General features: G+C 46.9%; 1 protein-coding gene and 4 long non-coding RNA genes across 9 annotated transcripts; 4 read left to right on the top strand and 1 right to left on the bottom strand.

Annotated features, from left to right (window-relative positions):
- Window positions 1-49,689: 49,689 nt before the first annotated feature.
- LOC128777321 (uncharacterized) lies at window positions 49,690-66,747 on the top strand. Its single transcript, XR_008422580.1, has 3 exons — window positions 49,690-49,906; window positions 57,846-57,979; window positions 65,837-66,747. It is a non-coding gene; the product is annotated as an uncharacterized LOC128777321 (long non-coding RNA).
- Window positions 66,748-67,331: 584 nt separating this feature from the next.
- AMOTL2 (angiomotin like 2) lies at window positions 67,332-85,275 on the bottom strand. 4 transcript variants are annotated; one of them, XM_053903794.1, is made up of 10 exons: window positions 85,254-85,275; window positions 81,363-82,148; window positions 78,335-78,641; window positions 77,184-77,328; window positions 76,694-76,786; window positions 72,484-72,779; window positions 71,403-71,710; window positions 70,401-70,618; window positions 69,655-69,828; window positions 67,332-68,649 (listed from the first exon to the last, which is right to left on the bottom strand). In XM_053903794.1, the coding sequence occupies exons 2-10, from the start codon at window positions 82,094-82,096 to the stop codon at window positions 68,591-68,593; spliced, it is 2,334 nt and encodes a 777-aa protein (XP_053759769.1). In that variant the 5' UTR covers window positions 82,097-82,148; window positions 85,254-85,275; the 3' UTR covers window positions 67,332-68,590. The 4 variants fall into 4 exon arrangements, with proteins under 4 accessions (XP_053759769.1, XP_053759770.1, XP_019292540.2 ...); XM_053903795.1 differs by having other exon boundaries at window positions 69,655-69,825; XM_019436995.2 differs by lacking the exon at window positions 85,254-85,275 and adding an exon at window positions 84,100-84,442 and having other exon boundaries at window positions 69,655-69,825.
- LOC109259404 (uncharacterized) lies at window positions 84,780-101,628 on the top strand. Of its 2 annotated transcripts, XR_002076663.2 has the most exons (4): window positions 84,780-85,691; window positions 87,421-87,505; window positions 98,850-100,547; window positions 100,895-101,628. It is a non-coding gene; the product is annotated as an uncharacterized LOC109259404 (long non-coding RNA). The 2 variants fall into 2 exon arrangements; XR_002076658.2 differs by having other exon boundaries at window positions 98,850-101,628.
- Window positions 101,629-111,516: 9,888 nt separating this feature from the next.
- Window positions 111,517-115,933, top strand: LOC109259426 (uncharacterized). Its single transcript, XR_008422582.1, has 2 exons — window positions 111,517-111,700; window positions 114,962-115,933. It is a non-coding gene; the product is annotated as an uncharacterized LOC109259426 (long non-coding RNA).
- Window positions 115,934-123,226: 7,293 nt separating this feature from the next.
- LOC109259435 (uncharacterized) lies at window positions 123,227-137,912 on the top strand. Its single transcript, XR_002076668.2, has 3 exons — window positions 123,227-123,583; window positions 124,557-124,729; window positions 134,051-137,912. It is a non-coding gene; the product is annotated as an uncharacterized LOC109259435 (long non-coding RNA).
- Window positions 137,913-143,292: the final 5,380 nt, after the last annotated feature.

The raw sequence follows: 143,292 nt of genomic DNA, 5'->3' as shown, positions 1-143,292 counted from the left end.
AAATGCAAATTAAAACCAGGAAAAAGTATGATTTTTGTCCATCACAGTGATAAAATTTACAACAATGATTATTCCTAATCCTGGTGACAGTGCAAGGAACTGATATTACTGTGGATAGTGTTTGTCTACCATATAAATCTTGGAAGTAATTTGTCAACTTGAATTAAGAGCCATAAAAAGGATTTTAATACTTAGACCCAGTTATCCCACATCTGGGAATTTATCCTAGGGAAAGAATCTAAAAGAAGAAAGAAGCTCTTCTTGGTGATGTCAGCTGAGTGTTACTGACATCTGAGGGGGTTCTGCATGACCTGGCCCTGAGTCTATAATGCTACAGGTGGGTGGCATGAGGGGATAACCCTCTCCACAAGTATGTGATTGTGTCAGTTGTTGTCAGCTTTGGCATTTTGGTTGAAGAATGAGTAAGCATTCCCTAGGGAGACTAAAGATGAGGACTGTAGGGGATCAGAGGATTTGAGTCTCCACCACCATAAGACTGGCTGCCTCATTGGTTTTGAAGCTTTATGGGAGAAGTAGAAGGAGAAGAATTAACAAAGTACTGAGACTCCACGTCCAAGCAATGCAGCTTTGGGGCCTAAATGGTTGAAGGCTATACAGAGCAAGGAGAGGAATATCCTATGCTCTCTGCTCTGCCACAGACCAGCAGACTGTCAAGGAACAGAGTTCTTAGCAGTGTTCCACATGGCTCCTGGCAGCAAAGGTGGTATGTCCCCAGATGCATGTCAGGCATAGTGCCCTACATACAGCAAGTACTCAGTGTATATTCATGAATGAGTAGAAGAATTTGAGTCACCCATCTGAAGACTCTGGGAAGGAGCTGGGGCTGATCTGATTGGGTGAGGATGAGAGCTGAGGTGGTGCATGAGTAGATGGAGGCCCAGATCTGACAATATGGTGGTATCAGTGCCAACGGGGCCACAACTATGAGCATAGTGAAACTGAGAAGTTCCACTTATATTTATAATATTAAAACATTGGGAACAATCTAAATGTCTAATCCTAAATTATGGAACGTACAATTAATGAAAAGTTATGCAAACATAAAAGTTGAAAAGATGGCTCACCAGTACTCTCCATTTTCTTCTTCCTGGACACATGGAAAATGACATTTCCCAGGCCTCCCCACACTCTGCCTTGCCTTAAGATATGGCGTCACGATTAGGAAGCGATAAATGTTCTTCTGGGCTCAAGCCTTTAAGAGCCCATGCATGATTCTCCATCACAATCAAAGAGAAGACTGTGTGTTCAGATGGAGGTGCCTTCATATGTAAGTTACCACATGGCGGATAGCTGCATGAGTCACTAAGGTCCATAGGGGACATTGGGCAAATAAGGAATAAACCCTTACTGTATTAAGGTTATGAGATTTGGGGGTTGTCTGATACTGAAGCATAACCTGTCCTATACCTAAGAGGCAACATAGAAAATATTTCAAAACACAATATTTAGAGAATGCAAACTGACTTATAAGTATAGACAAAGCAAGATGTTTCAGTTACCATTCTGAGATTGTGAGTATTTCTTTGCATTTTTTCTTTACTCCCAAACTTTTTTTTTAATTGTTGCTGTACTGCCTTTATAACTCAAAATACAATAGTGTGAGGGAAGGAGGAAAAGAGGGAGAAAGGAAAAGGAATTGGGAAGCCCCTGCTCTCATTTCTTATGCTCTTGTTTCTGAGCCCCAGGGTCCTGCTGGCTTCCTCTGAACCATCCAGCAGCCCTAAACAGACAGCTTTTATACAATGACAGCTATGTGGGAGCACCGTGAAAGCTCACATACATTATGCTCACACAAAAGTCTATAAAGTGGCCACTACAGTGATCATTTTACAGGTGTGGAAATTATGTAAGGCATTCAGTAAGTAAATTCAGCAAGGTTTTCGCTTGCTCAAGGTTACGTAACAAGTTAGTGGCAGATCCAGAATTCAAACCCAGGGCAGCCTTCCTTGTAACCAGCCTGTTCAGCTCAACAACTTTTTGGAAGTTTCCTGTATCTTTCTGCTTTGAAAGTCCACTACACTTTTTTCCCTACCTCCCACGTGATAACATGCTATTTCCTGAGCAGAGCTAACTTTTACCTAATGTTTGTATCTTAGCCTGTTTATTAACAACAAAGAGGCAGCAGTAATGGTTTCCCATGTATGTGGTATGGTTGCAGAGACCCGTGTGGGACCGGTTGTGTTCTTCCTCTTCCCAAGGCCCACTCAAAGGAAGTGTGATGTGATGACGCACCAGGTAGAGGCAAACAGAGCTGCTGAAGTGTCAGTAATGCCTCTAATGAGCTCTGTGACCTTAGGCAATTCTCTTGACATTTCTGGGCCTCTGGTTTCTCCTTTATAAAAATGTCATAATCTCTGCCTACCTCTTGTGAAGTCCACATAGAAGGAAAAGCTCTTTAAAAAGTGTCAGTGCCAGAGAAATGAAAGATAATGTCATTATTTTCCATAGCAATTATGGGATCAGGACATGGAGAGGGAAGCACAGTTGGTGCCTGCATTAACTAGAAAACCGTCGTATTTCCTCACTGCTCTCCGGTCTGGTTCAGGTGCTTAGAGCTGGCTCAGATTTGATCTCTTCCTCTTGTATAGCCAGGGCTCTCCCTGAGCTCCGAGAGGTGAAGTGGATGGGGAGAGGAATATCTGTGTCTGAACAGACCCCTAACCCACTTATGCTTCTCTTCCCCTTCCCCAAGACTGTGCCTAGGAAGAAACATCTACTTCTTACCAAATAGCTGTATGCTCTCACATATTTCTTAGCCCCCCTGCAATTATGTGGAGCCATGTGACCAATTTCAGACAAAGGATTGTGGGTGGAAGCCCCCCACTTCTAAGCTGATACACTTAACCAGCATGTGTTCCTTCATCTCTTTCTTCTCCTGCTCTGAAGAGGGTGACCAGATGGCCCAGCTATAATTCAGAAGAGATTCCATTGGTCTGGTTCTCTGAGACTCAGTGTATAGTCACTGCCAATTCATTGTGGACATGTGTTATGAGCAAGAGCATATAGACTAGAGAATGGGTGCTTCTCTGCAGAGAATCTGAGTATGGGAAAGGACACAAGAAAGAGGTTTCATGGCATTTGCTCTTGGCCATGAGAGCCTCTGAATCACTCCTCTTCACACTTGGCACACTAAGAAAATAAAGTGAGTTTTTAGAAATATTACTCATTCATTAAAAATATTAAAAACATAAGTGGCACAGAGACATAGGGAGAGAGGGAAGGAGCAGGGACAGAGAGAAAGAGAGGAAGCAAGGGTGAGCTGAGCCAATCAGATTATCCCAGTCTTTTGATGGTGCCCCTGAAAAGTCCTGATGAGATGTGGGAAGGCAGCCAAAGGGGGCCTTGAGCAAGATAAGTGAGTGGGGAAAGATTAGAGCAAGCCTGCAGAGAAAGAAAAACAAAACCCCTTTGTTTCTGGGCTTTTTTGGCTGTGCTTCCTGCCCTTGGTTTCATCATTGGTTCAACAAATATTTATTGATGTGCCAAGCAGGGTTCTGGGGTTGGATATTCAGCTTGAACAAAACACAATGCCTGCCCTCATGGGCCATATGTTTTAGTGGGGAGCTGGAGAACAAAGCAACAAATATGTATATATGTGGAATGTTAAAGATGACACGTGTGATGGAGAAAAGGTTGGGAAAGGTGACAGAGGATAGGATGGCTCTGTTATTTATTTATGTATGTATGTATGTATTTATTTATTATGTTTTTTATTTATTTTTGAGAGAGAGAGTGGGGGGAGGGTTGGTATAGAGGATCCAAAGCAGGCTCTGGGCTGACAACAGCCAGCCAATGTGGGGCTCGAACTCATGAGCTGTGAGATCATGACCTAAGCCCAAATCGGCCGCTTAACTGACTGAGCCACCCAGGCGCCCCTCCAGTTTTTATTTTTTAAATGTTTATTTTAGTTTTGAGAGGGGGGAGGGGCATAGAGAGGGTTTCATAGGATCTGAAGTGGGCTCTGTGCTGACAACAGAAAGCCCAATGCGGGGCTCAAACTTACAAGCCCTGAGATCATGACCTGAGCTGAAGTCAGACACTTAACAGACTGAGCCACCCAGCACCCCAGGATGGCTCCAGTTTTTAAAGGGAAGTCAGAGAAGGCTTCACTGGGAAAGTAATCCCATCTGAACAAAAACCTAAAGTGAAGGAGCTAGCAATGAGGCTATAGGAGAGAAGTGCAAGACATAGCAAGAAACCAGTGTGGCTGGATTGAGGAGATTCAAGGCGAGGAGATTCAAGAAGTACTGGGGAAGGCAGATCAAGGTAAGTACTTTGCTTAGAGATAAGAAGCTATTGGTGGATTTTGAGCAGATGGATGTTATGAGATAATTTACATTTTATTTTATTCATTTTAATTGCAGTATAGTTAATATACAGTGTAGTATTTGTTTCAGTTATACAATATAATGATTCAACACTTACATACAACACCCTGTGCTTATCACAAGTGCCCTCCTTAATACCCATCACCTATTTAACTCATCCTCCCACCCCTCTCTCCTCTGGTACCCATCAGTTTGTTCTCTATAGTTAAGAGTCTGTTTTTTTGGTTTGTCTCTCTCTCTCTCTCTCTTTTCCCTTTGCTCATTTGTTTTGTTTCTTGAATTCCACATATGAGTGAAATCATATAGTATTTCTCTTTCTCTGGCTTATTTCACTTAGCATTATACTCTCTCTAGATCCATCCTTGTTGTTGCAAATGGCAAGATGTCATTCTTTTTTTATGGCTGAATAACATTCCATTATATTATATGTGGAATATATGTATTCTATTACACACACACACACACACACACAAAACCACCTCTTCTTTATCCATTCATTTATTGATGGACACTCGAGCTGCTTTCATATCTTGGCTATTGTAAATATGCTTCTATAAATATAGAGTGCATGTGTCCCTTTGAATTAGTGTGTTTGTATTTTTTAAGTAAATACCCAGTAATGCAACTACTGAGTCACAGGGTTGTTCTATTTTTAACTTTTTGGGGAACCTCCATACTGTTTTCCAGTGTGGCTGTACCACTTTGCATTCCCACCAACAGTACACAAGGGTTCCTTTTCCTCCACATCCTCACCAACACCTGTTGTTTCTTGTGTTTTTTAGTTTAGCCGTTCTCACAGGTGTGATGTGATATCTCCTTGATATCTCATTGTAGTTTTGATTTGCATTTCCCTGATGATGAGTGATGTTGAGCATCTTTTCATGTGTCTGTTGGCCATCTGAGTGTTTTCTTTGGAGAAACGTTTGTTCATGTCTTCTGCCCATTTTAAAATTGGATTATTTGTTTTTGGGTGTTGAGTTGATTCAGTTCTTAAATATTTTGGGTACTAACCCTTTATTGCATATGTCATTTGCAAATATCTTCTCCCATTCAGTAGATTGCCTTTTAGTTTTGTTAATGGCTTACCTTGTTGTATAGAAGCTTTTTATTTTGATATAGTCCCAATAGTTTATTTTTACTTTTGAAAAAAATGTTTACTTATTTTGAGAGAGAGAGAGAGCACATGAGCAGGGTAGAGGCACAGAGAAAGGGAGAGAGAAAATCCAAGCAGGCTCCACACTCTCAGCATAGAGCCTGATGCGGGGCTCTATCTCACGAACCTTGAGATCATGACCTAAGCCAAAATCAAGAGTTGGACACTTAACAGACTGAAGCACCTGGGTGTCCCTGTTTATTTTTACTTTTATTTCTCTTGCCTGAGAAGACCTACCTAGAAAAATTTTGCTGTGGCCAATGTCAGAGAAATTACTGTCTGTGCTCTCTTCTAGGATTGAGCTAATTTACATTTTTAAAGGATGACTGTGGTTGGTATGTGGATAGAATTGCCAGATTTTGCAAATAAAACTTAATCATATCCAGTTAAGTTTGCATTTCAGATAAATGAATAATTTTTAGTAGAAATATATCCTATATAGTATCTGTGACATCTTTATACTAAAAAATGATTTGTTGTTTGTCTGAAATGCAAATTTAACAGAATGTCCTGTATTTTATCTGGCACTCCTATACATGGAGCAAGATTAGGGCAAGAGGTGAAAGCTGGATCAGCTAGGGTATTGCAATAAATAGGCGACAGGTGACAGTGGTTCAGACCATGGGGGGTGGTAAGAAGTTGTTGGTTGGATTCTAGTATATAGGGTCCCTTGTGTATTCTCTCTCTCTCTCTCTCTCTCTCTCTCTCTCTCTCTCCCTCCCTCCCTCCCTCCCTCCCTCTCAGGCCTTTTCTGTGGACTAGTTTGATTCATTTTGCAACCAAAACTTGGGAGGAAAAGGGGTGGTGATCACTGGGAGGATGTGGGCGGAAGTCTTTTGGCATAGGGGAAGGATGTGGCTTTTACCACAAGTTTCATACAGTTTTAGAGAATCCATGAGAATGGAATTAGTCACTCAAAGGTAGAAAGGAGCCAAAGGTCAGTGACAGTCCTGAAAAGAGCTCCTTCCCTCCCAGCTCAGGGACATGGTGGTCAGCCCCTGGGGAGGTGGGAAAACACATTGACATGACACTTCTTTTTTGGTTTCTTCACCTTAGCTTGGCTCCAACAGACACCTCTTGGCTGGAAGAAAAGTAGGAGATTGCTTATGGGGCAATGGTGACAGTAAGTGGATCTTTATATTCAGTATTTTTGTTCCGTACTCAGATCTCTTGTTATGAGCCAATATGCTGAGGACAGTCTTAGAGAGCAGGGCCAACTTCTGGATTGTTGCAGTTGGGGGCAGGGAGAGCCTTTGCAATGTGTGCTAAGTGCTAGATGTGTTACTCACAACAAGCCAATCCAGACATTATCACTTTCTTTTCATGGTGTGGAACTGGTGCAAAAAACTTTAGCCACCTCTCCACGGGTGCTTTGCAGGACTCCCTGATTTTCCATCATCATCACTGGTCGAGTTCAACAAAAATCACTTCAGTGCTAATGAACTGAGAGCCTGAGAGGAGAAGATAGAGCAGCTGTACAGTGTCTATTCCGTGAAAAGTTGAAGACCAAGTGTTTGGTCAACGGAGACTCACATAAATATAATCCCTACCAGCTGGCTTCCCTCCCTGCCTGCCTCCTGCTTCATTCCTTCAGTTGTTCAACAAAAGTACATTGAGCATTTTGTACATGCCAAGTTCTAGGCAAGGTCCAAGGATACGTTGGTGAACACAAACCCATCTGTGATGTTGAGGTTTGAAGGAAGAGGGTAGTGAATCAGGCCAGGGATGAGGGATGGGGAAGATGCTTCATGAGGAAAGCTAGTGCAAATGCTCTGTGGCAGGAGGAGTGTGGATAATACCAGGGGGAGAAAGAAGGCTGGAGGGGAGACATGCAGATGAAGGATAAATACTGTGTGAGAGTGTCTGGCAGGTCATGATTAAGGACTTCAGTTTTTATCCCAGAGCCAGGAGATGCCATGGAAGTGCTTTAAGCAGGACTCATGACATGATCAGGTTTGCATTTTGAAAAGATAAAGCCCAAATGTCTGTCACTAGAGAACTGGTTAGATCAGTCAGAATACATCCATAGGGGGAATACCAGGGATCTGTTCAAAAGAACGAATATAATAGTATGATCCCTAAAATTCTTGTTTAAAAATATGAGGTACAAGGGCACCTGGGTGGCTCAGTTGGGTAAGTGTCCAACTTCAGCTCAGATCATGATCTTGTGGTTCCTGAGTTCGAGCTCTGTATCAGGCCTATGCTGATGGCTCGGAGCCTGGAGCCTGCTTCAGATTCTGTGTCTCCTTCCCTCCCCGCCCCTCCCCTGCTCATGCTCTGTCTCTCTCTCTCTCTCTCTCTCTCTCTCAAAAATAAATAAATATTAAAAAATTAAATAAATAAATATATATGGTACAGAACACTGTGCATTGTATACTGTTATAATTGATTCAGTTGTAAACAGTTGATTCTTGTTATCCATGGTAGTTCTGTTCTATAAAGTCACTACAAACATTGAATTAGCAGATACTAAACTATTGCTCCCAGGGGAAATTCAGGGTTAGGTGCCTGCCAGCCTCAGTCACAATATTTTCATCAAGTGATCAATCTAAGTATAACCTTATTTTATATGTGTTTCCTTTCAAAGACATTTTATCTAATATATATTGCTGATTTATAAAGACTGAACTCATGGCCAACAGCACTATGACTCACGCCTGAATGGAGCTCATCCGGCACATGTATTTTCTCCATGAGACACATCAGAGCCTTCTTGCTCTTAGGAGGACTAGACAGCATGTTAGCAACATGACTGGAGGCCATTTTAAACAGTGAAATCATCAACAAAAAGCACAAAAATGTGAAAAACGTGGCCTTGAAGAGACTGCACAAAGGACAGTTATTTATAGTATGGGAGCCAAAACCAGAGGCAGAACACCACCCTGTTTGACCTCAGCTGGGAATATGCATATTGGGCAACTCAAATTTTTCACATCTCTGCACACATGTCTAGATGACTGTGGATGTGCTTGAGTGTTGTTGTTGGGGTTAAAGTTTAGCAAGTAGATGAATTTGCAAATACAGAGACTGCAGATATGAACATCAGCTTTTTAGGGACAGTAATCTCAAACTTAGGCATATATTGCAAAAATAAAAATAATACAAGAATATTCATCAACACTTGACCCAGATTCACTTATTGGTAACATTGTACCCCATTTGCTTTATCACGTGTGCCCTCTGTTGCCCTCTCATGTACAAACAAACATACACACACACACACACACACACACACACACACACACTTTTTTTTCCTAAATCATATGAGAGTAAATTATATACATAATGGCTCTTTCTTTCTAAGTATGGCAGTAGGTATTTTCTAATTAGGGATTCTCTTACATAGCCACTTTACACTTACTCCAACTTTGATCAATTTAACACAAATACAGTGCTTTTATCTAATCTACCATCCTTCTTTATTCTGGAACACATTGACAGCCTTTCTTTGTGATATTGATGCTACATAACCACCACTTTTCAAAAAAAAAAAACAGTATTTTGGGTGTATCTGATGCTTCCTTATAGTCTGGTTATGTATTCTTCCCCAGAATGCTGCATAGATGGTAACGTATAATGTATTTGCTCTAAAGCACATATGAGTATCTGTTAGGGGGAAGCTAAAGAAACTGGTGACAAGGTTTGTCTTTGGAGAAGACAGCTGGGAATCGAGGAGTGAATGGGGAAGGGGAGTGACTTTTCATTGTATACACTTACATACCTTTTGAATTGTGTACTGGGTGTACATGTAATATCTTTTCAAAAACCAGATTATAAAAATCCTAGGTCAGTGGGTCTAGTATTATAACCCCCATTTTCCATATGAAGAAACAGGCCCAAAAAGGGTACGTGAGAAGCAGGAAGCCTCCACTCCTGGCCTGTGGGCCCTACATCAGGTGCCATGCCTGCTCTCAAACTGCTCCTCTGAAACTAGGCACGTGCAGCTTGCAGTAAGTGCCCAGAGGAGAACAGAGTGAGAGCAGGTGTCAGGGAAGGCTTCCTGCAAGAGGAGACACCTGAGCTGAGTGCAGAGCGGTGAGAAGTTAGCCTGGTAACCAAGGGTCCCAGGACTAGGGGATGGAAAGAGGGAAGGGGAAGCAGGAAGGAAGTGTATTTCAGAGGGAAAGTACCTTGGATCCAGGGTAGCAGGCTTGCAAGTGTGCACACCCCATCAGATCTGCAAAGAAAATTGGGATCTTCCCTAGTAGGCCCGCCCTATTGTGTAGTGGGGAAGCCTGGGCTTCCCTTTTAACAATAGACTGAACAGTCTCTTTTCACTCTGAGCATTCAGTCTACTTGGAGTTGAACTCCCTCATGTGGTGGTTTCCATAGTCTTGGAAAACTCACTCATTCACTCTTTTTTTTTTTTTTAATGTTTATTTATTTTGAGAGAGAGAGTATGGGGAAGGAGCAGAGAGAAAGGCAGAAAGAGAGACAGAATCCGGAAGTCAGCTCCATGCTGTCAGCACAGAACCCAACACAGGGCTCGATTCCCCAAACACCAGATCATGACCTAAGCTGATATCAAGAGTCGGATGCCTAACTGACCCACGCAGGTGCCCCCGAAAACTCACTCTTTCTGAACTCTGTCCCTTTTCCTTCTTCTCTTCAAGATGTCACCTGGGTATCTGGGTAAATAAGGACCCTTACCATATCCACTGAAGTGGGGGGGCCCTCAGTACACTCAGATCCTGTGGACCTCTGCTGCTTTCTGTCAGGAGAGGGGCTTCAGCTTCTGGCAGTTGACTTGAGAGATGAGACTGGTCCCATATGGCATCCTAGGGTAGTGTGCTGCCAGGGCCAGCTACATAATTGTCAAGATTCAGGGTAAAATAAAAATGCAAGATCCCCTTGTTCAAAAAGCAGGAAAAAAGTACTACCAAAGGTACTAAAATAGTAAAGTTTTTCTTTTTCTTCTGAGGCCTGGGTCTTTATTTGCCATGGTGTTTTTTTATTTGCTATGTAATGTTATCTAAAGCAAAATTAAAGTTTTATACCATTACTATGAACTTTACCATTCATCTTTATATTGTGCAATGCCAGTGTTAAATTAAAATTTTTAAAGCATGTAACTCATATGCAAAATCACAGGAATTATATAACTTATATTTTATAAATTGCACATGCATTTGTATTTTACTCATACCAAACAGTGGAAACATCACATGAAACCAGCACTTTAATTTTACCTCTTGATGTGCTCACACCGTACCAACATTCTCTATCTTCACCTTACTTATTAGTAGCTATCTTCACCTTACTGATTAGTAGCGAGGGGCTGAATGTCAGAAGGAACTGTGGGTTGCCCTACCTTTTATCTGTTGTCGTAAAAGATTGACTAATCTAGGGAAGTAACACAAGTAAGATAGGATACAATGGTCCTTGGTCATTTGTGTTTCTTAGAATGCCACTCCCTTCTTTCTGCATTTGAAACAGGTTCTGGCTCGAATGGAAAGCATGTCCTCTAGAGCTGTCAGCTCCTGCTTACTCAGACATGGACATAACATGCTTACCTTGTAGTTGCTTGGAGTCGTGCTAAAATCCCGCACATTGTAGGTCCACTGGAAATCTGTGCTCCTGGTATATTGCAAACACTGTATGCATAGGAAATGGGTGGCAAGGAACAGGAGACACACATATTACACATCTTCCATTGTCCTACTGGACTTCACTTATAAAACACAAAGATAAAATTAAAAATTCAAAACAGGAATAGGAAAAAATTAAATTAATGCTTGGAGGCCCTTCTGATTGTGTGAATCTGAGCACATGATAAGCATTCTGTGGAAGCTGCATAGCAGGCATGACCTATGTTGTATTAGAACAGGGTCTGCAAGGACTGATGACACATGTACATGTTACACATACCTCCTCCGTTAATGTACACGCTCCATTGTTCCATTGGATTTCATTTACAAAATATGAGTTCAAAGATAACATTATTAAGAATTTCAAGGTGGGGTGCCTGGGTGGCTCAGTCGGTTAAGCGTCCCACTTCGGCTCAGGTCACAATCTCACTGTTCTTGAGTTCGAGCCCCGCGTCGGGCTCTGTGCTTACTGCTCAGAACCTGGAGCCTGTTTCAGATTCTGTGTCTCCCTCTCTCTCTGACCCTCCCCCATTCATGCTCTGTCTCTCCCTGTCTCAAAAATAAATAAAACGTTAAAAAAAATTTTTTTTAATTAAAAAAAAAATGAATTTCAAGATAGTGACAGTCCACCATTAAAATAAGCATGGGCTTTTCTGAGTGAGGGGCTTTATGAAATTGCACAGATTATATGTCCATGAAGCTGAGGGTGGGAAGGGCTGCCCACTTACATTTCCTGCCTGCTGGATGTGGTGGATAGAATGGTTCTGCTTCAGCAGCCACCTCGGACCACGTGGATGAGGGCCACATCTAGGAATAGCAGAGAGGAAAGATAGGACAGACCTGGGTCTCTCATGCTTTATCAGCCCTGGATAGCCAACCTGTAGGCTTTTACATGAGAGAGTAAATCTGCATGAGTGTGTGTGTGTGTGTGTGTGTGTGTGTGTGTGTGTTCCAAGCCATGATTAAATTGTGCGTTTTTAAGCTACTATAAAGCCAAACCCAATCCTATCTGATATAGCACCTTTGTGCTATATAACCCATATATATATATATATATATATATATATATGGGTTATATATGGGTTATATATGTTATATATATGTTATATGCTATATATATGTTATATATATATGTTATATATAAGGGTTATATAGCACAAAGGTGCTATATATATATATATATATATATATATATATATATATATGTATGTATATATATAAGCATATAACCCTTCCCCTGGGACAAAGGAACTTCTGGATCCCTTGCAAGCCATTTGGAAGCCATGGGGAGTCAGAGATGGGACCTCTGGCTCAAATATCCTGCTATCCAGCTATCCAGCTAACTCCAACTGTGGCTGCTGAGCCATTTTCTGTGCCATATCTGAAGTGCACTCCTGGGGGGTTTGTCTTAGACAATGGGTTGGCAAACTATATGATTGGGCTATTTGCCTATCTTATAAATAGAAGTTTTACTGGAACACAGCCACACTTATTCAGGTAGATATTGTCTATGGCTGCTCTTGGCTATAACAGCAGAGTTGAATAGTTTCAAGATAGTAGTTACTATTTGGCCTTGGAATGTTTCATTCTCTAAGAATACCACTGGTTCTCTCACAGCCCATCTAATCCTGAGGGTTTCACCACCTTCCTTCTGTTTTTCCTCTTAACAATCCTTCAGGCCAGAGACTCAGGCTTTCCCACAGGGCATGCTGGTCAATATTCAACCATGGGCTCTCTGGGAAGACCAAAAAAGAGCCCTCATGTCTAGAGTTTGACCATATCTGTGGTATAAGTATTCCCACTATGGCTAATTTCAAGCTAACAACACAATGGCAATGAGGGGTTGGAAAAAGAGGAAGACAATCAGCTCTAGGGAGCAGTTAGCTCCAATATATCACTGGAGCCACTTCCTTTACTTCTGGCCTGGGCTCTTACCCCAGTTTTGCATTTAATGGAGCCCTAAACTCTAATCAGCCAGGTCTGGCTTTTGCTATCCTAATTGCAGCTAAAGGAATTTAGAGAATTCAGTTCCCTGGCTTTAAGCAGGGTTTTCCCCTTTACTTTGTCAAGGTTTATAATATATACATTCTGTTCTATTCATGTCATTGCATGTTTTGTCTACAGATTGAGTCTAAGATATTAAACCCCACATAAATCACATTATTATAACATATAATTACAATGTTATAATTGTGTAAATATTATTTGCTACAGAATCAAGCAGTATGACTGGAGCTTTTAGGAACAAAACAGCTTTAGATTACTAAACATCTGTAGGTCAAAAGAGAATGTTCTAGGCATCAAAGTTCAAACTGGTATGGGTTCATTTTATCTCTATGTTTATATTTCTTCTTATACTCAGCTTCCACTTTTTAAAACAAATGTCACTTATTCTTTTTTGAATTACTTTGTTTTAGTGGGACTTCTTGGTTAATTTCTTCACACGCTGTGCACGAATGATAAATTTTCTGACTCCCTGGATTTCAGAATATGTCTTTATTGTGTCTTCATTTTGGGGAGTAATTTGGCTGGCTATAGAATTCCGGATTCAAAGTAATTTTCCTGCAAAATATGATGTCAGGCTGAATCTCATTTCTTCATGTGTCAGCTGCTTTTTTTAAAAAAAAAAAACATGTTTATTTATTATTGAGAGACAGAAAGAGACAGAGCATGAGCACGGGAGGGGCAGAGAGAAGAGGGAGACACAGAATCTGAAGCAGGCTCCCCGCTCTGGGCTGTCAGCACAGAGCCTGACGTGGGGCTCAAACTCACAAACCGCGAGATCATGACCTGAGCTGAAGTCAGATGCTTAACTGACTTAGCCACCCAGGCACTCCAAAGCTTCTTTTTCTTTCTGGAAGAGTATATCATTTTCTTTTTATGCTTGAAGTTCTGAAATTTTGTCCCAGTGTCCTTAAATGGGATATTTCTTTAGTATCCCCATTGGCACTCTGTGGGTCCCTTAAAACAACACAAAACCAAAATAAAACATGTATTTTGTTCAATGCCAAAATGTATTATGAGGAAAATAAAGGTGGCAATAATACCAGCACATGGATAATTCCAGTTAACATTTTTTAAAGCATAAAACAATACAATATCATACAAAGAGTGAAACAGTTCTGTATGGTGTAAAAATAAAAGGTACAACTCTCATTGGTCCTCAATGACAATCCCTCTCCCCCATTCTTGAGTCACTGGCTATCCTTCCATCCAGGAAAAATGTTTTTACTGGCAGATAATACTCGTTTCTTAAAAAGTACATTTCATGCACACTTAACACAGTCGGCTTTCCCTCATTGCACTCATGGCTTTACCATCATGGATCCAACCAGCTACTTGTTGATGGACATTTAGATCATCTCAGGTTTTGCATTGCCATAAACAATACTGCAGTAAATACCTTTGAATGATTACTGATATCTTGACATGCTTTAATGAGTATTTGCAAGGAATAAATTCCTAGTAGTGACATTGCTGGAATAGTGGGTAAGGACATTTTAAGGTCTGATCCTATTTTGCCAATTTGCCCCACAAAATGTTTGCACCATGCACATTCTCACTAACATAATCAGAGTGTCTCATTCTCCATTTACTTGCTAGTACTAGGTACTATGAAGCTTTCTAAGTATTGACAATTAGGATAGGTGAAAACATTAATGTTTTCCTATGTATTTCTTTAGCTGAACGTCTGGGTTAGTATTGTTTCCTGTGTTTATTGGCCATCTGAATTTTTCTTTTCTTTTTTTTTTTTTAATTTTTGTTAAAGTTGATTTATTTTTGAGAGAGAGACAGAGCATGTGGTGGAGAGGATAGAGAAAAAGGGAGACACAGAATCCAGGCTCCAGGCTCTGAGCTGTCAGCATAGAGCCTGATACGGGTCTCGAACTCAGGAACCATGACATCATGACCTGAGCTGAAGTCTGAATTTCTTTTTCCTAACTGCCATTCATGTTCATGGCCTCTGTGGATCCTTGCTCGGATGATCTGAGGGTTTCTTTGTGTCAGGAAAATGTCCTTTGGTGACTTCCTCTATTGTCTCCTCCCTCTATCTTCTCTTTCTCCTGCATCCAGACATCTAGATTTGTCCTTGTGTCATTTCATTTTTATCTCACATGTTCCATCTGTTGATCTTTTTACTCTGTGTTCAAAGAAATGTTTTCAACGTTATCTCTCCACATTCAGCTTGTGTTTACGAATTTTCCATTATTATTTTTCAAAAATCAGAGTAGTGTATGATGGTTATTTTATAAATAAAATATGGCTTTATGGTTTATAGATAGCACCGTCCTGCAATTTCTTACTCCTGATACCCTTTTCTAAACTTTTTAACTATTTTTTTCTGCTATGTACTTCTGTATTTCTCAACTCTAGACATTATCTTTTGACTTCCTGTTACAGAAGGTAAATGATTGGCCCTAATACCACCCCCATACCCCCACCACCATTCTCTCCATCCTGCTGTGATTGCTGTGACCAAACTTTATGTTACATTATTAGTTACTTTTGGGGAGATAAATATAGGAGTATAATTTAGCCAAAGAGTTCATGATGTTTATGTTTCCTTTGTCTCTTTTTTTCCTGTAGTTAATAATTACCTTAACAAATATTTGGCTTAGTTTTCGATGTATCTTTAACTAAAGCCTTCTAAACCCTCCAAAAGGAATTGTGAAAGACTTGAATTTGGAAGAGCCATTTTCCACAGATTGGCTCCTTCCTTTGTTTCTCTCCTCCTTGAGGTTTGAAGACAAAGCCAAGAAAGACAGGACCAGTGTGTCAGGGAGAGAAGAGAGGCAGGAAAGGCCGGGGGCCTGGGAAGGGAAAAACAGGTCCACGGCAATCCCGGACTTAGAGCCTTAGGATTCTGTTGTCTGGCCTCAGAATGTCTCTACAGGAACATTTTCAATGGTGCATGGTTCCCAGCCTGTCTCCCACACCAGCCCATCCCAGGCTGTCCTGGACCTTTGTGAGAGAGGTATAATTCTGTAGCAGTGTTACTTTTCCAACTAGCAAGAAAGTAGAAACATTGAAGCACCAACAATTTTGCATTTATCTTGAATGGTGATGCTGGGGGCAAAGAGAGCATGTAATGGTTGATGCTTGGTGAAGGCTGAAGTGGGCAGGCCCTCAATGCCTCTAGCAGAGCCAACGGGGTGAGATGGGTAGGAGAGAAAAAAGAGCCCAAGTCAAGAGAAGGGGAAGCTTCAGCCTGGGCAGGAGACTTCCTTAACCTCAGGACCCATCCTCCTCTACCCCTAATATTGTTAACCCTGTCCAGCACATAGTATGTGTTTAAGAATTACTTTAAGCAGTGAGTACTGTAAGCTCAGTGGGCCTCTCAAGGCTGTTAAGATGTCTATCCATAAATCAGAGGTAAGTTAGGGGCTGGGGGTGGAGCATAGGAACAAATGGTCCACACCTTTTGATCTTTCAGTTCATCTGGACAAATGTGTAAATTCTTCCAGACTCTGGAAGGACTGAGAGTCCCATAGGGGTGCTACCAGGGGTTGGCAGATCCTGTGTACCTCTCTGCGCCACCAGTTTCTCTCTCCTCCATTTGCAAACCTAGGTGAGGCCCACGTCCCCTTTTGAAAGTAGTAAGGAGAAAGCTGGAGAACACTCAGAGGTTACTAGTTTTTCATAGAACTGGATGGGACATACAACTAAATGCAACATAGAACAGATGGATGGAATCCCAGTGATGGAGCAGGGTTTGAGAGAGTGCAGCTCATACATTTTTTCTGACTTATTCTGGACTATGCAGACCCAAGCACATTCCAAGGAGCTGAATGGTGACACACCTCTGGCAGGGCCACCTGAGTAGAGGGATACTTTACTCTGCCAGGGCCTGGCTTTGCACACTTGCAAGTATTCTTTCCTGGTGACAGGGAGGAATGCCATGATTAGTCTCCAGGCTACCAGAGTAGACTCACCCCCACCATCCCTACTGGGTAAGAACCAGCACTGGTCTCTATTTGAAAGCGTCTCGTGATGGGTGTTTGTTCAATTTTGTTAACTCTGCCCAGCACATAGTAGGTGATCAATAGGTAATTGTTGTTTGAGTTAATAAACTCTTACCCTCTCTCAGAGTTTGGTTCTGCAGTATAATACAAGAATAAGTGACACTGGCTTCCCCTTTGTCACCACTGCTCCCTTCTGGGATGTGCCCTGAGTATCTCCCACAGCTCTCTGCCTTTCTACTGTGATTGTGCTTGTGCACTTACATATACATCTGCGGACACACACACACAAGGCTCACGCTTCCCACGCCTATTTTGGACATGTTCACTGCTCATCCATATCTATTAGTGCAGAAACACATGAGTTCCTGCTTAGAATCTCACATTCTCCCTCCAGGGGTGTGTCTACAGATATTTTCCAGTGCTTTTCGATGTCTAGAGGCATCAGCATCAATCATCATGACTGCTGTCACAGCACAAGTTCTTACTAAGTGCTGGGCACCATGTACTAGTTTTCATTCATCATCTCATTTACCGCTAGCAATAGCTCTAAGAAGTAAGTCTGGTTATCCTATTTTAACATTGAGAACACTAAGACTCAGGCAAGTTAATTTGCCTAGGATCATGCAGATGAGCCCAGCTAGAAACCCTTGTCTGTGCAAATAACCATGCCATGGTACTTAACCATCAAGGTGAGGGTTTGGCAAGTCTTAAAGCAGGAGGGATGTTGAGGTTCTGAGGCATGGCATGTCCTAGCCACCAGGGGCTGCTGTTTCCCCATAGACCTCAAAAATGCAGTCCAAGCTTGGACCAAAGAGCCTAAGGGAGTCCCCCCAACTCGATGTGCCCACCCCCATTTACCATGGTCCTCAGCATAATCTTTATCCTGCCCAAACCACAGCCCAACAAAAGGGGGCATGAGGAGGTTGTCAATTACAGATGCCAAAATAGAAGTCTAAATTGGAACATGTGATTGTTCTGCCCCATCCAAATTTCTTCCAGTTGTAGGGGTCTGCCTGCCTGATTTTCAGGGGCACAGCTAACTGCTAGGTCCCCTTCCTGAAAGAGGAAGCCTGGCTTCCAGGGATGTGCATCCCTGGGGTGGGAGGATCCAGTTAGGTCAGTGCTCTCCAACTTGAGGTATGGAAGATGATGGAGGTGCAGGAGGAAAATACTAGAACTTTTATTTACATATTTATATTTTTAATCTGAAAATAAGAATATAGTTTCACTAATATTTGATGTCCAGATTGGTGCTGGCTCCGTCATTGAATTGTATGTCCAGTAACCCTGTATTAGTAAAGTATGTATGGTGTCCTGAGGAAAGAGTGGGGGCACCGTCCAGGACCCAGTATGGTTTGTGAGTTCCTGGAGGAGTGCGCTTACAGAGTATACTATATAATTTAACTAAAGTAATCCTTTTGGCACAGACAAGTAGCTTTTACAGATTCCTACATAGAAACCAAGGTTCGAAGGTAAAACTAACAGCACCTGCACAAGTGAATGAGAGACAGATCGATGACTGAGCTGTCACTTCCTCTCCTTGTCTGAGCTCCTAGCTGCATGATGACATAAAAACAATGACAGTCTGAACAGATCTGACAAGATGTAAGTCTCCCAATTTCAAACCTGTCAAACTATTTGAAATTATATCTATTATCATTTATGGTGAGGCTTGCTATGATATCAAAAATAGCTGCCTTATATTAATGGTAGCTAGTGATAGGAGTGCAAATATATGATATGTCGGAGTGAAAGCAAAAACAGGTTTGGAGGCTGAGGTGCAGATCAAAAGAGCTTGGTGGTAGCCAGTATGTGTGGCCACCAACAGTTCAGCGTCCCGGTACTGACAGTTCTTAGAGTTTGCTGTGGGCTCAGGTTCTTGGCATCGGGCTTGGTGAAGATTATTGCCAACACTGCACAGGTGCCAGGCACTGGAACTATGACCCTTTGAAATTTGGTTCAGGTTCCAATGGAGGCATTTTAAATCAGGTGTTTTTTGTTTGCTTTTGGTGTGCTTCATGTGTGTCCAATTCCTGCAATAGGAGGGAGAAGAGGTGGAGAGGGAGGTGCTAGCCCTCTGTTGCATGGCTTTCTTCCATGTTCACTGGCATATGTCATGTCTACTTTGCAGGACTCCCACGGGTCCACCCTGGTTTGCTGTACATGTCTGCATCCTGCACAAGGGAGGGGTGTCCCTTTCAGCCCCACTCCCTACTTTCTTCCTTTCAGGAGCAGAAAATTTAAAAAAAAAATCTCATGGGATTTGCTCAAACCTTGACAGAGAGTTTGTTCTAAGTGGACTTACTGAGAACAGATGTTAGGTCATCTGTATCTGTTCTTATCTCCAAACCAATGGCATCAGGATTCTTGAATTTTTAATGTGTATTTATTTTTGAGAGAGAGAGAGAGAGCAAGGTGGGAAGGGGCAGAGAGAGAAGGAAACACAGAATTGGAAGCAGGGTCCAGGCTCTGAGCTGTCAGCACAGAGCCTGATGTGGGGCTCAAACTCATGAATCACAAAATCATGACCTGAGCCAAGTTGGACGCTCAACCGACTGAGTCACCCAAGTGCCCCTGCTTAAGACAGTCTTAAACATGCAGATTCCTGGGCCCTATTTGAGCTCTCCTAACTCAGAATCTATGAGTAAGCTGAGGAAAATACATTTTAAACAAACCCTTGCCCTCCCTGATCCCACCAACCGGTGATTCTGAAACACTCACATTTAAGAAATACTACTCTATAAAATGATACTTTGGGAAACTATAGTATTTCGAAGAGTTTATCATTTCAACTCATTTTTCTTAAGATGGGATAGGTAGGGCCTGGTAGCTTTCAAGAATTTTAAGCACAAAAATGGAGTGAGACTCAGAGGGGCATCAGCCGTTCACCTAAGTGTACCCGAGCATCGACAGCAGACAGGAGCTTGCCCTCTATGCCCAGTTCTGCCACACATGCTGGACACATGGGTTTGGGGGAGCGAGACAACAGTCCACACATCGGTGAAGAGGAGCCTGGCTTGCAGCAACTCCATGGCAAGGGAGTACATTTCTGAAGCAAATTCATCCCTGAGACCAGCTCATTGCTTGGGCCCAGTGGAAATTACAGTCCCACTCATCTTTACCAGGTGACCTCGAAACTCAAGGCTTAAAGGCTAGCCAATCTAACCACATGACCAGCACAATCCAGGGGGGACTTTTTTTTAGCAAAAAATCAGCACAATGGCATGTAGGTCTCAGAATACTAAAGAGCACTCTCTAGTCAAGGCAGCAGTTACAGTTCCCGCTGCTGCTGGTCAGTCCCGGCTCCTTCAAGACTTGACTGGAGAATAGCCCCTTCCACAAGACCCAATCTGTTGACACTGTGCCCTAGCCTGGCACCCCACGTCAGTCGTCCCACAGCACCCTGGGTCTGCCTTCCCCCAGTGGAAAGTGACTCAGGGAAGGGAAGAGAAGGCCAGCCTGGGTTCAGTAACTGTCTGTAAAATGAATATGATCATCATTGGGGCTCCTCTTGCAGCTAACTTGAGTCATTATCACCTCAAGCACACTCTGACCCCACTGAGACAGAGCTCTGACACTGCCGTTGGATGAACTGCCAGAGTGGTGTGAAATGTTTAGAATGTCCATTTTCTGTGTCATGGGGAAGAGGCAGACCTGTGGCCAGGGCTGCAACCTCAAACAATGGCCACTTGCCACCTTGTCACTCTGGGCCTATGTCTAGATGCTGTAGGTAGGAAGAGTGTTAGCCCTGGCAGGTTGGAAGGGCCACCGCATTTTCTTCCTCACACAGTCTGAGAAACCAACCAAGCCATGTTAGCCAGCTGTCGCGCCTGGCCACCAGTCCAGCTCTCCTGACTCCCCACCCTTTCCTGCAGCTGAGACAAATGAGAGTTTGACTTCTGCTTTCCCACCTTTCCTGGCAACATTCACAACCCTCCCTGATGGTAAGCAATGCGAGTTCCAGGCATGCTTCATTGTTGGCCTCCCAGGCATCACTTTAACCACAGGGTCAGTCCCTAACTGGTGGTGGGATGATAAACATGCAGATTTCTACAGGCAGACAGTGTTAGGCTGCAGCTTCTTTGCCACTAAGAAAGATAACATGTCAACAAACTGAGACAATGGGTGAAAGCCCACACCTTCCCAGCACTACCCAGCATTCACAGTGAGCAGGTATCTGGGGAGACAAGTTACTTGTCCCCTCAAACAGAAGGAAGTAAACAGTACACCCTCCTCTCCTTCATGTTCCTGGAGGGTGGAAGTGACTTAAATAGTACAGCCTAGTCCTGGTTTGGGGTAAAAGCATTTCTTTAGGTACTCATGTTCATGTCAGTGGTATTTTTTTTTTTATGTCAGTGGTATTTAATATTGGTGCAAAGTATGAATGCATGTGATATGAGTCGTTTCTGCACCGTGCTGGAGGCCATCATGGGGGGTGGGGGACTGGGGAGGGGCTTTCAACTTTCTTGGGCTTCAACTGCCATCAGTAGCAGTGACCCTTGCTAATAGACAATGCTGCTTTTTTTTCAATGGGGGCCAATGTGCAGACCTGCAGACCTACAGATCTACTTGGTCCATTTTTTCATAGTGTCCACCTAGAGCCATAGGGACTAGGGACGTGCCACACTTCCTTGCCTTAAGCCCACCTCGGAGCAGCTGGAAAAGATACTCTGTGGGACCTGGGTAACTGGACCAGGATGAGGCCTGCAGCTCCCTCATCTAGGTCTCTAGCCCCAAAGATGCCTGTGGGTAGGACGTGGCACGCAAGGGTAGGGGGTTCCTGCAGAGGTGCCAGACCATTGGAGAAGGTCAAGGCCAGCAACTTGGGTATAGGATGGAAAGCCAGGAGAGGAAGTAGCCTTGGAGTTGGGATTTTGATGTTAAGGCCCTGGAGAGCCACTGGTTTTCACCTGATTTGACTGGCAACAAGTAACAAAAAACAAAAACAATAGTGGAGAGAAGCTGTGTTGCTGAGATGGAAGCAACAAAAGTCGCGCTGGAGTCCTAATATAGTGCCCGGAAGTTGGAAGCTTCCCGGGGAGCAGGAAGGAGGAGATTCTCGGAGCCAAAGGGCAGGCAGCCTGCAGCAGGAGAGCGTAGGAGGAGGCGCGGAAGGCGGGAGCTCTGGGCCATGGGCTTCAAGCGCTGGGCCGGGTCGCCTCCGGTAGCCCCGCCGCCAGGGGGCGCCCGCTCGGGCTGGGGCCCCGCGCGCCGAAGGGCGAGGCCTGGGGGCGGGGCCTGGGGGCGGCACCGGGGGCGCGCGGGGTGGGGCGGGGGCCCTGGCTGCACTCCCGTAGCAGCGGGAGGAATGCGGCCTTTGGCTCATCCTCTGTCCGCATTCCGGCCGGCGCTGGAATGTGAACAGCGTGTTCACTGCGTGCCCTGAACGCGCAAGTGCGGTCCCCTCCCGTCGGGGAACGACAGGCAGCGGCTTGTGGGGAGAGGCCACCCCACAGAACCAGCAACACGACCCGACCAGGTGGAGGACCAGACCCTGCGGGCTGTCAGGCCAGCGGAGGACTCGGCACCAGGCCCGGGGCAGGGGTGCTTTGAGACCAAGTGTGGTTTAAGGAGGGAAACCAAAAGTAGTCAGTCTACTGAGGCACCAGGAGACAGGACTGACCCTCTCTACCACCAGCCTTAAGGGGCACAGATTTCAGGCTCTAAGATGTCTTTAGGGCATATTGTGGATGGCAAGGTCTGGAGAGAGGAAGGGAAAAGCGGACGATTCAATCTGGGATTAGGTGCCCTCTGACCAGCCAGGAAGCGAAGGAATACCCAAGAGTAAGCATTTCGTTCATTAAACAAATAGTGAATCTCGGTTCTGTGCCAGTCCCTGAGCTAAATTCTGGGGACACAGAAATGAGCAAGGCATCCCCTGACCTTCAGGAATTGACCTGATCCTGGAGACAGTTGCTGAAACACCCAGAAGGAGCAAGGAAGCCCAGGAGAACACAGAGGAATAACCCAGACTGGTGGGGGAGATCCAGGAAGGCTTCTCAGGGGAAGCTGCAAAGGGACCTGAAAGGCCAATAGGAGTTAGCTCAAAAGAGGCTGAAGGGTGTTCTAGACAGAGGGAACCTTGCGTGTGAAGGCCCAGGGAATAGAGTGGCCCCCAAGCAGAGTCTGGGCTTGCCTTCCCTGAAAGTGCCTGCCAGATGGCCAGCTGAGTCAAGGATCAGGGTGTCCACCTAAGTCTACATGATTTTGGTTTGTTTATGGAGCCCCATTCTGCTAGAGGCCCAGGAGCTTGCCTGTTAGGAGTATAAAGAGGATTGGGACTCAGCATGCTGCCTTGGAGTATTATGGAGACTGAGAGATAAGGCCCCCTAAGACATCTGGCATGGAGCCTAGTACCTAGTAGGTGCTCAGTAAACCTTGGCTGTTTCTATCAACACATGGCCTGATTCACTGACTCCTTCTCTTCCCTTCAAGACAGCCATCTCTGCCTCTGAAAACGGCAGCTGTCCTCCACCCCTTCATCTCTGAGGAGGTGCCCGGTGGAGGGGTGGACGCTGTAGGGATGGTCAGGGAACGTTCTGTCTTCTTGTCTTTCCCTGGTTGAGGCGGGGGAGCATGCAGGAGATGAGACACGTGTGGCTGGCTGTGACAAAGGCCCTGGAATATATCTGGGGAACCTGGAGCTGCAGGTGCAGGTGGTTAGGAGCAGAGAAGGGCCTCCATTGGAGGTGCGGTGTGGGAGGGTGACCCTTGGCTGAGGATAGGATGAACAAAGCAAGGGGGGTCAGGGCCGTAAAGGATGGACTTGGGCAGTAGTCCAGGAAAGCAGAGATAAAGCCTGATAAGAGCTGAAGTGGGGAGGATAGAAGGCAGCGCTGGGAGACAGAGACTGAGGAGGCCGATGAGACCAGTTGCTTGGCTGCGGGGTGGGGTCAGGGCTCCAAATCCACCGCTAGATCTGCTAGATCTTCCCCTGGGGTGGGTCAGTATGGATGTGCATGCTGGTGGGAGGCCGCAGGAGATCATAGCTTCTATGTCTCAAATGTCCCTGAGTGATAGAACAGGAATGTTTACTTGCAGAAATTCCTTGTCGGGGCCCCCCTCCCAGGATTGCACTGGGACCTGAATTCTGTACAGAGGAAAAGTGCAGGCCTTGGAATGGCCTCTCCAGCATTGTTCCTTGGCAAACACAGGAAGATGGGTTTCCTTTAGCTTTGTGGCGCTGACATCTGAATCCGGACCCATCCCCCAGCCTTTGGGGTGGGGGCAGGGAAGTGGAGGACAAGGCAAGCCGTGGAAAATAAATAGCCACTTCTGCTCCTCTGACTTATTTCATGTTCTTAGAATTTCCTCTCTTGGATTCTGGCTTTGTTATTTTAAAATTCCACGCATTGGTTAGGGCTGGGAAAATCCCTGACTGCCGTTGCTGTGGAGAAGCAGCTCCACACTGGAGCACAGTCCTGGTGCCCCAAGAGAAGTGGCCCAGCCAGTAGGCCTGCAGCCCAGTGTCCAAGTACGCTCCTGAGTCAGCCTGTGTGCAGGAGGCTCTTGGGGCTGGGTGTGGGCGCTTCTGCGTGAGCATGTGCTAGCCCCACAGTGGGGACGTGGCAGTGTTTTGGTTCCAGCTGTCTGGGCCAGGGCCAGGGCCAGGCCAGAGTAGCAATGGCTCCATTGGGAAATGGTGGGGACTTCCAAAGGGGGCTCCAGGTGGGCCTGTGAGGTGCATACGCTGAAAGAACTTCTGTCCCACCAGAGAGCTGTTCTATGCCCACATGACTTGGGCTGCCTTCTCTCCTGGGCTCTGTGTGGTGGACACAGGGACTTCCTGCTCATCAGGGCTTGTACCTCTTGTCTTCCTCTCTTGACATTCCCCACAAGAACAATCATTGTGGTGTTTCCTTCCTTCACCAATTCATTCATTCACTTACTCCACAAATATATATTGAGTGCCAACCAGGTGTCTTGCACTATGCTTGGGTGCTGGAGATACAGACAAATAAATGGGAAAAAGTGGAACAATCTTAGGATCCCAACAATTAGTGATATAAAGTATGGACTGCTCATCATGTGACACAGGACTAGGACTACAGTGAAGACAGTGAGGTTCTTGCCTTGGGTCCAGAAGGTAAGGGATGCCAAAAAACTCCATAGTTAAGAGACATAATATTTTAGCAAATAAGGGGCGCCTGGGTGGCTCGTCGGTTGGGTGTCCGACTTCGGCTCAGGTCATGATCTCACAGTCTGTGGGTTCGAGCCCCGCATCGGGCTCTGTGCTGACAGCTCAGAGCCTGGAGCCTGCTTCTGATTCTGTGTCTCCCTCTCTCTCTGGCCCTCCCCTGCTCATGTTCTGTCTCTCTCTGTCGCAAAAATAAATAAAAACATTTAAAAAAAAAATATTTTAGCAAATAAAAATCAATCCATGGTGAGCAAAATAGCAACATTTTAAATAAAGATAGGATCAGGGGGTGTGGGTGGCTCAGTCAGTTGAGCAAATGACTCTTGATTTGGGCTCAGGTCATGATCTCACCGTTCATAGGGTTGAGCCCCACATTGGGCTCTGTGCTGATGGCATGGAGCATGCTTGGGATTCTCTCTCTCTTCCTCTCCCTCTGCCCCTCCTACATACACACACACTCTCTCAAAATAAATGGATAAGCTTAAAAAAATATTTTAAGATAGGATCAATCACAGTTCTGCAGTAGGCCTGTTGGGACTGGAGTGGAAAGAAACATCAGTGGTACTGATCCTGTGTTGAGAATTGACTACAGCATTGGCAGAATAGCAGACAAGCATTAAAACATGTCATGGAAGTTTGCTTACTGGCACAGAAAGAAATTCATGACAATATTGTTGGGTAAAAAGTGGAAGACTACAGAACCATATATAAAAATATATTCTATTTTTTTATATTAAAAAATATATTCCTATTAAAAATATATTCAGATACTAGAAATTGTAAGAGCATAACCTGAGATGTTAATAGCTCTCTTCTCTCTCTTATTGCCTTCTTTTTGTCTGTCTGTGTTCCCTGGTTATTTTAATAGCAAATCTATAATACTTGTATGATTTTCTTTTTTTTTTTTAATTTTTTTTTAATGTTTACTTATTGAGAGACAGAGAGACAGAGCATGAGCATGGGAGGGGCAGAGAGAAAGGGAGACACAGAATCTGAAGCAGGCTCCGGGCTCCGAGCTGTCAGCACAGAGCCCAATGCGGGGCTCGAACTCACGAACCGCGAGATCATGACCTGAGCCAAAGTCGGATGCTTAACCGACTGAGTCACCCAGGCGCCCCAATACTTGTATGATTTTCTTAAAGATATTTTTTAAAAACCCAAGGGAGTTGAAGCAAAGGATGCTAGTCTGTACAGCATAGCTGGTCATGGGCTTTATGACTTGTGAGAGGCTGGAGAACTCCCCACATCAACCCCTTCTCAAGGCTGGTGAGGGAGAAGGTTCAGGACTACCACTCCAACTTTATAGATGAGAAAGGCAAGGTCCAGCGAGGTGAGGGAGTTCAGAGAAGAGTATGCATCTGGGGTGAGGTGGAACCAGCTTTCGCCTCTAGGTCTGTCTGCTAGAATCCACATCACCCTTAGCATGGCATGCTGGATTCTTGCTTCCCAGCTTCTTTCAAGCTAAACATCTTGGTGTCTATTCTTTGTGGCCAACTACTCTCCACTGACCTACCTCTTCCATTGGTGCTTTTCTTTCTACAGAGCAGAACTATAGAAAGAAAACCTGCAAGAAATATCTGGGTAGATGTAACCGGCCCCTCTCTGGGCCCTCAGTGAATGACAAGTGGTCTTGTGAGTGACTGAGTGAAAGAATGAGAAAGTGTTTCCAATGTTATGTTTTTCTTTCTGGCAGACTCCTCCCCCTCACCCCCACCCCCCCAGACTGGCATGAATCATAAGTAATTCTCTAAAGTCTCCATCTGCCTGGAAGTGCCTCATGGTGTTTCTCAGAGTTCACAGGCCATCAGCCCTGCATGCCAGTAGGCTTTGCTATTCCCCACCCAACCACAAGCCTATTGCCCATCCCCTGGGGAAGGCACTGAGAAGAGAACATTCCAGGCAGAGGTGTCACCTCTGGAAGCCATAGCCATCCTGGATGATGCTCACACGAGCCTCAGAACTGAGACCCTCCTGAATGTCTGTGACTTAGCAGGCCCACCATCTTAAGCATCATGCCTGTGGGGACCAAAATAGAGACATTTTCTCTCCTAAGAGTTGGGCTCCCAGGCTCCAACCCACCCTTAACAGTGTGTGGTCTCTGCTTGTCTGTTGAATGCTGCAAAGCAGGGGTGCCCTTCTTTCTAAGCATGGATATGGCAGATTGCATTTCTCAAAGACAACCCTGACAGTATTTTCCTTGCAGCCAGCTCTGGCTATGTAACCAAGTCATGGCCAATGATGTGTAAGTGGAATCATCATGTGGAAATTTCTGGAAAGTTTGTTTCAAAAGGAGGTGGAGTGCCCTTATTGTCCCTTTCTCCATCCTGCTGCCTATAATGCAGATGATGCCTAGAGCTCTAGCAGCCTTCTTGGACCATGAAGAGTTGGGATGGGGGAAAGCTCTGACAAATACTAGAAACCCAGATGCTATGAAAGAAAAGATGAATATTCTTAACTAGATTAAAATTTTAAACTTTTTGTGGCAAAAGATAGCACAAAGACAACAGATAAAGAGAAGTGGAAGCTCTATTTACAAATCAGGACAAAGGATGCAAAGAACTTCCACAAATTGGCAAGAAAAAGATCAACCACCCAAAAGAAACACTGGCAATTTATGGGAGAGCAGTTCTAAAGAGCCAAAAAAAAAAAAAAAAAAAAAAGAGGAATTGCTAGTAGTTAGTGAAACGCTTAGGTCAGCCTGAAAAAAAATGAAAAGAATTGGTAATATCTGTTGCTAGTGGGCCTGCAGAGAAAGAGATATTCACATACATTGGTGATAGAAATCTACATTTTTATAGGCCTTAAAAAATCAATCTGGCAACATCAATGAAAATTATTATATAAGATTAATAATTTTATATATTATAACTTGTATAAATTACATGTATAATAGTATATTTTGACCATCAATACCTTCTTGGTCATCTTTGTCATCTGTCCTCAAATATGTATACAAGATAATGATAATTATTACAGCATTGTCCATAGTGTCTAAACTTGGAATCAAAGTCGATGTCCATTTATAGGCAAATGGCTGAATAAGTTTTGGTGCATATTCCATACCTAGGAATATTAGACAGCCATTAAAAAGAATGAACCAGAGGGGTACATGGGTGGCTCAGTTGGTTGAATGTCAGACTCTTGATTTTAGCTCAGGTCATGATCTCATGGCCATGGGATTGAGCCCCACATCAGGCTCTGCACTGAGTGTGGAGCCTACCTAAGATTCTCTCTCTCTCTCTCTCTCTCTCTCTCTCTCTCTCTCTGTCTCTCTCCCTCTGCCCCTTTTCCCTGCTTATTCGCATGTGCTCTCTCTCTCTCTTTCTAGAAAATAAAAATAATAATAAAATTTTAAAAATCTAAAAAGAAGAATGAACCAGAGATATACCAGTGATAGTTTTTCTTTAGCTATTAATGAGTAAGAAAAGCATATACAGTATTTGGTTAAAACAATTATTTAAAAACCTATGTGTGCCTCTATATGTTTTGTTTGTTTGGGTCCTCCAAGAATCAGTCTCCAAAATTGGATTCGATTTGCAAGACCTTTCACTGGGAAAAACTTTATAGTAAACAATGGGGAGTTTGCTAGAGGAGGCTGGGAGGGCGTCAGGCTGTGAACCGCAGGGCAATTCTAAGAAAGGAGTCCTTGAGCACAAGTCTCAGGTTCTTAGAGTCCTGTGTCCTGGGAAGGCCTGCCTTCGTGTCCCTGCCCTGCTGGGTCACTGGCTGCGGAAGCCTGGCCTCAGTGCAAACACTACAGACAGAGATTGGAGAGATGCATATTCTGTGCTGCTCTGTATTCACACATGTGAGTGTGCTTGAATGTGTGTGTGTCTACATATGGAAGAATTATGTATGTGTATGTGTTTGTATGTGTGTGTATATAGGCATAGAGTCAAGTATGGAAGGATATGCACTAGGTTGTTACATGAGTTATGGGTGTTGGGGAGGGTCCTACACACACGCGTGCACGTGCAAGAAAAAATTGCACTAAATCCCCTAAAATTCCAGACTCCTATGTTCAACTGCCCACACAACATCTGAAGAAGCATCTCAGTCTTAACACTTTTAAAGAATGACTGCCCAGGGCGCCTGGGTGGCTCAGTTGGTTGAGCGTCCGACTTCAGCTCAGGTCATGATCTCACGGTTCGTGGGTTCGAGCCCTGCGTCGGGCTCTGTGCTGACAGTTTGGGGCCTGGAGCCTGCTTCAGATTCTGCGTCTCCCTCTCTCTCTGTTCCTCCCCTGCTCTCACTCCGTGTCTCTCTCTCTCAAAAATAAATAAAGGTTGGGGCGCCTGGGTGGCTCTGTCGGTTGAGATTCCGACTTTGGCTCAGGTCAGATCTCAAGGTCTGTGAGTTCGGGCCCCGCCTCAGGCTCTGTGCTGACAGCTCAGAGCCTGGAGCCTGCTTCACATTCTGTGTCTCCCTCTCTCTCTGACCCTCCCCCCTTCATGCTCTGTCTCAAAAATAAATAAATGTTAAAAAAAAATTAAAAAATAAATAAATAAAGGTTAATTTTTTTTTAAATAAAGAATGAATCCCCAAGTCTCCCCACCCTTGCACTGACCCAACCCCACTCTTCCACAGCCCTCCCCACTCTGATTCCCACTTATCTATAGATGCCCTGTTGTCTTCCCTCGGGAGCTCTTTAGGCCCATTTCTTCATGCCAGGTCTTCTGGAATCTGACCACCACTTACTTGTTTTGCCATGGATCTTTCCTCCTTTATTGTTCTAGGCACTCGACAGGCACTTAGCTGATGTCCTTTGGTCTGGGGACATTTTCCTGTGATATTTTTACATATAATTTCCCCCAGCCCCTTTCCTCTGTACTTTCTTTCCATGTTGGACCTCGTGACCTAGCTTCCACATTTTTTTCTCATCTTTCCTTTCCTGTCCTTTCTCTTTTTATTCTTCTCTCTGGATGATTTTTCTCACTGCTGAGTCTTTCTCTTAAATCTTGTCTGTTTTTATTTTTGAATCATATTTTTAATTTCTAGGAAGTTTTTTTCCCCTCTGCCTTAAAAATACAATTCTGATCTGGTTTAATGGGAGCCATTTTCTCACCTCTTTGAAGATATTATTGTTTTCTTGACATTTTCTTTTACTCTGTGTATTACCCTTTGTCTGCTTTTATTCTCTTTCTTTGTTGTGGCTTCTGTCTTTTGTGTTGGGAGTTTTCTCTGGTGATGGGTGATTGTTACATATCTGTTCATAATTCTAGAGGAGTGTTAAGAAAGTCTAGCTGGAGACTCTATGTGCTCAGGTAGAGCTGTGCTTCACTTCAACTCCAGGGGTTGGTTTGGGGGGTGGGGGTGTTTCCCTGGGTCTTTTCTCTGAGTCCATACAGTTTCTTCTGAGAATGGTGTCGTCCCCTGGTCCATGGTGTAGAGCAGCAGTGACTGGGTAGGTTGGAGGTGTGCGGAAAAGGGGTTGGTAGGTTTGCCCGTCACATGTCGACTCTCACTCAATCCCGTTTTCAGTGCTGAGTCGTCCACCTCCTCACCCTGCTGTGCCTGGTGCTCCTATACCCAACATCCCTTGGGGTTAACTTCTCTACAGGCTCCTCTGGGTGACCGAAATAAGCTATCCCACTGCCCAGCTAGGGAGGGAATCAGCGCAAAACTGCTCCTGCTTTCCCCTCCTACCCCTTCTAAGGTGCCTGGGTCCTGATTCCTAAGTCTCCTGGGCGTGACATGTGGGCTTCTCGTGGGCAGCCCCGCTGGATGGGCATTTGGCATTCAGCCTGCCCATCTGCTACTTACTTCTTGTCTTTTATTACACACAAATACCTTTCATCTTTTAGTTTCTCCTCCCTCCCCCTCCTCTCCTCCCTCCCCCTGCCAGCTAAGGTCCTTGTCAGATTGTATTTATATTTTTGCACTATATATATATATATATATATATATAGTGCAAAAATATAAATATAAATATATATATATATATACACACATATATACTTCTGCACTTTGCTTTCTTCACTCAACACTAGGTCATGGGCATATTTTGTACCAGCACATTCAGGTCTATCCACTCCCTGAACTTATTTCACCATTCTCGTATCACTCTCACCTGGGGCTTGTTCTGAATTTTCACCCTTGCAAACAGGGTTGCTGGGAACTTCTTGTGCGTCCTCCAAGGGACTGACATTTCATGCACCCTGCTCACCACCCTGACCCTCAATCCATGCGGACCCTGCCACTCCTAGTGGGATCCGACACCCTCACATGGGATCTCTGCTGGGAGGTGTGCCCGAGGAAGTCTGGAGGGTGCCTCCCTCCCTTCCTAAAGGAAAGGTATGCAGGAAGATACCGGTGAGAGGACCTGGCTTCCCTGCCAATCGGCCCATCAGAGTGCCCATCACTGAGTCACTCTCATTATCTCCACTTTTGTAGGGAGGAGACCTCGCTACTGTGCCCAGGGCAGCACTGTGAGTCAGAGAGGAGGCTCTGATCCCACCTGCTCCCACCCTCAAGCCCTGGTTCCCAGGTCCAAATTCCCAGGCAGCCTGCCACAGAGATGCCAATAAGAGGGTGTTCAGGCTTTAAGATGACCTGGCAGCCTGGGCTGAAGAGGTCTTCCTGGTATTTAGTTATTTGTTGAATAAGTAAGATATCCAGACTCTTAGATTCAAATACAGTGAAATTGACACTCACATTCCTGTGACACAACCAGGCAGCTCCTTTTATTAGAGGCAACTGACACTAAAGATACTTTAATGGGAAAAAAAAAAGATGAATAAAGGTCCATACTTCCTTAGTATGCCCTTGGGGGCAGTTGTTCTGGGGAATTGAGAACTCAAGGAATGTACAAAGGTAGTGCGTGTGTATATTAGGTCAAACCCCAGCAGAGTCTGTAATAAAACATGCTAATATTTCTGCACCAGGTAGGTTAAATAAAGCCATAATCAGCCTCAAGTGAGTTCGGTTCAATTCAGGTTTTGCTACCAGGTGTGTTTGTGCCAAATTCATTTAAAAAAGAATCACTTCTGTTTTTTTTAGTGATTTTTGAATTTCATAATTGTGGATAAGGTAATGTGGACTTATGTTTATACTATTCCTTATTTAAAAACTTATAGTTGTATTCTGTACACACTGGATCAGTACTAAAGAGTGTTTTGGTTATTTTTTTGCATCCACATAGTATTGCATTATCCATATGAACCATAATGAATTTAGCCTGTGTATGGATATTTGGATTATTTCCAGTTTTCTCCCCACTTGCATCAATGCTGTGATGAATAATATGGTACACTCGTTTAGCACCTGTGGAAGTGTATCTGTAGGATAAATTCCTGGCAGTGGCATTGCTGGGTCAATTAATAATAATTATAATTAACATTTGCATGGCATTTACTAAGAGGTGGGAACTGCCATAAGTGCTTCACAATAATTAATGTATTTTAATCCTCGAAAGAATTGCCAGAGGTAGGTACTATTATCCCACATTACAGATGAGAAAAACTGAGACATGGAGACATTACATGACCTGGAAAGCTGGGATTTGGACCATGGTGCTTTGGCTCCAGTCTGTTCCCTTAACCAATTACCTTCTACTGCCTTTTGAAGGTCATGGGAATTTGTAACTGAGAGGGATATCGCTAAGTTGCCTTCCATCCAGCTTTTCCAATCCACATTCCCATCTGTGAGTGTGCTTGTTTCCCCGCCAACTGTGCTGAATCCAACTTTTTGATATTTGCCAATCTGATAGGTGAAAAATGGTATCTCTGTGTAGTCTTAACTTGAATTTCTTTTACAATGAGTCAGGTTGAGCATCCCTTCACCTAAGGGCCATTCATATTTCCTGTTCCATAAACCATCCATTCATACCATTTGCTCATTTTTCTGTTTGGTTACATCTGTGACTTATGTCAAGCTTTTCCTATCTTAGGAAGATGAGTCTTGGAGATTCAAGTTATACAGATCTTTTCCCAGGTAGCGGTGAGTTTGGGACAGAGTACTGTGAGGAGATAAATGAAGGGAAAGGCTTCAGTGTTGGGAAGTATAGGGAGGCAGAAGACAGACTGGATCCCTGGAGAGAGGTGCCATTTGTCCAATGAGTAAGGAGGAAAGGAAGGCGATGGATGGAGAGAGTGAAGGGAACCCCTTATGGACTTGAGGCGCAGGGTTCAAACACACCAGGTACGGGCCACTCAGACTGGAGGCTGGGAGAGGTGGGGCTCCATGGCAGACAGGAAGATTTCTCTCTAAGCAAGGACTGCCCAACTGCAAGACCATGGTTAGCTTATAGCCTACAGCTGTTGGGTCCTGCAGGCTCCACTTAATTTTCAGACAGTTTATGCTCTTCTTGGGGTGGTATTAGCCAATGGCTGAGCAAAGGCCCAGCTGTTTCCACATTTGCACCCCACACTGACTCCTCTAGCAGTCCCTGGTGGACTGGCAGAGAAATCAGGCTTCATTGCAGTCTCTAGACTCTAGTCTAGAGACTCTAGACTCTAGTCTCTAGACTCCAACCCAGTTCTGTTTTTCCCCTCTTCTTTAGCAGGGGTTACTTCCTGCCGCCATAAGTTAACTTGAATTCCTAACTCCATCTCAACACCAGCATCCTGGAAAACTCAAACAGCCCAGACTCCTAAAGTCTTTTGGTAAAAATTGACATTAAGGAGCCATTCCTCTGTTTTAATTTTTTTTTAATGTTTATTTATTTTTGACAGAGACAGAGCATGAATGGGGGAGGGGCAGAGGGAGACACAGAATCCGAAGCAGGCTTCAGGCTCTGAGCTGTCCACACAGAGCCTGACACGGGGACCGAACTCACAAACCATGAGATCGTGACCTGAGCCGAAGTCAGATGTTTAACTGACTTAGCCACCCAGGCGCCCCTACAATTCCTCTGTTTTAAAAATTCACTGAAATATATTTCTTATTGTTTGAGTCCAACTAAGGATTTGCTTGGGGGTGCCTGGGTGACTCAGTCGGTTAAGCGTCCGACTTCGGCTCAGGTCATGATCTCACAGTCCGTGGGTTCGAGCCCCGCGTCGGGCTCTGTGCTGACAGCTCAGAGCCTGGAGCCTGTTTCAGATTCTGTGTCTCCCTCTTTCTCTGACCCTCCCTGTTCATGCTCTCTCTCTCTCTGTCTCAAAAATAAATAAATGTTAAAAAAAAAAAAAAAAGGATTTGCTTGTTTGTTTTCTATTTAGTGGTGACTATGAATGCTCTTGGTCTTGGACATATGTAGAAATGTTGGCCTGGGAGTGAAGGCAGCTGAGGGTGGCCCTACCAACATCTGGGGGAATTCTGATCTCAGCTCAGAGGTGGGAGGAGCCATGTGGAGTGGCCAGTGTGAGTCTGAGGGTGATTGGCCTGGCAGGCGAGGACCTCTGGAAGGGTATGGTATGTGGGACCACCTCTGGCACTGGCCCCAACCCCATCTCAGTGCATGGGGCTCAGAAAGATCTCTGCTGGCAGCCACATGGGGACCTGACTGAGCCCTTGCCCACAGCCTCCCTTCGGCCCAGTCATCTGCTGTCATGCCCTGACTGATCTCCACCCTTACGTGTTACCAGAGTGACCCCATCATACCACCTCTCGGTCTTATGCTTTGAGTGGTAGATCCTGGAGTCCACTCCCCTAGCCTGTGATTAAGGCCCTTTATTCCTTGGCCCTGGTCCTCCTTTTCAGCCTCTTTTTATCCACTCTCACCCTTTACTCTCTTCCTTCCACACTCACAGGACCACTGGCCATTCTGAGAACCCAGTAGGCACTGTATCCTCTGCTCATCTGTCTGGCTGGAACACACTTCCTGTTTCTCTCTACTCCTCAAGGCCTAGATGGTATGTCAGTTCCTCAGATGTGATATACAGGGAAAGAGAGGCAGAGAGGAGATGTGAAAGTGTAGGTTAAGTTTGCCACTTCAAATTTCCTTAAGAAACCACAGTAAATATTCAAAGTGCTCTTAATTAGAAAGCATTCTGTCCTGGCCCCCCACCCTGTGGAACTGCAGCGTCTTTGAAGATGCTCAGTGCAGAGACTGGGCCACGTAAGGGTTGGATAATATGTGTTACACGTACATTCCTGGAAGACAGCCGAACAGGCATTTTTTGGCCCTTCTTCCTGCAGCCATTCCCACCCCCTGCTGCCCACCATACTTACCTCCATGGCCACCATCGCTGATCAACATTAAAACCACTAATTTGTATCAGACATTCTTGCAATTCTCTCACCAAAATCTCCTGAAATGTTGAAATGCAATAGAATGTAAATCAGGCTGAAAATATGTATTAAACATCTAATACGGGCAATGAGTGGTGGTAGGTGATAGGTCAGTGGGTTACAAGGAAGCATAACATGCAACAGAGTGCCTGCCCCCATGGGCACAGGTTACCTAATTTGTAAACAAGGCAAATCCTGGTCAACCAATGGCTATGCATGGTAAGTGACAGAAGTTCCTAGGGGACAGGGGACCTCAGAGGATGTGCTCACTGCAGCTGCCATGGCTGGAAGGACTTGCCTCAGGAGGTGGGGACTGGGGTGGGTATTGAAGAATGGCAGCAATTCGAGAGACTAGAGACTGAGGAGGGCCCCTAGGGAGAAGGCGGCTAGATGAATCACTCAGGAGGGGCCCTGTTTAGTTTGATGAGCCTGGGATGCATGAGACATCTCTTTCAAGCACTGGTTCTTGACCCTGGCTGAATATTTTAGTTAACCCAGAAGCTTAAAAAAAAATACTGATACCTGAGTCCTACCTCCAAAAAGTTTGATTGACGTAGTCTGGAATACAGCCTGGGCACTGGGGATTTAAAAAGGTCTCCAGGTGATATGTGACATGTGGCCAGGGCTGAGAGGCTCTGCTTTACAGGAAGTGCAGGCAGCGTGAGAGCGTTCAGCCTGTCAGCCCTCAGGCACACACACCTGTTGGGCTCTGACACTTCTGAGGCATGCCTTTCATTCTCTCCTCTTGGACAGTGGCCACTCCAGGGAGGGGCCCCTGGCCTCTCTTAAATCCCACCCACACACTTGGCATCAGGCTCCCAGGACGATTTCTCTTCCAGGCTCATGTCAAGCAGTCACAGGGTGGTCAAACCAGGCCACACGCTGCTTGACCTTCCCTCTACCATCAATGCCTCTCTTCTGGTGTTTTCCCAAAGCTCTGAAGGAAGCAGTGAAAGTCGTGGCCATTCAAAGGGCCCATAAACCAGGACAGCGCCATTTGTAGTGGGCCTTGGGCCGAGCTTCCTGAGGACACATCTACATACTAGCTGGGCGGGGACCTGCGAGCAGGCCACTGAAGAGGTGGTGCCGGAAACCTGCGTTTCCTGGCAGGGAGCAGCGCCTGAATAAAGTCCAGTTTGCCTTTGAGGCCGTCCCCATTGAGTGGTCTCAGAAATGCTGTTCCTCCTCTCAGAGAATTCTGTAGGTGTGGCTGTTGGCCCATGGCCAGAGTACCCAGTGAGGAGTGTGCACCAGCCACAGGTTTGACCCAAGGAGCCTACTACCTCTGCCTCCCTTCTGCAGCATGGCAGGGTGCCCAAACAGCTGCAGGAGAGGGTAGATAAGGGTGGTTTTCTGACAAGAAAGATTACTACACCATGGGGCTTACAATCAAGACAAGAGATGAAATGCCCTGACTCTGAGGCCTTTTTTAAAATTAATTAATTAATTAATTAATTAACTTATTTATTTATTTAAAAATAGCTTTATCGATTCTGTTTTAAAATGATACATGTTCTGCGGCATCTGGGTGGCTTGGTCAGTTGAGCTTCTGACTCTTGATTTTGGCTCGGGTCACAATCACCTGGTTGATGGGTTTGAACCTGGCATCGGGCTTCATGCTGGCAGTGAGGAGCCTGCTTTGGATTCTTTCTCTCTCTCTCTCTCTCTCTCTCTCTCTTTCTGCCCTCCATTCCAGCTCCCATTCTCTGTTGCAGAATAAATAAATAAACTTTAAAATTATACATGTTCTTTATTAAAAGGAAAAAAAATGCAAACAGTGGGGCGCCTGGGTGGCTCAGTTGGTTAAGCATCTGACTTCGGCTCAGGTCATGATCTCATGGTTCATGGGTTCATGGGTTTGAACCCCGCATTGGGCTCTGTGCTGTCAGTGCACAGCCTGCTTCAGATCCTCTATCTCCCTCTCTCTCCATCCCTCCCCTGCTCATTCTTGCTTTCTCGCTCACTCGCTCTCTCAAAATAAACATTAAAAAAATGCAAACAGCAACATACTCAGAAGAAACTTAAATTCCAATGGCTTAAGGAAGCCACTCTCACTAACACTTTGTGAACATCTCCTAAGGCCAATTCTGCAGGCACTGGGTGTGCTGAGCTGGGCAGGGGCATAGAGAACATGACCTCTGGAAGCACTCTCAGTCCTGGGTTTACATAAGTAATGTGATGATTCTCCTCCAAAGAGCCCCCCTAGAGACTTCCCACCACCCTGCCTTCTTGGAAGGAACGTCCAATGTGTCCCACACCAGAACCCGTCCAAGGAGAGAAGATACCGAGGCGATGGCTCATCTTCCTGGGTCGGGAGAGGCCTCTGAGCAGTCCTCTCTGTTGCCTCACAGCCCTCCAACTATGCTAAGAATTCCAGCCATTTCCCCTGGGACTGGCAACCGCGAAGCAATGCTGAGCCCAACCTCCCCAAATATCTGCTTTACAAACAGATAAAGCAGAGAAGCATCCTGAAAATGTGATCTTCGGCCATTCACCTTAGGCAGTTGTGCATGTCTGCTTGCAAGAGTGTTTCTGCTTCTGGAATCTATCTTAGAACTGCTGGGAAGCTAGCTTGGGATGTGGCTGTGTTCCCTGAGAGGCAGAGAGCAGAGAACTCTCTGGAAGGAACATCTCAAGGGAACGGGGACCAAGCAATACCCCAGGCCCTTAGCAGGGGTCTGGCTCCTATGCCAGTGCTAAGATCATTGCTGGCCATTCTGGGGTCTTTGGGGTGCCTTTTGGCTCCTGAGATGTCTGGGCATGGGACTGCCTTCACCAGTAGCAATAATTCACTCTAATCAGCCTCTGCCCTCCCCCTTAGTCCACACCACCTCTCCCTCAGTCACTTGAGTGGGTGGCAAAGCCACACCAGGCTTGGCAAAGTGTCAGGGGTGGGCAAAGGACACAACTTTCTAAGATCTCACCTTCTGAGAGACAATAGAATGCTTTGCTGTGCCACTGCAGGTATGATCAGGCCCCAGTGACCTACATAACCTTCCAGACATAGGGCAGGAGGGAGCCCTGACTCATCCCAGGGGAGCCTGACTTGGGAAGGGTGGGGGTGGGGAGGATTTATAATCCTGAGATGTAGAAACTACCTAAATATTCAGTGATGGCTTAATGAATCATGATATGTGCATTGGGTGGAATAGTATGTAAAAGTGATTATTGTAAAGACTATTTAGCAACATTACAACTGTTTATGATATAGTGCCGGGTGAACAAAAGAAAGTATGCATAGTTTTGCACATGAACAAGAGAAGACTGAATAGGGATTTTGAAAAATAACAGTTGCTATGCTACAGTGATTTGATTCTGGACCTTATCCTTTTAAAAGAAAGCGGTGGCTTTAAAATCAGACAGATCTGGACTAGTAGCTTCGTTGTATTTCTTACTAGAAATGATCTTGGCAGGTAGCTTAATGTCTCTGAGATTGGTTCCTCATCTATAAAATGGGTGCAACGATTCCTGTCTTTCAAGATTCTTGTAAGGATAAATCAGATGATGCATTCCTTCTCGCCTTCCTGTCTTCCTCCTCTCTCTCCCTCCTCCTGCATATTTTTCATGAATACGGCACAAAGCAGTTGCCCACAAAGGATTCCACAACTGAATAATCCTTAGGTCTGCTTAAATCTCTCTCACTCTCAGGGAAGCCCCTTTGCCAGTTTGTGCTCCGAATTGAGCTGGAGCCCACATGAGTGAATGAGGAGGGGCGCTAATGACCATAGTCCACCGGCTACCACAGACAGGGGAGGCTTGTCTGGTCTTTATTTTCAGAGCAGCAACCATGGTGTGTGCCCTCCAGCCACCAAGCAAAATTGCGAAGGTCATAAAGGTTAAAGCAGAAGTTTGGGAAGCCAGCCTGGCTCAGGGGGAAGCCACGTGGGAAGCCACGGCCTAGCCTCAGGTCCTCTTACCTCTAGCAGGATCTCGAGCAGCAATGATGGCTATCAAAGCCCGAGGCAGGTGCCCCTGGTGGGCAAAGAGGTAATTTCCAGTGGCAAGTAGATGCACATTTTTCATCTTAAGAGTGTATCACTTACATATATGTTGGGGAAAAAATGAAGCAGTAGCTATAATGGCACAACAGAAGAGACATAAAGAGTTAAAGAATGAGCTAACATGAAAGGAAGTATTCCATAAATAATAGTTGGGGCTGGAAATGACTGAAGCTTGAGGGCCACTGCCCTACCCTCTTGCATCCATCTGCCAGCTCTGACCCAGCCTCTGTCTCTTCCTGTGTCTGCCCCCTGACTCCTCTTGCTACAGCCAGAGAGTTTCCTAAGAGGAAACCTTTCACTCTAGGGCAGTTCCCTTGGAGAATAGTCTAGACCTCTCCTTGCAAGGCTTCCAAGGCCTTCTAGAATAGGACTCTGCTGTCTTGAGAACTTCCCTGTCACCCTTGTCCTCTTTCCCCTTTAGACTCCTATACCCTGGCCTTCAAACCCAGCTTGCTAGCTGGGCCTCTGAGTCTTGGGATGTGCTGCTGTCTCCTCTACATTTGATGTCCTTTCCCCTTCGTCTGTTGAATAGACAGACGTCTGTGCTCAATGCTAGTGAAAATACAGTAGTTATAGCTATTGTTTGTGAATTGTTCTCTGTGTATTATCTCACTTAATCCTTGCAGTCTGCCTAAGAGAAAGAAACTATTGACATACCCATCTTAGACACAAGGAAACTAGGGTGTTGAGACATAACTCATTTGCTGCACAGCTGATAAGTAGCCGGGTCAGGATTCAAAGCCAGGCTGCCTGACTTTTGTGCTAGGCCCTTAGCTAACCACTACCCACTCTTCTGTAGGTCAGAATTGCTGCCTCAGTGGGGCAAACTGGGTGCTTGGGTTAGGGGATGGCTTCTGGCCACTAGGTGTGGCAGCAGCCTCAGACCTCTTGGAGCTGCTCTTTCAAGGTCAGAGGGTAGGGGCGAGAAAGCAAGAGGAAGGAGAAAATAGAGTTGAGTCAGAGCCTTGTGGAATTTCTGGCCTTTTTTGAATTCTGGGAAGAGAAAAAAAAAAATGGCCATACTTATTTCAAGTATGTCAAGATAATAAGGGGCTCTTTACTGTTTACATGCAAAAATCTCTGGCAGCTGACACCTGCAAGCAAGAGGCCAGGAATCTGTGAGGCCCAGACGCCCTGAGATGAGGCCCCAGGCTCCAGGGGGAGGCAGCTGACCACGATGGGGAGAAGCAAGAAGGGAAGGGGCGGACAGGACTGTCCTCATAGCCCCAGCATTTCCTGCAGGAAGAATCTGTGCCTGTCCCTGGAATGTGGGTGGACCCTTCGTATGTGGAAAGGGAAGTGAACGTATGCCTCTCCCCAAGCCTCTGCCAGGCCCTACACTCTGCTTCCCAGGCTCAGCACACTTTTCCTTTGAGAGCACGGGGCTGTCTAGTAAAGTTTCATTGCTCAGCAGCCCTCTCGGTAAAGGAGAGACCCCACCCGCTCCAAGCTCTGCAAAAACACTTTGGGTTATGAAAGTCAATCTGCTTTCAGAATCCCTGCGATCCTCTAAGGATAGGGCCAGCCACGCTCTCGGGATGTTAGGGCAGATCAAGTGGAAGCCAATGAAGGGGAAGAGACCCAGATAAGAAGTAGCAGTATGGCACGTTTTGGGGGCTGGTGGGGGAACAGCAGACAGCAATGGCCTTTGGCTTCTCCTTCTCTGGAAAGCTATTTATTTACATGATTCCAAACATCTGAGTTGAAAATGGAAAAGGGCAATTAATTAGCTCTCTTCATGCACTTAGACATCCATGAATTCAGTCAACAGAAATTTATTCATTCATTTAATGTGTGCCCTGGGGCTGGATATGATGCCAGGTGCTGAGTATTTGGAAGTATCTGGGAATGTCTACATTGATGTTTCTCACTTGGGGGTGGGTTTTTGTGAGAATCACATACTCATGCTGGGCCCCACCCAACCTGGGAATCAGGATTTTGGGGAAAAACTTTGAAAAACTCCCTGAAGCATATGGACATGAATCTCTAGTCCAAATACAATGACCAGATTGGAAACATATTTTTCTAGAAGTATTCTCAGTACTATCTCTCTGGGAAGGTGTGGACATAATCTCTGTCTTGGATTCATTCATTCATTCATTCATTCATTCATTCCATTGATATTTAGTACTTATTGGGCCCTTATCAGCTACCGTGCCCTGCCCCAGGCATGGAGTGCAGACTGACCCTGCCTTCCTGGGGCTCTTAGAGGTGTAAAGTCCCATCACGCACTACCCTCCTCTACAGTGCTCTGCATTTTATCCTCATAAAAACCAAAGTGCTAGGGCGCCTGGATGGCTCAGTCGGTTAAGGGTCTGACTCTTGATTTTGGCTCAGGTCATGATCTCACCATTTGTGGGTTCAAGCCCCACAGTGGGCTCTGAACTGGCAGGGTGAAGCCTCCCTCTCTCTGTGCCCCTCCCCTGCTCACTCGTGCTCTCTCTCTCTCTCTCTCTCTCTCTCAAAAATAAATAAATAAACACACACACACACACACACACACCCCACACACACACAAAACAACAAACCAAAGTCCATATAGTGAACCAGGCTGTACATGATCCCTTCCCCAGTACCTCCCTGACCTGATGTCCACACCCCTCCCCACTGCCCCTCTGCTCTAGCCAACTGGCCTCCTGCCTCTTCCTTCCATAGGTCCTCACCCTAGCTTCCCCTTCTACAGCTGTGCTCCCCCAGAGGCCCTTTCTGCTAATTCTGTTGAAAGCTACGATTTGCTCCCAGCCCAGCACTGCTTACCCTGCTCTTCTTCATCTGTTTTCCCCAGCACTTACACCTTCTGAAATTTTCTGTCATTTTATTTAATATGAATATCACTGACTGTTGTCTGTCTCTCCCTCTCTTCCCCTGGAGTATAGGCACCCAGAGGGCAGCGTCTTTGCTTTGTCACTGATGTAGCCCAAGTGTATCTAGAATAGTGCCTGGAATGTAGTGAGTGCTCAGTAAATATTTGTTGAGTGCATTAAGCAAATAATAACACAGATATGTGTAAAATTACTAATGTGGTAAGTGCTGGCTTGAGAGAATGAGCAAGATTATCTCTGGGCTCCTCCCAGCTCGTCAACCCTATAATTTTACTTTTGTTTTTCTTTGAAACACCATTCAGTGTTTACAATTATCCTACTTGGTCAAGACCGTTCCTTTCTAGTTTTGTTATCATTGTGTTTTTCCCATGGCCGGGGCCTCAGGAGGGGAGAGTATGTGGAAGACCCAGAAATCTCTTCCATTGCCCTCGGGCTCTCTGTCACACCTGTGAGTGAGGGCAGCGGGGGACCTGTTGGTGACCAGTCATGTATTCAACCAGGATGAGTCACGGAGCCTGTTCAAAAGGCTGAGATAATGGGATTTTAGAACAATTGTAAAAATACCTAACATGCCAGCAGATTCAAGAGATTCTAAGGCTTCTGAACCTTCATGGGAGCCAAGAGAAAGAGAATCCCAAGGAAAGACTGCTCCAAGGCATCAGGTATTGGGTGTGTGTGTGTGTGTGTGTGTGAGCATGACTTGTGTAAAAGGAGTTGATGCCAGTGATTCTGTCCCCAGGATCCTAGTAGAGACTGGAAAAGCCACCTCTCTGAAATAGAAGGACACTACATCAAAGGAGTAACCCATGGAAGAAAAGATGTGTCAATCAGAGCCCTGGAGTCAGCCAGCCCTGTCCCAGTCCTGCCCCGAGGGCAGAGGGGACATCAGCCTTAGCCTAGCTATCCAGACCCTTAACCGTCCTAAGGATGGGGAGGGGCAGCTGGCCACTGCAGTCTGATGCCCCCAATCAGACCCCTCTCTTCTATCTCCACCCTCATCCCCCAGATGGCTTTTGACATCTGCCGATTGCAAGTGTCCAGAATCCTGAACAAGCTGACCACAAGGGCAAGTCTTTGGCCTGGTTGATGTGCCCCTTTTCCAGACAACCAGAGACAGGCTCCAGAAAAGCTGAGATGGAGATCAGGCTGGGCCGAGGAGAGAGTGTTATCCTGTATTGTCTGGAGCAGGGGGGCCATCACCAGCATTTTCTTGATGCCTAGACATTGTTTGGTACCCCAGAATCACTGTCCTTCTTGAAATGTGTTGGGGGGCAGTGTCTACTGAGCCAAGAGATGGTGGTTGCAGATGGCTCCCCTGAGGAGGCTGCACTGAAGGGAAGAATCTTGGGAGCAGCCTCGTGCAAGGTTCTCTGTTAGGGCAATGCGAGGCCATCTGCAGGGAACCAAGGGGAGATACCAGACCAAGGAGACGGCAGGGAAGGAGGATGAGGTAAGAAGTGGCATGGGCTGGATCAGAGCTGGCACACTCCAGCAGGCATGAGTTGGGAGCTCACAGGCAGTGACTGAGGTCATGTGATGGGGAGGGTGGGAGGCAGGTCCTGGGAGCTCACAGGGAGGAAGAAATGATTGGGAATAATTCCAGGCTGCAATTATTTATGGATTGATCAACTCACTCCTCTTTCAAGTACCTTCTGTGGTTCTGATACTTCTAGGTTCAAGTCCAAATCCCTTTTGGATAGCTTTCAATGACTCTACCACCAGCACTAGCACCCTTTCCTGGCCTCTCCCAGCCTTGTTCCCAGTGGCCCTGGTGCTGCCCTTGTGACTTCTTCCCTTGTGCCTTTGCTCTTTTCCCACTCACCCCTCATGGATAAAATGTCACCACTTCCTGGAAGCATTCCCCAAACATGCTGGTGCCCTTGGTGACCTGGAATGGCTCTTTTGCCTGAGATTGTCCCTTCCTGAGCCATGGCGGGTTATCCAAGGCCACAGCCAACGTGCAAAGAGTGGAGAGGGCTCCTGTGAAGGCTGGGGTCTGGGAGCCTGGCCTCCCCATTCTGCTCTACCCAAGCTCATGTAAAACCCTAAGTGAATCAACCCTCCCAAATGCAAGGACCGCACTATGTGAGTGTACACAAAGTGTAAGCAGTGTAAGCAGGGAGGCTTCCAGAGTTGTCTCTGACTCTACCATCCAGACCAGCAGCCTTCTTGGTGGGATCCTTGGAGAGAACAGCTCCATCAGGGACAGAAGGATTCCATGGCCAAATGCATTTGGAAATCTCTCCATGCTGTACATCTCCTATTACTGGTTAGTACATTAAAGACCCTGAAAAGTCCTGTAGGAAAGTCCTTGTTTGAGTTTAACCCAGCTTCCCAAGTTTACATGACCAGGGAACATGTTGTGTATGTATGTGACATGAATGTGACACCTATTAATGTTGCCCGCAGCTCTGGCATTGGACAGGCTTGGAATGCCTCAATGCCTGATGTGCCCTGTAATGTCAGGCAAGTTCCTTGGATTTTCTGAACCTCAGGGGGCCTGTTTGCAAAATTAGTCCCTTATGTGGTCCAGGAAAGCAAATGCAGATTTGGCTGGGGGTCCCAGGAAGACGTAACAGGAGGCTCCTGTAGTATTAGCCTTGGAGTTATGGTCTCAGGCTCATGGACAGAAGCAGGAGTGAATACTCTGAAGGGCATGATCCTGGGGAGCACGGCTAAGAGCCCTAGCAGAAACCAGACACTCCCCAAACCATCTAATGGCCATCTGACCAAAGAGCCCCCTTCCAGTCAATAGGCATTTCCTGGGGTTCATGCTGTTCTAGCTTTTCTCTCTCCAGGCCCATCTTGTACCCCTTGGCCCTTCACTCTCTACCACATGAAATGTCTAGATCCTTCCCTGTGCCTTCCTTTCCCTGCCTTCACCCTGGCAATCCACCTTCCATTTTCACTCCCCTTCTTTAACTGGCCAGTCCAATCTGCAGGCCTAAGCTGAGATGCTTTTCCTCTGTGAGGTTTTCTGGCTCCTCCCAGGTCAGGGGTCCCTGCTCTTCCTACTTCAGAACCTCCTCTTCCTACTTCAGAAACACCTGTTCCACATACTGTGAGTTTTTTTATCATCTGTTTCCAGCTACACCATCCGTGCCCAGCTCAGTATTGGAGGATGTACCAAAAATGATGCTTGGCTGTGTGATTCCCTGTTCCCTCTCACTCTCTCCAGGCTCTTTCCCCTCCATTCCTCCCTTCCTCCCATCCTCCTGCAGGGAGCTGTAGACTATGTCATCCTTCTGCTGTTGAAAGTGATGAATCACCTGTTCCCACGTCAGCCCCACATGGTGAAAATCCCCTTCCCAGGAGCATGGAGGAAATGCCTCAGACTATGGCTCTGCCCTGTCATAGGGAGCAAGTGGGGTGGGGGTAGGGTGGGTGCCTGTGCAAGGGGGAGAGGCTGGGGATCCTTCCAACACTGCCCCGAGCGTCTTCTTGGTTTCTGTCAGCTGGGACTGTGCAAAGGGGCAGTGGTATGGCCCTCAGCTGAGTTGGGTCCTGGGAACCTAGCATTCCCGGCAGATGCTGAGCAGTGGCAGAGATGGGGGAGAATAGAGCTCAGTAGCACAGCACAGCCCACATTGCTTGACAGGTGACGGGGTCAGGGAACCCTGGGTAGCTGGTGGGTAATTCAAGGCCCAGGTGTCCCCTTCTTAAGCCTGAGGTAGAAGGCAGGCAGCAGTATTGACGCAGGTACAGGTGAGGGCAGGGCCCAAAATGGGGCCCTGGGGCCTTCTAGCTTAGCCAGCCCAGCCCAATGGGAAACCAGGGCTGGGAGGGCCGGGCACCATGGGGATGGCTTGCAGACCAGGTCCAGTGCCTCGAGAAGCCAATGGGCTACTAAAGGGGACTCCATTCTGGGTGAGGCCCATGGCCTGATGGTCATGCTTCCTCCCATGCCCCAGACTCTGGGTGAGTCTGGGCCTGATCCCACCATGGAATCTGCTGGGGTGGGTGCCCCCAGGGGTGGAGCTTCCCATGGGTGACTTGCCTTCCCAGGCCATGGCTACCACCCTCTGCCCTCCCCTAGGTCACTGTTGGGAGGTTGAAGCCAGACTGCCTGAGAAGTACCATGGTGTATAGTGCTGTGGGGGGCTAATAGGCTGGGTCTCCAGCTCCTCCTAAAATGCACAACTGCCCTTGCCATGCCTGCTTCCAGTCCTTCCTTGGTGCTCTCCAGGAGAGCAGGACATCATTGGTCTCTGGCCTTGGCCTGGGAGGCCCTCTGGGATTTGGTCCCAATCCCCTTTCTCCAGCCTCCCTTTCACTCTTCCATTCTGGTGAATCACTTTCTGTTTCTATCTGCTCCAGTGCTTGGTACTTGGAGGCCACCCAGCACCCAGTAAGTCCTGCTCATCCTCCACTTGCTGCTCCAGGAGCAGGGGTTTCTCATCTAGTTCCTTCCCACAGCCCCACCCTCCTGCCTCCCCCTCCCCCCACCAGCTCAGGGCACTGCTGAGTGGGCTCAGATGTCACACTGGTTTTTTTTTTTTTAATGTTCATTTGAGAGAAAGAGAGAGAGAGGGACAGAACAAGTGGGGGGGGGGGGCAGAGAAAGGTGGACAGAGGATCTGAAGTGGGCTCTGCACTGACAGCAGAGAGCCCAATGTGAGGCTTGAACTCACAAAGTGAGATCATGACCTGGGCCAAAGTTGGACGCTCAACTGACTGAGCCACCCAGGCACCCCAAAGACGTCACACTCTTAACCAGGTCACTGAAGATCCCATGGTAACAGCCCCTCCCCACCAACTCCCTTGTCAGCCTGCAGGCTCCCGCAGTCATGCTCACCTGTCTGAGCATCAGGGCCACCTGGCTTGATAAGGAGTCAAGGAGTCAATGATTTCCCTGGCCTCTGTAAGTATGGGTTCCAGCCACCCCTGCTCCTGGGGTTTGCTTAGCACAGATGTGGGGCCTTGATCATCATGGATGTTAGGGAGATCCCTAACATGGGATGTTGGGATCCCTAACATCCCAACATGGGATGTTAGTCCCAGCCAGGACTGACATCTTTCATGTTGTCACATTAGGGCTCTTCTATGGGGGCCCAGGCCCCTGGGTCCCTATTTTCTGCCCTGAGCCCCCTCACCTGTGGATCCCCTCTGCCCTGGCAGGGCTTCATCCCACAGGATCACCTCCCTGCATCCCTGTCCTCCCTTCTCTGGGTGTCTTCTGATGGGACACTGCTGGGCATCATCCTGGCCTTGCTCAATACTTTCCCCCTTCCAGAGCTTGTCCCCATCAACCTCTTCGGGTCTGAATCCACTGCATGTTCTGTCTCTCTTGTCTGAGAACCTGCCCTCCAGTCTCTGGGGCTGTGCTGGCCCAGCACCTGCTGCTAGTTCTAAGTTTCTTGCGAGAGCTTCCGAGGCATCCCTTATTCATTCAGAACTCCCGCTCTCCGCCTCTGCCCCATGCCAAACCTAGCTAGGTGAGAGCCGGGGCTGCAATATGAACAACAGGCCTGTCCTCAGGGCCTCCTGCTGGGCAACAACTTACAGAATCAGACATACGTGTTACTGCAGGATGCTGAATGGGGTGCTGCGGGAGCTGGGTGGCCAAACGGGGTCTGGTGTGGCAGAGGGTCAGGGGATGTGTGAGTCCTCGCAGGCTCTGGCCATTTGATCTATGAGCTCCACCTGCCCATACTATGTCCTCCTGATGATGTTCACTGATTTTGATGACAACTTTGGGTGCACGTGTCCGGACAGTCCCATTGCATTGAGCTGACCACCTATTCTTGTGACACCATCATAGGCTCCACATGGGCTGACCTCCTGGATGCCCCTGGAGTGAAGGCTTTTTTGCTTGATATGCTGAGTTGCACTTAATGACTTCTTGGGCAAGGAAAGGCTCTGGTCCCCAGAAGAAGACCACCCCTCTGGTCCTGTGCAGCAGGGGCTCCTCCAGAAAGGTCCTCCCCTCTAGATTCTCTGCCTCCCTTCCATGTGAACCAAAGGGCTCACTTATTGTGATTGAGGTTGAGCAGATATGTTTGTTGCCAGGCAGTGTGCTCTAGGCTTCTGTGGGAGCAGAGGGCATGGTACCTACAGCAAAGCTAGCCCACCGTGATGTGACTGCTGGTCAATGCCTGCTGCTGTGTGGGGTAAGCATGTAAAGAGGGACGGGCCTGGGTCATCCTGGCAAGAGGGCCAGGCAAGAGAGTGCTGGAGGAGGCTGAGCTTGTCTGCACGGCTGAACTCCATTCTCACCTCCTGGCCACCTCCAGGCTGCAAGGTGGAGGCTGTAAGTGGAAACTGGGCAACCACTCTTAGACCCTGTGAGTAGTCCTGCCAGCCCCTGACCTCACCTGGTACATCTCACATCAGCTAAGGATGACCCTGGAGGCACCCAGTTCCTCAGCAACTGCCCACTCCTGTCATGCTCTCAAGCCTGGTCCACCAGGCCCTTCTCATCTGACCCTGCTTCCTTCTCTACCTGAACCCCAGTCCCAGGAAACACCTCTGTTTCCCAGTGTGTGTGTGTCGGGGGGGTGGGGGGGTGGGGCTGTGTTGATCCACTTCCTGTGTCTTTATACATACTGTTAAGGCTTTGTCTAAACTGTCCCCTATATTCTCCTCACCCTCCTCCATCACCAGGGAGACTCACCCACAGGCCTAAGGCCCAGGGTAGGCATCTCCTCCAAGCAAAATGGATCAGGCCTGCTCTGTGGCAGCCCCCATCACACAGCGTATTGTCTCCTGTACCCCCCAACTCCCAGACTGTGATCTCCCAGAGGAGAGGGTCCAGGTTTTCTCTGTTATATCTCCAGGGCTTGACAAATGGAATTGCTCAATAAACATTGGACAAATTAACTGTCTTAATCAAGATTCTTTTGGTTACAAGCTTAGACAAAAAGAAATCTTTTCAGGAAAATTCTCATAACTGTAGGAAGAGAAGGGTGTAGGTGGGCCTCAGAGAGAACTAGAAACCAACAATGGACACAGCTCCAGGATTTGCTTCATTTCCTGTCCCTCTTCTACTTCTTCCCTGTGATGAGGGACATGCCCAGCAATGACTCCAGAACTTTCTGACTCCAAACTTTTGGGGGAAGTAGGCCACCTCTACCTTCTCACATTAACCACCCCCCCCCCAGGGAAGAATGCTGAGTAGGTCAGCTTGAGACAGTCACCCATCCATGAGCCATCCTCTAGGAGAAGAGCATCTAGGAAGATGCACATTCAGAACACATGGTTGAAGAAAAGTGAAGAGCAGATCCTAGGAGGAGGGGGCCTCTCTGAGCAAACGAAACAAAGTTAAACATCGCATGAGAGAATGAATGAAGAAACGAGTGAGGCAAGAGCAACACATGTCCTTGTAGATGATGTACAGCTTCTGAGATATTTGTAAATCATTCTTATCCACTCTTACAAAACCCTTATCGCCCATACACCACATTTCACAGATGAGGAAAGAGGCTCAAAGCCACTCGGTAAATAAAAGCAGCCAGGATTCCACCTCCATATGGCATATGATATGTGTGCCCCTGGAGGCTTTCCTCCCCCATAAATGTGGGCAGCTAGTCCTCTCCTGGGCAGTCTCTGGAGAAAAGGGCAAGTGTTTGCCTGTGAGGGAGGGAAGAGACGACTCTGCCAAGGCTCGATTCCAGGCCCATTTCTGCACCACCTCTCTTGCTGGACACTCTTCTCTGGCCTCTTGTCAGCATCGCACATAAGGACATATAGCTGCTGCTTTGGGGATCTGAGATCATACCTTGAGGTAGGGTTAGACTATGATTCCCAGGACTGATCATCTGAGGTTGTGATAAGCCATAGGACCCAGGGCATGGGGGTCACTGCTCAGAAGCAGGAGAAGGTGAGAGGCCCTTGGCCTGGGATTTGGAGGGCAAGGGGGCTGCTCGGTTGTCACCTCCTACTCCCTCCCTGCACATGCATCAGGGGATGCTCTGCCTTTGTTCTAACACAGGGACTTTTTCCAGTGCATTCTCATCAGGGTTACACTTGTTTCTTAAGGGCAAGGTCTGAATCTGTTCACCTTTTCTTCCCAGAACTTGGCACCTGTGGTAGGCTTTTTGAAAAATGGGTTCAGTAGCTCCTCCTGTCTCTCTATGCATGCCCCTTTGCAGTGCGACTCTGCTGCTTCTTCCACAAAGAGGTGAAGTTTATTTCCCCACCCCTGAACCTGGGCTTGCCTATGATGTGCTTTGACCACTAGGATGCAGCAGCCTAGACCTCAAGAGGTCCTCCAGCTTTTCATCTTGTCCTCTTAGAATCTGCCAAGCTGCATGTGAACATACTCAGTCTAGCCTGCCAGAGCACGAGAGACCACGTGAATAGATAAGTGCCATCCCCCTTGGGGTTCATTTGACTACTGCCAGCACCAAAAGCCAGCCATGAATAAGGTCATCTTGGACCTTCCAGCCCCATTAGAGCCACTAGAAGACTGTAGTCACACCAATGACTCAGGTGCAACTAGCAGAAGAATCTCCCCACTGAGCCTCGCCTAAATTGGTGACCCTCAGAACTGTGACCTGATGAAATTGTTGCTGTTTTAAGTGGCTGAGTTTTGAGGTAGTGTGTTGCACACTAATAGATAATGGGCACAGGGAAGTTCCTAGTTGAATTATGTGTCACAAAAAGGTATGTTCAAGTCTTAATTCCCCCGTCCTGTGAATGTGACCTTATTTGGAAATAGGGTCTTTGCTGGTACAATCAAGTTAAGGTGAGGTCATACTGGGTTAGAGTGGGCCCTAAATCCAGTGGCTGATGTCTTAATAAGAGAAAGAAGAGGGACATCTAGATATAGAGACACAGGGAAGAAGGCCATGTGATGACAGGGGTAGAGATTGGGGGTGGGGAGTGATACAGCTATAAACCAAGGAATGGCAAGGATTGCCAGGAGCCACCAGATGCTAAGAAGAAGCAAAAGAAGGATTTTCCCCTTCTGCCTTTGGAGGGAGCAGGGTGTGTCGACACCTTGATTTCACATTTCCAGCCTCCAGAATGAGAGAGTAAATGTCCGTGGTTGTAAGCCACCCGGTTTGTGGCAACTTATTACAGCAGCCCTAGGAAATTAATACACCAGGTCAGAAGTTTTGCTCAGAGAGGGTGGGCTGGAGGGATGGAGACACTGAGAAGCAGAGGGGAGTTAGCCCACCTTCTTGCACATCCTCGGCACTGCCTGCCCCATCCCGTGCTCAGATTTGTGCATCTTCTGCCCAGATCTTGAGGTCTGGCTCCAGGGCTGCCAGGCATGACGCTCAGGGCTTTCTTTGAAATGCAGATGTGGTTGTTATGTATGTGCACACACACATTTTTTTTTCTGCACATGAAAGTAGTTTGTGAACCTTTAAATATACTTAGAAAATATAACTAAGTGAAAAGAAGAAAAGAAACATCACCCATAACTTTATCTTCTGGATACAACTATAGTCAACATTGGTTTGTAACTCACTAGCCTCTTCATGTATATGAATGTTGACATAACTATATGTACTGTTTTGTGCCCTGTGTTTTCCACTCAGGAATTATACATTGGACTTTTCTATGTCAATAGCTACGGGTCTCTTTACTCAGTACGTGTTTACTGAATACTCATTGTGTGCCAGACATTTTACGGAGCCCCGGATGCAGTGATGAAAAGACAGTGCAGTCACACTCCCTGTCCCTGTGAAGTTTATAGCCTAGCAAGGGACACAGGCATCAAGCAAATAATTGCACAAGCACTTTTTTGATTTTCTATTTTGCAACCATCTTAGACTTACTGAGGAGTTGCAAAAATGACACAGAGTTCTCATATACCCTTCACCCAGCTCCCCCAGACATTAACATCTCCCACAACTGTATTACCACCTAAAAATCAAGAAATTAACATTGGTGCAATACTACTCAGGATGGACTTCCTTTTCCACTTGTGTACATATTTTTTTCTGTTCCAAGATATAATCTAGTGTCTCATATTACATGTAGTTGTCATGTTTCCCTAGTCTCCTCCAATCTGTGACAGTTTATCAGTCTTTCATGACCTTGAGAGTTTTTTTTTTTAATTTAAGTTTATTTATTTGTTTATTTTGAGAGAGAGAGAGAGCATGTACCAGTGCATGTGCAAGGGGAGCAAGGGGGAGGGGCAGAGAGAGAGGAAGAGAGAGAATCCCAAGCAGGCTTCCTGCTATCAGTGCAGAGCCTGACAGGGGGCTTGATCTCACAAACCACGAGATCATGACCTGAGCTGAAATCAAGTTGGACACTTAACTGACTAAGCCTCCCAGGTGCCCCAGACCTTGAGATTTTTTTAAGACTCCTGGTCAGTTACCTTACAGAAGATCCCCTAATTTGGGCTTGTCTGATGTTTTCTCACGATTAGTTTGAGGTTATGCATTATCAGAAAGGATGCCACAGAGATGGCATGCCCTTCTCAGTGCATGATATCAGGAGACACGTGATGCCAATATGTTCTGTTACTGCAGGTGTTAATCTTGGTCACATAGCCTAAGATGAAATCTGCCAGATTTTGCTATTCTAAAGTTACTATTTTCCCTTTTGTCATTAATAAAAATTTGTTTTGGGGAGAATACTTTGAGACTGTGCAAATCTCATGTTTCCTTTTAAACTTTTGCTCACTAAGTTTAATATCTATGGGTGGATCTTGTCTGCAGAGATCTGGTGTTCTAATGGTCATTTTGTATTTCCTCATTACGTCTAAATTTATTAAGTGGAATTCTTCTGTAGGGGAGAGTAGGCACAACTACTTCTGTGACATCAGTGAAGAGTTTTACAAGGATGAACTGACAACATAAAACAGAGTCCCCTAACCCAGTCTGGGGTAGTCCGGGAAGTCTTCCCTGAAGAAGTGGCATTTAACATAATTCCTGCAGGATTAAAACCAATTAGCCTGGCAAAGGGTTAGGGTTATGGGGAGAATGTTTCAGGTATAGAGAATAGCATGAGCAAGTGATCTACACCCAAATCCGAGAGAGACTGTATGAAACTGCACAGTTGGCTTTCCCCAGGTAGAAACTTAACCACCTGCAGGGCTTCCTCATTTAAAGGGAGCGAGCAGCTGCTTCTTACTCTGGCCAGAGTTTTACCGAGTGGACATGAGGGCCTAGAATTGCCAGGGTTTCTGGTACCCAAGAGAAGCTGAACATCTGGGTTTGTTTTTTTTCCCATAAAATCTCTCCATCATTTACAAAATTTTTTTTTAATGTTTATTTAGTTTTGAGTGACAGAGAGAGAGACAGAGCACTAGCAAAGGAAGGGCAGAGAGAGAGAGAGGGAGATACAGAATCTGAAGCAGGCTCCAGGCTCTGAGCTGTCAGCACAGAGCCCGACACGGGGCTCAAACACACAAACTGTGAGATTGTGACCCAAGCTGAAGTTGGACACCCAACCGACTGAGCCACCCAGGCACCCCAAAATCTCTCCATCTTTTTAACGTTGGCAAATAATCCCATTCTCCTTTAAAGCCAAACAAAACCTGTGAGCTGTCAGGGATTTTTTTTTTAAGACTTTATTATTTTAGAGATGCCTTGGGCTCATAGCAAAATTGAGAAGAAAGTGTAGAGGTTGCCCGTAAACCTCCTGGCCCCACCCCCTGCATAATCCCCCTCTACAGGGGTACATAGGTTATAATTGGCGAACATATATTAACACATCACAAACACCCTAAGTTTACATTAGTGTTCAGTCTTGGTGATGTATATTCTGTGGGTTTTGATAAATGCATAATGACACATATCTACCATTACAGTATCATACAGAGTAGTTTCACTGCCCTGAACATCCTATGTATTCTGCCAATGGATCCCTCCTTCCTCCCTTGCCTCTAACCCCCAGCTGTCAGTTTTTCACCTGTGCATGGCTGAATCATATTTATTTATCTATCTCCTGTGGCTGAACCTTGAACTTATTTTCAAGTATTCAGTGTTCTAAACAATGCTGTAAAGAACATTCTTGTACACACAACCTTGACACCTTCTCTAGCCACGAAAGTTTGCTCCAAATAGTCACTAGTGTCCTCCTCATCACCAGGCCCCTCTCTCCATCACCCTCCATGCCTCATGTCCCCTGATGCGTCAGTTCTCCCTCTATTTTTCCTACTGTTCATTTTCCATTTCCTTCAAAGTCTCAATGAACTCTGGCCAAAACCACACTGCAACCCACACCATTAGTAGAGTTTGTGAGGTGGGCTGGAATGCAGTGCCACAGAAGGTATTCAGCTGCTCTCACCTAGGTTGAGGGGACACAGGTGGTCCTTCTTGGGGGCATTTCAGCCAGATCCCTAGCCCAGCTTACTCGGCTGATCTGCTTCCTGGAAAAGAAGGGCCCGAGGCGGGCTCTGCAAGCACTCTGCTTGCCAAAAGGGCAGCAAATACATTCTTGGTAGATTCACTGAATTGCTCTGATAAGGCCAGTATGGAGCAGATAAGCAGCTCAGGCCTGATGCCAGAATCCAGAGAAGAATTCCCACCACATGGAGAAGGAAGAATCTGGAATCCACTCTTAGAGCGGGCAGGCAGGGGCTATGCCCCAGCTCTCTGGTCATGCCCAGCTTTCTTCCAATGGTGCCCTCTTGTGCCACTGCTTTTGTGTTGTGACTGGACTGTTCTTATGGTGGGAGTCAAAAGCCAGCATGACATATGGTGGTGGGGGGTAAAGGGGGCAAAAGGAAGGGCAGCTTTCCTTACTCCTGAAGCTCCTACCCGGGGAGACAAGGGGAAATGTTTCTGTTTCCCCCGAAGAAGCCCTCACCTGTGTCTAGGTGGGAGGTGAAGGTGGAGCCTTGATCAAGGCTGCTCCTGGCGTGGGGGTGCTGGTTACCTCATGTTCTCTGGGTCTTGGATTTGTTCAAGTGGCACCTATTGGGATTTTTAAAGTTATGAATAAAATGATGCTGTAAGAGAGTCTGGCTGGCAGCGGACTTCCTACTAGAATAAGTTTAAATACTTTTTTTTTTTTTTTTTTTGAGAGAGAGAGAGTACACAAGCAGGGTAGAGGGACAGAGTGAGAGACAGAATTTTAAGCAGGCTCCACACTCAATACGGAGCCCACCATGTGGCTTGATCCCACAACTCTGGGATCAGGACCTGAGCCGAAATGAAGAGTTGGACGCTCAACTGACTGAGCCACCCAGGCGCCCCATATTGGGGCTCACAGGTTTTGTTTGGCTTTAAAGGAGAATGAGATTATTTGCCAACATTAAAAAGATGAAGAGATTTTATGGGGAAAAAAAATCCAAATGTCCAGCTTCTTTTGAGCACCAGAAACCCTGGCAATTCTAGGCCCTCACGTCCACTCGGTAAAACTCTGGCCAGAGTAAGAAGCAGCTGCTTGCTCCCTTTAAATGAGGAAGCCTGGGTGGCTCAGTCGGTTAAACGTCTGACTCTTGATTACTGCTCAGGTTGTGATCCCAGAGTCGGGCTTGACACTGAGCATGGAGCCTGCTTAAAATTCTCTCTCCCTCTGCCCCTCTCCCCTGCTTGTGGCTAGTGCTCTGTCTTGCTCTCAAAATAGAAACTAGCTATCTAAATAATCTCTACACCCAACGTGGATGAGGCTCTTCATACATTATCTCATTTAACCCTCATGCCAACTCCCATGGGTTCAGATTAATAGCCCTGGTTTCAGGATGAGCTTAAAAACCTACTCAGAAGATGTATGAATGGCAGGCCTATCAGTGGGGACAGGCTTGGCTGCCACAGTGTCCAGAAATCTGCCCCCACCCCCACCCCCCGGACCACAGGAGTCAAGACCTTGCTGTCTATGACACATGCACTTATCTGTCTCATGTTTGCTCTCAGGATCCCTAGAGCACATGTCACCACCCTCAGACCTTGCAGTGTTTCCCAGCCTGGGGGGAACTGCATGTGGAAGGAAGACTCCAAGTCCCCATAAGCTTCTCCCTCTGGAATCTGGGCCCCAGGCAAGATATCCTGGACTGTGGACCAAGCTGCCCAATGTCCCCTCACCTGGGAAGGGCTTCATTCTAAGTTTGGATTTTTCATAATCTCCTCTGCCTCTGTGGTGTACAAGGATCAGCACACTGAGACATTTGTGATAATGTAATGGTCACTATTTGTAAATGTGAGCTCTTTGGAAGCTATTTAGAGCCTGCGTTTTACAGATTCGCTTTTCCATTCATTTGTTAGGGCTTACTGAGTACTCACTGCACCCGGTGCTTCCACAGGGACTAAGAATCATGCAGTGAGCAGGATAGACATGGCCCCAGCCTTCCTGGGCTCATATTCTTGTGGGAAAATCTTCAATGAAGTACTAGGAGAATGAATCCATATAAAAAAGATTTTTTTTTTTAATTTTTTTTTCAACGTTTTTTATTTATTTTTGGGACAGAGAGAGACAGAGCATGAACGGGGGAGGGGCAGAGAGAGAGGGAGACACAGAATCGGAAACAAGCTCCAGGCTCCGAGCCATCAGCCCAGAGCCCGACGTGGGGCTCGAACTCACAGACCGCGAGATCGTGACCTGGCCGAAGTCAGACGCTCAACCGACTGCGCCACCCAGGCGCCCCTAAAAAAGATTTTATACCATGAGCAAGTGCGATTTATCCTAGGAATGCAAAAACAGTTCAGCACCTACAAATCAATGTAACTCTCCATTTTAATAAATTTAATGACAAAAACCACATGATCATTTTGATATTCGCAGAAAAAGCATTTGATAAAACCCAGGACTCTTTCATGATGTGAAAACAGCCAACAAACCAGGGGTAGAAGGGAACTTCCTCAACCTGATAAAGAGTACCTACAAAAACCCCACAGCCAACCTCATACTTAATGGTGAAAACCTGGATGCTTTCTCCCTAAGATCGGGACCAAGACAAGGATATCTGCTCTTACCACTTCCATTCAACATATGTACTTGAGTTGTAGCCAGAGCAAGTAGGCAAGAAAATTAAATACAAGGCATCCAGATTGGAAAGGAAGAGTAAAACTATATTTGTAGATGGCAAAGTCTCGTATACAGAAAATCTTAAGGAACCCACTAAAAAAACTATTAGGACTAATGAACAAGTTCAGCAAGGTGGCAAGACACAAAATCAACATATAGCAATCAGTTTTATTTCTGTATGCTAACAATAAACAGCCCTAAAATAAAATCAAGAAAACAATTACATTTACAATAGTATCAAAAAGAATAAAATGTCTACAAATACATTTAACCATTAAAGTGCAAGATGTAGGGGCGCCTGGGTGGCTCCGTCGGTTAAGTGTCCGACTTCGGCTCAGGTCATGATCTCACTGCCCATGAGTTCGAGCCCCGCGTCGGGCTCTGTGCTGACCGCTCAGAGCCTGGAGCCTGTTTCAGATTCTGTGTCTCCCTCTCTCTCTGCCCCTCCCCTGTTCGTGCTCTGTCTCTCTCTGTCTCAAAAATAAATAAATGTTGAAAAAAAATAAAAAAAAAAAAAGTGCAAGATGTATACCTCGAAAGCTATATGCCAATGGAACGGTTGAGAAAATGAGGATATGGGCTTGGCCAGGCCACACTGCAAGGCGGGAGCAGGCAGACTCAGCAAGACCTCCCTGCATCAATCTCAGTGATTCCTGCCAGTTTGCAGAGCCCCAGAGTTCTGTGCCCTTCTGCCTAGCTCTGCCTGCCTGGAATGCCCTATTGTCCCATTTAGGAAGGGGATCCAGGTGGCCTTGGCCATAACAGCCCTGCAATTAATGTCTGTTTTTCAGGTGGTGCAGGTGATGGGAACTCAGTGTTACAAAGTCCAACATGGCCTTTTACTGGAAAGAGAGACAAGGGGGTCAAAACACTTTCCGGAGGCCCTGCTTCTTTTAGGCCTCGGGCACAGGCTGCACCTTGGAAGGTAAGTTATCTGTGGCCTCCTCCTTCTGGCAAGTAAAAAAAAATGTTTTTCTTTTGTAATCAACTTTTTATTTTAGGGCAGTTTTAAATTTACAGAATTATTATGAAGAAAATACAAAGAATTCCTGTGTACTTGCACCCAGTTTTCTCTGTTTTTAACATCCCAGTTAGCAGGGTATGTTTGTTACAATTGATGAACCAATATTGTTACATTATCATGAACTAAAGTCATCAGTTTTTCCCTGGAGTTATTTTTCTGTTCCAGGCTCCCATATAAGATACCATAATACATTTAGTTATGTCTCCTGAGGCTCCTCTTGTTTGTGACCATTTAAAGTGCAAATCTTGACTTCACCATGGAGATGTAGAAAGAATCTGAGCTTTGGAGTCAGACCTTGACTCAAATCCTAGTTCTTCCCTTTTTGGCTGGGGATCTGGAGTCATTTATTTAAGCTCTCTGAGCCTTAGTGTCCTCATCTGTGAAATGGAGGCAATAATATCTAATGTACAGGTCTGTATCTTGCAAAATAATCCATGAGAACACCCACACAGTGCCTCGCACACAGTAGCAGTCAATGTAACAACATTAGGGATATGTCCACCTGCCTCCCCCTTCTGTCCCATATTGCAGCCCCTCTGAAACCGTTGTCCACTTTCCCTCCATATACGTTGCACCCAGCAAGAGCGCTTGCGCTGGACACCTGTTCCCCATTGCTGCATAGACCTAACTGAAGACCTGCAATGAAAGGCAGCACCTATTTAACACCTGCTGCCTCGCAAGTACTGAGTTTTCACCAAGCCTTTTCCAATTGACCTTAGGTCTGACACGTAGGCCAGCACTTCTCGTCATGGTGACCTACTTGTCGGGAATGCACAAGGCTGTCTGCTCCCTGCCTTGAGTCAGCAGCCAGGAGCTCTGCCCGTCTCCTGCCCAAATCTGACCCCACCCCAGCCTTGCCCTCCCAAAGGCCTAGCGGTGAGGGGCCAAGCCTGCTGCTTGCTCCTTCATGGCTGTGTTGGCGGGGCCACCTGGATGCATAAGTGAACTTTGTCCCATCCATCTGTCACTCACTGTGGATGCTGTGTGTTTGTTCTAAGTAGAAACTCACTTGAAGGGGGTGTCTTAATGTGTGGGGAGCATGTGCACATTTCTGGGGTTTTGTGTTTGGTGGGTGTGGGTGTGGGCCCACAGGAGTGTGTGTGTGTCTGTGTGTGTGTAAGTGTGCATGGCCACTTTAGTGTACCTGAAGGTTTATGATGGATGTTTGTGGGAAGGTGTCATATGGCCAAGCCCGTGAGTATATTTTGAATCTGGGTGTGTGTTTGGTATGGAAATGTGTATATATGACTAGGTATATATTTACGGGTATGAAAGTGTGTTCAACAAGAGAAAGGAATCTCTACATGTTGCACATGCCCTGGGATGAGATACAGAAACAAATCAGATGGATGGAACTTTCCCTACAGTCTTGATCCTGTTCCTACTATGAGGACACAGGAACAGGGCTCAAACCCCTCCTGGGCTAGACGCGCCTCTTCTGTTCAAAGCTGGAGGTAGATGCATTGAGATTGGCAAAAAATGTCTTTTTTAAATGGCCTGTGTCTGGTATTCTGGGTGACCCTTGTATTAGGCATTGAGAGCTGGGTCATGAAAGAAGAAGGTTCTGAAAGGAGGGAAGAAACCAGGTTCAGGGAAACTGTGTGCCCATTCAGGATCACAGTGGCTCCACAGAGGCCCTGCTTGGGCCTGAGAGGCCTTGTGGATCTCTGTGGGTTTGTGGGTCACTCGAGGCCCACCCTGGGCACGGAAGCCACCTCAGGGAGCTTCAGCTTCTGCAGAATTCAGGGAGGTTGTCCTTGGGGACACCCCTGCCGATGGATCCCCATTTCAGCCCTCCCCTTACAATGCTCCTTCACTTCCTGTCCCTTGCCTATCAGTAAGGCTTCAACTAGTCAAAATCCACACTCATAAAGCTCTACTTTTTATTAACCCTTGGAATGTGCCTTCTTCGGACTCACATGTAGCATTCTCCCTTATCTTCAGATCTTTTGCTCAAACGTCACCTTCTCAATAACCACCCCTTAAAATTGCAACTCTCCTCCTAGCTCTGCCACCTTGCTTTAAACTCCTCATTTCTCCTGCCCTCCACTGCTATCCCCCAAAGCTCTTGTCACCTTCTCACACAGTGGTCACCAACACGGTACGAGGATGTGAACGCAGACATTAGGAGCAAGCATTCAGGAACTTCTGTACTGAGGTATCTACAAATACTATAGAACCTATAGCAATTTGCATTGCCCGGAAATCCAAATGTAGATTAGAAAAAAATAAACTGTTTTTGTGCCACAATGGGTTTAAGAACCACTGTTCTAACACAGTCTGTAAAATGTATTCTGTTTCCCGGTTGTCTTCCCCCCGCCCCTCCCCCTGCCGCACCCCCCCCCCCCCGCACCCCCACCAACTACTGTTTGAATGCAGGTTCCAAAGGACAGAGATTCTGTCTGCTTTATGATCTCCTCAGCACCTTGAACAGTGTCTGGCACACAGTGGGTGCTTACTGGACATTTGTTGAATTAGCAAATGAAGAAGAGGTGGTCCATCAGCTGGACATGGTGTAGGAAGGTAGTGAATGTTCCCTGTCCCCATCCTAACTGGGCTGTGAGCACAGTGCTCTTGCTCTGAACCCTGGGACTCAAGTGCTATAAGGCATGCCTGGGAATAGTGTCCTGATAAAAAGTGTTCCACTCTGCCTCTACTTCTGCCCCTGGCCTGTTCCAGAGGGAGCCCAGAGCTGGCAGAGCTGGGCAGGAGCAGATCTCTTGGAGGTGGAGGGAGTTTGGTTCCACCAGCGGTTCCCACGGCTGGGGCTGCCTGGGGCCCACGTGGTTGGCAGCGCTGGGACCTGCCTCATGGGCCAGCCATCCTGCAGGGCCGGTTTTGGGCTCACACACCTACAGCTGCCTGCTCAGCCCCTCCTTTCCACCTTGGCCCAAGCCCTCGGGCTCAGCTTCTCCTTCTCTGACCCCAATACTCCACCCACAGAGGCCCTTTCATCCTCCCCTACCTCCAATGAATGGTGTGGGTTTGGCCGAGAAGGAGGGGAGTGGGCTCTCCAGCCAAAACATACTAAGGGGCTGCTGTCCAGACAGTGTTCGGGGCCACTTGTGACCCTGGCACAGGGACAAGGGGTAACATCTGTATAATCAAAAAGGTCAGTTACGTCGTCTCATCTGCTCCCTGACAAGCAAGCAGAGCCACAGACTAACGTCTGCTCAGTCAGCAATTCTCCCCTCTCCTCCCCCTCATGGGCCTGGGGAACATAAAGGAATTTGGGAGGGGTGGCTGCCAGGAGGAAGTGATGCTCAAGCTGGATTTTGATGGATGAGTTTTAAGTTAAACAGACCAAGAGAGTAGATGAGAGATGAGAAAGCCTTTCCAGAGAAAAGGGGTGTCATGGGCAAAGGCCTGGAGGTAAGGCAGACAACAGTGCACGCAGAGCCATTTTTCCACCATTTGCATGGCTGGGTGCACACAAGATGGTGATGGAATCAGTGCCAGAAAAGTAGACAGGAGCCGGTTCTTGTCCAGAATATTCTTCTAGCCAACACTTATGAGCACCCCTGTGCTTGGTTCACATGGGGTATAAAGATAAAACAGATGGTAGGAACATAAAGTTGTTTGGACACACAATTTGCTTTAACCACCAGCATACTGCCGTGTCTGCTGCAGTGCTGGGAACATGGTGGGCACTCAATAAACATCTGTGACAGCAAAGAATGGATGAATGAGTGAATGAATGAATGAAGCCATGGCACCTACTTACAGAGAAAGAGGATGGAGTAAAGAAGAGTCAGTCTTGGAGCGGCTGGGTGGCTCAGTCAGTTAAGTGTCTGACTTCGGGTCAGGTCACGATCTTGCTGTTTGTGAGTTCAAGCCCAGTGTCGGGCTCTGTGCTGACAGCCCAGAGCCTGGAGCCTGCTTCCGATTCTGTGTCTCCTTCTTCTCTCTGCCCCTCCCCCACTCACACTCTGTCTCACTCTCTCTAAAAAAATAAATAAACATTAAAAAAACTAAAAAAAAAAAAAAAAGGAGGAGTCAGTCTTGCTGAGGCAGAGAACCCAAACCTTAGAGACAAGACTCTGGGAAGGAGGGCTGTTTTTCCTTCATGTTCAATGAAATAAACTTGCTGTAGTTTTCAGGGCAAACCTCAGCTGTGGCTTGTGCAGTTAGTCATTCTCTGGTTGAGATTTTGGCATTTTTGCCACTGACGCAACATGCTGAGATGATTTCCACAGCGCATTTTGTTGAGCAAGTAAGGGCTGCAGAGGAGAGACTGGGCAGGGCCTCCTGGAGCTAGAGAAGAAGCCAAATTAATGCAAGAAGAGGCAAACCTGTGTAGGGTGGTGTCCACGTAGTTGCCCAACCACCTGGAATGTGGCCCCAGGTAGGAAACTTTGGATTTGCAAGAGGCATTTATCTGAGGACAGTTTGTGACATTTGGCAGGTCAGCATTGAAAGCTGGCAGGCCCTCAGAATAGGGAATGTGTAGAAAATGTCAGGGCCACCATTGAGTGGCATGGCTCCCCAGGCACCCAGAGAGCTGACTGACAGGTGTCTCCACCCTGCCAAACTCTGGCTAGGGGCTGGAGATGGTGTGGCAGGTGAGAGCAGGGTACAGACGTGGGCCAGCCACAGCTCTGGCCCTTGGCAAGATGATTAGCCCTATTATCCAGCCTCTGTGGTGATACCTCCCTGCTGGACTCAAGGCCACCTTGTGTGGGCACTGCTGCCCCTGGGAACAGGGTTAGGTTAAGGTGGGTGCCTAGAAGCACCACTCCATCTGTCTTAGGTGGGGAAAAACTGCAGCTTCATTGATCTCTGGCCCCGAGCCTCATCAGTGAGAGACAAGGTTGAGTCGGTCATGGGTGCCTTGCAGAGAATTTTTCCTTGGGGGAGACATAATACCCGTCCCTGGATGCAGATGTACTTGAAATCAGTGGAGCTTAAGTCTTGAGATGCTTGCTTGAAAAAGCCCCTTCCACGACAGTGGACCTAGTTTTGCATTTGCCAGTTTGCATGCATTTTCTTAAAAAGGCTTCCCAAATCACATAAGGTTCAGGTCTCACAAAACTGAACACATCCTTGCTAGTGCTCCTTGACTCTGGAAAATATTGAGTAGCCAGTGAGTGTCTGAGGGGTCAGGGCTCACAGGCTTCACAGGCCTCCTTCCCACGTTTCTGGCCAGGACCTTCAGCCTGGCAGCCGGGGGGTAAGATGGTGGAGGGCTCTAGCGCAGAGCAGACAGTGTCCTCTCTGTGGCCCAGAGGGCTGAGCTGGAGCTGCTGAGCTGGGCCAGGTGGAAGCAGATTGTCAGCTATAGAAAGGTCAAAGTGTCATCCTGAGAAATAGGAGACGACAAGTGTGAGTGTGCCAGATCAAATAGCACTTCTAATTCTGTCCATATGGCCCACTGGTGGGGCATTTGCTGACGATCCATGTTTGACTGCTGGCTTAAAATGAATGCTGTGATATAAAATACCACAGAATGGTACACTTTAAAAGGGTGGATTTTAGGGGCGCCTGGGTGGCTCAGTCGGTTGAACGTCTGACTCTTTAAAAAATTTTTTTTAATGTTTATTTATTTGGAGCGCCTGGGTGGCTCAGTCAGTTAAGTATCTGACTTCGGCTCAGGTCATGATCTTGGGGTTCATGAGTTCAGGCCCTGCATCAGGCAAGCTTGTTGAGCCCTGCTTCGGACTCCTTGTTTGGGATTCTCTCCCTCTCCCTCTCTATGTGCCTCATAGGGTTCTCTCTTTCTCTCCCTCTCTCTCTGCTCCTTGCTCACTTGCACCCTCTCTCTCTCTCAAAAAAAAGTTTATTTATTTTTGAGGGAGAGAGAAAGAGAGAGAGAGAGGAGAGAGAGAATCCCAAGCAGGCTCTATGCTGTAATCACAGAGCCTGACTTGGTGCTCAAACCCACAAACTGTGAGATCATGACCTGATTCAAAATCAAGATTCAGACACTTAACCTACTGAGCCACCCAAGTGCCCCCAGAGTCTGACTCTTGATTTCAACTTAGGTCATGATCTTAGGTTCTGTGCTGACAGCTTGGAGCCTGCTTAGGATTTTCTCTCTCCCTCTCTCTCAGCTCCTCCCCTGCTCGAGTGCATGTGCGCGCGCTCTCTCTCTCTCTCTCTCTCTCATAATAAATAAACTTAAAAAAATAATAAAAAAATAAAGAGGTGGATTTTATGACGTGAATTGTATCAAGAAAGAAAGAAAGAAAGAAAGAAAGAAAGAAAGAAAGAAAGACAGACAAAGAAGGATCTGGAGATCCTGGTGCCCCTCGTTGCCATGGTGCTTTTCTTTGATGTTGGATCCAGGCGTGGTGGGTGTGTCAAGGCACTACTTGGTGCCAAGGTTTCTGCGCTGCCTCCTGAGGTGTCAGTCACACACAGCAAGGGCTGTTCAGGGACTTCGGCTGTGTCCTGGCTGCATCCTTGCTGAATACAAAACAAAATGGTGGCACTGCAAACAAGTTTCCTGACCAGCTGGGGTCCCTGGGGGCAGTGGACTGGCTTCCTCCATTTCTGGGTGACTGGGCCCCAATTTACTGCCCCTATCTTGGCACATTTTGCCAAGTCCTCTGAGCCTGACACATGCCTGGGGCCAGGGGAAGAGTTAACGATTAACCAGGAGCTAAGAGATGGCTGAGACAGGTGGCCTTCCAGCCCTCAAGGGCAGGCAGAATGGGGCCCCTCTGAGCCACACCCTCAGCCCTGTTAGTGGAGGCACTGAGTAGGGGCAGGGCAGGCAGAGCAGAGGAACTTTCTCTGTCCTTCGAAGAGGAACCTGGCTTCCCAAAGTCCCAGCAAAGCCCCCTGTGGGACCCAGGCCCCCTCAGTGCAGGTGTCTGGGCACATGGGCAAACACTCCTGTCCCCAAGGGTCTGCCCAACCCCAGCACAGCCTGCAGCTCCACCAGTTCCAGAACTTTGTTAGGCTGAATTTCAAAGTGCACTGAGAAGCTTACTCAACCCTTTTCCTGAGAGGCAATGGCTCCCTAGACCCACTGGTGAGCCTGTGGCTAGAGGACCCCATTGCCCTGCAAGGGCACAAGCCAGAATATATTGGTGCCCTTCACATCTTTTTCTGTAACACATACTCAGGCACACATGTGCACAGACACATACACAAATACACATGCATGCACATATGCTGGGCATGAGGGATGGTTTCTTCATCCCCCCTGGTCTGTGTCAAGAAAATATTAAAATGACTCTTCCCAGACTAGCTCCCACAAAAGGCACAGGTGCTTTGAGAGTCCCTGGCCAAAGTTGCTGGGGATGGCATGGCACTCTTGTCAGGGGTTATTGACCTCAGATCTGGGTGCCCTCGCAGAGCTATTTTGGGGCCAGGTGGAGGTAAACAGGAATTTTTTCATCAAGGGTATTCTTTGGAATGCCCTTACCAATGGCACCACCATTTTGTTTGGACACCACATCTTAGCAAATGTAGCTGTGGGCTGATGCGGTTGAGGGAAGAATTGTGGGAATAGGAGCTCTGTGGCCTGCATCCTCGGAGAGGAACCTATCCACACAGTAAACCCTAAGCCGGGGCCTGGTAGGAGGAAGACAGGCATTGATGCTGCCCAGGTGGTGGGAGGCAGGCTGGAGAGCGCTGTGGTGGGTATGTGGCTACAGGGTGGGGACGGTTACATAGGCATTATGTTGGGTGGGGATCCTTCATGGAGCGCTCCCCTCTGCTGGGGCCCATCAAAGTTGGGGATGCAAAGTTGCTGGGAAAAGTCCTTGGATATTCCCAATCCTTCCACTTGTTTGGCTCCCTTTCTTGTAGGCAGGCAGGCTGACTCAGGAAGACATGTTCTCTAGGATACTACTGGGTTACTCAATATGGCTGCTGAGTCCCTACACCTGCCCTGAAAATACTTCACCCACAGCCATGGCGGCTAACTGTTCTCTTCAAGTGTCCACAACCCGTTTGGCTGCCTGCTGCTTTGTGGTCAGCCTGACTGCTCCTCACATCCTGATTGGGGACCTGTTATGCTGACTGGCCCATGGAGACAGGCACTTTGTTTCTGATATAACATCTGAAACTGAAGATGGTTTTCTATTTTATGGATTCAGTAATAAGCTTTCTTGGGCACAGGGAAAGGGTGGTGATACCACACTAAGGGAGGGAGGCAGGGCCCCAGAATGTGCCACACACGCAAACACCCTCTGCTTGTGTCCAGGCAGAGGGAAAGCATGGCTCCTGGTCTCTTGGATGGTTCTGGGACTCCTTGTGCTGGGTGGAGCTGGCAGAAGGATTAAGCCACCTTTGGATACCCAATCCTACTGCGGAGTAACCACAGCATGTGGCTCAACAAAACTAGCTAGGACAAAGCTACCCATGGGGAGGCTGCCCATCTACCAGACCCTCCCAGCCTGAAGCATTCTCTGTTCAAGTGGAAAGGAAACCATGTCCTCATTCCAACTCTCTCCTTAAAGCAGCCTCACAAAATCCCCAGGACTTGTCATGGATCCTTGACGAGATACTAGGGATCATCCTAGCCTTGCAAAAAAGGATGGACCTGCCTTGTCCACTGGTATCCCAGTCTGAAAATGCAAACTACCCATCATTCCTTGTGTTCGAGAAACAGCAACAAGCCTGAGCTGCCATTTGTGGATATGGTCAAATATTTAAGAACCAAGACCCTCAGGAATATGGGGAGGGGGAGTAGAAGTGGGGGTTCTGTTCAGTGCCAAGAGTGCATGGGTGGCCCACCAAATCCTCAACCCTTTCCTTTCCCTCTTTCCGTCCCAATGTAGCCTCTCACTTGGGCTAAGACACCACTTTTAATTATTATTATTATTTTTTTATTAAAATACTGTTATACCCAGTGGAATGCAGCAGCAATCCTGGTACAGGGTGGCATAACAAAACAGCCATGTTTACATTTTAAATATTTACGATAACTTAAACATACAGACACACATCATGGTCTTTGGCAGAAAATGTTCACAGCACAAAAAATACTTTAAAAGAAATACCAAATATTAATCCAAAATATATTAAGTTGTTTTTTTTCTTTCACAATATTTTTTTGCCTTTTTTTCTCTTTTTTTCTTTTTGCTTTGTAAACAATGCACATGAACCAAATGTATTTTTCATCTTTAAAGAAGGGTAGGGGGATGTAAAAAAATATGCAATTGTCCAGCAAATGCAAATGTTTAAAAAGGAAACTTGAGGAATCATGGGAATGAAAGGACACATACCGAACCTAAAAACAGTAAAGGAAAAAAACAGAGATTCAAGGAGAACTAAAAACAGTCAAGACAAACTACTAAAACCCACCAATGGGTCCTGGGGCTGAGCTAGGGGACTCTGTAAGACCAGAAGTCAAAGTCACTGCTGCTGGCAGGCTGTTACATGGATGCTTTGCTCTAATTCCAAAGCACTGGCCCTGCTTTTCAGGGCGCTGCTCACCGGTAGCTTGAGGAGCCAGCCTCACGACTGCCATTTTGTGACGGGGGCTCCATTCAGAAGACGATGTGAGTCGCATCTTGTAGCTCACTGACTAGTTTTCACCAGCATACTCCCACTCCCAATCCCTCCAGGTGGGAACAAAGACTGATGAGAACAAGGCAACTTCTCCAGTTTCCGTCAAGAGAATTAGAGCTGGGAAGGCCCCCACGGCTCATTTCATCTGGCTCAGGGTTCATAACCAAACTGACAGGACGTCCCAGGGACAGGAGCTGTGGAGCCATTTCAAGAGGCTGGTGACAGGAGTCCATGGGCATTTAAAACAGGGCTTAAGGTGGAAGAAAAGACAGCAATATCATGTGGATCAACCAGTATCAAAATCCATGGGCCAAGAACTTGAGAAGGGGAGAGAGCTGGGAGGCTGGTTGGCAATTACAGGAACCGTGGCAGCAGGGACAGGGGAACAGAGAGGGGACAGATCTGAAGCGGCACACTTCAATCTTCTGTTCCACAAGAAAGGGGAATATATACAATCTGCACAGCTTATCCCAGTCCACTTAAACGGCCCCTCCCCACTCTGAGTGAGGGGGCAAGGCTGTAGCTTCTGCAGGATTAACACCCTCAATAGTCCCCAAAAGATGCCAAGTCTCCGTGATTTCAAGGAGGCAATGAGGAGCTGAGGAGCAGATGAGGTTGGCAGGGACCACACTCAGCCACAGGGGAACAGCAGAGCTGACCTATTACTGTTGTCCAGGGGCAACCAGCCCCTCACACCAAGATATCCCCTCCCTCCCTGCCTGAGTGCCAACTGGGGGTCCAGAGAGGGCTCAGCTCCCTTCTGGGCTTCCAGTTGCTACCCCAACAGTAAGCCTGGGAATCCTCATTCTGCATGGGCCCAGGAGGGATGTGGGGCTGAGAAGCAGGGTCTTCTGGGTGCAGGTGCTCTCACAGCTCCCCTCACCCCTACAGTATTCTTCCTAAGCCCCGGGCACCAGACGGTCAATGGGAATGAGTGCCTGGTTGGGGAAAGTGGGGCAGCAGCAGTTGGAGGGGCTGCTGGAATGGCTGACAGTGGCAGAGGGCAGGAGACAGGGAATGGTTCGGAGTCCCCAGGCACGACCTCCTTCAGATCAGTATCTCCACCATGTCCGACAAGTCCTGGACTCTGGATGTAGCGACAGAGTCTGGAGAGAGACAAGAGCACAGGCAAACGCCAGTGAGCGTTACAAGATTGTTCTTTTAAATCCTGACCCATTTTTAAAATTATTTATTTATTTATTCATTCATTCATTCATTTTAATTTAATTTTATTTATTTTCAGACAGAGCCAGGGAGGGGCAAAGAGAGAAGGAGACACAGTATCCCAAGCAGGCTCCGCTGTTAGCACAGAGCCCGATGTGGGGCTCAAACTCACAAACCGTAAGATCATGACCTGAGCTGAAACCAAGTCAGATGCTTAATCGACTGAGCCATCCAGGCACCACTAAATCCTCACCCATTTTTAAGATAGGATCTTTCTTCACCAACTTCCCCCCCCTCAACTGCCCAGGTGCTTCTAACTTGGCCAACCAAACACAAGGCTCAGCCCCCACCCCCCACACCAGCTCTCCATCCAGACTATCAGTGTCCAATGACATTTGTTTCTAACTTTAAACTGCCTGGAGGCTCGGAGGGAGGGGGGCCCAGGGAAGGAGGCTGCAGCATTCTTTTTGTGCCTGTGGTTTTCTGAGATGGCAAGGCACAGGCAAGCATGCAAGGGCTAATGTGAAAGGGAAGCAAAAAATTGAAAAGGCATCTTCTCAAATGTCTCTGTCTTGGACTCTTTTTAAATAAACTCTTCTACCCTGAGATTGTTGTCAGGTAACTCGCCAAGCTCCATGACCTTAGATATTTAGATTGGTAATGAAATATGTAAGGAAGACTACGAAAGAGGAGGCAAAGTGCCCCCCACACAGGCGCTTTCTTTCTGAACTCAGGATCTGTCTGTGATCAGGGTTTTTCAGTTCCTCTATTCACACATCCAACCAGCCCTCACATTCACCCTGCCGGCCTATCATTGTGCACTGCTCCCCCTGCAGAGTGGGCCATGAGCCCGAGGGGTCTGGGAAAAAAGGGCCTGGTGCTCCAGTTCACACCCCAGTGCGCCCTCAGCCCTGCCTGGCACAGAAGCCCAGGGAAGAGGGACTTACCCAGTGAGGCTGTCCTCTGGCCACCGCTGTACCCCAGGAGGCTGTCGGGCTCCAGGCAAGCGGCAGCACTGTCTGGGGGACCATCGGTCTGGGTACTCCCATCTCTGCTCCCGTGTTTGGCATGGGCAGGGAGGGGAGCTGCGGCTACTGGCTCCTCCTCAGGGGCCCTGTCTGCTGGAGAGGAAGGAGGTTGAGAGTTACTGCCTTGCCCACGAGTTGTAGCCCCATGAAGAACACCTGAAGTTAACTGTACCAACTGGGGGCGCGAGGTGGTATGGGTTGCTCTTGATTTGTAAGAACTTCAATTAAGATTAAATGCTCCCGTTTCCAAATGGGGATAACTATCGGTTGCATTGGTTTCCAAACATTTTAAGTAGCAGAACCCTTCTTTGCAGATGAAATCTCAGAAGCATCAGGGACTCTTGAATTTCTGTGGCATCTGCTCAGATGAAGAAGTGGAAGAGCTGGCCTGGAAGGTACATCTGCACAGGAAGCCCTATTTTTGCTTAGATGGCAAGTGGCCAGGATCCACGGTGATGGAATTTATGGGGATGGGGACTACAGCATGCCTCTTCACACCAGCAGGATAGCTGTGGCCGTAGCTGTGGTTACTGGAGCCAGACGGTAAGCTGGCTCCCCTGGGCAAGGGGTCAGGAAACCCTGGCTCCTCTGAGCCTCAGTTCTGGGAGCAAAGGCCTGAAAGCAACCTACTCTTCTACCTGTGCTCCCCACCTGCTTCGTCTCACCTGTAGCCAGCCGGGCAGGGGCATCCACTTGCCGCTCACTAGAAGAGAGACCTTGCCAGCCCTGGTTCCCTGCCGCTGCAGCCACGAAGACAGATGGCACGGACTTGGCGGGCCTCAGGGAGCCCTGGGTGGCCTTTCCAGGGTCTTTCCTGGAGCGCTGCTGAAGGACCTTGATCACTGCATCCTTCTCCAGGATCTGGGCATGGAGCACCTTCAACCTGAGGGGTGAGAGGCCACATTCACATGGTCAGACCTACAGATCCAGCGGCCTCCACCTCATAAAAGTTGGACAAAAAGCCCTCCCCACTGAGGAGCCAGGATGTATTCTCTTGTCCTTGTAATAGGGACCAGGGGTGGGGGGTGGGGTTTAGAAATGCCATCACAGTTCTGAAATCTGAAGCCCTGAAAACCTCCAGCACATGAGACACTGGGCCCTTCCTATGCCAGCAAAGGCAGGTCAAGGGGTGGGTTGGATTCATCTGATGATAGCAATGGCACAATCCCTCTCCCGCGGGGCAATACCCCTGAGCTGCTGACCATCAAATGGGCTCAGTTGATGTGCTTGTGCTTTTGAGTCAGACATAGGTTGAACAGAAATCTTGTAGGGCCTCTGAGATCTTTTTTGGAGAGAAAATACTAGCTATCCCCAAGGCAGGGACCCAGTCCACATTCCTTCTGGGGTGGTACATGGTGTGGATTCACTTGGAAAGTCTTATTCTCTGATTTCCTGGGGGAGGGGGGAGCAGATAGAGGCCAGGGCCTTGGATAGCATCCAGTACCTCCACAGCCAAGGTCTCCCGGGCAGACCAAGGAGTCTCTGGGAGAGAACATGTGTGTGGTGCCTGGTGAGCCAAACACACAGGAATCAGCCCAGAAGCATGAGAGACTGCTGAGCCTCATTCATGGGGAGAGGAGTGTTTATCAGGGATTAAGGGCATGGCAGGGGTTGGACAGGGCCACCCCCACCCCCACCCCCACCCCCGGTGGCCTCCAAGACCCAACCTGCTTTCCATCTCCTGATGCCTGTGGCCGCCGGTGAGCAGGCCCTCGTTGAAGCTGCTGCTGGGTGAAGGCTGGGGGGAGTGTCGGATGAGAGTGGTGTCACGCTGGGCGGCAGCTGTGGCAGCCGCGTCCATGGCAAACTGCCTCATGGCGCGCTCCTCCAAATACTTCTGCTCCCACTTGGTCATATCAGCCTCCAGTGCCAGGATCTGCTCCTCTTTCTCCCGCAGTTGCTCCGACAGCCGCCGGGCGCTGATCTCCGGGGACCCACCACTGCCATTGCCACCTGTGGGGGTGCCTGCCTGTCTCTGCAGAGAAGGGAGCACTGTGGTCAAGGGCGGAGGCTGGGGCGTGGCAGCCACTGGTCCTTGCCACAGGAGGACTCTCACCTATGCACAGGTTTGTTCTGCCCTTCCCGGCACACCCACCCCAGCACCCTGCTGCCACCAAAGATGAAGCAGGTGCTACGGTTCCCCACACCCCTGTGGCCAAGGGTATAGGAAAGATCAGGCCTGCCTTGCATAGGGGACCACAGAAAGTATCCTCCAAACTGGGAAATGGGTACTCTTAATAATTACACTGCGACAACTGGCGTAAATTAGGACCCACCTGGGCAGTCCTGGACATTTGGTCACCCTACCTCTGTGTGAAGGGTAAGGTTGGGAGTGGAGATAGAACTCTATCTGGTTTGTAAACACCAGGGTTAGTAACACAGCCCAAAGCGAGCATAAAGACTCAGGATCTGGGTCACCATCTGCCCTCTTCATCTTGGGGAGACATGTAAGAGCCGGCTAGTCTTCCACATCAAGGCTCCTGAGCTACTTTCTCTAGAGACCAAGGATGCCAACCCCTGCTGCTGTGGAGCCCGGAAGCCCAGGTCTTGAGTCCCCAAGACCGGCACCTGGCCAAGAGGTAAAGCCTCTGCTAAGGTGGCTGGCAGGAGCTGGGGCAAGGAACACAGATCATCCCCGCTTTCCAAGGAGGCCTCCACCTGGATCTCGGCAGGGGCTCCTGGGCCTTCAGAACCGGCCTCCTCAGATACTGCCCTCCCTCTGCCGCCACCACAGGTCTCTAAGCTCACCTGCTGCGCACGCAGGGCCTTGAGTTCCTGCTCTAGGCGTGTCCGCAGACGTAGCTCCAGCAGCTCCCGCTTCTCACAGGCCGCCTGCAGCTGCCCCAGGGCCTGCTGCAGCCGCTCCACCTTCTCCACGTAGGCCTGCTTCTTGCGCAGCTCCTCCTCGGCTCGTGCGGCCCGGCCCTGCGCGTTGCTCAGAGCCTGCTCCAGCAGCTCTGCGCGCCGCCGCTGGTCCTCGATGGCGCCGCGCAGCAGGGCCATCTCCCGCTCCAGCTTCTCCTGCTCCTGCTGCTGCTCATAGCCTGCAGGGAGGTGTGGGGCTCAGTCTGTGATGGCAACCGCCCTAGCTCGTCCCACTGGGCGCCTACCACATGCTGGGCCTCAACGACCCTAGGAGTTAGGTGCCAGTATTTCCATTACCATTTTATGGAGGAGGGACAGGTTAAGTCACAAATAAATGACAGCACTGGACCAGGGCCCTTGCAGTAATAACTGGGCTGTGCTGCCTCTCTACTGGGACATGGGCAGCCCCAAACACTGTCCACTTGTGCCAGGTGTCACCATTTCCAAACCACATTCACAATTTCGCACAATGACGCTAGAGACTGGCCAGATAGGAAGTGTGATGCCTATTTCCAGATGAGAAGGCTCAGGTGGACTGTGACATGGCCATCATTCAAGTGAAAGAATGAAGGAACAGGGAAGAGAAGAAGCATCACTGGTTGCACCATGAGCCAGGTACTTACTTACACATCTTTGTATAATAGCCTTTCATAATGGTCCCTCGAGGTAGGATGTGTGACCCCCAACATATTGGGGAAGAAACACAGGTGAATGGTGCTGCTAAAGCGGGGACCCGAGTCAACCTGGCCTCCAAAGGACCAGGCTGCTCTGGCTGTGGTGGGGTGCCCCTCATATCCACAGGCCTCCCAGACTGAGCTCCAGGACACATTCTGCGGACCCAGGGCTCCCCAGAATAGTGCTGCATTTCCTTCCCTGGTCTGGGGGAACCACTGAGAGGGTAGGTGACCAGGCTTATAAAGAAATGCAACCTTTGTGGCACAATAAAAATGACTATGGTCCAAAGATTTGTGGCTGAAGTCCTAGCTAAGCTGATTTTTAAATCATCTTTGTTCCTTCCCCAAGAGAACTCTGCTCAGAGACCCACACCGCATTGCAGAGCCAAGCAAGGTCCAAGCCAGACCACGCAGTCTTCTAGCTGATACTCTAGGCTTAAATCTACCTTCCATGCACCTGCCCGTTGGGAGTCCAGGCTAGCCCCGCAAAGAGTGTGTGGGCTGCCTGCCTTACTGGAGAGTAGAAGGGGGTGGGCTCCAGGGCCTGCCTGATGAACTCAAAGGCACTGTCCCTAGAGCAGCACTATCACAGTACAGTGGAATTTTCTGCTGTAATAAACCTGTTCTATACTGTGCTAACCTGTACAGTCGTCACTAGATACTCATGGCTATTGAGCACTTGAAGTGTGGGGAAGGAACTGAAATTCTTTTTATTCAATCTGAATTAGTTCTAATCTTTGCGCCACATGTGGCTAAATACCTATCACAAGGGACAATACAGGTTCTGGAATAGAAGAGTTAAGGCTGGGGACCTGGGTAGGCAGAGGGAGGATTCATTTACTCAGGGCCCTGAAGCAGGAGAAGGGCACAGTCAACCCAGGTCAGTTCTGACTCACTCCGGATTTTTGAAGGCTGGGCCCAGGCCGGCCTCACTCTTTGGTGTGGAGAAAAAAGATGAGGAAACTCAATAATACTGAAGTGGAGGCATCCACAGTGGGTTGACTGTTGACTTGGCATCTCATGAGTGTGGTGGAGGGGCTGGCAGAGAGAGGAGACTGGGGATTTGGGCCTAGAAACAATGACCCCCTCCTGCATGTGTTCACAGAGCCTACAGCTCACAGAGCTTGTGGGCAGCAGCCTCTCATCCAGTCTGACCATGGCTGCCCCATCTTAGAACCCCAGAACCCGAGTCTCCAGCAAGAAGCAAATGTCTAACAGGGACAGAACTCGGAAAGTGAGGCCTCAGGACTCAAAGCCAGATCCCCAGGGAGACACAGACCAGAGCAGCCAGATCTGTCTGTATGAAAAGCGGGTGGCATTGGTGACAATAATCACGCTTTCCTCCTAGTTGTTGACTGACCCCAGAAAAAAAGTGAGGTCAACTAGAGACATTTTCCCTGGAGTTTTGTGTTTTCTCCATAGGTATCAAGGAACAAGGAAAAGCTGCTTGGCTTTCCTCAGCCCTTGGGGTGGAGTGGGGGGACCTAGTCTTCTGTTTCTGGCAGCTTCCTGCTGCCTTGCACAACCTCTAAGGCCCTGGCAGGGGCTGAAGAGGCCTCAGCCTTGGCCATCCTCAGTCACCAGGATGAAACTGTTTGGGGAGGAGAGCCCCTGGGCCCGGGTGGAAGAGGAGCCGGGAGAATGGGAGGGTGCCAAGGGCGCGCAGGAAGGCAGAGCGAGCTGCGCAGTAGGGGTGGGGGGGGATGCGCCTTCAGCCCGGGAGAAAGCTATGGGCTTGGCCCCCACCGGCTTGGGCCTTCTCCCTTTGTCCCAGAGGGAGCGGCGGCGGGGGGCGGGCCCAGAGCGGAACAGCCCGGCTCTGGAATGCCAGGCATCCAGGTCACCCGCGGCTGTGAGATTAATGGCTCCAGCGAGGAGCCAAGAACAGCCTGGCGCTTGCTCTCTGGGGAGCGGAAACGCCTCCGGGCCGGCCTCCCCCCTCCCCCCGCCCCCCGCCCCTCTTCTGCTGGCTCCCAGAAACCTGCCTGGCTACTTCCTTTCTGTGGCGCCGCGCCCCCAAAGCCTGCCCTCCTGCAGGAGGCCCCCATTCTGACAACAGCCAGCAACCCCTCCGCCCAAGCTCCCAAGGGCTACACGAAGGGCTGCTCCTTTCCCGCCCTCCCCCAGCATCATCACCTCCATTGCCACCTCAATCTGCTCAGTACAGCCTATCCTACTTCCTGCCCACCCCCACCCCCCAATCCGGTCAGTGTCGTGTTCTCCCATTCGCTGTCCAGGGCAGCCCCAGCCAGGGCTCTGAGCCTTCCTTGAGGAGGGAGGTGCTGCCAGCCAGAGCTCAGTCCTCAAGCCATTTCTCCATTTCTGGACACCCCCTACTATCCAGGCCATTCACACACACAGTAGGCTTCCTCAAAGCCACCCTCACCTGGGACACCAGCCACCCCCATTCCATTTCTCTGCAAATGCACAATAGCACAATAGGAACTTCGGATTGCTCGAGCTTCTTCCAGGTGTTCAGGGCTTCCTTTGTCTCTCCCACTCCAGGCACCTCCACCTGAGCCATTCCCGTGCCATTCCCAGAGCCTCTCTCTCAGGCCAGTGGAGACTTCTCAGTCTCTCTCTCAGGCCAGTGGAGACTTCTCAGTCACTAATCTCCAGGGCCACAGACACCCTTGTTCCCTTGAATCTGTGGTTAGAAGGCCCTGCTCCTTTCTCAAGCTCAACCCCTCTCTCTTGACTTTCCTGCCGCTGTACCTTCCAGGGCCTGCTCCCACCCTCTGCCAGATACATGATAGGTGCTTAGCATGGTTCTCCTAAAGAACAAATAAATCACTGATTGAAAAGGCTAGTCAATGGTGAACTCATCCACTCTCTTCAAGAAGCCTTCCACCACCCATTAGAGTAGCTTCCCAAACCCCTTCCTTAGACTGCACCTGCTGGTTAAGCTCGAGGAACCCATTTTTGGTCATCTGCAGGTACCTCCACTTGGACACCTTGTTATGGCCCAGTTGCATCATGCACCCCAGCTTCTCACATTCCAACCAGGCACCCCCAACCTTTCTGCTGTCTGGAACTTCCTGAGGAAACTCACATTCCTTCTCTCTCTTCTTACTTGCCTCCAGGGCGATCTGGCCTCCCCCCTGCTCCCTACACCTTCAATCCTGCAGGATACTGTACTGTACTGACACAGCACCACAGCTCAGCAAATCACTGCACCCCAGCTGTCCCTCTTGTATCCACTGATCTCTCCAACAAATATGGAACCAGATCTTATTCTTTGGAGGCCACCCCTCCCAGCCAGTCCAGTCCAGTGCTGGGTGCATAGTAGGCATCTAGTAATCCTATGCTCAAAGCATTGCTTTCATAAGCAGGAGGGCCAATCCTCCCTGTCCACAGTCACTGCTGTGGTCTCGCCACCCACACATCTGTCCAGGCATCTGCATGTGACCCCTACTCACTTTGAGCAAGCAGCTTGGCCACCATGTCCTGACTGCCTGCCTGGGCCTCCTGTGTCTTGGTCGCCAGGCGGCGGTTTGCAGATTCCAATCTCTCTGTTTCAAATGAAGGAAAAAATATTTTCAGGAAAGATGTTTCAGTATCAGGTGAAACTACCTGCCCGGGTGTCCCTTGGGGTCCTGTCTGTGGGGCTGCGCTGTCCAAACTGGGGATGGGCTGACAGGGAAGCCCCCAGGCGTGCTGAGGGCCTAATGAGGAGAGAGCACTGAGCCACATAGATGGGGGCCCCCCAAGAGGCTCCAAGGCATAGAACAGAGACAAGCATCCTTCTGTCAAGGTGGCCCCCTACGAGTTGCAGCCTGGTTCCCTCCAAGCCAGTTTACACTTATTTTTGCAGACAGCAGAGATTCTGAATGTCTCCCTGGAACAGAGGGATCAAGCCCTCCAGAGACGCTCCCCACCCAGGTCCCTCACCTGGGTGACCTCCCTCACCTCTGAGATCCCTGTTGAAGTCCTGCAGCCTCCTCATTTCACTGTCCATTTTGTTCCGCATGGTCTTCTCCAGGGCCTCCCGCTTGGAAGAGGCTCTGGTCAGGCTCTCGTGGGCCTCAGAGAGCCGCTGGATTTCACTTTCCAGCTGCAAGAAAGAGGCAGACAGAAGAGGTGAAGGAAGGGGAGAGATCCCTGCGAGTGGGTAGCAATCAAGGTCCCCTCCACAGGCCCAGGCTGCTCTGCTACTCTCCATCAGGAAGGGTGAGAGAGGAGAGAATAAAAAGCAACAGCAAAATATCCAGGTGGCTATAGTGGGACGGTCAGAAGCTTGTGGCCTCCAGATATGAATCAGACTACAAGAACCAGCAAGCGAGGGTCCCATCAATTGTGCCAAGGTCCAGATGCTGAGTGAACCCAGGGCCAGGTATTCTGGAAGTGGCTGCCTCAAGTGACTTAACACAGCTTTCCTGCACCCAACATCCAGAAAGATGCATTTTACTTTTGTCCAGTTCCTACTGAGAATCTGAGCACAGTGGACCAGGAGGGGGCACAAAAAGACTCCAGCCATGTCCCGGGCTTTGAGCTACCTCGGACTCCACAGGACAGTCACAGGAGGCCTGAGGCCACCTGTCAAAGCTGAATGCATGGCTGGTAAACCTTCACTGAGGAACAGGGCACCAGACCCCAGCCTGAACTGCCTCTGCCTGGAGTATTTCCTCCTCTAGCCATCACCATCCACTGCAGAGGGCCAGCCTACCCCCACTGCCCCTCCCACTTGGCTGCTGGCAGGTTCTGCACGTGCTCTGAGCTGGCCTGTGATTCCAATAAGTAGCTCGTTTTTTCCAAGAGGAGGGGCTTTCTCTTTGGCCAGGGCCAGCCTAGAACAGACTTACTGTTGTGTGGGGGACACAAAGGGCTCTCTGTGGGAGGTGTCCGCAGGAGGGGGTGTGTGCAGGGGAAGGGTGTGCAGGGAGCTGGTGAATGGGCTCTTTCTAATCACTACTGGCCAGCAACTGCTCACACTCCAGGCCTGCTCTGCCAGCCTTGCGGCTGCTCCCCAGCTGTCTAGAGTTGGCGAGGGAGGGCATAGGAAGCATGAGGGGGTGGGGGCCAGCTCCCCCTTGCCCCTCTGAGGTCCCAGCAAGGCCTACCTTCTCAATGCGGCCAGCCTTCTCTGCTGAGCTCTCCAGCTCCCTCTGCAGCCTCTCGTTGTCCCTCTGCAGCCTGGCATTCTCCCTCAGCACAGTCTCCATCTGGGCCAGGTGGGCGCTGCCCGAGGTGGCTGAAGACGCCTGGCTGCTTGCTGGCCCCTCCACTTCAGGTGGACTGAGGGAGCCTAGGGCGCCATGGCTGAGAGCAGCTGGATGTGGTGGCAGGGGGTGCTCCTGGGCCGGCTGTAGGTACTGGTACTGCTGTTGTTGCTGGAGGAACACAGGGGGCACCTGGGCCTGCAGGATCCTGGGGAACAGAAGAGACAGTGTTCAGAGACTATATAGACCCCCATGGTTCCCACCGCTGAGCAACCCTGAGTGGGCCCAGCCCTCCTGGCATAATGGAGGAGGCCTTTTCCACACAGTGTCTACCTAAGACCCTCAAGGGCCAAGAGAATGGGGCTAGAGGGGGTTAACATCAGGATGCTTATTTCATGCCCAGCCTTATGTGGTCAAGGCCCTGGGGACCAGCCTGAGTAGTCCTGGTCCTGGTAAGCAACCAGTACTTAAATAAGGCATCTTAAACAAGGCACACTTGAACTTTCTAATCCATACAAGGTTCTTTTTGGGTCTGGAGGCCACGTCAATCATGACTTGAGCACACAGTCTTCCAGGCCCCTGGGCCACTTGGTGGCTGAGCCTCAGCAGCTACCCCTCTGTCTGTTATAAGCCTCTTACACTAGCACCTGCCAGTGTAGCACATCCACATTTTCTCCCTCCTATTTTGGGTCCCATCACCCTTCACAGAAACATTTTTAGAATACTGTGGCTAAGGGCAGAGTGGTGAGATAGATGTCAGGGTAAGAGTCTGAGCTCCAAAGTCTGACAAAACAGGCATTCAAATCCCCAGGGTGCCAGCATGCCTCTGCTAAATCATGAGGGTGAGGATCTCCAGCCTCACGGGGCTCACCAGGCAACACAAAGCCTGGCAAGTGCTGGGCCTACAGCACATGATCCACAATGGTGGCACATCCTCTACCTCTCCTACTGACAACTGCAGCCTATTGTCTTCGTAGAGTAAATGTAACCCACGCACTAGATGGAGCCACCTCTGGACTACCGCAATACCCTGAGTTTAGGGACAATGTTTTACTGGCCTCTAGCAATGGTGCAACATTCTCCTCAGAACCCCGTGGAGGTGGGGGTGGAAGCTGGTCACAGAGACTTGCTGGGGCCTTGTGACTCCAGGTATAAAAGAACAGACTTCCTCAGTTACACCAGGAATTTTCCAGGCCCCAGAAGCTACATGAGAGCTGAATTCCACTTCTGGGTCCATCCCCTCAGCACTCATGCCCTTCCTCCCCGGCTCCTCTTAGGACCCTAGGCTGAAAGAAAAGTCCCTGCCCCTAGTTCCCAACGATTAAGCCTTCTCTGATCAGCTGAAACGAAAGGATGGGCAGATCTGCTTCTCTTACTGCCTAAGCTAGAGCTCCTAGTGAGAGCTGAGCAGAGGGTCTCCACTGGAATGTCCAAACTCTCCCTGCACTGCTAAATGTGGCATTCTCAGGGTTGCTTCACAAACTTTCTTCCCCCTGCACTGGGCTAGGCAGACACAACTGGCATTCTTTGAGGATGACTTAGCTCTGAGGAAGAATAGTCTCCTTTCCCTTCACACTTGCTCTCCGGCCCCCCCTCCCCGTGTTGCCCCTCCCCCTCCCTCCCTTTTTTGTTCTCCTGCGGTCTACTTCCTTTCCACGATATTATCTTTTCCTGACAGGGCTCAATAAGGCTGCTCCAAAACTAGAAACCCACGACTCAGCTTCCGAAACTCTCCCTGACCAAGCCCTGAGAAAGGAGATAAGATGGGGACGCGAGAGGTGGAGGCTGGAGAAAACCCATAGGGTTCCGTCCTCTACTTCCCTCATACCAACACCATGGCGTCACTCATTTCTCGAGAGCAAGGAAAGGCATCTATCCCAGGAAAAGACCAAGCGGTGGGAAAGTGGGTGACTAAATGAAGACTCAGCAAGAATGAAGAGAACAAGACTTCGACCTTGAGGCTCCAGAGGAAAGGAGTCTGCAGATTCAGGGGTTTCCTGGACCACCATCGGCGGGGGAGATGCAGAGTGTGTAACATGAAGGGTGTGTATCAGCTTCTCAGAAGGTGCTGGGCCAAGTCAGAAGCCTGGGGCAGAGCCTCATTTCTAGGAACCAGTATTTCTGCAAGCTGGGCTTTCTGCCTCCTCCTGGTCTCCTGCTTCCATTCTTGCCCCTTAGAATCCATTCCCTACATGCAGCCTGAGGGGCCTTCTTAAAGAAGTAAGCCAAATCACATCCTCTAAAGGCTTCAGAATCAAGTTCTACATCCCCCAGCAGCCCTTTCCAAGGCTCCACAGAAAGGGGCTTGCCCGGACCCCATGTCCTCTCCTGCTACAGGCTCCAGCCACCTGGAGCATGTGGGAAAACATGAAAGGAAATGAATGGTAGTGACAGGGTGGCTCCTGCCCTGGTGTAGGACACAGAGAGGTCTTTAAGGAGGCCATCTGGTCCTTCCTGCCTCCAGTTAGGAATGCCCTCCATTAATCACAGAAAGCAAACTGTCCACTTGGTCTTAAGAGTCTCCAGAGAAGGAGGTCCCACTTTCTTGCCACTTAGCTTGGAAACAGTTTGGCGATGATTCCCAACCCTTGTCTTTAGCAAGTTCTTTTGAAAACCTAACCTTTAACCCCCTGCTGTAACTTGTACCCTCTGGGAACCTTAGTTATTTGACCGCTACAGCTAATTACACAATGGTATCCATCTCCAAATTAAAGCAAAAGATGCCACTAAGTTCTCATGTGACCTTGGCTAAGTCCTACTTTCCTCCAGGCGTCAGCCCCTCCTTCTTGGAAAGGAGGCAGGTATCAACAGCCTTCCTCTGGGGCTGGCCAGCCCTGACACAAGGTGCTGCTGTCTGGAGGCTCTCCACCCTGGGGAGAACTACACTGGAAGAAGGTCAAGAGCTTGAAAGAGCAGGGTGGGCAGTTACCTGACTTCAGCATGCTGGAAGTGTGGGCTCCCGCGGGTGCGGTACCGTGGGTCGGTGACAGCAGTGGCGGTCTCATGAGCCAGCACAACGTGTGGGTACTGAGGCGGAGGTCCACGGGGCTCTGGGCCCTCGGCAGGAGGGCCTCTGGGTGGGGGCCCCTGCTGATTGCGGGCCAGCTGTGGGAAGCTGTGGGAGGAGCTCATGTGGCTGGGGGCCCGGGCACCATTCCTCTCCAGGGACAGCTGCAGGAGCCGTTCACTCAGGGAGCGCACGTGCCCGTGCCTCAGCTCCCGCAGCGCCTCATCCTGGCTCCGATTGCCTCCGGAGGCCCCTCGGGGATCCCGGTCCCCTACGTGTGGCCGGGGCCCTGCCTGCTGGGCCGCATAATACTGCGAATGGGCTTTAGCTTCTTCATAGGTGGGTAGCTCCTCACCCTTGCTGGGCTGTGCGCACAGCCGGTAGAGGGTGTTCTCTGCCAGGTGGGTCTCACCGCCCTGGTGCTCCTGGCCCTGGGGCTCCTGCCTTGTGGCCTGCTGTAGCACCTGAGTGTCCTCGGGTGCCAAGAGCTCCACGGAGGCCTGGGGGCTCCCTGTGCTCCCAGCCCCAGCCCCACCCCGCAGGGCCTGCTGTTGGATGGCCAGCAGTGTGCGTGTCTCAGTCAGGTTGCCATAGCGCAGCTGCTCCTGGATGAGGCGGTGCAGGACTGTCCCCGAGGAGTCTTCCAGAGTCCTCATGCTTCCTTGGCTTGCACACCCCTGCCTGAACAGTGGCCGGTGGCACCTGGCCCTAGGGCATCCGAGAGAAGAGAAAGAAGAGCAATCAGTGGGAGTACCTGGGAGAGGAACAGGGAGACTTTCCATTACACTCTGGTCCAAAGCAGAATGGCAAAGAGCAAGGCTATGGAGGGTCACGCAAGGCTGGGTTCAACTGCCAATGCTGCCGCCTACTGATTAAGGCAGGTTGCCTAACCTCTGAGCCTCCGTTTCTCCATCAGAAAAATGTAAGGAATAATGCCTGCTCATGGAGTTGAAAATTAAATGAGGCAATGGCTGCTGAGCTCCTGGTGCGCTGTGAATCCTTAGCAAAGGGTTGCCATACCATCATATTCACACTTAGTACGGAGGCATAGCTGCATCTTTACTGTGTCTAAAGAAAAAGACACAGTAACCTAGTGGGTAATCAATCACCCAGGAACCCCAGCCTCCTGCAGTCTGCTTCCCATTGAAAAGGCTGATGAGAGACTCCAGAGCAGGGGTAGTTCAGCCATAACCACTGAGCAGGCCAGTCTAGGGATGGACAGGGGCCCAGTTTATTGGCAGGTGGTAAAGAACGAGTCCAGCCTAGTAAAAGCCTTGGGCAAACTGCCCCAAGCTCCCTCTAGAATGTTGCATGCTTAAGCCCTAGTCTTAGCAGTTAACTCGCCACCCTTTACCATGCTGAGCCCTCCCTGTCATGGGATGACCTTGGCAGTTACTCTGCAAGGTGAACAGGAGAAAGGAAAAAATGCTGGTTTGCTGAATATGCGATGAAAGAGAAGCTACAGTAGGACCATGGTTTTGTGAACTGAGGCAAAAAGGTGCCACTCATCCAGGTGTGCGGGTAAGTCACACAGTCTGTGTGCTGACAGCAACCGCATGGATGCTCCAGGAAAAAGAAAGGGTAGCACCCTGTCTTTGATTTTATGACCGTCCCCCTTACACACAGACACACGCACTTGCTACATTGGAAAAGACCTCAACGGTCCTATGCCACATAGGGGATGGGCACTCAGCATTTTGATACCAGTAACACCCATTTGAGCCAATTGGAGACGTAAGCGAGCAAGGGAGAGGCTCTTGGTTGCAGGGACCTGGGGCTGGGGCCTGGAAGCCTCAAATGCAGGGAGATCCTATCTCCTGAGGAAGATATTCTCTTCTGAGCTTGGGCTCTCAGTGGCTCATGTCCTGGAAGACCGCCCACCTCACCTGGCTCCCTTCCCACAGCCTCCTCCAACACAAACCTCCAAACTAGATTCAGGGAAAACCAAACAAAACCATATCTCCATAGGTCCTTGTGTATGGGGGGAGGGGAGCAGGCAGAACGTGGCGCCTCCTCCGCCACAGAACTAGCCCCAGTGCCCTGCTGCTATTTGGGCTTGGTAGGTTGGCAGAGCAGCCATTCCCAATCCGCTCCTTCCTCCTGGCTGCCCAGAAATGAGGAGAGGGAGTGGAGTCTGGAAGGCATCTCTGTACCCATCCTTCTTGGCACCCCACCATGCGGCCCCTTCTCCCTACACACAGGAGGCTGGAGATGCAAGACTCCAGAGTTACCAGAGGCAAAACAAACTGGAATCAATTCGCCCCAAGGTTTCATCTGCGGGGCATTTCCTAAAGTAATCAGTCTGGGCTGAAACCTGCTGAGAAAGACCGGGGAATGCAGAGCTTTCTGGACAGATTCCTGGTCTCCTCTCCGCCAACGGTGTGCCTGGGAGCAGGGAACACTTCCGGGGCCTCTCATCCGAATCTGTCCCCGTCAGACGCCTCAGATGCACATCCCTTCAGCTGAGGCCTTACTAAAATCTGCGACCACGACCCGGGCCGTGCACCTTTGCTGCACCAGCGCTCCTGGTTCTCTGAACCCCCACCCCCTTCCTAAGTAAGCACGCAACTCCGGCTCCCTCCGGGGCTCACGCTCGCCTAAGGAACCCAAGCGACGGTCCCTAAGTCAGACTGCACCCCAGCCAGGGATCCCGCCCTACCCAGACTCCAAGCCGACCACGAACACCTGGAAGGCCGCCGGTGCACCTAGAGCGAGCAGGGGAGGGTAGCCGGAGGCCCACGGAGTTCTTTAAGCGTCGCGGGTCCGCCTCCCTCCCAGCCTCCCGAGCCCTCTTTGTTTTCCAAATGCTCCAACGCTGACGTCACCGGGCTGGACGGCCGGCTGCATTCTTTCTAAGTGAGAGCCAGTCAGTGGCTCCAGAGAGGATTTTCCAAGGAAGACAAAGAGGAATTCTTGGACTAGTTGGGGGCAAAGACACCTGTAATCCCCACCTAACCAACCAGATCAGCCCCAGGGCCCAACTTGAACTCTAAGCGGCGTCTCCTGCCCTTTTCTGCGCCGCTGTCTTCAACCCACGGCCCAAAACACATGACAACGCTCTCCCCAGAGGCTGCCCCCTCTCCCAGCCCCAGGGGACCCCGCGCCAGCTAGAGCCCCCGACCCAGGCGCATTGCGTAGCGCCCTCAGCGAGGAATGGTCCCGGGTAGCCCCCGCGGCTTCCTGGAAAGGGCGCACTGCATCCCGAGGACGCTTAGAGCGCCGGGCTCCCGCTCCCAGAAAAGAGCGGGCTGCGCGGGGGCTCTGGCTTCGGCTGGACGCGTCTCTCCCGACCCGAGCGCTCCCCGAAGCGCCGAGCGGCCTTCCTTACCGCTGGCGGCCCCCGGGTGCTTGGCGCAGTCAGACCCGACGACCCGGCCCAGCTCCGCTCAGCTCAGCTCAGCTCGGCGGCGGAGGTGTGCACTAGGCGGTGGCGCCGACGCTCTGGCCGCTCGGGCCCCAGCGCGCAGCCCCAGGGTCGGCCCGCGCCGGAGGCGGCTGCTATGCCAGGAATGTGAGAGTTTCAGGTTCCCCCTCGGGATCAAAGCGAACCACAAATAACCTCTCAGCGCGCCGCCCTCCTCCGCCCTCCGCCTCCTCCGGCTCCCTCCTCCCGGCCCCCGCCTTCCTCCCGGGAGGCGGCGCTGCGGGCCAGGCGCCCGGCCCCAGAGCTCCGTTCCCGCGCGGCCCAGGGCCCTCCAGGACGCACTGCGCCTCTCCCCACGCCACAGCCACGCTTTGCCTTCAGGGCTGCGGGAGAAGAATTAATCCCCTCGGCCGTTACCGCCCCCCAACTGCGTCCGGCCTTCCACTCACTCCTTCTTCCCTGTCGGCGGGACGACGCCGGGAGATGGGCAATCGCGTGTCGCTGAGGGGTTCTGGGTGTTGCTGCGGGAGAGGGCTTGGGGGGTGATGCGCGCGCGCGCGTGCGTGTGTCTGTATGTGTGTATTCAAGGGAAGGAAGACCGCAAAGGTGTCCACACCTGCCTATCTTGGATCCTACCAGCCCCTCCTCCCCCGGCGAAGAGAAGACTGCTTCCCCTGGAGCCTCTTCCCTAACCCCCCACTGCTTTCACCGTCAGCGGCGACCTTTGAATTGCCCTGTTATTGTTTACAAACACCTTCGCCAGCTCTTTTAGGGCCTGTCTCCACAGGAAGTGTGAATCTGAGTTGAAAATCTTCTGGTTAATTTGATCCACCTAACCAACTGAATCACCCGCCGCCAGGCGCTCTGTCCAACTCTTCCGGAAAAAGGTAGTAATCAGCACCCCTAAATTTACGCAGTGCGCGCGGTGTGCCACCACCCGCTTTTCGCCTCGTCATCCCGGTCAGCCCTCCCAATCATCCTCCCGGGGAGTTCTGTTATCATCCCTGTGTCATAAGTGAGGAAACCAAGGCTCAGGGAGGTTAATTAGCTTGCCCCAGGGTCACAGAGAGCGTGAGCGATGAAGCCAGGCAACCTCTGGGCTGCTCAGTTTTTCTTTCTCAAAACCCTTCCGTTGCCACCGGAACCCGGGCTCCCTAGAGGTCCAAGAAAGACTCTGGGAGCCCTCCTCTCTCCATCTGCTCTGTTTCAGTCTCAGCTTCATTCCCTCCTATACCCCTGCCAGTCAGGGCCCTCCCTGGTGTCCACCCATCTTGGTCCTGCTATTCTTGACCTGGATGAAGTTCTTTCCTCTGCTCCTAGGATGCTCCCTCCCCCACTTTTCCTCTAGGCTGGTCCATCTGTGCTGGCCTACACCTCTTCTTCAGACACACCCTACCCACCTCTCCTTACCCTCTTCCCAGCCGCCTTTCTCCTCTACTCCCACAGTTCTGTGTGCCACTCCTGAGCCCTGACCACACTGGGCCTCCCAACATCTGCATGTGGGGGACTCAGGACCCTATCCCCTGGGAGAGTGAAGGCTGAGTCCTACCCCCAGTAAGGTCCTTTCCTCCCCTCACCATGGAGTTTACAAGCCCCGGATCTGCTGGAGAGACCAGGGACGAGAAAATGTTTTAAGTTCAAAGAGCTATTTACTAGCCAGGGACATTGTTAATTTTTAATGAAGTCCTCCCCAAAGATGTGTGTCTGTGTGTGTGATTTACTCAGAAGCCAAATATTGCGTTACAAATAATGATCGGCTCTGAGACAAATGAGAACATAAGTCTTTTGTGCCAAGCTAAGGGGTATTTGGCCATCCAAAGACCATCTCACAAAGAGAAGCTAAGGCCAATATGTCACTGTCCCAACTAGATACACTTGGTAAAAATTTTAGAACTAAAAAGGAAGGGAGAAGAAGAGGTCCCAGGTGGCTTTACCCCGTGGATGGAATTCTTCTTGGAGACACTTGGTGGAGGTATGAGAGTAGGCATGTGCCCTCTGGGATTGCAAAATCAGGGGAAAGGTCATATGGTAGAGTCCTATCTTTCAGGGACGTCTTTGGGGGGGGGGGTACCTGACAAAATGCTTGACAAACATTCTTGAGATGGTTACAGAAAGGGGCCCGCTCAAGGCCGCTAGAGTCAAGCAAGTACATCTTGGAGTGGATAAACCTGCTGTAGACCTAAATGGGCCCCTGTGACTCCTCACCTCTGTGTCCCAGAGCAACAGGAAGGGGGAGGGATCCCAAAACCTGGAGGGGGCTGAAATGTACACACATTTCTTCTTTCTTTTCCTCTTTCTCTTCTCCTTCTCCTCTCTCCTCCTCTCTGTAAGAAGGTTAGAGGGCAGGGCCTCCCAGGCAAGGCAGAGCCAGAGGCCTCAGTGAAGCCTGCCTGAGCTGGTTGCCACACTGGCTGTGCGGGGTAGTTGGGTGAAAGATGTACCAGGGGCAGGTGTGCATAGGTGGGCACTGGGTTGGCTAGGCTGCTGGTGCATAAATCTTCCCATATGGGAGGGGAAGAGAGGCTCTTCTAGTGAGTGAGCCAGTGCTTTCTTCCTCCCAGCTTTGTCCGTCTCCACCCATCTTTTCCCCTTCTCTCTTACCCTCTCCCCCTGCAGGTAATGATTCTTCTCAGGTGACAGCATGGCTGGCTGGGTCTGGAATCCTGCCCAGGAAAGATGCAGAGGTAACCCAATTCTCAGAGTAAGTCAGTTTTGATGCCTTTGCTCTGGAAAGTTCAGCTCCTAGGGGTGTGGCTGCATCATAGGTGTGGACAGGGCTTAGCAAGGGATCCTCCTTAGCCTAGACCTGGACTTGGGGCTGGGTCTGTGCCTGTGATATGGCCTCAATCTGGCATTGTGTCCCACTGTACCAAATGGGAACATGAGGGGAAGAGAATGGTCTCCTCATTGCCCAAATGGTTGATTGGTAGAGGCGGGGCTCCAGGGCCCTGGTGGCAACATCAAAGGAAGGCTCTGTTAGTTGTGAAATTCTCCCTTCCAGCCTCCCCTGGACACTTCCTTTGACAGGTTATGGGAAACAGGAAGCCCACCAGAATCTGGAGCAGATAGTAAATTCACAGGAAGAACCTAGATGTTGGAATGGAGGTTCCAATGCTCCAGTTCCAAGAGCCAAGCTAAGGGCCTTCTTCTCTTTGTTCTGCACTCCCCCTTCTCCATGTCCTCCTCCATCCAGGTTTTCCCCCCAATCCTCTCCTACCACTCACTTGCCTTCCACTCCAGGTCCAGAATCTCCATCAGGCAGGGGTGCCTCACAGAGTGTTTGTGTTTGGGTGGTTAATTTCTCCAGAGAGGGAGTATCTTTGAAATTAAGTCCCACAATGGTTGAGGTTAAGAGAGTGCTGTCCTAAAAAATGAAGGAGCCCTGACTTTCCAGACTACACATACCACTTGGGCCCCTAGCCTTCCTCTGTGCCACTTCTGAGGTTCGTGCGGGCCCAAGGCTGGGATGATTTGTGCAGGCCGTAAGCTCCCATTTCTTCCCCCTACGTTGGGGGCTATAATCGCCCAGAACCTCCCAGTCCCCAGTCCTTCAAGGAAAATGTGTCTAGTGGATATGTGAGTAAATAGGTAAATTGCAGGAGTGTACCCTTCAGTTTATTCTTACCTGGGCAGCTGTCAGGCTGGGACTGGGGATCTAAGAACTGACACACTCAAGGCAGTAAAGAAAGGAAGGTCATTCTGAAATATCAATGTGCCCCAAATACCTGCCTTTTCTGCAAAGCTACCTTGTACCGAGTGGATACTGTTTTAGTGGTTGTGCCACTGCTCCTTGGAAAGACCCTCTCTGTTATTGGCAAGAGACTGCAGAGCATGTGAAGAGGCCGGCCCCTCGGTTTGCAGGGTCCTTGTAGAAGACCCCAAGGTAGGCTTCTGTGGCCATTGGGGCAGGGCCAATATGATGAAAGAGTGCCCCCTAGTGATCCTCATCCCCAACTGCTTGAGTTAGCTACTCCCAGGGCTCCGGAGAGGAGTCTTGGATCCCAGAGGAGGGTCGAGGGGGGCGTGTTTGGGACAGGGTTTCATACAAGGGACAGATGTCTCTCAGGCTCCTCGAATGGATTAATGGCTCAGTTGTGTTTCTGAGCTTTCCTCCTATTTCAGCCTCTCCTGGGCTTTCACACAGTCTTTAAAGAGATATCATCTTTAACACAAACAACCTTAAAATAATTGATAATGGGAAAAGACTTGGCATTTACTCACCTATTCACGATTCATGCATTTCTTTTTGTATCTCATGTATTCACTGAACAAATATTTTCTGAGCAACTGCTCTGAGCCAGGCCCTCGAATGGAAGGTGTCCAACCTTGCAGACTCACAGGTCACTGAGTGCAGGGGAGAAAGAGGGTAGTACACTAGAGAGTGGAGAGTTCCATCTTTAAAGAAGGGAGTATGCACACAGGGAGGGTGTCATGGTAGGCATCCTGGAGGAGGTGCTTCTCAAGCTGAAGGCCAAGATGGACTGTGAGGTGTCTTCCCCATGCTGGCATATGAGGAACCTGCACTGGAAGCACAGACTCCTTGGTTCACTGAAACAGAAGCAGAAAACGTTGAGCCACTGACCTCCAGCCACCCATATGTCCTTCTCCAGGAGTGGTCCTGAGAGGGAGGGATTATAAAGGGACACTTTGTGGTGTGTGTGTGTGTGTGTGTGTGTGTGTGTGTATAATATGTATATATATATATGATATATGTACATGCCAAAACATCAAATTATGTACTTTATTTTTTTTAAGTTTATTTATTTATTTTGAAAGGGAGAGGTGGGGAGGGGCAGTGAGAGAGAATCCCAAGAAGATGGTGCACTGTCGGTGCAGAGCCCGATGTGGACTCAAACTCACAAACTGTGAGATCATGACCTGAGTGGAAACCAAGAGTCAGACACTTAACCGACTGAGCCACCCAGTCCCTAGATTGTGTACTTTAAATAAGAGCAGTTTGTTATTGTAACTATACCTCAATAAGAAAGAAAAAAAATTAAAAAGTCAGATAGCACTATAATGTAAAAATAGTGCCCTGTTCCACTTTTTCCTCATCAAGTTCCATTCCCAAGAGACAACCACTTTTAAGTCTTACATGTTCTATCATTTAAACTTAAATTTAAAAAAAAAATGGACTTCTTTATTTCTTGGTGTTTCTGTTTTAGGTATTATCTACCTATTTCCTACTACAAAAGGTTAGGATATAGCTCTCTTATGTACCACACACACACACACACACACACACACACACACACACACACTTCTCTTCCCTCATTCTCTTGATGTGTCTACATGCCACGTTTTGGTTAAATTACTATTCAGTGTTTATATTATTATGACTATGTATATGGTATTAATAGCTGAATCATATACTATGCCATGTTTCTTATTTAACTTTTGTTTTTATTGCAGTTAAATGTCTACCTCATTTTTCATCTTCTAGGTGTGCTGTATATTTAGCATTGACTTGTGCCCAAACGGACAGACAGAATCCTAAAATTCCATTCTGTGCGTGTCATAGGCCCACTGGTGTGCTATCAGGTCCAGTTTGATCTGTGGCATCCCTTCGGGGGAGTTGGGATGGGTTGTTGTCTGGTCGCACCAAACAGCTTTCATCTTGGGACCTCCCTTTGGCTCCATTGATGGTCCTTCCCCCACTTTGCTTCCCTGTTTCCCAGATTCCTTGTCTTTGTCTTCTGGTAGCTTCTTAGGAATGGATCTGTGGGAGGCAAAAAATCTTTCATGTCTTAATATCTCTTCATTGTACTCTTCTGCAGGACTGATACTTGGCTGGGTATAAAACCCTAGGTTACAAATAATTTAATAATTTTCTTCTGTATTTGAAAAGGTTGCCTCATTGCCTTCTTACTTCCATTGTTGCCGTGGAAAACAATGATGTGATTCTGATTGCTGATCCCTGGATTTAAAATGTTTTCTGTTTCTTTCTTTGAGGATTAAAGCTTTGAGGATTTTTTCAACACGTCTGATGTTCTGAAATCTCCCAGTGTTGTGCCTTGATATGATTTTGTCCTTTGTTTTGCGTGCTTTGTGGACCCATTGGTCTGGCACTTCATGTCCCTAAGTGCTGAGAAGTTTCCCATATGCATCTGTTGTTACTCTTCTCCAATTTAACTGTTCTCTTTTCCGAAACTCCAGTTATTTGGATGTTAGAGCTCCCAAAATGATTCTCTAAATTTTAAACAACTCCCCCCCACCACTGCCATTACCTTTTATTTTTCTGGGAAATTTCAACCCTTCTATATTTTTGTTATCAGTTTTAATTTTCAAGAGCTGGTTTTAATCCAGTGTTCCCTTTTATAACATCATCTTCTTGTTTCATGAATTATCTTCTTGTATCCCCCCCGGGAGTAGTAATTACAATGAAAATTGTTTTCTTATTCCAATCTCCACATTATCTCTGTTTCCTTGGAGTTCATTTTTTCTGTTTGTTTGTTTTGGTCTCTGTTTTTCGTAGTTAAGGCTTCCCCAAATGACCTTGATTCTTGGCTGTCTGGTCCTATTTAAGAAGGAGGCATTTAACAGCTGATGGAAGCCCCATGTGGATGCAGAGCTGGGCTTTTGGAGGGTCTCACAGAGAAACGATGGGATAAGGTTCTGGCTGTGATGATGGGGACTCCCAAATAGTAGAATATGTAGATCATTTCCCTTGGGCCACTCAGCTTCCCAGTGAAGGACCCTCCAAATCTCCTGCCTGGAGGCTGAAAGCCTGGCAGCCAGTGTTTGGACAGCAGAACAGGAAGCAGAGGGGGTTGGGAAAAGTGGGCTATGCCAGACCCCTCCCCTCTCAGTCTCTCCACTCTGGCAGCAGGGGTGGGGGGAGGAGAGTGGTACAGAATGAGGTGCTGATCTTCTCATGTGGCAAAGGAGGGGATCTCCTCTTCATAAAGCTGTCAGACAGCTCACCTGGTTTCAGCCTCACCCTTGCCCCTGTCTTGTGTGTCCAGTGGCTTCATTTGCTAAGATTGTTTGAGGCTCTGCTGAGGTTGCTTCTTCCCCCTCCCAGACACTCGGCTGTGGGGAGAAAGCTATAACCTCATCTGTCTGCATTCCATTTTCCAGAATTTTGTTGAGATCCCTCTCCTGCTTGCGCTCTCCTCTCCTGATTTCTTTTGCTGAGGGGTTAGGTTTTTTCCTTTCATCTCTTTCCCACCCAGTAGGCAGATTTGGGGCAGAAGCATGAAAATGGTACTGCTCTCCCCTCCCCATTTGGTTGGACTCAGCCTCCTCTTGATTTTTCTCACTGAGGTGGCTCATTCCAGACCTTGTCAGGACTGGTGCGGGCACTTGGGGCAGGAAGCTGGCAAGCTCAGGGTTGTTCGGCTGGTTCTATGACTCCAGGGCCTGCTGTGCACTGGGTTCCCAAACATCCGCCAAGGATAAGCCAGGGATAGGGGTGCTTCTGTGACAGCTTGGGTGACACGTGGGACTCTGCTACCTTGGTACCACAGGGCTGCCACCAAGACTTGGCAAAGGGTGACTTGAGGCTTTTTAAACTTGAGGGGACTTAGAGGCCCAGAGGCTGAGCTGGGGTTCCAGGAGGCATGTGGTACTCCCTGTAGATGTCATTTTGCTTGGGGGTGCCTGGGTGGCTCAGCTGGTTAAGTGTCCAACTCTTGATCTTGGCTCACGTCATGATCTCACAGTTTGTGAGTTTGACCTCTGTTCTTGCAGTACATTGGGCTCTGTTCTTACGGTACGGAGCCTGCTTGGGATTTTGTGTCTCCCTCTCTCTCTGCCCCTCCCCAGCTGGCTCTCTCTCTCTCACTCTCTCTCAAAATAAATAAATAAACTTAAAAAAAATAGTTGCCACCTTGCCTTCACCAAACCCAGTATCCAGGAGAAGGCTGGCCCACAGTTGTCCTTGCTTCCACTTTAAGAAAAAAATTTTTTAATGTTTATTTATTTTTAAGAGACAGAGAGATAGAGAAAGTGAGCAGGGGAGGAGCAGAGAGAGGGAGACACAGAATCCAAAGCAGGCTCCAGGGTCAACACAGAGCCTGATGCAGGGCTCAAACTCACCGAGGGTGAGATCATGACCTGAGCCAAAGTCAGTTGCTTAACCGACTGAGCCACCCAGGCACCCCACTTGCTTCCACTCTCGCCCATTTCCTCTAGGTGCATTCATAGGAGAGGATGGCTGGGAGAACACTGCTGTTCCCAGGCCCACCTTGACTGCCTCCTAAGGGCAGAGCACTTGGCCTTTCAGCACCATTGAACTGTTGTGTTGTTTGACTGGGCAGGATACTGGAGTCACTTGGGACACATCATAATGTCTGACTTATTTTGTGCAGAGGCTCTCAGGGTATGCTGTGTGCTGGCCTTGTGAAGTGTTCCTCAAAACCTGAGGTCAGATATGCTAGAGAGACTCCATAAACAGTGTTTCTTTCTTAGAGGTTCACAATGGTGTCAACCTATAGGAAGAGTCTAAAATTCCCTGCAGGAAAGAAACTGTATATTTTGTTTAAGGCACCCACATAAGTGAAGACAGGCTGAAAGAAAGTAGACTGATCTCAGGAGGTATCAGGTATGGGCAAATCACAGTGTAGAGTCTAACGTCCTAGTGGGGAATCTGAGAGCTCCAGAGTTGGAGACTGAGACAACGCATCCCACATTTAGGGGAGCCCTTGCCGAAAGTCTGTCGGAAGCCCAGTGGGTCTTGACCACCTGCCCTGCTTTTTCAGATTCTGTTTGGCAAACTCTTCCCAACCCCATCCCAGATCCAATGTGACTGGTGCTGGAAAAGACATGAAATCCAGCACTGGGACAAAGGAGTGACCCTAGAGAGGCACAAGAGGAGTTTCCTCTGAGGTCAGAGGAAACATTGGTACCTTGGCTGCAGGGAGGAAAGGGTAGGAAGAGAGAGAGGCAGAGACCTCCCATAAATTCTCCCTAAGAGAGCTATGTACCCTGTACATTTCAGACCCTTCCCTTTGGGTCAAGGGTCCTGTAAAAGTGCTGCCAAGAAATCCACTTCATCTGCATGAGGAACAACTGGCCAAAGGGGGAAGGTCCAGGGTAGTGGTAGGGATGGGGGAATGGGGTGGAGGGGTGGTGCTTCCCAATATGGTGGAGGTAAAGGCAGAGCCCTTTGTCTCTGCAGCTGTGAAGCCCTAATGCTGAGACTTGGCCAACGGTCCCTTGCACGCACCTATGCTGCCCCTGCCCCCAGGACCCATGAAACCCCTGTCAATGCCACAGTCAAGAGGACGAGGGACAGGCTCAGCCAGGCTCTCCAAGGTGGAAGGGGGAGGCAAGTCTTCCACACTATCTCTTTCCTTTCCTTCCACACTATCTTCAAGCCCTGATCTTCCTGCATGTCACCCTGATGGGCATTTCCTGGAGATCGAAGGGTGGGCCTGTGAGGTGCTGATGGCAGCAGCTCAAGAAGCCTCCCTCCATACCCACTGGCTTTACCACCTTGGGCAGAAAGATAAGCTTCCCTCTCCTTGTGTGTAAAATGAGCATCATAACAGAACCCACTTCATACAGAGGGCTGTTGGGAGCATGAATGGAACCTTCCTTCTAATGGCATCCAGGACATGCACGATAATTATCCTCTCTGCTGAGAAGTCTCTAAATTCTCACCTTACACCACTCAGCAGTGGGACCTCCCACAAGCCAGGTTCCCCCTTGCTAAGACTCAAAGGCAGTTCTTCAGCAAGCAACACCCTTGGCCAAAGCCATTCATGAGGACAAGTTATATCCTTCCCAACTCCTTCCTCTTACCTTTGCAAGAGCTGATTGAAACATTTTGCCTTGTCATTTATCGCCTACTCACTCCTTTGAGGTCTTTATCAAATATCATCTTCCAGTATGACCTCCCCTGATCATACTGAATAATCATTATTTAAATTGCAATCTACCTCATTCTCTGTTCTCTTCTTTCCACTTTTTTCCGCCACAACTTTTTACCATTCTACATGCAATTTGTCTCACTTACGTATTTGCTTATTTTTTTGTCTCCCTCACTAGCACGTAAACTGTGCTAGGCAGGGGAGTTCTGTATTTTGTTTCTTGCTGTCTCCCTGATGGCTAGAGCAATGTTCGGTGCATAGTGGGTGCTGTATAATTATTGTTGACTGAATAGAATAAACTCATGGACACTTGTTCTTGCCATGGCAAGACCCATATTGTTTTATAATTGTTGGCTGCCTACAAGAAACCCCCCTCCCAACCCATTTAAGTTGTTTATAAAGTATTATAGCAATATCCTTTTGGTTGTGAGATGGGCACTTAGTGGTATTTGTGTGACTGGGCCCAATCCATTAAACCCCCCTGAGGTCTAATTGGTCTAAGTGGGCTCTGCCCTTAGAGTGAGTCACACTGTGCTCTTTAGAGGTTTTACATGGTGCACGATCCAGTGGGTTTAATTGGTTTAAGGTTAGTATCTGACACTGAGTGAGTTTGGCAGATGTAATGTCCTAAAACTTGTGTATCAGAGATTGTACTTAAGCATGAGTATTAGACACAACACAGAGTGACTTACAGTTAAGTTTATTTTATTTTATTTTTATTGAAGTATAGTTAAAATACAGTGTTACACTGATTTCAGGTATATGGCACTCACAGTGATATGACAGTTCTATGCTCACCATGGCAAGTGTAGTCACCATCTGTCACCACACAACATTGTTACAATATTATTGATTATATTCCCTATGCTGTGCTTTTCATCCAGGTGGCTTATTTATTTTGTAACTGGAGGTTTGTACCTCTTAATCCCCTTCACCTATTTCACCTGTCCCTCCAACCTGTTCCCCTTTGGCAACCACCAGTCTGTTTTATGATATTGTTTCTGTTTTTTGCTTGTTTGTTTGTTTAGATCCCACATGTAAGTGGAATCATATGGTATTTGTCTTTCTCTGTCTGGCTTATTTCACTTAGCATAATACCCTCTAGGTCTGTTCATGTTGTCACAAATGACAAGATCTTATTCTTTCTTATGGCTGTGTAATATTCCAGTGTGTGTGTGTGTGTGTGTGTGTGTGTGTGTGTGTGTGTGAGAGAGAGAGAGAGAGAGAGAGAGAGAGAGAGAGCGATCTTTATCCACTCATCTATGGATGGATACTTGGGATGCTTCTACAACTTGGCTATTGTTAATAATGCTGCAATAAACATAGGGATGCATAATATCTTTTCGAATTAGTGTTTTTGTTTTCTTTAGGGAAATACTCAATGGCGAAATTACTGGATCCCATGGTACTTTTCATTTTTTTGAGGAACCTCTCTACTGTTTTCCACAGTGACTGTGCCAATTTACATTCCCACCAACAAAGAGTGCATGAGGGTTCCCTTTCCTGCACAGAAACAGATACATCGATCAATTGAACAGAATAGAGACCCCAGAAATAGACTCATGCATATATGGTCAATTAATCTAATGCAAGGGAGGCAAGAATATGCAATGGAAAAAATAGTTTCTTCAACAAATGGTGTTGGGAAAACTGGACAACCACATGCAAAAGAATGAAACGGGACCACTATCTTATGCCATACACAAAAATAAACTCAAAATGGATTAAATACCTAAATATGAGACCTGAAACCATAAAACTTTTGGAAAAAAACATAGGTAGCAATTTCTTGGATATTGGCCTTAGCAGTATTTTTTCTAGGTATGTGTCCTTAGGCAAGGGAAACAAGAGCAAAAATAAGCTTTTGGAGCTACACCCAAGTAAGGGGGTTTGCACAGCAAAGGAAACCATTGACAAAATGCAAAGACAATGTACTGAATGGGAGAAGTTAGGGATTTACTTTTCTTTCACAAAGCATGAAATCTGGAGGTGGGTCACCTAGGGCTGGTATGGTAGCTCCCAGCATCTTCTGTGTCCCAGGCTCCTTTTAATCTTTCTGCTCCTTCATCCTTTGGCCACAGCTTCTGGGCTCAGCCTCATGGTTGCAGGATGACCACTGTAGCTCCAGCTATCAAGTCAATCTCCCAACTATTAAGAGGGTTAAGATTAAGAGGAGCAGGCAAGAGGGTGCATGCTGCCTGAGTCAGTCAGCCTTCCTTGAAACGAATCCAGGCTGACATCCTTTGATTTTAATTGGAACATTTAACCTATGTATATTTAATGAAATTACTAACATATTTGGGTTTAAATCCATCATGTCACTGTTTGTCTTTTGTTTCACTTGTTTTATATTCCCTTTTTCCTTTCTTACTTTATAAGTATTTGTTATTCTTCCATTCCATTTACCTTATTAGTTGTATAATCTTTTATTATTGTTTGCAGTGGTCACCCTAGAGATTACAAAATGTCCTCCTGACTTATTAAAGTTTAATATAAATTACTACTTTTACCACTTCCAGGACAATGCAAAGATTTTAGAACACGTTAACTCCATGACTCCCTTCCCATCTTTGTGCTCTTGTTGTCCTGAATTTTAATTCCACGTATATTTTAAACCTCACAAGACATTATTATTATTTTCTTATATGTCATCGATATTCATTTAGTTTTGCCCATAGCTTTACCCTTTTCATTGCTCTCCGTTCCTTTCCTCATCTCCATGCATCCATGTGGGATCATTTTCCTCTTGCTCTAGAAGTGTTCCCTGAATGAGGGTTTGCTGGTAACAAGAGCTTCCCATTTTTATTGGTTAGAAATGTCTTTACGCCATCTTTCCTCTGTGTCTGGAGAAGCAGAGCACTGTTGGCTGCCCAGGGAAGGCCCATGTAAAGCCAGGCTGTCCTTTTGGATAACATGGGCCGGGTGGAAAGTTCACACCCCATTTCGTGGGTGTGAAAACGATCAAGTAAAGCCAGAATTTGACAGAAGTCAGAAGCAGTCATTCATTCAATCCTGACTTGGGCCAGAGGATCAGATCTGGACCTGATCAGATTTTGGAAGGAGAACTGCTCTTGGCATCCCCTCTGACAAATCAGCGTTGTCCATCAGGCAGCTTGGTGTCAAAGCTTCAGTGTCCAGACTGCCTCTGAGCAGGTGGTGGGGGAAGGGGAGACGCTGAGTCTACCCAAACCTCCACTTTCCCGCAAACAGAAGAACACTATCAGGACTACTTTCTTCATAGGGCAGCTCAAAAAACGTTTTGTAAACTGCTCTCCCCATACATTCCTCAGATAAGCCTGAGTCCTGTGCAGATGCAAGAGAGTGGTCTTCAGTGCCCCCGGCTCCCACCAACTCTTGGCAGCAAGAGTGGCTCTGGCTGGATTTCTTAGACCTTGAGAGGGTCAGGCCCAAGGTGAATTGATGGCTCCAGGGAGCCCAGAGTGAATTGGGCAATTCAAGTCTTCTCCAGAGGGTGTCCCTCTGGGTTGAGGTCTCAGCTGCCCAGCCCCCACATCCTATACTCCACACCAAGCAGGAAAGCCACACAGAGGGGAGGACAGGGCAGAGAGGCATGACACGGTCTCCTTCCTCCCCTCAAAATCACAAAGTCCCACCTGCCAAGCTGAGTAACTGCCTCTATCAAGGACATAGGAAACAAACAAAACAGAAACACAGCTTACTTCTGTCTGGACTCTGAGTTCTCTCTCTCTGGAGCAGGAAGAAAGTTGGAATGCATTTCGGGTGGGCTGCCTATGTTTAGATATTTTTCTACAGGCTAAAAAGAGAAGCTGAAAGTTTCTCCTTCTCTAAATTTTATTTTGCCGAGCAAAACAAAAACTCATTCTAGACTGTTCCTCTGTCTGGAACACTTTTCCCCTGGATGCCCGGGGCTCATGCTCTCACCACAGGTCTCTGCTCAAATGCCACCTTCTCAGACCTCTCCAAACACCCATGTAAAAGGCTACAACCACTGACACCCCCACCTCACCAGCCACCTGAAAACCATTCCTCTTCACTGCTTTAGCTTTTTCTGTCACCATACTTTATTTATCATCTGCCTTCCCTCACTAGACTGTCACCTACATGCGGGCAAAGATGTTTTGTCCTTTCCTATGCTCCAGGGCCAACAAGAGTGCTTGGCACATAGTTGGTGTATGAATTATTTATTGCCTCATAACAAATTAGTCCAAAATGCAGAAGCTTGCAACAATAGCATTTATTATCTTGCAGTGACTGTGGGTCAGGAACATGGATGCAGGTGGCTGGATCCCCCACTCAGCCTCCATCACAAGACCGCTATGGTTGTGCTATCCTCTGAAGACTCAGTGGCAAGGACCGGCTTCAAGCCCACAGCATTGTTGACAGCCTTCAGTGTCTTGCAATCTGCTGACTGACCTCAGTTCCTCACCAGGCTGTTGGCCAAGGTCTGCCCTCCATTTCCTGGCACTCTAGCTCCTCATAGAGCGTCTCACCACGTGGCAGCTGACCTCATCATAGTGAGTAAACAAGAACGACAAAGAGACTGTGACCAAGATGGAAGTTACCGTCTTTTGTAAACTAATGTTGAATTTGATGTCCCATCACTTTGACTGTATTCTAGTCATTAGAAGCAAGTTATTAGGTCCAGTGCCTACTGAAGGGAAGGGGATTACACAAGAATATGAGCACCAGGAAGTGGGAACATGGGAGCCATTTTAGAAACTGCCAACCACATTTGACTTTCAATTAGTGTTTGTTGAATGGATGGATGGGTGAATTTGGATACATGCAGAGGGGGAGAATAGAGACAGGTAGGGGCATACTGCTGTTAAGAAATTGTTTCCTCAGTATGCTGGAAAGCCAAGGGACATGGGCATCAAAAGGCTTGCCTCTTTCCACTTGTCACGTGCTTTATTTTCAAGATTGGTTAACTTCTACTCTGATTCCAGCCTCCTCATTCACCCACAAATGCACATGTGCATGAGACATACAGACAGGAGGACAATTGAGTCTTCAGAGAGGTGAAGACGTTGGCAAGCTTACACATTGGGCTCAGAGGTTTGTAAGTTGCTTTCAGAGGAAAGGCTGGGGAATTTGTTAATTCGGGGAAAAGCACATTTTTTCCCACTTGCACAACTCAAATAAGGCTGAACACTCCCATGCTGGAATTTTCCAAACCATTTCCATTTCTCAGATGGAGAGGAGGAAATTTGGACAAAGCAAAGGCTTGTTTTTGAGGGAGGAATGAGTTATATCTGTGGCATACCTTTTGTGTGCTCAGCATAATCTTGCATCTCAGGCCTAGAGAAGAAGTAAAGACACAAGAGGAACACCCAAGGTGGCTGCAGGGACCAAGCTAGCCTTAGGGAGATGACAGTGAGACAAAGGGACAACATTGCCTCAATGTGGTGTGCTGCTGGAGATCAAGAAGAGGGGATTCATAGGGCTGACACAGGAAGGGAGAGGTTCTGGAAATAGGTTGGTTAGAGCTTCACCTTTGAGTATGAAAAGTGTTTGAATAGGAGGGCATTCTAGGCAAGGAGCAGCATAGGAAAAAGGCTCAGAAGTGGGAATTGGTGTGGTATGACCATGGGCAGACAAATAGGGCTGAATAAATGGAAGGTGTATGTACATGGTGACAACTAAGAAAATGATGAGAGTCTGAGGGGCAGGAGCTTCCTGCGTTTAGGAGGTGGGGTTAGTGAGAGTAGTCTTGGAAGAGAAATGAGGAAAGTACTAAAGTTCGGGGGGTAGTTGGCTCATCACTGGACCCAGGGCTGAATAGCCCCCAGGAACGATCTGTGGTGGGGCCGTCATCACGTCTTCCTCATGTCAGAGCTGCTGAGGAACACAAGTGGGTCTTGGTGACAGCTGCCAGGGGATCAACAAAGTTCACCTGGATTCTTTGTGGTCTGCTCTCAGGGAAAAAATCCACCACAGAGAGATAAGGTAGGGTCCCACTAGAACTTCTTGTGACTCCCCCCCTTCCTCGTCTAGTTCCACCCACATCCCCTTCCATTCTCCTTGTCCCCATTCTCTGCTTAATTTCTGTGCACTGCCTTTATAGCTGTCTGGCACTTTGTGTATTTACTTATTTGTCTTGCATATGGCCTGTTTTTCCCACCGCAATGTAAGCTCCACGAGGGCCGGGATTTCCAGGTGAGTGCTGGGCGTGTGGGAAAACACTCAGGGTCTGTTGAATGGAAGAGGCCTTGTTACAAAGTGATAAACCGTGCTTATAAAGAGCTCCATCTGGTTAGGAAGCCAGGATAATAGATTTGCTGCTTTGCCCACAGTCAGGGCCCCTACGTCTGTATATGTGTGCACCTTTACCTGCAGAGAAGAGCTCGTCCTTGCTGGGAACAGCCTCCACCTCAGTCTGGACACCAGGGAAAGCCGCAGGTGACACAGCCTCCCTCAGGGTCACACTGATGCCCCTGCTTTGGCTCACCGGAACACCTCAACTCCCCCCGCCTCCGAGTTCAGGGCTCCTGCACCAGCCTGCCTCTATCCCCCCTGGATGCCTACAGGAGTTCCATCTTCTCCGTCCCCTTCTGCCAGCCTCTATGGGTGCCAGACTGCCTCTGTGTGAGACCCTGGCTGGGAAGGGCAGGCAGGACTGGGCTTTTCTCTCCTCCATATCCACTCCCAGCCCCAACAGGCACCAGGAAAAAGGGTTGTTGGTGGTGTTTCAGAGGCTCCATGACCCCATAAAATATGCTTCATTTTTCTCAGAAAATGAGCCATTTTTTCCCTCTTATGTTTTCATATGGTGCCCAGAAGTCCCTGGATTTCCTGGAATTTATATGAAGAATTCCAGCTATTCCAGCTGTAGTTTTCACACACAGAGCTCCTGCCAACAGACTTTGGCCATCTGGGGGCAGCCTGTGGCGATGGAGTGAGCTCTGCTCTTGAGCTCTAGCCACCTGGCAAGGGCTTCTCTGCTGACCCCCTACCATGCTTGTGGATATCAAAAAAAAATAATTTTATTGAGTTATCATTGGCATATAATAAACTACACTGAACAATGTGTTAAGTTTTGACTTAATATATGCACCCATAAAACTGTCACCAGGATCAAAGTAATGAAGATGCCCATTACCTCCAGAGTTTCCTGTGCCCCTTTATAGCCCCTCTCTTCACCCCTCCCCCTCCCCCTCCCCAGATAACCACTGATTGGCTTTCTGTTCCTATAGATGAGTTTGCCTTTTCTAAACTTTTATAGAAATGGAATCATCCAGTAGGTATTCCTTTTATCTGGCTTCTTTCACTCAACAGAGTTCCTCTGAGATTCATCCATGCTGTTGTGTGTGTCAATAGTTCATTTGCTTTTATTCTAGGTAGTATTCCATTGTATGGATGTACCATAATTTGTTCATCTGTTCATCTTTTGATGGGCAGTTGATTTTTCCCCCCAGCTTTTGGCTATTATATTTTTTGTTTTTTAAAGTTTATTTATTTATTTTGAGAGAGAGAGAGGGAGGGAGAGAGAGAGAGAGAGATGAGAGAGAGAGAGAGAGAGAGAGAGAGAGAATCCCAAGCAGATTCCATGTTCAGTGCAGAGCCCAATGTGGGGCTCAATCCCACAACTCTGGGATTATGACCTGAATTGAAACCAAGAGTCAGAAGTTCAACCAACTGAGTCACCCAGGCTCCTCACTTTTGACTATTATAAACAAAGCTGCTAGGTACAATGATTAACATAAAGTCATGAAGATTTACTCCTGTGTTTTCTGAGAGTTGTGTAGTTTGGGCTCTTATGTTAAGGATTATGATCCATTTTGAGTTAATGTTTATTAATGGTTCAAGGAGTGACTCCAGGTTCTCTCTCCACACCCCCTTTCTTCTTCCTTCGTAGTCTTTATTTTGCATGTACATATCCAGTTACTCCAGCACAATTTGTTATAAATGATATACTGTCTCCACTGCATTACTTTTGTGTCTTTGTCAAAGACCAGTTGTTCTTTTTAACAAAATGTTTATTTATTTTTCAGAGAGAGAGAGAGAGTGAAGGAGGGAGGGTCAGAGAGAGGGGGAGCCAGAGGCTCCAAAGTGGGCTCTGCGCTGACAGCAGAGAGCCTGATTCAGGGTTCAAACTCATAAACCATGAGATCAGGACTTGAGATGAAGTTGGATACTTAACTGACCGAGCCACCCAAGCGCTCCAAAATCCTGTTGTTCTTATGTGCATGGGTTTATTTCTGGATTCTCTATTCTATCCTATTCTATTCTATTCTATTGGTTTATTTGTTTATCTTTGCACCAATACTATACTTTACTATTTACTATATACTTTACTATGCTTTACTTTACTATTTACTACACTATACTACTAATTCTTTCTTTCTTATCTTATCTTATCTTATCTCATCTTATCTTATCTCATCTTATGACAAGATGGACTTTATTTTTTTTTTAAGTTTTCATTTAAATTCCAGGATGGTTAAGAGTGTTATATTAGTTTCAAGTGTACAATACAGTGATTCAACAATTCCATATATCACTGGCTGCTCATCACAAGTGTTCTTAAAGTGTACTCCTTAACCCTCCTCACCCATTTCACCCATCCCCCACCACCTCCCCTCTAGCAACCACCAGTTCTCTGCAGTCAAGAGTCTGTTTTGTGTTTGCCCACCCCTCCCTTTCCCCCTTTGCTGGCTTGTTTTGCTTCTTAAATTCCACATTTAGGAGACATCATATGTATTTGTCTTTCTCTGACTAAGTTAATTCACTTAGCATAATCTTCTCTAGCTCCATCCATGTCATTGCAAATGGCAAGATTTCATTCTTATTTTATGGCTGAGTAATATTTCATTGTATTTATATATCACCTCTTCCTTATCCATTCATCAGTTGATGGACACTTGGGCTGTTTCCATAATTTGGCTATTGTAGATAATACTTCTATAAACATCAGGGTGCATATATCCCTTTGAATGAGTATTTTTGCATTCTTTGGGTAAATATCTAGTAGTGTGATTGCTGGATTGTAGGGTAGTTCTGTTTTTAACTTTTTGAGGAATCTCCATACTGTTTTCCACAGTAACTGCACCAGTTTGCATTCCCACCAACAGTGTGAGAGGGTTCCCCATTCTCCGCATCCTTGCCAACACCTGTTGTTTCTTGTGTTGTTGATTTCAGCCATTCTGACAGGTATGGGGTAGTATCCCATCATGGTTTTGATTTGTGTATTTCCCTGATGATGAGTGATGTGGATCATTTTTACATGTGTCTATTGGGCATCTGTATGTCTTCTTTGGAGAAATGTCTGTTCATGTCTTCTGCCCATTTTTAAGTTGGATTATTTGTTTTTCTGGTGTTGAGTTGTATCAGTTCTTTATTTATTTTGGATACTAACCCTTTATCGGATATGTCATCTGCAAATATCTTCTCCCATACAATAGATTGCTTTTTAGTTTTGTTGAGTGTTTCCTTCACTGTGCAGAACTTTTTATTTAATACTAAGTTGTTTTTATTACTATAGCTTTATAACAATATAACAACTTCTGAAATCAGATCTTAGTCCTCCACTTTTAACCTCTTCTTCAGAGTTGTTTAGGATGTTCTAGGTCATTTGTATTTCCATATGAATTTTAGGATCAGTTTGTCAATTTACATTTTAAAAATGCCTGCCAAGCTTTTGATTGGGATTGCTTTGAATCTATAGTTTTTACATACTTTACTTCTTTCCTGAGCCTTAATTTCCTCTTCTTTAATGTGGAAATGATTCCTGCATTGCCAGTCAATTGGGAGGTCTATATGGGCCAGTACTGTAAAACTTCTGAAATAGGGCCTGAACCAGGATAGAAACTAAAAGACGTTAGTTCTTTTATACCTTGTCCTATGACAGAACTTTGCATGTTTTATCCCAAACCTTCCCTGTAGATTTCCCTCTGTCATTTTTGGAAATTTCACCATCAGAACCTGGCCTGCAGTGAATGTGATGCCCCACCCCCACCTCTTTTTGGCCTTCTGTCTTTTAAGTGGCCTCAAAGGCAGTGTCTTCAGGATCTGTTTAGTTTCAATCACCACAACAAAGTCTGGGCTCAAGTTCTGGTCATTATACTGCTGGACTTCCACAGTCAACCTCCCAACTGGATTCTTCCTCTAAAGGTTCAATTTTCTCCAAAGTTATCTGAGCCCCAGTCTCTTGGTTAAAAATGTGTTCAGTTGCAGGTTACAGTGAATTTGGCTAATGATGGCTTAAACAAAGAGGGGTTTATTTCACTCACATAACACAAAGACTAGAGGTAGGCAGTTGCTTGTGTTGGTTCAGATGGTTAACAATGGGACTAGAGTACCAAAGGACTTCCCTTTTTCTGATCTGCCATGCTTAACCTTATGGCTTTCACTCTTAGGCTTATTTTCTCATGGTCACAAGATAGCTGCCAGGGCTCCACACAGTATATCACTTTAAGGCAGGAAGAAGGATGTTGGAGAAATAAAGCTTTCTCAGAATACTTCCTCCCCCAGTAGACTCCTGCTTATTTCACATTATCCAGAATAGGCTCGCATGGCCACCCCTAGCTGCAAGGGAGTCTAGGAACGCAAGGAATAGAATTTTTGCGACCTGTCACCAGGCTTGGACACTTTATCACCCCACACAAAGCCGGGATTCTAGGAGCAAAGAACATGCAGAGAATGGGCATTAAGCAGGCAATGGACAGTGACTTTTACACTTAGTTCTCTTACCTAAGACTGGAGATAATAATGAGGTTGTTGTGGGGTTAAATAAGGTGGTACACATAAGGGGCTTAGCACTGTGCCTGGCCCATGTTTAGTGCTGAATAAATGATATATATTATTTTTATTACAGTTAGTATCTTCCTTGACAAGGTTCAAAGAATTCCTTCATTGCTCAAAAAGCCCATTCAGGCTCCTGTGAAATTAAGTCCTTACTCTGGGCATGAAATCTTGCCACCTCTCTGCCCTCCTTTCCTGACCACAGAGCAGTGCTGGGGCAGATATTTAAGAGCATTTGGTGTGTTCCCGGCAGTGGTGCTGTGGTAGAGAGCAAGGCACACATAGCTCCTGCCCTTGTGGGCAACAGGTAGTAAACAAACAAATAAACAAGCAGGACCGATTGCAGTTAGTGATGAGCAGTGTGCAGGAAATAAACAGGGTGGAGAGTTAGAAGGTTGAGAGGATGCTCTTAGATAAGGCAGCCTGGGAAGGCTTTTCTGAGGACCCGTTTGAACTGAAACTTGAAGAGTCGAGTAGGAGCCTCCAAGGGAAATGTATTCCAGGCCAAGAAAATGAGCAAAGATCTAGAGGTATGGAAGGGTTGGTGTACTTGAGGAGGCTGGAAGGGGGTTAGACCACCCAGAGCCCAAGGGGAGTGTTGGAGAAGAAGGTACAAGAGGCTGCAGGCAAAAGCCAGCCTTGGCAGGCTGTGTAGCCATGGTAAGGACTTAAAAAAATTTTTTTTAATGTTTATTTGTTTTTGAGAGACACACAGTGAGAGTGGGGGAGGGGCAGAGAGAGAGGTAGACACAGAATCCTAAGCAAGCTCCAGGCTCCCAGCTGTCAGCACAGAGCCCAATGTAGGGCTTGAACTCACGAACCGTAGGATCATGACCTGAGCTGAAGTTGGACACTTAACTGACTGAGCCACCCAGGTGCCCCAATGGTAAGGAGTTTAGATTTTTGTTTTAAGTGCAATGAGGAGACATTGAAAAATTTTTAGCCTGGGAGAGATGTGATCTGATTAAAGTTTCAGATGATCACTCTGGCTGTTCATTCATTCATTCAGCCACTATTTATTGAGTGTCAGACAATGTGCTAGGCACCAGAAATAGAAGTAGTGAACAAAATAGAGAAAACCCCTGCCCTGTAGGTGACCTACATCCTTTTCCAAGGATTTTCTGGGACACAGTAATTTTAGTGCTAGAATAGGGAGAGACCTGGGCAAATTGAGATAGTCATCCTACGTGGAGCAGACATTATTTCCCACTAGAAATAGAAAATAAGCAAGACAAACAAGTAAATGGTATGATTGGTTCAGTAGTGATAAGGAAGAGGATCTGAACATTTGAGTAAAGGATGATGTTTTAGATCAGGTGACTAGGGGAAGTTTCCCTGGGAAGGTGAAGGAAGGGCACTAGCAATATTAAAGTTTTGGGGGAAGAGTTTTCCAGGTAGAAGGAACAGTAGATGCAAAGGCTCTGAGGCCACTGTCTGCCTGATGGTGTTTGCAGAGCAGTAAGAAGAGCAGTGTGGCTGGAACAGAAAGTATGAGGACCAGAGTGTTAGAGAGGTAGAGGAGGGAGGGCTTATGGTAGGGTTATGTAGGGCTTTGTAGAGCATTATCAGGACTTTGCTGTTCTCTGCGATGGGAACCATCAGGGGTAAGGAAGAGAAGATTGAGAGCTTATGAGTATCACTCTGGTTGCTGTGATAATAAGAGACTGAAGGGGCAAATCAGAGCAGGGGGCTCTGTTCCTGTGATGAAACTATGACAGTCATCCAAGTGAGAGCTGCTAGGGCTTTGGACCAGGGAGAGGTATATTGTGGAGGCAGCATCATATTGATGGGTTGAATCTGGTGGTGGGGGTAAGGGAGAAAGTGGGTGGAAGGTGATCTTTTGCGTCTTATTTGAACAGTGTGGGTGGGGTGGAATCAAGAGTTTCACGTGGAGAAGTGCATGGTATCTGCAAGTAGAGATATTGGGGGTGGGGAAAATGTTGTTTAGCCCTTACGGGACAGCTGTGGACTGGAATGTAAGTTAGGGAATCCGTAGCAAATGCATGGTATTAAGGCTATGAGGATGGGTGTTATCTAGGAAGGAAATATAGAGAGAAGGAATTGAAAGATTGCTCCCAATTTTACGCTCCATGGTAATACATACCTTTGCCACTGTTTCATGCTGGGTAGAGTGAACCTTACTCCCTTGACTTTGGATTGACCATGTGACTTAGCTTGGCCAATAAGATGTTAGCAGATATTATGCTTGTGTAGTTTGGTTTGGTGCCTCATGCTTCTGTCATTGCTGGAAGAATATACCATAGGGAGCCGGACCCCTCAATCTAGCCCCTGAATAAGACACGTGGCACAGAATTGCTCCAGCTACCCAACAAATTCACGACCTCAAGCAGAGCTGCAGCTGGCCCACAAATGCTAAACGAGAATAAAATGCTTATTGTCATATACAGTTTGTGGTTACTTGTTATGTGGCATGAACTGACTGACACACCTCCCTTCAGCCTCTTGTTCCCATTTTTTCTTAACTCCAGCTCTCCTGCACATTTTAACAGCCTAGAGTCTCCCAGCAGCCAAAGCTTTCCTCTTCTTATCCAAGACCTTCAAATCCTATCCCCTCAGATCTTGCTGGACCAGCTGAGGGGTGTTAGAACACAGCTTTGTTTCTAATAGTGATAACTCGGCAAGCACACAATGCTTCAGCAGGCCTAGAACACATTTCACACACTCTCGTTGGTTCTAGCAACCTCACGTGGTGAGTGTTCTTACCCTTGTCTTACCAAGGAGGCAGTGGAAGGTCAGAGAGGAGAGTCTTGTACAGATCCCACAGCTGGAGGAAAGTCAGAAGCCCAGAGGCTGAGTGGAAAGCCTAGTGTTCTTGGGGCCAAGCAGAAACAGAAAAGCAAACATGGGCATTCTGGGTACAGGGTGGAAGGGAAATTTGTCTCTCACCAAATAACCATTTGTTCCTTTTGAATTCTGTACCGTGTATTACCTACACACACACGCGCGCGCGCGCACTTGCACACATACATACACAGCCCAGGAATCACGAGTAATATTAACACACTTAAAGAATCCATCTATGAGTTGAAGGACTGGGAAAGGGATTTACAGAGGTACATTTCTTCTGTTTCTAGTTCTGTCCAAGGGAGGAAGCCTGCAGAGCAATATCCCAGCAAGGCTTCTCCATTCCTAGTTCCAATTTCTCCCCACCAGGACTTTGGATGGATGGAGACTCATGAGCTGGAAGCACTGAAAGTTCTAGAGGAGGAGAGCCTGCTCTGCATGGGATCCTGCCCTGCATTGTGTGGTGAGCATGCTTCCTGGGGGTCAGAAACCTCTGGGGTACCAGTGCCCCCTTTTCCTGGCAGCAGGGTCCAGAGACAGACAGCTACTGACATGTCAGCCTGGAGAAACCCCAAATCGAACCCCCTTGAGCTCTGACACCCCTCTTTGAATGCACACGCCTTCTAGTAATAGTAGTCCCATTCAAGTGTGGGTGCTTTTTGTTTTAAAAACAGAGAGATAAAGTCCACATCTGTCCACAGCCCCTCCAGTCTCTCCGCCTTTGATTTCCCATCTATAAAAAGAGGTGTTGTGTGGCGGGGTGGGGGTGGTGGGGTTGGGTGAGGAGAGGGTGAGCATCTCAGGCTGGGGCTGAGGAGGTACCTAGGAGGGAGGGAGGATTAGAATCTTGGGGGGACAAAAGCCGCCCTCTGAAAAGGCAAACTCACAATGACCACAATGAGCATAGCTTTGTTTTGTTTTGTTTTTTTTTCCTTTTGGTCCGTACATATCAAAGCATTTGAAACTTCCAGTGACATTAAAGGAAGATAGATGTGAGATATTAAACAAATGCGGGTGAAGAAAAGACTGCCAGGACAGCAGGCTGGCAGGTGGGACTTGAAAAGGCTGCATTTGCAGTTGCAGAAAAGAGAAACTCTTCTTTCAATCCAGTATCCCAAGAGGCCTGGACAATTGGGGTAAATTCGGAGGATCAGACGTGCAGACAAAACCAGCATCTGCATTTGAAACGGGCTCCCGGGGGCTCTTCAGGGAAGCTAGCGGCGGGATCTGCCCGCTGACGGGTTGGTCCTGTCCAGATAACATCCCAGAAAGCCTGCCGCTCTGATTGCCGACCCTGGGTGTCCGGGTCCAGGAACGGCCCCGAAAGAAACCCTGCGCCAAAAGCTGGAGGGCGGCAGAACCGGGCGGATGCCCCCGGGGCTTGGCTCTTTTGCTGAAGGTCACCTCCAAACGGGACTGGGAATAAACTCTCCTTGTTTGCCTCTCGCCCGGCCTAAGCCTCGGGTCCTCTTGGGTGTCGTCCAGGACGCCCGGCACGGCTGCTTACAATGGCGCTCAGACGACAGATGGCGGGCGGGGAGGGGAGGGGCGCGGGCAGGTGCGCGGGGGAGACGCGCCGCCGCAGCGCGAGACGCCGTCTGTCGGCTGAATGGATTGCCGCCCGTCGGCTGCAGCGGCGGCCGCCGGGCCCCGCGAACAATAACCGAATTCTCCGACCCCACCCCCACCCCCGCGCCGGGCTGGGCCATGCGCCAGCCGGGCGAGCGGACCATTGTGCTGCGCAGGCCGGGCTCGTCTATCCCGGTGCGCCGGAGCCTCGGGGCTGGGCCAGTGTGCGCCCGCGCACACGCACACGCACACGCACGCTCACACGCTCCCGCGGGGCTCGGGGCCAGTGAGTCCCTGAAAAGGTCATAGGTGTGGCGAGCCCCGTGCCGAGGACGCAGTGGCTTTCTTTGCTGGCACACAAGCCGACTAGAGAAAGCAGGGGCGTTTGCTTCGGACTGACAGTATCAGAAGCCAAGGGGCCACAGTGTCAGCCAGGGCAGCCACATCGAGAGCCCTGGATCGGAGTTGGAAGGGCTGCAACCTGGCCGTGGCACTGCCACGTGTTGGTGCCAAGTGGGTGCGCCCGCTGAGTACTTTTTCAAGAGCAATCATTTTGCCTCGCTAGCCGGTAGGTCTTCGCAACTAGTGTTGTAGTCTAGGTCCCTTCCCCGTGCTTTATACTCCTTAAAATGAATCTGAACCCAGCAAGGCAGGAGACAGGACAGCAGCCCTTTCTGCCCATCCCCTTAGGCCTAAGCTTTCCTGAAGTCCGGAGGTACTTCTGTGAGTTTAGTGGAGTGTTCAGTCCTGAGGGCAGTGGAACAATTGGGCGCATCCATTGCAAATGGAGGAAGTACCCCTTTGTTATTGAGGAGCTAATCGCAGCCGGGTGACCTGAGGCTGTGGATGTTTGCATGTTTAAGGTATGCGTGTGTGTGTGTGTGTGTGTGTGTGTGTGTGTGTGTGTGGCTTTGAGCGGGGGGGGGGGGGGGGGGGTTATGTGTGCCCTCAGGGCTTCTAAGAAGTGCTTCAGTGACCTTCCCTCCCCCACTTCCCTACACTGTGTGGACAAGTGACAATGAACACTACACAACAAAGGAAACGTGAGGCTCTTGTTTTGAAAAAAATTATTCCCTGTAGTAAATGGAGGGGGTGCCCTGTGAGAGGAAGTCCCTTATAATGGCCACAATTCCTGTCCTGCCTTTCTCTAGTAGCGACAGGGTTCTGTGTCCTTGCTGCTATCACTCAACTGGATTATATGTAAAACATTATAATCCCTGCCTCCTTGCTTTCTTTAATTATTTGCTTCCATTTTGGGATCCGTGTATAATCCGTGTATAATATGATACATATGTATCATGCATACATGGTATACACATAAAAATATATATGTATATGTTTGTGTGTGTATATATATATACACACACACACGTGTGTGTTTGTATACGGATATAGGGCTTGCGGGACCATGGAGAAGTCATTTTATTAGTTCAGTCTTGATTGTGATCTCTCCTTTTTTTTTTTTTTTTCCTTTAAAGCAATGCATACACCCTGTTAGAAGAACAGTCAGTAATTCTGCTTTACAAAGTAATAACACACCAGAAGGGAAATTCAACATTTTTCTGGTGCAGTATTTCTCAGGTTTTGTCATTCACATACCACCCTTGTGACTTTTGTCATATCATGTACCACCTATAACAGTATTTACTTAATATGTTTCTGTAAGTCCTCTTGCTTTTTCACTTAAATTTATTTTTAAAGGATGTTTTAGAGGTGACTCTGAGGACATGGTAACATGACTGTGGCTCCCTTTTCATCCGCTTCAAAATGAATCTCTCTCTCTCTTTCCTTGGGACCGGTGAAAAGAATGAGGAATGGTTGTTCTCCCCCATCAGTTCATGAAATACTTGAAACAAGGTTGGAGAAGAGGTGGAGCCTGTGGAATTTGGGCCTGATCTGTGGCCCCTCAAGGGAAGGCTGACACTGGGCCAGATGAAGACACCTGTGCCTCATCCCAGCAGCCGAGAAGTTGTTGAACCAGCGGGGTAAGTTCCCTTGTTCCTGGGGTTGGTGACTGCATGAAACCCAGACCGAGGAGGTATTTTCCAGATGCTTCTGTAGGAGATGGGCAGCATGACCACATCTAAGCTGCCTTGATTAGGATAGGGTCCTTTCCCCCTTTTTTCTGCCAACAGAATGCCCATCCCTTAGGGTGCTCCAGCACTTGGACCTGAGCCTCAGTGAACTGGCAGAGAGAGGAAGGACAAACAGAGCATACATCCAGTGACCTAGAACTGCTGAAAGAGGCAGATGGCAACATGAGTTTTAAAAAAATAAGCACTACAGATATTTAAATATAGTAAAAAGAGACCGTGGAGCTAAAAATATGATTTCCCAATTAAATGGTTCAGTTGATGAGTTGAAGGAGAAAATGATCACTACTGAGATTCAGATATGCAGCCTGGTAAATCAAGGTCAGCAAATAGCTTAAAGTTCAGAACAAAAAATATAGAGATGGAAATTAGAGGGAAAAATGCTTTGGCAGGGCAGATCTAATGACCTAACATATAAATAACAGGACTTCCAGAAGAAGAAAATGGAATAGATGAAAGAAATAATAAATGTGATTGAAAAATATTGCCCTGAGCTGAAGGAAAACTTCAATCTGTAAGATTGAAAAGATTTCCTGGGGGCTCTCTGCAGGCTCAGTCGCTTGAGCGGCCTAATTTGGCTCAGGTCGTGATCTCGTAGCTCGAAGGCTCATGAGTTCAAGCCCCCAATTGGGCTGTGTGCTGACAGCTCAGAGCCTGGAGCCTGCTTCAGATTCTGTGTGTGTGTGTGTCTCTCTCTCTGCCCTCCCCTGCTCACACTCTGTCTCTGTCTCTCTCTCAAAAAATAATAAAATAAACAACAACAGCAACAAAAAAGATTTCCTGAATTTCAGACTGAACTGACAAGAAAGTACCTAGGTCTATTTCTGAACCCTAAGGATAAAAGAGGAAAATGTTATAAGGTCCAGGCAATTACCTCAACTGACCTATAAAGAGAAAAGAACCAGATTGGCATTACACTTTTCATCTAGTACTAAAGCTAGAAGCTAATGAAATAGACTTTATAGGACTGTGCCTATTCAAGTTATCTACCTGTTAAGGAAAAACAAATATATCGAGGCTAATCATAAATGAACCAGGAGAGAATGGAATGCAAAAGTAGAATGGAACATTCAAATTAACAAGGAGGAAAATGGAAACCAGCAAAAATAAGAAAAAGTAAAAGAGAGAGGAAAATACTTACAGTCTGTTCTCTTTATTCTAGGATTCCATATCTGCAAATTTACCTACTTGCTAAACTTGCTTTGTAACCCCAAAATCAGTATTGCAAAATGCAATATGTACAGGGAATACAAGATACATGGCTACTTTGGAAAACAGTTTGGCAGTTTCTTACGAACTAAACTCTTACCATATGATCCTAATTGAACTCCTAAGTATTTAACCAAATGAGTTGAAAATTTATGTTCGCATAAAAGCTGCACATGGATGTTTATGGCAGTCTTATTTATAATTACCAAAACTTGGAAGCAACCACAATGTCCTTCAGTAAATGAATGGATAAAATTAACTGAAGTACATGAAGACAGTGAATATTATTCAGTGCTAAGAAGAAATGAATCATCGAGCCATGAGAAGATATGGAGGGGCCTTAAAGCATATTACTAAGTGAAAGAAGTGATCTGAAAAGGCTATGTACTGTATGATTCCAACTATATGGCATTCTGGGAAAGGCAAACTATGGAAGCAGTAAAAGATCAGTAGTTTCAATGTTAAAAAAAATTAAAAGAAAAAAAAGATCATTAGTTTCTAGGGGTTGAGAGGAGAGAGGGAGGAATGAATAGGTGGAGCTCAGAGGATTTTTAGGTCAGTGAAACTACTCTGTATGATACCAAAATGGTGGATACATCTCATCATACATTTGTCCAAACCCATACAATGTATAACACCAAGAGTGAACCCTAATGTCAAGCATGGATTTTGGGTGACAATGATGTGTCAATGTAGGTTTATGACTTGTAGCAAATATAGCACTCTGGTGTGGGATGTTGATAGTGGGGGAGGGAGTGGCCACGTGTGTGGGGACACAAAGGGTATGTAAAAACTTTTTGTGTATTTTCCTTTGGTCTTTTCTAATATCTAGAAAACTTAATCCTGACAGGTGTACTTAAAGTACCTCCCTACCTCAAGCCCTGCATCCCCCAACTGTGTTAAAATGGGAAGCCGTTTTTCAAAAAGCAAGAAAATAAAAACAAAAAAGGAAGCCATATTTTCACCATAATAGAAAAATAAGATATACTTAAAATAAGTAGAAGGTAGCCGAAAAAGTGAATATAATAAAATCAAAACGAAGTTATTAAATTCTAGCTGCTATTGCCAGCAGATGGCTCAGAGCTAAGGCCTGCTCAATATGTTATAAAGGAAGATCACAGTCATTAGAGAAGTGTTAAAGGCCCGCCAGCACCAAATGGAGACCTCTTCTACAGGATTAAGGAACTGAAAAGGGACTGCAAAAGACAGTGCTCCTTCAGTGCCTGCTTTGATATCATTTGAGGCTCTGCTCCTGTGTCACCTAAAATTCCTGGTGTCTGAGCTCCAGTCCTTGGGAAATGCTGATTTAGTCTAAACCTATAGCCAGCCCCTGGAAAGATGGGCACCTCACACAAGGTCAAACAGCTGGGTGGTAGTGTGTCCTACCACACCAGGCTGGCTCCTCCTGAAGAAACAGAATTCTCTCTAGATGTTTTAAAGAAGCAGCAAAATCAGGAGATGACATTCAGTTCTATTCTTTGCTGGTCGTGGAAAATAACTCCTTGCTCTTTTCCTTTCAGTCACTTAGACAAATAATCTCATTTATATGAAAATTAAAATAGATGTTCAAGGGGTGGCATGGAATATATAAAGCACGGAATATATCTAGGAGGAGAAAAATATTCATCAAGAAACCATTTAAAATGCTTTGTCTTGTTTCTCAGGGCGGGGAAGGAATTTAAGAATAGAACTCACGGAAGCAAGAGTTCCAAATGGAAGAGAGCAGTGGTGGGTAATTATAATGTGATGGGTAATTATGGTTTTCCAGGAAGTGCCTGAATTACAGGGCCGGTGTCATTTCCATGTTGCTTCCTTCTGAGAAAAATAATGCAAGCCAAAAAAAATTGACGTGTGGCCCGTAGGTATTTGAAACCTGTACACACCTTGTCCAAGGCAAGGCAGCTTTGTTTCAGGGGCTCACGACTGTCCCCGTCCTTCTTCCAGCTCGGGTCACCTGGCGTGAGGGGTAGCTGTCAGTGACTTCTCCACCTCCCCTGACTGCTCTCTATAGTGAAGGTGGCACTGTTCACCAGGCTCCTCCCTGGCTTCTCTGTGGCTCCAAGAGAGATGAAATGGCGAGAAAGTCAACACCGATGAGGTCATGGAGAATGGGCAGCCGTGAAATAGCAGATTCTGTTTCCCTTCTCTGTACAAAGGCAACCTTTCATTCCCTTGGAAAAATCCACCGTGGGCCCTCGTGAAGAAGTGGTCTTCCCCAGGACTCCTGTTTACTTAGCTCTCGCCTAGGAGGCCAGGACTGGCTGACACAAATGCCACCCTTTTTAAGGCATACTGACCTCAAATTGGCAGCGTGGAGAAATGAGAGTTTGTGTGTGGGGCCCACAGGGAAGGTCCATGGAATTTTCCTGCACCATTTTGACTGCAACAGGAGCAGCTGTTTTATGCAGTTGTTTTGATGCGGGGACATTTTGACTCAGCCTAAAACCCAACCGTTAAACTTTAGGCTTAAAAAAAAAAAGGCCAAGTACACGCATTCCTATCGTATTCCTGAGCCTCACCTCCTTGGGTGGGGTAAGAATCAGAAATGGAATGGGGTGATAAGATTCTTTTTGCAAATTGATGATTTTAAAACGTGTTTTACACTTTGACAAAACCGGTCAGAGCATCAAGAAGGTGGCATCAGAGTGGTAACGTTCAAACATCCAGCTGCTCATCTAGCCCCACTCTTGCCCCCCAATATGGCACCCTTTTTCTCATATTGTCTTCTGTGTTGATTCTTGTCACAGCCCCAACACACACTCTGTAGAGACAGGCACCCCTTCTTCTGAGCCTCTGACAGTAACAGCTGTTCGGCGCCTGCTTACTTGACTAATAGAATAAAATGTGCTTATATTCAGCTGGGACTTTCCCACATCTCTGAAAAGCAAAGATGATAAATGAAGAAAGATCTCTAGACCAGTGGTTTGGTTTCTTCAAACTCTTTGACCACAATCTGTAAGAACAAAAAAACTATATTGCAGCCCACTGTAGTATAATCGCGCGTACACACACACACACACACACACACACACACACACACACCTGATACAAAAGTTTTATGAAATAAAACTCCCATTCACTTTGTTGTTTTCTATTCTAGGCTATTTTGTTCTCTATTTCATTTTTTAAAATGCTTGAAAATTCTGCATTCGGTTGATTTGATGAACACCTAATGAATGGTGACCCACAATATGAAAAAAACACTCCTGACACTTGCTGGACTGTTTCTGACACTCCTCACAGGACACCAGCCTCCTATGTCACCACTTCTCCCTAACTGGCCTCCCTGAAGGTACATGAGAAGGCATTGCACCACGGGGGGATAGCTGCCTGCAGGGATGTGGAGAGAGTCTGAGAGAGGGCAGAAGGCCACTTTTGGCCACCCAGAGCCCTTCTGGCCAGCGCTCCGCTCTCCTGTCTGCAGCCCCTTCCTTCTTGTTATAATTCCTATGTGCTCTTGCCTCAGCACTCACCCTTGCCCCCTCTGTGGTCCCGCCTCTCAGTCCCTGATTTTCTTTGAAACACATGAGTGAGGTGTGATTGACACGTAAAAGGCTGTAGATATTTAATACGTACAACTCAGTGAGTCTGGGGACCAAGTTTATGCCTGTGAAACAATCACCACCGAGGCCATAGCCATGTCCATCACCTTCCAAAGTTTCCTCTTGCCCCTTTATTTATTATTATTATTGTTGTTGTTGTTGTTACTATTATGTGTGTGGTAAGAACACTTAACATAAAATCTGTCCACCTACAAAATTTTAAGCAATACAGTATTGTTAGCTATAGACACTATACAATAGATCTCCCCAATGTACTTATCTTGCATACCTGAAACTTTGTACTCTTTGACCATCACCTCCCCATTACCTCTGCCCCCCAACCCCTGGCAAGCACCATTTTATTCTCTGCTTCTATGAGTTTGACTATTTTAGATTCTACCTAGAAGTGAGTTTATGCAGTATTTGTCTTTCTGTGTTTGGCTTATTTCAGTTGGAATAATGACCTCAAGTTCCATTGTATTAATCAGAGTTCTTCAGAGAAACAGAACCAACATGATACATATATACATTTATTATGGGGTTCCTGGGTGGCTCAGTCTGTTAAGGGTCTGACTTCAACTCAGGTCATGATCTCATGGTTTGTGAGCCTTGCATTGATTGGGCTCTCTGCAGTCAGCATAGAGCTCACTCCGGATCCTCCGTCCCCTTTTCCTCTGCTCCTCCCTCTCTCGTGCTCTCTCTCTCTCTCAAAAATAAATAAACATTAAAAAGAAAAAACAAAAACAAACCTTGCCATTAAAAAAAGAGGACATTTATTATAGGAACTGACTCATGCTGTTATGGAGGCTGAGATGTCCCACAGTCTGCCATCTGCAAGGCAGAGAACCAGGGAAGCCAGTGGCTGAGAACCAGGAGAGCACTGGTGTAAGCCTGGAGACCCAGGAGCTCCAATATGTGACGGCAGGAAAAGATGGATGTCTCAGCTCAAGAAGAGAGAGCATATTGGCCCTTCCTTCACCTTTTTGTTCCAACTGAGTCCTCAATGGATTGAATGATGCCTGCCCACATCGGTGAGGGTGGACCTCTTTACCCAGTTGACTGAATGAATCAAATGCTAATCTCTTCTGGAAACACCCTCACAGGCACATCCAGAGATAACGTGTTACCAGCCATCTGGGCATCCCTTAGCCCAGTCAAGTCGACACATAAAAGTAATCGTCACATCCATACATATTGTTGCAAATGACAGGATTTCCTTGTTTTTCTTTATTTTAAGGCTAAATAATATTCCATTGTATATGCCACAATTTCTTTGTGTATATGCCACATTTTCTTTATCCATTCATTTGTCAGTGGATATGAGGGTTGTTTCCATACCTCTACTATGGTGAGTCTCAGCCCCTGACTTAGCGTGCCCAAGCACACCATGCCCCACTTGACAAAGGTCCTGATGAACTGATCTTTGGACCAGAAGATTCCTGCCACTGCATGCGGACAATGGGGGAGGATAGATTTGGTGCCCAAGTCCTCCAGATAAGGTCCAAGTGTCACAAAGGAGACACTGTGTTAGTACCTCAGAACTAGAAGGGGTTTGAGCCATTACCTACACGAAGCCTTCCTTTTACAGACACGGTTGGGGCTCAGAGCCTCCCCCAGATCTTCACGCTCCATCAGAACATGCCCGCCTAGCATGGCAGAGCTTCTCCCAGCCCCACGTGGGCTGGCCTGGCCACTAGCATTGAGTCCTGCCTGGGACACTTATACCACTGGTAGTGGTCTGATCTTGGGCAAAGCTCTTTGCCTCTGTGACCTCAGCATACTGATCTGTAAACATGGGGGTAAAAGCCCCATCAAAAACAGTTGTTACCATGATCATTTTATTCATTGAACAAACATTTGTTAAATTAGGAACTACTATATGCCAAGCTCTGTTCTAGATCCTGGGAATACAGCAATGAATAAGACAAACAATCTGTCATCATGGAATTTATATTCTATTGGGGGAGACAGTTAATAAGCAAATCAATAGGTGCATATATAAGCTAATATTCATAAGTGAAAAGGGCTATAAAAATGAGAGAGAGAGGAGAGATTTATGGAGGGAAAGCAATGTGGGAAGGCCTACAGGTCAAAGGTAAGCGGTGCTGCATTGCACCCAGTCTGGGCCACCTGCCCTGGCTGGGACACAGGGCCCTGTGCTGCTGGGTTCCCTCAGGCAGCTTTTTGGGAAGATCCAGCTGTGGGTTTCTGAAAGACTTTCCCAGTCAGAAAGGCCTGGGGTATGAGAATAGCATCTTGGGGATGTGAGGGTCTGAACACCCTCTCTGGCCTGTGGCCTGTGGTTGCCTCCCAGCCCCACTGAGCTGCTCCAGCGGACTTCTTTGTAGGCTGGTGGTTAAGTGGGCAGACACGTCTGGGTGCACAGCCCCTGCTGGTCCAGCCGCAGCCGTGAGCAAGTGCGTGTTGCGCTGCCTGCCTCCTCAGACAGAGTGCCACATCCTGGCCTTTCTCACACCCTCTCCCAGTTTTTCCAAAATTCCCTGGGGCAAATGAGACTCACTGTGAAGCTCAGACTATACTATGGAGGGGCTGGTGTGTCTCGTCTGGTGGGGTCCCCTGGCAGGGTCACTGGCAAGGACATCTCCTGGCTTCTAGCCCTGGAAGAGGGGCAGATCTGTCAGAGCAGGTAGAGTTAGTCTGGTTCCCTTCCTTCTTCTTCTGCCTCCCCTCTAGTCTACAGTTGCCTCCTTCCCGAAAGAGGTGACAAATGAGCCATCCTTGGTGAAGGAGAGAAAGGACAGCACACCAAGCTCCCTGTGACTGAGACAGTGGTGGTGACGGCCAGTCAGGGAGGGGCAGTGACCTCAGCCTGAGCATGTGCGGTGTCAGAGCCTGGGAGCCCAGCTGGCGTGGCCAGCAAGAGACGGCGGGAAGTCTGGCTGGAGTGTAGGCTGAGTCATCTCAGCGCGGCAGAGTCCGGGGTAGTCACGCCTGTGAGTGATGAGCACCTTGAGGAAAGACAACGTCACTGAAGTGTCTGGAAGGTGAATCAGGGAGCCACAGAATAGAGGGCTCTGCATTCCTGGGGATGGCTTCCTCTTACTGCCTTGTTCTGATAGGTTTTCTTCCCTGAGTGACCTCAAAGGAATTTTGAGCTTTGCAGTTGATGTTTCTATAGCAAAATGAGCTGGGGTGTCTTAGAGCGCCACAGGGTGAAATCTGTGGGGTTTCAGAGGTTGATAGCCATTCTTGTCTTCCTTCTTTCCCTTTTGGTTCCTCCTTTTTTCCTTCCTTTCTTGCTTCCTTCCTCCCTCCCTGCCTTCCTGCCTTTCTTCTTTCCTTCCTCCCTCTCTCCCTCCCTCCTTCCCTTCCTTCCTCCCTAACTCCCTGCCTGCTTTTCTTCTTTCATTCCTTTCTTTCTTCCTCTCCTCCCTCTTTCCTTCCTCCCTTCCTCCCTCCCTCCCTCCGTCACTCCTTCCCTCCCTGCCTTCCTACCCTCCTTCCAGCATGTCCATATTCATCTTACCAATATTTATTAAACAACAAGTGTGTGCCAAGCAGTATAGCCTGGGGACACAGAGGTGAATGAAATACAGATGGTCCCTGCTGTCACACATCCTGTAGTCTAGGGTGATAGAAATCATCACAAATAATTACCTGCAATTTGAACCTAGTCCAGGGTCTCTGAATGCACCTAACAGAGGTCTTGGCAGGACCTGGAGGGCCAGGGAGGGCTTCCTTGAGGACAGTACTGTTAGGATGAGACAGGGAGGATGGGAAGTTCACCAGGGAAGAGCATTCCAAGCAGAGGTGTTGGAGAAAGTGGAGAGCTTGATGACTTTGAGAACAGGGTAGTTATTGTGGCCTGAGTGGGGGAGGGGAGAAGGAGTGAAGGGCCAAAGTAGGATTCAGGGCCAGCAGGGCCAGGGAAGCTGTGCTGAGGAGCCAGGGCTCTATCCTCAGAGCCCTTCTTCGGCAGGGGTGGGTGGAGGATGATCCACATGAGCCCTGTAGGGACATGTGAGATTCTGCTCATGGAGTGTTCTGACCCCCCACCATCAGTCACACCGCATACAGTCAGGGAGAGGCTCTGGACCACGTGTCCTGTTCTAGGAGGCTGGCTTTTAGGCATCATCCTGCCCAGATCCGCCGTGAGTGACTGTGGGCAGGGGCTTCTGTTCCCCTCACTGTCTCTAAGGATGAACAGTAGCAGTGGCTACAGGGAAGGCTTTTGCTTTTTTAAATGGACAGTCCAGGCCCAGAGGGAGGCTGCTGACTGTCTCCCTTCAAGCCAGAAAACCCTGGGGTCATAGTTACATAGCAGCCTGTTCATTGTGCCCCAGTGCCTTACTCTAGGAACTGGGAAAGTCTCAAGGAAGAATCAAGTAGTTCACAGATACTTTGATATAGTAGAAGGAATACAGGCTTTGGAGCCAGAAAGATTTGGACTTGCATTCTGGATCTGCCACTAGCTGTGTGGCCTTGGATAGACCACTTAGCCCTCTGAGCCTCATGTGCTCATCTGTAGCTAGGGGACAATTGCAATAAGCTACCCTTATCCTGTCCTGTCAAGGATTACTGATAGTGTTTGTAAGATGTTCAGCACAGTGGAGGGCAAAAGTAGCCCTTCAGTATTTGGTAGATGTAGGAAAAGTTTAAAACATCTTAGAGAGGTGGTTTTTCCCTTGTGCTCTGGAAAAAGAGAAGCCTCATCTGCCATGAATGCCCTCTAATAGTCCTTTGTGAGTCAAACTGTCACTGCTAGGACATCCTGCCTTTTGTCTCTCTGCATGGCAGCTGGAGCCCACCTCCCTCGGTCTGCCCAACGTCGAGCCTGGCAGTATCAGGGCACCACCTGTGGAGAGACGCACCCAGGCCCCTGGCTACCTACAGGACCTCTCCTCATCGAGTTCCTACTGAAGAGCTCACAGATCACACAGAATACTCTGGTCTTGCTGAAGCAGCAGGTAAGCTGCTTGGGATAAATCACACACACACAAGCACAGGTGTCCCTCTCCCTGTCACTGTCCCTAGACCACACACCAAGACCTATCATTTCTGGCTCTAACCCTTCCCAGGACCAGGGCAGAAGAGGCCAACCCTGAGGTGAGCAAGGGGACAGGACGGGGATACAGGGTTTCTGGGGCTACACACACACACACACTCACACACACACACACACACACACACACACGAACATGGATATAACACATAATTATGTAACACACACAGATGCATAGGGTGACCCCAAGACCAGAGACACCCAGATACTTAAGCACATGATAACATTGTTTAATTTTCCATTGGGTCTCTTATCTGTGAACAAGGATGATAGTAAAAGGGTAATGTTGTCAGGATTATACATAAGGTATGTGGAACACTGCCTGGCCCAGACTGAGCACTCAGTTTTTGCTTGCTATGATTTATTACAGCTAGAAACCCTCACAGGACACAGACAGATATGGGAATACAAAGATACCCAGGGCCAGCAGGATCAGATCACAAGCACACACATACCCCATGTCTGCACCTAGACAGAACATGCAAATGCCTACCTATCCAAGGAAAGCCCACTGGTGGCCAGTCTGGTAGGGCTCACATGGGCTTGGTCTTGGCCAAGTAAGGCCTGGTCTATCTCAGCCACAAAGCAGCAAAGGAAATGAAATTGTTCTGCACATTCAAATGAGCAGAGTTTTGAGATGGAGACTGGATGGAGGCCAGGGAGAGAGGGACCGTGTGAGGAGAGGCAGGAAGCTGGGCCTGAGAGGTCAAAGCCTGTTTTAAAGAGGGCAGTGGTGTATTTTAAGCTGTCTGATGGCTTGCCCTGCAGTGTAGACCCCACCCACCTCTGACTTGTCAGTGGAAGATGCTTTGTTAACAGCATCTGACATGACAGGCGTTTGGGGATGATCAAAGAAAGGGGGTCGTGTCCCATATCTGAGGTAATGCACCACTGGCCACAATCAGAGGCAAGAGACAAAAGAGGTGTAATTGCATGGGAGCAGGAAATTAGAGTCAGCAGACCGGGAGAGAGGGGAGAGACCCAAGGCCAATGGAAGATATCATCATCAGATGGGTGTCAGAGCCATTACAATGGCTGAGAGTGCAGGACCCTCCAGGTAGCCAGCTTCTGGATTATAAGCTGCCAGAAATATGAGCACTTACGTCCAACTCTCTTTAAAACAATATCCCCACCTGCTAAGGGAGGCTGGAGGGAGGGGTGCGGGAATTGTGTGGGTTTAGTAAGAGAAAGCTCAGTGAGAGGTGGGGGTGGGGCAGAGGAAAAGCTGCGTTGTGGTCAACTTGAAAGCAGTGTGGGTTATATCTCGAGGCATGTCCTCTAGGAACTTTCTCTGCAATTTATCAAGAGATTTCCTGTGATCCCACACTGATTATATTTAAGAGGAGTCTGTGAGTGGCCCTCAGATGATTAGTCCCTATCATCTTTCTTTTGAGGAAGAAGCTACCCTTTAAACTCTGTGATTGACGCACATGGACTCTGGACGTCTGGGGAGTTTAAGGAGGAGATCAATTGCTTTTGAAGAAAAGGTGGCCATCTGGGTAGTGCAGGTGCAAGGTAGCCGGGGCTGCAAGGTGGCAGATGGTTTGGTCCTCTGAAGACAAATTAGGGGACCCAGAAGATGACAGATGGGCAGATGTTGGGTCATTGTGAAAGGAGTTTGCCCAGGTAAAACAGATTTTTTTATTTGGGCTGAGCATAAGGATTTCATCACTATTTATTAACTACCTTTCAAACTTTGCCCACAAACACAGTGGGAATCTCTTTGTGGCAGATTAGTTTGAAAAATATCTCCAGCAATAAAAAGAAGAGAAGGGAGAGGCCAGGCAGATCTATCATCCCTTACCTGCAATTCCAAAATGTAAAACAGCTCTGAAAACTTTTAAGTTTTTATTTTTTTTAAGATTTTATTTTTCAATAATCTCTACACCCAACATGGGTCTTGATCTCACAACCCTGAGATCAAGAGTCACAGGCTCTACCGACTGAACCAGCCAGGAGCACCTGAAAACTCATTTGGGGGCACTTGGGTGGCTCAGTAGGGTAAGCGTCCAACTTCAGCTCAGGTCATGATCTGGTGGTTTGCAGGTTCAGGCCCCACATTGGGCTCTGTGCTGACACCTCGGAGCCTGGAGCCTGCTTCAGATTCTGTGTCTCCCTCTCTCTCTGCTCCTCCCGCACTCATACTCCCTCTGTCTCTCAAAAATAAAACATTACAAAAAATTTAAAAACTCACTTGGCAGCACAACCTGACCTGAGTTGATCTGAAGCTTTTTGTCATCTTTATCCCATGTAGTGGAACATTTGGTACAGAAATATTGATGCATTTGACTATTGAGTGCTGCCCCCAGACTCCACTGGGATTTTACATAACACAGATAATATGCACTAGATTATCTATCTAAAGTCCAAAGAGTTTTGGATTCTGAAATACATCGGGCCCCCAGTGTTTGTGGATGGGTCCCACCCACCTCCAGGGACACTGAGAATGAATGCTCTTGGAAGGCTGCCTGGTGGCAGGTCTCTGGGCAGTCTAGGCTTAAGTAAGAGACCAGAGATGCTCCAAGGGAAAGCTGCAGCTTTTTGTGTGGGTACACCTGGCAGGGAGGAAGCATGATGGTATACCTAGGTGGGGGGAGGGGGCAGGGGTACACCTGTTGAGGGAGAGTGGGGTATACCTGGGGAGAGAGAGAGAGTGGGGATGCACCTGGGAGGGAGGGAACAGGGTACACCTGGGGAGGAGGGATCAGAGATTATAAATCCAGGCTGGTTCCACTGGACTTAGGATGTTAAATTAACAAAGAGGGAGAGAAGCCCTTAGGAAAGCCATTCTTTTGAATTAAATGATATGTTGAAATAGAGCTAATAAGGAAAGCTATTTTTGATGGCAATTTTTTTAAAGGACCCATTCAAGTAGGCCCACCTGGAAAGCCACTCCCCCTCTTTTCAAAACACATTTCAGAAACCTGGGGTGTGACTTTGCTGTCACTTGACTCATTTTTCTTGTCTCCATCAGGTGAGTCCCAGTCCCATAGCCCCTGCAGTGTCCTTGCAGGGGGCCGGAGCTGGAGGATCGACATACATAGATTCATAGTCCCCATTCTCACGGAGGCGCTCCTGAGTTTCCCAGACAGCTGCAGCAGCCGCACAGCCTCGGAAGTATTGGTGTCACCCAGGACGCAGCACCAGGTAAGGAAAGGGGTGGCTGCAAAGGAGGGGCCTTTGCAGTCAGAGGCCTCCGTTGGCTCAGACCCTCGGAGCAGCCTGATGAGCAAGGCTGCATAAGTAAGTGAAGAAACACACACCCACAGAGTTCTCATAATAAAGGAAGAAACATTTCTGGGGAAATTTTTAAAGACAGAGTTTAATTCGAAAAGAAATATCTTGTGTGTGGCTTAGGTAAAGAATCCTAAGTGACTTGCATCTTTAAAAAATGGTTTTTAAGTTTATTTATTTATTTTGAGAGAGAGAGCATCTGTACTCGAGAGCATGCACATGGGGAAGGGGCAGAGAGAGAGGGAGAGAGAGAATCCCATGCTGACAGTGCGAAGTCCTCCCCAGGGCTTAATCCCATGCATGAACTGAACCATTAGATTGTGACCTGGGCCAAAACCGAGGGTCTGACGCTTAACTGACTGAGCCACCCAAATGCCCCGACTTGCATCTTTAATAATGGTTTTGTCATGGGCACAGAGGATTTTTAATAAGTTTTTTGTGGATGTCACCAGCAATAGAAGACCTTAAATGAGGCTCCAGATAGTGATTCTGTGGGGGTGGGGCACTGTGAACATTCATTTGCAATACTTCCAATAACAAAGAATGCCAAAAGCAGGCCATGCTAGGGTCTCCCACATAGGGCAGTGCTTGTTAGGTAGGAGAGGCTGAGGCTCTGGTTGGGGGCCTGGAGTCCTCTTCACAGATATGAAGAACTTCCCAAAGGAGAAGGAATCAAGGAGCCGGGAGGAATGTGCGGAGTCCCCACCTTCTGTCTGACTCCATTAAAGAAAGAATGGCACCTGATGATGGAATGGGCTGTGCTGGAGAGTAGTGAGCTCCTCATCACTGAAGGTGCTTACACAGAGGCCGGCTACTCCTTGACAGGCATGCTGCAGAGGGGGTTCACGCGTCAGATGGGGGATCAAAATAGACAAGTTATTCCCATCAGAAAAGACAGGAGAGAAAGGGTTTCCAAATCCCGGGGTGGAGGGGGTAGCAAATGACTGTTGTCTTTTGGAGCCGCTGATCTACCCTCCTCCCCCAAATCTCAGATGAGTGCAGCTGAAGCCAGTGGGCAAGCATGTCCCTCCAGCTGTTGGGGAGGACAGGTTGAGGACCTGATGCTCTCACCTGGGGTACTGGGAGCAACAACAAATATTTGGATGGTTGTAATGGACTAGAGAAATACTGGGCCAGAGCTTCCTGGGAGGATTTCAGCCCAGAAAGGCAAGCTGACCTCAAGTTTGCAAAAAAGCAGACCTTCCAAGGTGGCTATTCTTCTCTGTGCAAGCAGAACCCCCAAACCCCCTGAAACCACCTCACGTGGTTATGGGGAAGCTTCTGGTTTGTAGGTGATAGAACACAAAAGACTGTGGGGTGAGCAAGTATTTAAAACCAGGAGATTGGGTGCCTAGGTGGCTCAGTTGGTAAGCAGCCGGCCTTTGATTTCGGCTCAAGTCATGATCTCACTGACAGCACAGAGCCTGCTTGGGATCCTCTCTCTCCCTTTCTCTCTGCCCTTCCCTTGCTCATGTGTGCTCTCTCTCTCTATCAAAAATAAATAAACATTTGAAAAAATAAATAAAATCAGGAGAAATGTGGAACTATCTAATTTATGTCTATCTCTCCTTGCCTGTCTCCAATGCTCAGCACTACCCAACAGAACTTTCTGCAATGATGGAAATGTTCTTTGTTGTCCAATAAGATAGCCATGAGCCACAGGTGGCTATTAAACACTTGCAACATGGCTAGTGTGAATGAGGAACTGAATTCTTTCTTTTATTTAATTTTTAGTGATGTAATCTAAATAGCCACATGTAGCTAAAGTCCACTGTATTGTATAGAACGACAGTGGACTATTCTTTGAGAGCTGAAATTGAATTTTTAAAAATATTTGTATCTTCAGCCCCTTTTAGAATGCCCATAAGTAGATATTCAATAAATAATCAGTGAATGAAGATGAGGAAGTTCTGGGAGGTTTCTAGAGAGGGAGTGGTTGAAATCCAAAGTCGAAAGGGCTATTTTTAGTAGATTAATGGAGACAGAAAAGCACAGAGAATTGTCTGGATCGTCCGCAGTTTTGTTCTTCTCAATGGCCTTGGGAATTTCTGCCATTTTTACCCCAGTTCAAAGCATTTTGATGAATGCATACAAATGTGTAACCACCACCAAAATCGAGCTGTAGAACATTTTCATCACCACAAAAAGCCCCCTTGTACCTGGCGCTGGTTTTGTGGGTGTACAGCCTTGCTCTCACATGGGGCTTTGTGCTTGGTGGGGCCCCACGCTCGCTTTATTGCTCTGCTGCTACTGCCTTGAAATTCTTAATTTTTGTATGAGGGGCACCCTGTTTTCATTTTGCAGTGGGACCTGAACATTCTGTAGCCTGTCCGGCTAGTACTTCTTTCAACCATCCTGACCCCAGGCAGCCATGGATCTGCTTAGTTGCTGTAGGTTAAATATGTCCTTTTTAGAGTTTCATATAAAATGGACTCGTAAGTATGCGCTTCTTCGAGTCTGTTCTTTTAGTTAGAACAATGCTCTTGAGATTCAGTGTGTGTGTGTGTGTGTGTGTGTGTGTGTGTGTGTGTGTGTGGTTTGCAGTAGTTTGTCCCTTTTTTATTGTTGAGTAGTATTCTAGTGTGTATATACCACATAAGTTTATCCACTCATTTGTTGATGGACATTTAGGTTGTTTACAGTATTTATCTCTTATGAACAGAGGTATTATAAACTTGTGTGCACAAGTATTTGTGTGGACATAGATTTTCATTTCTCTTGGGTGAATACCTGGGGATGGGACTTCTGAATCATAGGATAAGTGTGTGACTAACTTTCAGAAACTCTCAAATTGTTTTCCAGAGTGTTTGTACCACTGGACATTCCTACCAGCAATGTATGAGTTCCAGACACTCTGTGTTTCTTTTAGCACCTTGTATTGTCCATTTCTTCATTTGAGCCACTCTAATTGGTAGGTTGTAGGTCTTATTATGGTTTTACTCTGCATTTCCCTGGTATAATGATGTTGAACATTATTTCATGTGTTTTTAACCATTTATATATCTTCTCTTGTGGTTTCTTTCCAAGCTTTTGCCCATATTTGTTTGTTTTTTTACTGCAGAGTTTTAAAATATATTCTGGATATAGGCATTTCGTCAGATGCACGTGTGTGTGTGTGTGTGTGTGTGTGTGTGTATTAATCAGATATATTTTCTCCTATTCCATGGATTGCCTTGTTATTTTCTTAATAGTGTCTTTTATTTTTTTATTATTTTAAAGTATGTATCTACATATGTATGTATGTGTTTATTTATTTAGAGACAGTGGGAGAATCCCAGGCAGGCTCTGCGCAGAGCCTGATGTGGGACTCAAACCCACGAACCGTGAGGTTATGACCTGAGCTGAAACCATGAGTCAGATGCTTAATCGACTGAGTCCCCCAGGTGCCCCCTTAATAGTGTCTTTTAAAAATAGAAGTATTTTTAACTTTGATGAAGTCTAATTTAATATCTTTATCTTTCATGGTTTGTGCTTTTGGTATCCTGAGAAATTTTGCTTACCCCAAGATTATAAAAATTTGCTATTAAGTTTTCTTTTAGAAGTTTTATTCTTTACCTTTAGGTCTATGATACTTTTTGAGTCAATTTTTTGTGTATTGTATGAGATAAGAGTAAAGGTTCTTTGCTCTTCCACCTTCTCTCTATTTCTCTCTCTCTTTCCTTACCATACCTGGTTGTTCCAGCACCATTCTTCCAAAATTCCCTTCCACCATTGAATCGCCTTTTCACTTCTGTCAAAAAACAATGGCCACATATGTGTGGATCCATTTCTGGATTCTCTGTTTGGAACACACTGATTTATGTGTTCAATCCTGATGCTAATACCACCTTGTCTTGATAATTATAATATTTAGTAAGTCTTGAAATCAGGTAGGGTAAATACCCCATATTTGTTGTTTATAAAAATTGTAACAATTTTAGGCCCTTAGCAGTCCCATATAAATTATAGAGTCTCACACTGACTATAGATCAATCTGGGGAGAATGGATTTCTTAACAGTACTGAGTCTTCCAATTCATATGCTCCTTCTTCATTTATTTGGATCTTCCTTCATTTTTGTCAATAATGTTTTGTAGTTCTCAGTGCATGAGTCTTGCATATTTTTGTGGTTAAATTTATTTCTAAATATATAACACTTTTTTGATGGTATTGTAAATGGTATTATAAAATTTCTTTTCTAATTGTTCATGGCTGCTATATAGAAATAATAGGAATATTTGATTTTTGCATACTGACTTTGTATTATGTGATCTAGAACTTATTTCTATTAACATCTTTGTAGATTCACTGGGATTTTCTACACACACAATCCTGTTATCGGAGTATAAATACAGTTTTACTTCTAAAAATTTTTGTTAATTTTGTATTGTGGCAAACTATACATAACATAAAATTTACCATTTTAATCATTATTGCGCATACAGTTTTGTGGCATTAAGTGCATTCACATTGTTGTACAACCATCACCACCCATCATCTCCAGAACTTTTTAATCTTGCTCAACTGAAACTCTATACACATTAAGCAATATAGTTTTACTTCTTACTTTCCAATCTGTATGCCTTTTATTTCTTTTGTCACTGGCTAGGATGTCCTGTACAATGCTGGACAGAAGTGGTGAGAGCTCACAAAAATGTGAGCTTGTCTCTGATCTTAGGTAGCAAGCAGTCCTTCTTTTACTGCAGGTTTTTCATTGATGCCAGTTGAGGCATTCCGCTCTGTTCCTAGTTGGTTGAGTGCTTTCACCACAAATAGGTGTGGAATTCCATCAGATGTTTTTGTTTGTTCTTTTTGTCCATTTGTTTTTCATTTCCTGAGATGATCATGTAGTTTTTCTCTTTTATGCCATTAATGTGGTGAATTGTATTGGTTGATTTTCAAATGTCAGTTTTCCATTCTTGAGAGAAACCCTACTTGTTCATAATTCATTATCCATTTTAAATATTGCTGAACTCTCTTTGCTAACATTTTGTTAGATTTTTGCGTCTGTAGTTTTCTTTTCTTATAATAGCTTTGCCTGGTTTGGGTAACAAGGTAACACTGCCCTCATAAAGCAAGTTGGGAAATGTTCCTTTTTCTCTTTTATGAAAGAATTTATGTAGTACTAGTATTATTTCTTTCTGAGATGTTCAAAAGAATTAGTGATGCCATTGAGGTGTTTTCTTTATGGGAAGAAGTTTTTTTACAAATTCAATCTCTTTAGTAAGCATATGGCTAGTCAGATGTTTTATTTCTTCTTTTTCAGTTTTGGTAAATTGTATTTTTCAAATAATTTGTCTATTTCATTGACGTTCTCAAATTTACTACCATTGGGTTGTTCATGATATTCCCTTTTATCTTTTAATATCTGTAACATCTGTAGTGATGTGCCCTGTTTCACTCCTGATAGTGGCCATTTGTGTCTTTTGTCTTTTCTTCTTGATCAATCTAGCTAACAATTCATTAATTTTATTGATCTTTTAAAAAAACTAGAGGTTTTAAAAAATTATGTTCTTATTGTTAGTCCATTTTTACTTATTTTCATTCTTTGTGCTTTAGGTTTAATTTTATCTTCATTTTTTAGCTTTTTAAAGGGAAGCTTCGATAATTGATTTTAAACTTTTCTTATTTTCTAATGTAAGTATATAAAACTCCTAATTGTTCTCTAAGTACTGCTCTAGCTGCATTGCACAAATTTTGATATGTTTTCATCCACTTCAAAATATCTTCATGATTCCTTCTTTGACCCATAGATTACTAAGAAATTTTTTCTTTAATTTCCAAATATTTGGGGGTTTTTTTTTGGTGTCGATGTCTAATTTAATTTTGAGTGGGCAGAGCACATATAATTCAATATTTGTATATGTTGATACTTGTTTATGGCCCAGAATATGGTCTATCTTGGTGAATGTGCCCTGGAAAAGAGTATGTGTTCTGTCGTTTTAGGTGGAGTGTTCCATAAATGTTAATGAGATCATGTTGGTTGATTATTGTTCAAATCTCCTATATATTAGCTGGCTTTCTGTCTACTTGCTGTATAAATTAATGAGAGGAGTGTTGGGATATCCAGCTATAATTGTGGATGAAGTCTATTTCTCTTTCCAGTTCTGTTGTTTCATGTTTCATGCATTTTGAAATTTTGTTGTTAGGTATACAAATGTCTAGGATTGTTATGTCCTCTTTGTGAATTGACTCTTTTGTCATTATGAAATGTTCATATTTATCTTTGGTAATATTTTTATAACTACAGTCTACTTCATCTAGTGTAGAACTGTGTTAGCCTTTTAATTAGTGTTTGCATGGTGTGTGCTTTTCTATAAAAGATCTTTTCACTTTTCACCTTTTCTGTGTCTTTATCATTAAAGTGGGTTTCTTAAAAATAGCATATAGTTGAGTCTGTTTTTTTAATTGAATTGATACTTTGTTTTATCTCCACTTTAGTTCTTAGCTATAGGTCTGTCTTATTTTTTAATGGTTACAATAGGATTTAGAATGTATATATATACATTTCAATAATATATATCATTTCAGGTACAATATAGAACTTTATGACAACATACCTGAAGCCTCTAATCCTTTGTTCTATTGTTATCATACAGCTTCTGTTATAAATCCCCTAATATATTGTTACTATTTTTTTCTTTCAACAGTTAACTTTTGAATAAATTTCTTAAAGGAAAAAATCTTACATATGTATTCATTTATTTACTATTTCAGATACATTTCATTCCCTTATGTAGGCACAAGATTCCACAGAGACTTTTTCCTTTAGTCTGAAAAAGTTCTATTTATATTTCTAAAAATTTCCCATTTGTATTTTTAAGAAATATAATTTTGTACAATAGGTCTGTTTATAATAAATTATTTCAGCTTTTGTTGTCTGAAAACATCTTTACTACACTTTCAGTTTTGAAGCATATTTTCACTTCTTACAGAATTCTAGATTAATTTGGTTTTCCTTTCAGCATTTTAAAGATGCCGCTCCATTGTCTTCTTGGTTGCATTTTTTTTCTGATGGTAAATCTATGATAATTCTCATTTTGTTTCCTTTATGTTGTATGTCTCTTTTTTTTTTTTTCTCTATCTGCCTTTAAGTTTTTCTCCTTATCTTTGGTTTCAGCAATATGCCCTCATGTAGTTTTATTTGTGTACACCCTTCTTGGGATTAGTTGAGTTTCTAATTAGATATGTGGTTTGAAAATGTTATCAAATTCAGAAACTTTTCAGATATTACTTCTGCAAATAATTTTCTGCTCCCCTTATGCATATGTTCAATTACTTAACATGTTTCCGTGGTTCACTCATGGTGTCCATGGTTCCAGGTTGTATTCATTTTTTTTCTCTATGTGTCAACTTACAGAATTTCTTTTGTTATATCTTCAAATTCATTTGCCTTTTCTTCTGTGGTGTTTATTCTCCTGGTAATTCCATCCACTAAACTTTTCATATCAGATATTGTATATTTTTTTATCCCTAGAGTTTCTGTTTTCTTTTATATATTCTGTTTTTTTTCTCTGTATTTCTATTTATATTAACGTATTTATAATACTGTTTTAAGACACCTGTTTGCTTATTTCAAAATCTTTGTCATTTCTGGGTATGTTTCTATTGACTGATTTTTTTTCCTAGTTATGGATCATGTTTGCCTGCATCTTTGTATGTCTAGAAATTTTTTATTGGGTTCTAGGCATTGTGACAGTTACTTTTTTGAGGGGATGATTTTTGTTTTTCTCTTTAAAGAATATTGTACTTTATTTTGGCATACACTTAAGGAATTTAAGCTCAATTTGTTGAAGGTTTGCTTTTAAGCTTTGTTAAAGCAGATCTAGAGTAGCTTTCACTTTGGGTATATTTTAGTGCTTCTACTAAGATGTAACACTTCTAGGTTACTGAGTGCTCCAGGTGTCCAATGAGATACTTCCTCTCTGGTTGGAGCTCTGCTATCTCACAGCTGTGTGTAAGCTTTAGAGGTTGTTCTGCACAGATTCCCAGTGCTTCTTTGCATAGCCTCTTGGAGTTTTACCCTGAGCATCCACAGAAGTTTTCAACAATAGACTCAATGAGACCTCTGTGTGGATTTCTGGAATTCTTTCTCTGCATAGTTCTTTCCTCTCCAGTACTCTGCCCCATGGATTCCAGCTGCTTCTGCCTCTCTGAACTCTGATCTTGGCTTAACTTGGCAAACTTGTAATGCTATGCTTGTGTTTTTTCTTTTGCACCACTGTCTGGAAAAGTGGCTCCTGGCAGAAAGCCAGGGCAATTGTAAGCCCTGATCATAGTCCTGTTTTGCTTATTGTCCAGTATTTGGAAACAGCTGTTTCATATATTTTGTCCAATTTTCTCATGTTTTATGGTGGGAAGACAAGTCTGGTACTGGTTACTTTATCATGACTAGAAGGGAAAGATTTTTTTTTTAAGATTACATTCTCAGCAGTGATGACTCTAAATATTTTTCATAGAGTCACATGCCAAGAGACTTTGGGAACTTAAAAGAACTTCATAGACTCTGAGGTGTAGAGATCTAACAGTGGTAGCAGAAGTGGAAAAAAGACCCAGGAAAAGGATCTCAGCAGAAAATCTGACAGTTCAGGCTAGAACAATTATAATTTCTGGTGTGTGGGCTAAGAATAGGATGGGAAAATAACTTAAGCATTTTCTTTTTTTTATCTTTATTTATTTTCGAGAGACAGAGACAGAGTGTGAGCAGAGGAGCAGAGTGTGAGAGAGAGGGAGACACAGAATCTGAAGCAGGCTCCAGGCCCCAAGCTGTCAGCATAGAGCCTGACACGGGGCTCGAACTCCCAAACCATGAGATCATGACCTGAGCCGAAGTCAGAAGCTCAACTGACTGAGCCACCAGGTGCCCCTAAGCATTGTCGATTTAAACATTATTTGCTTCTTTCTGAAGCAGGGAACCCAATATGAGATGGACCAGGGCCTTTTCTTCTAAGAACTGGAACTTAACCTTGGCTACCTGTTAGACTATCAAGAGAGCTTTTACAAATGCTGACGCTTAGGCTGTACTGAAAAAATAAGTCAGTCTCTGGAGTGGGCCCAGACATCTGTATTTTTTAAAACTCCTTAGGTAATGGCAGTGTGTTGCCAAGGATGAAAATCATTGCTCCAAGGTTCTGCACAGCCAGCCTGGGGGCTGCAGATCTTTTTTCCTTGGGAAGTTGTATCAAGTGCTCTCACTGTATCGCTGTATCAGATGTGTATCTCACCTACTCATCACCATCTTGCTTTATTTTCCCAGGCATCTTCTCACCTTGCCCTTGTTCTACTCAGAATCTCTGGCAACTGTTCAAGGTCTTCTGCTTATACTTCCTGACAACAATCCTCCTTTGGGGTGATGAAAGAGGCCTGGGAAGTCCCTTCCTATTTACCGAGGAAGCATGGTCTTGTCTCCTGGGAACAGAATCCATAGCCTTTCTGTGATGGAAAGTGCCATGGGTCAGAGGTCCCACCGTGCCACCAACTCTCAGAGTGACAGGGGTCAGTTGCTTCTTTTGTATGCGCCCAATTTCCCCACCTGTAAAATTAAGGTACCGAGATGCATATTCCTCTGTCTCTGATAGTCTGGACAAGTGAAGGCAGCCTTGTGTTCCTTTGAGAAGGCTCCAAAACTAAGCTCTAGACTTCTCCTCAAAGATGCGTAATGTCTGGTTGGTGTTGCCTCTAACCTCCCCCTCCTGAGTGTGCTCAACTATGAGGAACAAGTTGGAAATGGAGAACTTTGGTGCTGAGAAGATGTCAGGTAGATTGTTAGATGTATAACAAAGTATGCAGTGGAATTAGACATTAGCAGGGCTTTTTCTTTTCCTTTAAAGCTGATAAAAATGACTACTTTGAAAGGGCCATGTTATGGGCAGACTAAATGTATATTTTGAAAGAGACCACTCAGTACTTCCACTGGTCATACGGGAAGAGAAAGACCTTCTCTCTCTAGGCTGAGGGTGTTGTGTTTCATGGAGATTCCTGGGGATTGGGTCAGGTGAGGGTGGACAGCCAGATGAAGGATGCCCCAAGAGGACCCTATCTTTGGAAGGTACCTGGGAACCAGGAGGAACGAGCATCACAAGGGATTCTGCAGAAAGGCTGAGCCTGGGAGCTCTCTGAGGAGATGTGTGGAGCAGCAGTGGAGGAGAGATTCCTGCTCATGGAAAAAGGGGCCGATGGGAGAGCCAGGTCTTCAGGCAGAGGACCCCACAGCAGTGCACTGGCAGGGCTCAGCCCAGCCACCAGCAGAGAGATGCCCTCACAAAGACATTGGGCAGAAGAAGCAGCACTGCTGTGGCCAAAGATGAGTGAGGAGCCTGTCTCAAAGCTTGTCTGAAGCCTGGCTCCAGAGCCCATGAAGGATGGCACTTGGGAATACCCTACAGACATCAGGGAGCAGATCTTCAGAGACAGACCGGATTCCCTGCATTGAGAGGGCAAGGGCTGGGGTAGAACAGGAAGTGGTCCTTCCTTTACAACTAGAGGGCTGGCAAGACGAGTCGTGAGAGCTGCTCCTCATAGCATTTACTCTGCAGCACACAGAGATACTGCGCAGAACAGGGCAAAGAGCCAATTACAAGAGCAAAATGTACAGGATCAGTACTTCTGGTATATTTACGGAACTGCTGCTGTGATTATCATCATTGCTAATGATCCATCAAGGGACTGTTTTCATGACCTGTGGCCCAATTTACATGGATCCTTTTGTTGATTTCTGCTTCATAACTAGGATACCATTGTCCAGGCCTGTCTTTCACATTTGTTGGGCCCAGGCCAACAGTGCAAATGGAGGCCGACATACTTAAATATTATAAATTCAGCTAACAGCAGTGTGAATTATTTAATATTGCAAAATGCTCCTTAGCCACCATACATATGCAACTGGTATGAATGCAGCACTAATTAGTGACAGCACCTGGAACACACATGGGATCACAAAGAGAAGCAAAAAGTGGATGCTCAGCACTAGTGGGAAATTATATTCTGTTGTGCAAGAATCTATTGTATTCATGCTCTCTGAGAGCAAGGATTGGGTAAATCCATTGTGTTTCTTTATCTCAGCACACTGCCCACCTCCCAAGCTGCCTGCCTTTAGCCATCAGCAATCACCTTTGTTTTGAGACTACAGAACAAAGGGTTTGGAATTGTTTTTTGCGGGGGCAGGGGGCTCTCAGTGGTGCTCATCAAGAGGGTAGATGTTTACTTAGGTTTTGTGCTTGTAATGTGTAGGGTGCTCAAAAGCATGGAGTCACTTTGTTGGGTCAGCATTATTTTATTTCATTTTATTTCAGTTTTGACTTTAGATACAGAAATTTTAGTTCAGCATACTCCTCGGTTCATGGTACAACGCAAACTTCGGTGTGTCCAAGGGCCTCTTAATAGTGAATGTGAAATTCAGAGTTAGTTTTTCAGAGAACTATCAAATTACACTAAATGCACTGCTAAGATGATGGTTTGCATCTATTTAGAGAAATTCGACTTAAAATTAATTTAAGACAGATTCAGTTTAACTCTTAGATTTTTTTTTGTCGAAACAAGTTTCAGGTTTTTTCTTTACTATCAGATAATAAGTGATTGAGGATCAGAAGGATCAATACCACTGGATATAGATAAGTGTGTATAGAGGCAGGTGTCTAGGTCCCCGTGAGGAAAATACAGGGAACCAAGGAAAAGGTGCCAGACTTGTAGGCTGGGCTGCCTGTGTGTGCGGAGCATGTGGCACAGCTCATCCTTCATCTCCATCACTGGCTTGACCATTGTGGCTATCCTGGCAGTCAGCCACTTCCGGTCTCCCTGGCCAGCACGCATGAGCCTTCCAATCCCTGTGTTTCCTGCCCCCAGCTGTCCATTCAGCCATTGTAGCTAGGCACCATTTGAGCCTTGACAGGGTTTCTGGTATCCCCTCAAACCCCAGGGGCCTGCATGCCCTGTGTGCCCACCCCCCCCATTCTTATCCCTACTGTCTTTCCTGGAGGCCAAGGCCCTGCTTGTGGAAGTTCTCCCTTGGCTGTCGACTGCAGCAGTGGAGAATGTCCCTACGAGTGAGAGCACTACCACAAGCTGGCCTTGGGTGGCAGCCATGGGAGTGTGCAGCTCGCCTTCCCTTCAGGAGGGAGCCAGTCGATAGGAGCCTCCAGCTGTAGCGCCCTCCGGATCTGTGTCTGTGTTTGAACTGTGAAAGAACTGCCATACTTTCCCAGGCAGCAACAACCAATGACTATGTCCAGTGGAGGCACTAGGACCTGACAATATCTGTCCAGTGCAGGACTCCTCTAATGACCAATCTGTGTTCTAGAGCTCCCAATTAGGCTGGCCAAGATTATCCTGGAGCTGTACAGCTCTGAGGCTCTTCCTATTTAATTTTCCTTCCACTCATCTCCTTTCACAGTGATCAGAAATGCACTGTGGTCTGAAGGCTCTCCCTGCCAACTCCTGTTCATTCCTGCCTGTTCTCCTTCACAGTCATCTCCCCAAGTGAATCTCTTGCACTGCCAACTCCATCTCAACATCTGCTTCCTGGAGGATCTGAACAGACATAACTTGTGAGAAAGTCTGTGTTAGAGAAACCATATGTGGCTTTTCAGCTGTTGGCAGAGAAGGAGAAAAATGCTTTAAGGGAAGGGTGAGCCAACAGTGGCCTTGCCAGAGCCACTTGCCTATAAGAACATGGCTTGAACAGAAAATAAAATGGAGAAAATGTGGGGGCCCCTTGATTTCTGTGCTTTCCTGGGTGTAGCCTCTTTTCTGTACAAAGTATAGGAAGTTTGGGATCCAGGTCTCGTACTCATCTCCTTCCTTTGCCATCATCCTCTTCCTCTCCATCCTCCCCACCACCTGCAAGGGCTTTCAACAGGTGGGGTGCAACAGGGAAGAAACTGGCACTGAGGCCCTCTTTTCATTTGGCCAACCTTCCTACATATAAATTTATATGTGTTGTTAATTTCTTGTGCAAATATCTCTTAATTGTCTGGCTTCCTCTTTAGAATGTAAGCCCTATAAGCAAAGGGACCCTGTCTATCCCATTTTCAGCATTGATTCCCTAGAACCAAAAAATAGTGTCTGAAACATAACAGCTACTCAGTAATATTGGTTGATGAATAAATGAGTGAGTGAATGGAGGGTGGACCATATTTTTGTGCTTCCAGCAGCTAAAAAAGCAAACCAAGAAATTAAATGTGTCCCAATAGTTTAGTATGCTAGCCAAAAATTAGATCTCCCATGGCCACCTTTCTAATGCATATGGTCCCTGGGGTGTATCTATTCATGCCCTTACTCCATCACTGAGCAATCTCTCTCCCCCAAATAGTGGCCCCACTGCTGGAGATGCCATTCTTGTATTCAAGATGCTTTAAAAAAATTCCTTGTAAGAAGCCTGTTCCCCAACCCCCTGTACTCAGACTTCCCCAGAATGCTAAAGCCAGTTCTGTCTGTGTTGGCCAACATGTTTAGGGTGCCCTGCAATTGCTCCCAACTCAGGAAAGCCTGTTAGATGACATTCCAGAGGGTGCTCCTCCCATCTTCTTTTATTTAAATAATTACAAGTCTCTTCTCCTGAAAGAAGTTCCCCATGGGGCAAAGTCCTTTGGAAGGTGATCCAAGCCTGGCTTTGCTGATGTGCACTCAGACTTTAAAAACCATCCTCTATCAATTATCTCAGGCACTGGAGATGCCAATAAGTAATTATTTATCTAAACCAAGAGGAAAAACAATAGACACACTCAAGAGTTGAGTTTCACTCAAGACTCACTGGGCTTTCAGAGTGGAGGAGGGAAGGCTCTGTGTATGCTTATCTTCACCAAGGACCAAAGGAGACAATGGGTTGAAAGGGCAGTGAATCCCAAGACTGCTGAGCAGTAGCTCCTTTTTTATTTTTATTATTATTTTTTTTATGTTTGTTTACTTTTGAGAGAGAGAGAGAGAGACAGACAGAGCATGAGTGGTGGAGGGGCAGAGAGAGAGAGGGAGACAGAATCAGAAGCTGGCTCCAGGCCCTGAGCTGTCAGCACGGATCCCATCATGGGGCTTGAACTCACAAACTGCGAGATCATGACCTGAGCTGAAGTCAGATGCTTAACCGACTGAACCACCCAGGTGCCCCACGAGTAGCTCCTTTTTTAAAAAATAAGGTTAGCTCACTCTTTCGAGTATATTAGACGTGCTCACGGAAGAGGCTGGGCTCTGGATAAAGTCCTGTATTCCCATCTGGTCACCACACTATAGTAAGCCAATTCAAGGGCAAGTTGCCATACCAGGGACAAGTCCTTTCAACAAGAGTCTCTGTCTACCCCTGTCATTCACTTACTCTGTCTTCCAGAAAACATTATATTATATAGAAGAAAATCTCTCCAAGATCAAGGTGACAATAAGTAGGTTTACTCAACTATTTTTTATTTATTCCAGAAACATTCATGACATGTGAACTGCATGCTAGGAATTGTTCTAGAAGCTGAGGATGTGTCAATGAACAAAACAGGCAAGGTCCCTGCTCTCACAGAGCTTATTCTTTAATGGAAAGGAAAGCTGCAAATAAATAAGAAGACAATTTCCAATAGTAATGAGTCCCAGGAAGACAATGAAAGAGATGATGTGATAGAGAGGATGGGTTCTTTCTGGATGAGGACATGTGTTTGGGGACAGAGTTGCTAATTTGGACTAGTGGTCAGGAAAGAACTCACAGAGGGTTTAACATTTGAGCTAAGACTTGAACAACCCCAAAAGTCAGCCATATAGAGACCTAGAGGTAGAGCTTTCTGGGTATATAGAAGAATAAGAAAAAGCCAAGGTTCTAAGATGGGATGAGCTAGGTGTGTTTCAGGAATCAAATGAAAGTCCAGATGGCTGAAGTGTAATGTATGGTAGAGGTCAGAGAAGTAGGCTATGTGATGAAAATAACCAACCTGCCATACTAATGAAAACTTTAATTGTCTGTGCCCATCTCAATCTCTGGGCACCTAAGACTAGGTGTGTGTTGGTGCAGGGATCACAGACTGGTAATGGGATGTGGGACCTGAGCTGACTTTAGTCATTTCCACAGTAACACATACATGCAGGTGTGTCTAGAATCCTTTGTTCCCACCAAACTTCTGGGCTGGCCTCTTCCATGTTTTACTCTCATGGCCAAATCAACAGAAGTGGCTTTGCAAACTCAGCATTCCAAACCAACTACAGAATTCCTATTTAAACAACTCGTGGTTTATGAGAGGGAAGTGGTCAGTTCTCAGTGCTTTCCAGTGATTTCTCTGACTTCCACATTAATTCTGTCACTATGCAGCATCAGGCTACAGACCAAATCCAATTCAAAGAGCACCAGAGCTTCTCACTGGTCAAAACTTTGCAGAGGTTTACAGCACCTTCACTCACTTTCCCTGGTTTCTGTTGACTATTAAGCCAATTTCTGTTGACTATCTCAGTCATTTGAGAGTCACACTTCCCACCCAGTGAAGGAATCTCAGTGCTAACATCCTTGTCATCTATCCTTGACTGGATTGTTCCTCTAATGGAGGGTTCACCTCCATCTGAAGGAGTTGGTCCCTTTATTGGACAACTTTAGTAATTAGGAAGCTCATCTACTTATTGAGTGGGCATTTAATCTTCTGGAACATTTATGTAGGGGGTATTTGAAGAGAGTTATCTTGTAGTCTGAGTCTTCTGGTCTCAGAATTACATATCCAATTCCTTACCTCTCTCCCTGATGAAGTTTCTAGATTATTTTAAGCCCTCTGATCTATGTGTATGAGTTAGGACTCCTTTGGTAACAAATGACTGCAAATTCACATCAAATTGATTTAAACCAAAAAGATAATTTGTTGGTTTATGTAACTGAGAAGTCCAAGAAAAGCACCAGGACTGTCTTCATTTGGTGTCTGTTTTCTCCCTGTCTAGACCACAGCCTCAGCCTTCCTTTGTGTTGGGTTCATTCTAGAGCTCCGTGGGGGTAGTCCTTGGAACTCTAGGCTCACAGCAGTTTACAAGTGATGCCCTGACTGGCTGGTCCTGATTACATTCCCTGGTAAAGCAATGAATAGGGATCAGCAGCACTAGAAACAAATGTACTGAGCATGAGGAGAGGTGTTCTCCTAAAAGGGAAGTGTGGTATAGCTACCTAGAGGGAAAAAAAAGAATAGATGCTTGGGAGCAGAGCAATAGCACTCCACCTGAATCACAGATTTGAAAGTAACCAATATGTCCCACTTCATCTGCTTGGGGTACAATTAAGGTCATATCTCTTTTTGCAGTATTCTAATTATAGACCTCAAGCCTCAAATCTGAACTTATTTTTCTCTCTTCCTGGGGTCTACCCTTCTGGGATAAATGGACAAGTAAGCATCCAAGTTGTTAATTTGTGTTCACTTGTATGTTATCCTGCCTCATGGTGGGAGTAGAACTCAGACCTATCCCAGAAACCAGAAATCAGGCATCACAGTTGATGCCTCTGAGATCCCTTGAGACTTCTGTTCTGCTGCTGCTGTGGCCCTCACCACAAAAGGTGTCACCCTGCTGGTCACAGGTGAGAATCTGTGGCCAACTGGGACTGAGTCTCCTATTTAGGTACTGCTCTGGTAGAGGCAGGGGGTCCTCAGGCCCTGATGGAGGCTGACTTCCATGCTTCTCCCTTCCTATGTCCTGAGCTGTAGGCTTAGCCAACAGGGTCCTCAACAAAGTATGGCCTGGCTTCTGAGCATGTACGTAAGCAACTTTTTAATGTTTGAGGGCTTTTGAGGATGGAGAAGAATTAGTACTCCTGTACTTTGTTTAATGGTTCATTTGTCAATGTTCCAAATTTCTCAAATGATTAACATCCCATTAATTTTAAATGCACTGTATTTCTCTACATGTTCACACAACACTTACACAATTATAAATCAAAACTCATTGACTCACAAATTAAATTTCCCTAGTCATTTTCCCATTGATGGGAAATTATTTAATCTTCTAAACATTTATCATGTTTAGAAATCCCATTATTATAAATCCCATTCTAAAACAAATCCATTATATCAGACTTTTTTAAATACTTCAAATACTTTAAGAAATAAAAATACTCCAAATATCACAGTCATTATAAAACTGATTATTAGACTTTTATTAAAACCATTTACAAATGTGCTAGTACCTGGGTTTTTTTTATTATTTCTATTCTTATCCTCATTCTTACTTTTATTCTAATATTTCATGGAAGTTCTCTTCCTAAGGTTTATAAGGGAGAAAATAAAAACCATCTCTGTTTCTAGTTTTCTCTTTGTGGACTGCTTGCAACAAAGGATGCTTCAAGCAAATTTAGCTTTAAACACAGTGAAGTCTGACTTATTTCACAATGTTAATATAGGTTACACCTAGGGAGTGGCAGTGGGAGACAGAAAGGGAGAAACTTTAATTTTTCTTGTATATACTCGTGTATCATTGGAGTATTTTTTAATCAAGCATTTACTACCTTTGTGATGATTAATACAGTTTTCAGAGCTTTGAATGACAAAAACTAACCCACCTGTGGCCAACACTTCTAATACTTTTTTATTCCCTTCTAGTCGTTTTGTTTTTCCGCGGAGGCATCTCTATTTCTTTTTGCAAAATAAAAACCACAACCCATATTTATTTTTTCCCTCATGTCACAAGCACTTTCTCATGTTATCAGATTTTCTTGGGAAACATGGGGCCTGTAACAGCTGCATGATACTCTATCATGGGGACGAGCCACAATTCACTGAGTCATCTTTCTACCATTGGCAGAGAATTGCTTCAAATCTGGGAAGTACGTGAAAGATCATTTCATTTGAGTTTCTTATTTTCCAGATGAGAAAGCTGCATCCCCTGAAGCTAGCAATTTGTCCAAGCATGGCCAGCTGGTCAGAGGCTCGGCTGGGACCGGGCACTCCCAGGGCCTGGTCTCTGCTCTTGCTGGCGTCACATGCTGCCTCCTGGGCCTCTGCAAGGCACTTTTTGGAAACTAACTGTAGGGCACTGCCTACATTCTTTCTAAATTACATTTTGTAATTTGGGGCCCATTATTCCTGACTGTCAAGATCATTTTTTATCTTCTGTCATATAGCCATTAGCTAATGGGGGACACTGTAGCCAACACCAGAAATTGTGGTTTTCCTCTATCATGATGTGCTTCCTAAGTCATCTCTGTGCCAATGACGGGGAAATACTGTCATAACTTTTGTCAGATAATTCCAATAGTCACCAGAAATTATAGGGAAGGGTGTTAATTAGCATACTTCGGTGCATGTTTCTCAGGGATCCCTTGGGTTCTGACATTCTGGGATCAGCATTCCAGCGGATGCCTGGGCGCTGCCCAAGGGCCAGTCCAGTGCTCACAAGATGGAAGAGGAATAATTATTGGGTGGGGAAAACAAGGAGAGAAGGGAGCTAACATTGGTCACCAACTCTGGACTCAGCTCTGAGTACTGGGGTGCAGATGACAGAAAAACATTACAGGACGGGGAGCCTAGAGGATGAGATTGCTAAGGTTTGGGGGAAAGTAGGTGGATTGGGGGT

Source organism: Panthera pardus, unplaced genomic scaffold, assembly GCF_024362965.1.
Source record: "Panthera pardus isolate Hobbes unplaced genomic scaffold, ASM2436296v1 HiC_scaffold_16, whole genome shotgun sequence".
NCBI lineage: Eukaryota > Metazoa > Chordata > Mammalia > Carnivora > Felidae > Panthera > Panthera pardus.
This window is presented reverse-complemented; position numbering and strand designations above follow the sequence as displayed.

Coding starts and splice junctions, on each gene's coding strand:
- AMOTL2 (XM_053903794.1), bottom strand. CDS start 82,096: ATGAGGACTCTGGAAGACTCCTCGGGGACAGTCCTGCACCGCCTCATC. Junction 78,642..81,362: donor TTCCAGCATGCTGAAGTCAG/GTAACTGCCCAC, acceptor TCTGTTCCCCAG/GATCCTGCAGGCCCAGGTGC. Junction 77,329..78,334: donor AGGCTGGCCGCATTGAGAAG/GTAGGCCTTGCT, acceptor TCTTTCTTGCAG/CTGGAAAGTGAAATCCAGCG.